At 36.9% G+C, this 124,132-nt stretch overlaps 5 protein-coding genes across 6 annotated transcripts; 4 read left to right on the top strand and 1 right to left on the bottom strand.

The window, feature by feature from the left end:
• Positions 1 to 277: 277 nt before the first annotated feature.
• eif4g3a (eukaryotic translation initiation factor 4 gamma, 3a) lies at positions 278 to 43,016 on the top strand. Its single transcript, XM_083893077.1, has 35 exons — positions 278 to 834; positions 9,341 to 9,413; positions 12,019 to 12,186; positions 12,455 to 12,508; positions 14,609 to 14,701; positions 15,669 to 15,701; positions 19,923 to 20,102; positions 20,981 to 21,092; positions 21,239 to 21,399; positions 21,713 to 21,838; positions 23,354 to 23,687; positions 24,264 to 25,043; positions 25,864 to 25,952; positions 27,287 to 27,575; positions 27,689 to 27,813; positions 29,921 to 30,040; positions 30,536 to 30,691; positions 31,085 to 31,282; positions 32,949 to 33,095; positions 33,216 to 33,452; positions 34,091 to 34,195; positions 34,596 to 34,734; positions 35,067 to 35,188; positions 36,570 to 36,660; positions 37,553 to 37,670; positions 37,763 to 37,986; positions 38,223 to 38,335; positions 38,588 to 38,760; positions 39,591 to 39,716; positions 40,018 to 40,099; positions 40,409 to 40,507; positions 40,702 to 40,848; positions 40,981 to 41,062; positions 41,190 to 41,336; positions 42,061 to 43,016. Exons 1-35 carry the CDS (start codon positions 680 to 682, stop codon positions 42,240 to 42,242), a joined length of 5,580 nt encoding a protein of 1,859 aa, XP_083749203.1. The 5' UTR covers positions 278 to 679; the 3' UTR covers positions 42,243 to 43,016.
• Positions 43,017 to 44,697: 1,681 nt separating this feature from the next.
• Positions 44,698 to 52,781, top strand: hp1bp3 (heterochromatin protein 1, binding protein 3). Of its 2 annotated transcripts, XM_083893080.1 has the most exons (13): positions 44,698 to 44,788; positions 45,253 to 45,330; positions 46,127 to 46,313; positions 46,958 to 47,020; positions 47,126 to 47,282; positions 47,384 to 47,527; positions 47,649 to 47,708; positions 48,142 to 48,281; positions 48,845 to 48,935; positions 49,930 to 50,086; positions 50,895 to 51,006; positions 51,103 to 51,276; positions 51,389 to 52,781. In XM_083893080.1, exons 2-13 carry the CDS (start codon positions 45,267 to 45,269, stop codon positions 51,939 to 51,941), a joined length of 1,902 nt encoding a protein of 633 aa, XP_083749206.1. In that variant the 5' UTR covers positions 44,698 to 44,788; positions 45,253 to 45,266; the 3' UTR covers positions 51,942 to 52,781. The 2 variants fall into 2 exon arrangements, with proteins under 2 accessions (XP_083749206.1, XP_083749207.1); XM_083893081.1 differs by lacking the exon at positions 46,958 to 47,020.
• Positions 52,782 to 55,610: 2,829 nt separating this feature from the next.
• Positions 55,611 to 60,665, top strand: sh2d5 (SH2 domain containing 5; the record flags this gene model as incomplete). The annotated part of the gene is made up of 10 exons (XM_083892643.1): positions 55,611 to 55,670; positions 55,744 to 55,824; positions 55,937 to 56,011; positions 56,138 to 56,284; positions 56,989 to 57,189; positions 57,877 to 58,060; positions 58,742 to 58,847; positions 58,946 to 59,105; positions 59,702 to 59,875; positions 60,651 to 60,665. The coding sequence occupies exons 1-10, from the start codon at positions 55,620 to 55,622 to the stop codon at positions 60,663 to 60,665; spliced, it is 1,194 nt and encodes a 397-aa protein (XP_083748769.1). The 5' UTR covers positions 55,611 to 55,619.
• A 1,827-nt stretch (positions 60,666 to 62,492) lies between these two features.
• Positions 62,493 to 68,351, top strand: kif17 (kinesin family member 17; the record flags this gene model as incomplete). Its single annotated transcript, XM_083892644.1, has 14 exons — positions 62,493 to 62,723; positions 63,359 to 63,505; positions 63,657 to 63,758; positions 63,995 to 64,184; positions 65,225 to 65,677; positions 65,763 to 65,857; positions 65,961 to 66,159; positions 66,299 to 66,369; positions 66,445 to 66,575; positions 66,683 to 66,911; positions 67,067 to 67,325; positions 67,425 to 67,486; positions 67,565 to 67,685; positions 68,158 to 68,351. 14 exons carry the CDS (start codon positions 62,493 to 62,495, stop codon positions 68,349 to 68,351), a joined length of 2,484 nt encoding a protein of 827 aa, XP_083748770.1.
• Positions 68,352 to 71,708: 3,357 nt separating this feature from the next.
• On the bottom strand, positions 71,709 to 73,381 carry LOC310929798 (specifically androgen-regulated gene protein; the record flags this gene model as incomplete). The annotated part of the gene is made up of 3 exons (XM_083892645.1): positions 71,709 to 72,745; positions 72,860 to 73,055; positions 73,280 to 73,381. 3 exons carry the CDS (start codon positions 73,379 to 73,381, stop codon positions 71,709 to 71,711), a joined length of 1,335 nt encoding a protein of 444 aa, XP_083748771.1.
• Positions 73,382 to 124,132: the final 50,751 nt, after the last annotated feature.

Here is a 124,132-nt window from a genome sequence, read left to right on the forward strand (position 1 = left end):
GTATCAATTCATCCTGAGAATGTGTTCCGGATTATTAAAAGCATATTAATATTAATTATGTTAAGTTGTTGTGTAAAAAAGCGACGAAATATAATTTAAACTAAATATTTTTTATAGCACAAGTTAAAAATGTTGATTAAAGTATTTTATAGAGGTGAAACATGCATTGGACATTTTATTTGAGACTTGAATTTGATTGAACGTTCGCCGATCACCCGAGCAATTCCGTAACTTGCCGAGAATTGCCGAATCATCTGTCCTGCCCGGACTACTGGAAGCGGCCGCAACGCCATGTTGGCGAAGTCTCTCATCTCTGTAAGGAAAAAAATGATGGAAAACATACTTGTCGAGAAGAAAAGGTAGATCGCCGAGGAAGGCTGAAGACCGTGGCGGTTATTTATTTTGAACCAAACGAACCGAACCGGATCCACGGAGGTTCCGGACGGACGAGGGAGGCTAAACCTCCCACCGTCCCCATGAATAGCACCGCTGATCCGAGCAGCGACTTTCCATGAAAAAAAGACGTTTGTGTTGCTATTCGAGCTTCGTTATCCCACTTCGTTAAAGGGATTTGGGGCCTGCTTCAATATATCGCTTCGCTTGCTATATGTATGCAAGCTAGGCACTGTTTGTACCAGTATTTATTAAGGTATTGTTTTTATTTGTTGATTTTTTTGCAATGAGTTTGCCACCGAAAGTGGTCCCCAAACAAGCCGCTGTCGCAGTTAGCGGACCTGGAAGTGGCCCCTCTCCGTCGAGCCAACTGCGGGCTACCCTACCTCTACCGCCGGGAGCCCCAACAGCTCAACAGCCCGGCGCTGTGCCGCCACCTCAGTATCCTTTGACATGGGTAACATGGCAAACACGTGTGATATAGAACTATTCGCTGCATGTGAGTAGCATACAATTTGATTAGTATTTATCGACGTATTATAGTGTTTGGACGGATGCGGGGATGATGGTTTCGTTTGGAGGCAGCTGGGAGGGGAGGGGACAATCAGCTAGCTAAGTTTGCTAACATTAGCTTATGAAGCCGGCTGTCACAGTTAGCTGAAATGTCACTGGTTTTTGTTGGTTGACGCTGCTTTTTCCCGTAATAGCTCTTTGAATAAACACGAGTGTCATTTAATCATAGTGGTACTGTTTGTCAATTACCTAAAAGCTAATTTCCCATCACCGGTAAGCAATTAGGCTTTCCACACCGGTAGCCGGCTTTGTTCAGTTGTCGCTTTTGCTAGGAAGGAATATTAGCCGCTTCACTTTAGCAACTCGGTGAATTCAAAGTGGCCTCTGGGGCTAACAAGTGCACAAGACAGCGAGTTCAGCGTCACTGAGCAACAGTGTTCCACCCATGTCAGGACAGTCCGTGCGATTACCTATATGGTAATAATGAGGGAAAAGCTAACTTGTACAAGGCCTAGCTTGCACACCCGTCACCATTTCGCTTAACATCAGATGTTGGAGGGATGTTTTTGTGTACCTGTAGGCCTATCTGTCACTGGGCCAGTGAGCTCTCCCTGGCCCATATAGTATGTATAGATCAGCAATAAGAAAATAGCTGGTTAGTGTCATCGAAGCGTTTACAGCAGGGCATATAGTTTAGGTATATAGCAAACAGAGAAGAACCATCAGCTGACAAACTTGTTAGTTATTGTTTTCAGTTTATCACTGTCCCAATATCAGCATTTACCTTTGAGTTCATAAACCACTGTTTACTCTACCCTACTTTTGGTGGGATGATGTCACTGGTTAATTCACCTTGCTCCTGTTTTATTTACAGCAGGGTGGCACTAGTGTGTGAGAGAGAGGATTAGCTTGATGTCCCCTGTCTGTCAGTGGCACAGGGATGTGTCTGACAGCCTCTGTCGTGGCTTAGCTTTGGGGTGTGATGTCTCAACCTGATTTCCTGCCACCCATGTTCACAGCTACCCTGTGTTCCTGACATCTACAGCAGCAGTAAGTAGCTGCTGATGGCAGATGGAAGCATGAATCCTCCCTGTTGTTTACCGTGTGTTGTGATTAGGGTTGTCTGTGAGTTGGATGAATAAATCAAATGATATGGGGGATAATGGTGTCATTATTTGTCCTCCCTTGACTGAGGCTTGTTGAATTTGCTTAACCTACTTTCAGAGTTCCCTTGCCTATCAGTTGAGTGTATGATTGCACCCTCTCTATTTACTGGAGGAATGTCTTTTTATAGACACATTGATGCAAAATAAGTAGAACAATAGTAAACAAAAGTAAAGTCGCAGACATCACACCTCTACGGTGTAATTATGTAATTTGGCTTTTTGATTTGTTTAACTGTTCTAGTGAATAATTATTCATTGATGAAGGTGAACATTTCAAACTATTCACACACAGGAACAAATTATTTACAGTCATCGGGTAGCAGCTTTGCCATGACGGTTGTACGTATTTAAAAAATTACCATTAATTCACTCCAGCACAGTGACCCTATATCAAATGTTACTATCATTACATTAATCATATTGGCTTTTTTTTTTTTTTTTTTTTTTCACATTTTATTGAGGAGGTGCTGTTTGAGTTGTGCAGTGATGTTGGTGTTTTTACATAGCTGAGACTTTTTAGTGGATTACATCAAACATGGTTTGTCCTTCATTTTAAAGTGCCATTTATTCTCACATTACATAGTCATCTGATCAGTAGTTGGGGAGTTGAGATAAGACAAGAATAAACTGTATTAACACCTATTAAGTCAACCTATATGGAAAACTGGTCTTCTTTGGTCTGGGATTGTCCTCACATCACCCGTATGGTCCTTTGATTTAGGGTTGGTGACCTCACACAACATTGCATTTTAATGCCCGCATAGAAAATTCACTGTCTGATTTCAGTCTCCCTGGAATTCAGGGGTCAAGAATGTGAGAGCATGTGACTCTACATCTGGCTTAGGCCTCAGGTGTATGGGAATTCCCATTTTGAGGATGTTGGTGTGTTTGTGTTTATCTAGTCGTAAGATTCACAGGGGGCTCGGAGATAGGCATGCATGTGTGCAGTGCATGAAGGGGTGCAGTTTGTTTCTGTTCCTGGTTGCCAGAGAAACACCCAGCGCATGCGTCTGTTGCTGCACTTGACAGACAATGGCAGTGCTGCTTAACATTCAGAGCGAGAGGCCAAGGTGGCGCTTCCCACCATCTGCCAACAAAGGCCCAGGACACCCAGCTTGCTTTAGCCCTCCCTTTTTTTTTCTCATTCCATCCCCCAAGGCTCCCCTCATCCAACTGCTGTCCCAGCTGACAAAACTGAGGGTTTGTCCCATTTCTCCCTGCTCCAAACCTACGGCAGCACTTTTCATCTAACTAAAATAGGAGACTTTTTCTGGCCCACAACTTTTGCACATTTTTTCCTCTTTGACCTCGTTATTTGTGTTTTGTTACGACAAAAGAATGACAGAATTTTCCTGTTAAAAGCAGAGCATGTCAATTTAACCTACATGCCAGGAATGCAGTCTCGGCGAGAGCTTGTTAAAAGGTGTTTTAGTGACATCATGTATGTACTCAGCTGGTAAGTAACAAAACTCTGAAAGACAGGTGTATGCAACCTGCATGAAGACATGTTCTCTTGATAAAAAGCATAGTGGGATGTGAGCTCCAAACTGCTGAGCTGTTTGGAGCCAGTATGCAGGACTGTTCTTTCCAGAGTGGGAGTGGCCTGATTAAAAAGACATCCTTTACACTGTCACGCTCTGCCAGTGTTTTTATATGAAGTGATATTCAAACATGACTTCATCATTTGTTTTTGTTCTTCAAATACCTGCATTTAAATTGCTGGGCAGTAAGTCAGTTAAAACAATTATCTCCTCACTTTAGGGGTCACCGCAGTGGATCATCTGCCTCCACCTTGATCAATCCCATCTGTCGCTTCACTGTCTCACTGTCCTCATACGTGTCCTGCAACACCCTCACATACTTCTCTGCCACTCCCGACTTTCTCTTACAATTCCACAGTTCCTCTCTTGGCACCCGATCATAAGCTTTCCTCTAGATCCACAGACACAGTGGACCTCCTTCTGGCCTCCTCTATACTTCTCCATAAGCAAACAGTGCATCTGAGGTACTCTTTCTTGGCGTGAACCCATACTGTCGCTCACTGATCTTCACTACCTTCCATAACTAGGTTTCAACAACTCTTTCCCACATCTTCATGGTGTGGCCGATCGACTTTGTACCTCTGTAGTTACCACAGTTCAGCACATCACCCTTGTTCTTGAAAATTCGCACCACTACACTTATCCATTCCTCAGACATTTTCTCGCTCTCCAAGATTGTATTAAATGATCTGGTTAAATAGTCCACACCTCCACAGATGGGTCATCTGGACCAACTGCCTTCCCACTCTTTATCCTGTTCATAGCTGCTCTCACGTCCTCCTTAGTGATTCTCTGCTCTTCCTGAGGCAGTATCTACCCTCCATCTGTCCTCTCTCTCATTTTCCTCGTTCATCAGCTCCTCAAAATGCTCTCTGTTCACTAGTTAGAACTTTTCCATCTCTGTCTGTCAATCACTGTGACCTGCTACACACCTTTTCCAGCTCTGTCTCTGTCTCGCCAATTGATACAAGACCCTCTCTTCTTCCTTAGTGTCCAGCCTCTCATACACCTTCCTATAAGCCTTTGCCACCACTCCACTCTCTTTGCTGCACACGTAGACTCTCATGACAGCTGCCTACTTTCTTCTATCTCACTGGCTATCCCACTTTTTCTTTGCCATCTTCTTCTTTGGATACTTTCGACCAAGAGTCCTTATCTTTTTTTCTCTCTGTCCAGAGTATAAACTAAACACCTTCTTGGCTGTATCCCTTACCATCCTTTGCTGCACTTACCCAGTCAGCTGGTAACTCCTCGCTACCTCTAAGAGCCTGCTGCAACTCCTTCCTGAACTCTACACACCATCCTTCTTTTTTCAACTTCCACCTTTTAACCCTTGGCTCTGCCCTCACTTGCTTCCTCTTCTTGGTTTCCAAAGATATCCTACAGACTACCATCCGATACTGCCTAGCCACGCTCGCCCCTGGCATCACATCGTAGTCTACTATCTCCATCAGATTACATTTTGTGTAATAAATAGTAAGTAAGTAAATACTCTGTTGGAATTTTTTTGTGTTAGCTTGGTCACATTTCTTTTTTCATGCTTGTAGCGCTGCTGGCCAAGTTCAGTACAGCTGCTTTAATCATAACCCAGTGACCTAGTGACAGTTTATGCAGGCTGGCTGTTTTTGCTTTCGCCGCAGCACAGTAAATTCTTCATTTTTTTGGCCAGCGTGTGTTTGCTAATAATATAATTGCCTCTTGTGTCTGATAAACACAGTTTAACAACCAAAGTCGTCATACACCTCATCAAACCAACTCGGAAGACGAGGTACTCATTCTCAACACAATGTGCAGCATTATGGCTACTAATGGAGCACATGAGTTGACATTATGTTGGAAGTCTGTTAGAGTTTTGACCTTTAGTACATCTTCACCAGCAGACTCTACACTTCTATGTAGATCATAAACCAACGATTTTCCAAAATGTCAATGGTTTCATGGTGGTATACAGCTGTGTTTTTTTTTTAAATGCATGAGTATGAATGAGTGCTCCAGGGAGGGAGAAGAGTTGAGTGTCTGTGTGTGTCTGCTTGTATTGAGCGAGCAAGAGAAGGGGAGTGGCGCAATTGTGTGTAAGTGCATACATTATTGGTACTCTAATGTGTGTTTTCTGCTAAGTTGGTGGAGTAAATTGCTTATTGCTGCAGTTACTACCACAGTAACTTTTTCAGCTAAGCCCTTAGCATTGAAAAGGGTCCCCAGTTGAACAGTGTTGTGCTGCTCTATGTTCCGTTCCATGCCACTGTTGACGACGACAACTTCTTCACATGCATTTAGGGAGAGTTCTTATGTGTACACCGGTAGCGCAGGGGTCAGATGGGGCAAGAAGAATTTATCTTATCTTTTTAGCAATTCTGTTTACTCCTGTTGCTGTTGCCTCCATCTGACAGGACAGAGAAGCATACAGGCTTCTTCAACCAGTTTTGCAAAGGTTTTGGTTTGCAAGAGCTAAATCCTCTATGATAGGAGCAGAAGAGTCAGTAATTGAGTGAGTGACTGAGCGAGTTAAAGGCCATCGGGAAGAAGTTTTTGTTTCTGCACCATCTGGGCTGTCTCCACTCACTTCCTGTGCTTAAACTCTGTTTGCTCTGAGGTTTCCCGTAAAACTGCCCCTCTCCAATGAAACATGAAGGAACTTGCCATGTCATGGTGAACGTTTTTGTACTGCAGCAATATCCATAACTATCTGATTTGATAGAGATACAGTTTTTAGTAGAGGCAGACTGATTAATCAGTTGGGCCAATGACTTAATTCATTGGCAGATTATTATTAATTATTCAGCCAATTGTTACAAGTAATGCATACTTTTAGTTTGATTACCTGTTTCATGTATTCATTATTTAATTTAAATATTGCATAGACAGACCATTAGTCAATAGTTGAGTACTGAAGTTAAGCTAATGTTTTTTGTATTTCTCATCCTTAAACAGTTATATTTTATAAGCTGGAGGAAAAAAAGAAAATTGCCTAAATGTACAGGACAATAGAAATAATCAATAATCATCCATTGTCTGATCTCTTAGGATCGGCTTCAGATAAAACCCATATCAGTCAACCGCGAGCTCACATGTGTGAATCATTAATTTATTATGCATTAGCAGATTACAATTACTTGAGCTGTGCCATCCTCCTGATCTTTACCTGCTTCTTTTATAGCCCATCTTCATCTTTCTCTCACACACTCTGTATTTATTGTAGTGGCTTTACAGTAAGCTAAAGATAAAGCAGGATCAGCTTTTGTCTCCTAAAACATTCCAGGCATAATTTAGTCTGGTTGGATGTTGCAGACACATTTTTAAGCCACACTGACACACACTCTCTGAGGCACTAGCCCTCTTGTAAGTCTTTCAGTTGACATTGTGCCTCCCCTCTTTCCTCAAGGAGAAAACAATTGGAGTTCAAACGAATGACTAATGTCTGATTAGTGCGGTCAGCCACTTTTGATTTTGCAGAGGCTAAACGGGTGACCAGTTCTCGTGGTGTGTTCATTTAAATGTCGTATGTATGTTGTGTTCTGAGGTTAAATAAATCTGCATACTGGCATTTTGAGTTGTTTTTATGATCCGGCTGAAGTTGCAAGGTCCATTCAGAATCTTTCTATCTTACCTGGGCTTACCTGGACCATGTTGCATTTCCCCTTGTCTGTCCTTGCCACTGTTGCCGACAGCCCCTGTCCTTTAAATGGATTTGTCACTGTTGCTCCAGTAGGGAAAATCCTGGTTTCACCTGTCAGTGGCTTATTCCACATGCTCTGTTTACAGTCCTCGACAGAGTTGTCCCTGCCAAATCGTGGTCATGCAGACCAGACAGATCATGTTCATAGCACCCTCTCCTGTCTTGTTTTCCGTTTGTCACCCACTAGGCAAGCTATATTCTCACCATACTCACTTCTGACACAGTGGCAGGATTGGCACCTGGTGTGGTCTTCTGCTTTCAGCCCATCTGCTTAAAAGTTCAGTGGAGTTCAAAGGTGATATTTGTGCATTCAGAGAGTCTTCTGGACACCGCTGTGACTGCTTATTTAAGTTAATGTCTATCATTTTGATCCAGTCTGACAATTTTCTTCTGATCTCTGGCATCAACAAGGCATTTTGGCATAGAAAACTGCTGCTTGCTGAATATTTGTTCATTTTTCAGATCTTTGTAAACCCTAGATCAGCTGTTTCTGAAATAGTCAGACTAGTTCGTCTGGCACCAACTACCATACCATGTTCAAAGTCACTTAATTCACCTTTGTTCCCCATTCTGATGCTGTGTTTGAACTTAAGCAGCTCATCTTGACAATGACTTCACATGTGGATGCATTGCATTGCTGCCATGTGATTGGCGGAGATGATATTTGCATTAACAAGCAGTTGAACAGGCCTACGTAATAAAGGGACCGGTGACTATTTTTATTGTCATATTCCCTTCAATGGTTGTCTACTTTGTGCTATGTGTCTTGGAAATATTATATTGTGACTTTTTAGACAATGGCGGTGAATATGTGGAACATCGGAAAAGCAGCTTTTCTCACAGTATTGTCCTCTCCAAATGAAAGTAAAACATTAAAATACTGTGTTGTTGACCACAGTGCATTGTTTTTGGTCTTCACCTCACATAAACCTCCATGTAAGACTCTAATTACTCTTAATTTTTTGTATGTGTAGCACACTTTGTGTGGGGCTAGGCGTGTTTTTCCAAATTCCTTGGTGTTGAAACAGATAATGCTTCCTGCTGTGCATCTGTTGTTTGAATTGCAGTCTTTTCTTCTTCTTTTTTTTTTTTTTGTTTTTTTTTTCAGAAAAATGTCCTTTTTTTCTCTCTTCTTCTCCCCCCTCTCTCCTTCTTGTGTTGTCGGTTTCAAGTTGAGATGCTGGCAGGGGGCCAAGCGAGATGACGGTCCCTGCTGGCAAGAGCAGGGTAAAAGATGAGGACTTGGGGAGGGAAAGGGAGGCCTGATTTGGAAGAAAGGAAGAAAGCCAGACATTCAGTTTCCCTTAAACCATGTGTCTGGCTGTGTGTGAGTCTGTCTGTCACAGACAACTGCTCGAGCAGGTTACTAACCACAGGGCTTCCCTCTTCTATGTCGCATTCATTATTTGGTTTCCTCTAACATCTGATTTATGTCTGCCAAGTGAATTTTATTATTATGTCTGAAAGGCTTTCAACAAGTTATCTCCTGTTGTAAGCCGAGTGCTACAGGTTTTGTGTCATGGCAGAACATCTTTCTGTGCTCTATTATTATATCCTTTAGCATAACAAAAAAATGTTAATTATTATTAAAACGTTTCTTTGTTGTATCCGTTTAAGGTGTAAGCAGTTGTATAATCTCAGCTCTGTGTGTCCCTTTCCTGATAGTCCAGAAATCCATTTCAGGTTTTCCCTTTAACTCTTGCAAAACAGTGAAGGTACATAGTGTACTCTCAAAGATGGGGCATTTTGGGAGGGGTGGTTGGGGGATCTTTGAAATCCAACTAGCTGTGCTATCAGCCTTTGAGAGAAGCCTTTTGGATCTGATTCTGCTCATGTATTATAAAGAAATCAAGCATTTGCCAAACTGGAAACTTTCAGATTTGCTTGGCCAAGTTTTGCCCACATGGTCCAGTCAGCAATACTAAGATTAAACAATGTGCTTTTTTGTGAATGTGCAAATTGTGACTCTGAACCCTATCCTCATTCTTAAGTAAACTCATTTTAGGTTTCTAGTCTGTCTTTGTGTGTTTTCCTTAATGCACCTTTTCCAGAATCACACGGGTTCAGCCATCACTGGACGACCGAATCTTCTCAACACAGACTGGAGTCACTGCAGTCTACAGCGTGAGTCACTGCACTCGGCCCCATTCACAAACACACTCCACAATACTGCTCATATACACCTGCATAGATACTGCACTGGGCACCAATGACTCATATCTATACTGTATGGGTAAATGGGGTAAATGGACTAAATGTAAGCATTCAATAATGCTGTAATCAAAATAAGTAGAGAGAGAGACACTTGGCCAACTGCTTTTCTTTTTTATTTATAAACATATTTACATTATAGCTTTTATTATTTAAAATTTTGCATCACCTTAGTGACTACTGACAATAATCCATGTACATTTGAATTAATAAAACAAAATAAAAAACTGAGATGTAACACTTATTATGTTGTTTTAGCATGTGCTATAACACGCTGTGAATTTACCATGCAGGATAAATGGTGCCTTTAAAACTTCACACCCTTCCCTTTATTCTTTTAATATTTTATATTTTCAACATTATGTCATGAGTTTTCATATTTGAACAACAGATCAACTCTTAAGTTTTAAAAGTGTGAACAAATAACTGGTTGAGTAGCTTTTACAGTCATTGAAATGTGCGATCTGAGGCTTTTTGTGGAAACTGGTCACTGCTTCATTCTGCCATTCACTCCTTTAGGAACTAATTAACATTTCCCTAATCAGGCTTCTTTTTTTTTTTTTACACAATATTATTTCTATTATTCGTGGGTTCTATTAACCTGCTTTATGCATCAACATGAGACTTTAGGGCATGAAGACAAAGCAAATATGTCGGAGAAAAAAAAAAATTAAAATGCACATCTCTATCTTGTCCTTGGCTGAACTGTGGGATATTTACGGTTTCATTTTCACTAATGATTGCTCTGCTGCACTCCTGGGCGCCTCCTCTGATAAGCCATATACCGTATTAAAATGGAGGGCAGTATTTGTTTAAGGGTTTGGTAGACTATGTAAGACACTGATTTAAATGCTAATCCCACCATTAAAGCACATCAGTCTATGTTCATTGTTGCACGTTCGATAAATGAAATTATTGATTGCACTTCAGCGCATTCTGTGTGAGAAAAGCCAATAGAATGTGAACACATTGGTAGTGTCAACACTGATAATTTAATAAATGCATAAGGGGTATTTTTTGTATTTTGTCAGTGACAATATTTCTGTGAGAGGTTATATTAGGTCACAGTGTTCAATGCGAACATTGTACAATAGGGTCAGTGTATACTTGAAGAAAGGCCATTATTCTGTGGACTCTTATGATTTTCTTGTTTTGAGAGTTCATTTAAGGTGTTGATGCTCTAGTCATGATGACTGTGGAGGAAATAAATCATGTCCATGGCATGAAACGGTCTTTTTGTGAAGTGGATGCTTGTTTTACACATTAGATTTTTTCCCTCCCTTGCCTTCATGTGCAGCCTCTATACAGCTGCTTGCCTCCCCTCCCCCATCCCATCACCCTGTATGTCCTCAGAATCACTTGCCTGTAGCAGAGTAGGCTCCTCCCCTGGCAACAGCAGCTAGATTAGTTGCTTTATCCCAGGTCATCTGAGGAAAGTGGGCCACACAGAGACGATGGAGAACTGCAGATGGGCTAGTTTACTATAGAGACTGTATAGAATATTGCCTGAAACTCTTTGTTTTCAGATCTTCTTAGTGAGCCTGTAAAATGCTTATGGCCATTTTCTGAAGGCCATGGAGGGGCTTTGTAGAGGTTATCGAGGTTGTCCCAGTGCATCCTGCTTTCTTCCTGCAGTATCCTTACTCCTTGTTCCTTGGTGTGCCAGGTCTGCAGCAGCACCTGCAGTGGTATCAGCCCACAGCTGCAGTAGTCATAGCCTATTCTGCTACACTTTCACAAGATAAGACTATGCCCACACCAACCCACACCTGTCATTAACACTATATGCTGTGGATGTTTTTAAACCTCTAAAGATTTTTGGAGCTTTTGGAAACTGTGTTGGCACTTGATTGAAATCTAGGATTGCCTTTTAGTCTGGACTGGAAATTATATTATACTGTATTATATCAGCTGTTAATGCAAATAGTCTCCGACTTTCTTTTTCTCTTACTGTTGGCCCAAGCATGTATAAATTAGTGGGCTTTTTGTTAGTGCTGTTCATAGTTTTTCTTTCTCTGTGCAACTAGGCAACCTCCTACAGAGTCCACAAATTACACCAGCAGATATAAATTGTGCACTGAAGAAGCACCGGTTAAATTGTAGTGTGTAGTTGGTGTGGATGTTCTTTCAGAGCTGAGTGACATCTCATCTCATCTCACTCGGCTGCTGCCTCCACTGAATCCTTAATTTGCCTCTATCAACAACGCTTACTAACATGACCTGTTTGTACCAGGTGCATAACGGAAATGAGTGGGAATGTAATGAAATTGATTTGACCCATTTTTTTTTTCTATATGAGGCTCAGACATCATTGCACAATATAATTTGGCACAGCAGGCTGCAGACAAAGCCAGTCTATATCCAACTGCAGCACTTGCAGGTTCCAATCCTGATGCTCAGTTTACATTCCTCAGCAGGAGGAAGGACTAATGACCTGTGGAATTCTACCACTGCTGTTCCTCTGTCAGTCTGACATCCTATCGAATGTTGTACTCTCCGTTGTATTTTTGTGATACAGGTACCCAGGCATGCTGGCCCACCTTACACTGCTCATGACATCACAAAGGGACACCCTAATTTGGCGGGCACCCCGCCCGGTCATGCCCACTCCCCGGCGCTCTCTCAGGTATCCGTAGCCACAGCTTCCCCATATCGCTACCCAAAGGGCTGGGAGACAGGCGGAGGGGTGAGTGTGTCACTGTTCACTGTCATTCCATCTGCATATTCATGTTTGATCTCTCAGTTTGTATCTGTGCTTTCTCTGTACTCTCTGTTCTTGCATGTCTTAAAGTTTTTGAAGGCTTTATTTTATTTAACCTGCTTTTTACATTTTATTTTTCTCTTTGTCATTTAAATCATCCATAAATGCATAGTAAAATGTGATATTAAATGATATAAAAATGCGTCCCTTTGCACTGCTGAATGAACATACATCTGCTGTATTCTGTGTGCAGTACATGTACCTGTTAAACCGTAATGAGGGCTTGGAGTTGGCAAGCCTAGTCCACGTAAGCAAAACTGAGAAATATTATATGACATACATGTAAAAATCTTTGTTCACTTTTGCTAGAATATATGTAATATTATTTCAAACTGTGACAGAATCCTGGGGACACCTACTGTAGCAGAAACGACACCAGTCTGTCTTTGTGAGGACAGATGTCACTCACTATCAATGTCATTAATTAAGTGTTCAAATCTAAAAAACTGTCCAGAATGCAATTGCAGAAGTTTATAGGTGTGTAATTGAGGTTAAAATGAAGGCAGAGCTCAAAGATGGTCAATGTGTACTGAACACTTGTGTAATTATATCACAGTTTAAATATGCTGATGGGCATCTTGGCCGGTACGATACAATCACAAGATGGTGTCCAGTTCTGTTTACAAGTACAAATCTTTCATCAGTGAATGTTCTCTGGTTTGCTGGCAGCTTTGTGCAGCTGCACAGGGTTGTGTCACTGTGGGCTTTCCAATGGTATGAAGGGAAAACAACATGGTGTCAGTGTCACTATGTACCAGTGTAGCAAGGAAGTTGTTATGGTCTTTTAGTGGATCACAAATTGTTTATAAAAAGGTTAGGTTACGCAAATAATTAATTTACTCATTCATTCATCCATTGTCTACCACTTTATCCTCCATATGAGGGCTGTGGGGCCATTGATGTTCCAAAAGTGTCCTTCTACAAGGGCTGAGGTTCTACCTGGAACCATTTGCTTCTGAAAAACCCTTTCCCGAAGAAAGGGTTTTTCAAGGGTTCTTGGTAACATTAATAGTTCCAGTAAGAACCATTTTGATCCAGAGAACCCTTTAAAACCCCTTTCCTGAATAAAAGGTTTTAAAAGGGTTGTTGGTGGAACACTCCAAAAGGGTTCCAGGTGGAACCTTTATAAAAAGGTTCTACCTGGAGCCAAAAAGGGTTCTCTTATGAGGACAACCCAAAGAACCTTATATGGTTCTACTTAGCACTTTTGTTTCTAAGAGTGTACTGTTCACTCTCACACTCACACCTACAGTCAATATAGAGGTCACAATTAACCTCTGAATGTTATTGCACTATGGGAGTACCCGGAGAAAGCCTACGTACACACGTAGAGAACATGCAAACTATAAACAGGAAGGCCCTCAGACAGACGGGGTTGCAAACTGGGTCTTTATACTGTAAGACATCAGTGCTCGCCACTACTCCGCCGTGTGGCCGATGAAGCAAATTATATTAAATTACACTCAAGTTTCCAGAGTACAGGGCAGGAACAAGGAAGTCATTTGTCAAACTTAAAATTAAATAAAGAAAACCAAAACATGTCTCATTGGATTAAAGAAAAAAACCTGGATAAAATCTTATCAAATTTAAGGATAGAAGCTTTGATTGGTTGGGATCAAACAAGATAAATTTACTGTATTTAGACAAGGGAAATAATTAGGATTTGCCATTGTAGATGTTGGAGTTACTCCCTGTATTTCTGCCTGTAACCATAATGGTATCCATACAAATGCAGAAGGACATTAACAATAATAACTAACAAAAATCCAGTGGTCATAAGGGAACATAAATAAATCCTTGTTGGCAATTATGGCACGATTCACTGGCGAGTCACCTTCCTTTGATTATGGCAGTTTTATTTGGGAAAACCCCCAAACAAAATGTACCCAGAAACTCCCATTAATCGTGAAGAGAGAGGGACACTGCTGCTCTCATTTACAAGCACATTGACTCCATGACTCAGCTTTGCTGGATATATGTGACTATGCTTACAAGGAATTTAGCTGTTCCTCTTTACTGTTATAGCCTTATGGGCCCACTGCCTCACTCTGAAGCAACTCTAGTCTCTCATCAGCCCTCTATAAATAGTCTTTGTCAGCCAGCGCAAACTCAAATTATCACCATCATACTAGAGGAGAGAGAATATCTGTATTAACAAAGCTCTGCTCACCAGATAAAGAAAACAGAGATGGGGGATTTGTTGTCCTCCAGGCTACCGAATATATTTTTTATGGTGCAAAAACCCCAGTAGAATACATATCCTGTTAGCAAAATGCAAAAGTGATTTTGTGTTATGTATAGAAATTGAATGTACAGCATAACACTCTGTCTGTCTTCCTTTTCACAGTCTCCTTACAACCCTGGTCAAAATGCTGGCTCCGCCCCTCTAGTGTATTCTACGCAGACACAGCAAATAAATGCACAGCCACAGAGTCGCCCGGTGAGTGTCCTCCTGGTCTTTTTCATTTTCAGTGTTCCTCCTTGCAAAGCTGCTCATGGCAGTGAAGCTATTTAACATACCTATAATGTTAATTTAATGATCATTGTCTCGGTAAGGGTACCGAAACCTGGTAATGAATGGGCCCCTGGGGTGAATTTGGAAATTGTGTAGTATCTATAAGTTGTGATGTTAGCAGTGCTGGTAACGTTATTGGACATATAACTGTGTCTGAAGTTTTAATTAATCTGAGTCATAGCCCACCTTCAAGTACGGACAAATGTTGACATTCATCCCCCATATTTTCAAATATTTTGGTTAAACTGAAGCAGCTATGGTGAATCATTCCACCCCTGCCTATTCTGGTCCAAGCCAAATACAAAGGTTCTGTAAATAAATGTTTTATTTTAGCATTATACTTTTAAGATACTGCTTTGAAATAGCACTGTTTTAATACTCCAAAATGTTCAGAAGGAGAAAAAATGTGTTTCATTTAGCTTTTTTCCCCTCAAAGTAACTAAAAGAACCATTAGGAAACAATTATTGTTAAAGTTTGCTCAGTGTAGTCTAGTCATAATAATTGTAAATAAGTAATGTATCATTGTTTGTAAAGAATCTCCTAAATCGACAAGACACGACAAGACTTAGCGTCACTAAATACTGTTATTTTATCATCTTTGCCTGGACTTGGTCCAGACTCTGCTGCTGTGGGTGAAATTAGATATTTTAAATGTAATCCATCTAGTACCTAAAGCAAATTATGAGCAAATACCAACTTCCACATTGGTCTGCGTGCTACGTCATGTGCCACATGTGTCATGTGTCTTTAAAGCTGTGTTGCTCTGTGGTTTTTCTAGCATTTGCCTCCATCACTCATCTGATCTCTGTGTCTCTCTTATGCTCTCCCCCGCTTTGCCATCACTTTGCTTCACTCTCTTTGCTGGACCTCTCCTCACCCCCCCCCTACCAGTTTGCTACGGGCCCTCGACCAACCCATCATCAGGTAACTTACCCCTCTGTTCACCCTTCATGCTCTCCCCCTTGCATCATCATCACCAAAGCAGTGTGCTAGTACCTGCCCACAAAGGGCCGATGCTTTAAGTCTCATGTATATAGTATAAGAGGTTTTGCACAATTGAGATATTATACAGGCGGGTGCAAAGAGCTGTCTCCCCGAAGAAGGGTTTTTGGTCTTTTTGGGTCCTTTTTTATTAAGATGAGGCTGATTCACCAGATTCATCCTTACGACTCCATGTTTTACGTGTAAAAGGTCTTTTCAGATTGAATGATAGAAAGTAATCTGCAATCTCCACAATAACACATCTAAGTGTGCATATCACACAACCATTCAAGTACACAAGGTATGCACATGTTGGTATAAATAGGAAGCTGACTTCCAAAGCTTACTTTGGAAGTAACAGGGTTTTACTGTAAATCATTCACTAAGTGCTTTTAAAAAGAATGATACAACCTGAGGCAGACTTTTTTTGTCTTCTGTTGTCTTTTGTCTGCAGCTCAGTGTTTTATTTGTGCTGCTGCCTGTCGTGACCAGGTCTTCCTTCCAAGAAAGGCTCTAAATCTCATTGGGACCTATTACAGGTTAAATAAAGGTTGAATAAGATTTAAAAAGTCTGTCCTTATGACTACACTTTTGCTAATGCTGAGCAGGACATTGCATCCAAAATTAGATGATATGATGTATTTTGCTGAAAATGGAAAAGGGGACGTTGCTATTTTTGTGCATGCTTAGCTAAAGCTGTCTAAATGTTGCAGTGACTGACAACACCGTCATGATACAATGGTTTCATTTGTCCTAGTAAATGCGCCATGGCACTGTAATTAGTTCAGGCTGAGATTCACTGTCTAAATTAACCATAAGCTACATTTCTGAGATGATTTTTGGAATTGCAGATTATCTCTATTTCCACCTTTATCATGCAACTCTTAATTTTAAATGAGTATAAGAAACCGTTATGAGGGACAGCATCCAGTGGTTGTCAAGTACACTGTAGTCAAGAAAAGAGCAGGGAACAACAGTGTTCATGACCCTTGTGTGTGAATCATGTTTGACAACTGACACTCGGTGAGCCAAGGTCATTAGACTATGACAAGCATGTTAATGTGCTCATATCTGGTAGTGCAGTATTTATGATGTCTGGGTTCTGCCTTAATAATATATAATTATATAATATACAAGATATTGATATATTAGACATGTGAAGGTGCTGACATGATGTGACTTCCTGTTGTCTGTGTGTGTTTATTGATGTATGCCGCAAAGATTAATACATGTGTCCACCTCTGTGATGCATGTGTTGCTCACAGCCCACCCAGGTCCTTGAGATAATGCCCTGTGTGAGCTGCTGTCGAATGTACTCACCTTCTGGATCCCTCTATGTGGGCAAAATGTTTAACACCACTATTAATAGAATGGTGTCAAACTGTATAGGTTGTGTTTACTGGCATTACGGTGTACACACACACACACACACACACACACACACGCTCACACAAATGCATGCCCTGACTGTCACAAAACAGCACTGGGATCTTTTGTGCCACCACGGAAGTGGAGTTGGAAACCAGATGTAGATGAACAGTGGCTTTTTTATACCAATTGAGAAAATGGCCATTGTTTCGCTGAAACACACTCAATACACAGTGGAAGGGTGCTGAGAGAGATCAGAAAATAAATTAATTTGGCCAAAATGCAAGTCGACCTTCAAACAACCATCTTCATTATTTAATTTTATTCCCCTACTTATCAGCGTAACTGACTTAAATTGTCAGACACAGCTTCTGTGTGTGTTTGAGTGTGAACCAAAAGGTCAAAGCCTGTTAAAAGTATGATTACCACTGAAACAATTAAATGTAAATTAATTGCAGTTTTTGCTGTACAGTGAAAACCTCTTCCCACAAATTATATTTACTTTGTCATAAATATTACACCCAACTACCAGGGGTAGTGAGGTGACGCATAAAACAGAAAGACATCTATACTGAAGACATCATGTCTGTTGCGAAGTCAGCGTTGCAGGTGATGGTCAAAGACCCACTGGGACTGAGAAACTGCAGTTGAGCAAAACAAGGCGTTAAATTGGCAAGCGCTAAAGGCTGAGGCTGCAGAGTTTTTTTAGAAAAGTCACGGAACTTGAAGTCAAATTCTTATTTGTGTGTGAGAGAGGCTTGTGTGAGTATGTCAAGTTAATGTGTGCACATGATGCTAAACTGACACATGGTGCCAAGTCCAATGCTGCTAATATTTTTAAATGACTTTCCACATCAGCGATAAAACAACCCCAATGCTAAGCGTTCCTACCGATCAGTGACCATGTCGGGTAGATTGAAACTTTAGGTTAGATGGTTCCATTCTTTCATGTGTTTGGGTGAATGCTTGTTTTTTTTTTGTATTGGGGCTTCAGTCTCAATAGTGCAGTTTCCCATTGGCTTTTCTCTCTTTCCCGCTTTCAATACTCAAGGGAGGATTCAGGCCCATTCAGGTAACTTTAACCTCTGTGTTTAAAGTCTATCAGATCTGCATGGCATGATGGGGGAATCGTCCCTCCTGACTACTAACCCTGTACATTCCCCTCATTTTCACTACAGCGTGTGCTCACTCGAGAGCTCACTCCTTTATCATCATGACATGTATACTGTATGCCCTGTTATTTATCCTGTGAAGGATTATTACCGGGTGTTTTTTTGCAGTATTTTCTCCATTTCATTGTTCATTTTTAACAAGCTTGCATAGATTGAACAGCATGTGAGATAAAAAAAAAATAGATACAGTTTCTTTTTGTATGTCCATGTGAACAACTGTCTGCAACCATGTTAGAACTATTTGATGTCTAATGTTCAGCAGACTTAAAACCTCTGTCACTGAACCCTTTTTGTTTGACTCTGTTGACTCATGACTGTGTTACGGTAATCAACTGTTTCCTGGTCGTTTCTCAGACTTCCACAGGGCTATTTAGAGTAAAGCTGTTGAACATGATTTATTTTCTTAAAAGTGATTTCCCTCCTAGGTATTTTTAGACGGTCTTAAAGTATTGTTTATACTGCCGTCCTTTGCCGGAGCTTACTGATTATGTAAAGGCATCCCCAGTCTGAGCCCGTTTTTTTTTTTTATTATTGTTATTATTTGCTGTCCACACGCAAAGCTCATCAAACTTTAAGCTGACCGAGATCTTGCTCTGCAGCAGTCACTACAGCAGCTGTAGTTTCTACATTGTCAGTGCTCTGATCCACAAAAAAAGGCCGTATTGCTGCTTGATGAACACATGTGTTACATGTTTAGTACAGCTGCAAGGTTGGCTGAGCAACTTGAGCACAAAAAGAGTTATTGGCAGCGTGTAGTGTAAACACACACCTTAAGTGTCTAATGCTTCTATTCAAAAGACATAAAAGACAAATCACCCACAGGCAAAAAACATCAAAGCAACAGTGTCAATGCCTGTGTAAGTGGCAAATATAATGTGGATTTGTTGTCAGTAAGTGGCACCAGGTGTCGGAAGTTAGGTCTGTTAATGAACATAAAAATCTTAACAATTAACTACAACCAGGCAAAAATGATTGGTGGTTTTTCACTTTTATTGCTAGTTGTCATGGTGGTTTTCAGTCATTCAGTCAGATAAACCTTCACACACCTTCCTTTTATAGGCTGTAATAATCTTGTAGGGAGATTAAGGTTTCGATTTGTCATATTTTTATTACATCGAACATTTACAGAACACAATACGGATTATTTAGTTGTGGTTTTAAGGCTTTTGTTTAGTTGAATAGGTGATTGCAGGGGAAATATTTAGGACAAAAGTGCAGATAAAATTGCTTGTGCTCCCAGCTTTGATGATGACATTCATTTCAATCATACTAATACTGGTTAAATGTTGGAATTAATTGAGATTGAAAAAGGTAATTTAGGTGCGTTTTGTCTGAAAATCACTCAGCAAATTATTGACCACAGTGGCTGAAAAGTGATGATCTGCAGCACTGATGAGAGCTCACAGGATTTTGTGGTGCTGAGCCTCTTTCTTTGGCTACTGATTAAGAATCCGAGGCCCTTCACTGTGAGAAATGAGACATCTGAAAAACTTTTTTTGTATCTTAGATAAAACATGGCAGCTTGCAGAATGAGACTGCTGCCTCTGGGGTGGTATTAAATGCTTTGTGTTGTTTCTCTGTTTGTTTGGTTTTTTTTTGTTTTTTTTGTCATATGCTTTTTCAGTTTTTCCAGAGGACTCAGATGCAGACTACAAGGCCCACCATGCAGACAAACGCGGCTTCCATACGGCCTGGCTCGCAGACTCCCACAACGGCCGTCTACCCCACAAATCCACCAATCATGATGACCATGCCACCCATGCCTTTCCCCTCACCGCAGGCGGCACAGTACTACATCCCGCAGGTAAAACAAACACTCTACGCTGCATCTTAGAATTACAATTGAACTCTAATTTGTGGGTGTCGAACATTGTTATTATCAAGGGCAATTTCAGTTTTATACCATCCTTTGAGTGCTGTACTAAATTATGGATCACATTTATCACACTAGCCTCTCCATTATGCCTGACACTTATTTTGTTTAGCAACACATCTGATGTCAAAGGGTAGGGACGATGAGGCTAATCATTTCTTTTCAATTAAAAGAGAGCAGAACCTACACCACCACATATAATCCTTTGGACGTACAGTTTACAGAATTCCAGAAGAGGAACGTTGTTGTGCGTCTTTAGAGCGTGTTGTTGTTGTTGTTGTTGTTGTGTTGTTTTTTCAGCTACATGCTGTGTTAGAAACATCAGCTGGTTCCCCACTAAACAGCTCGACAAACACGTCCAGTTCTCTTAGTTAAACCTCTGTAACCTGAAACCTCTTGATGAATGCCTGAAGGAGTTTTGCACACTCACCAGTGTGTTCAGATGTGACAGCAGGCTTTTTGTTCTTGTAGAAAAGGAAAATGTGGTGTTTGCACACATTGTACACAATGCTCTAAAGAGGCAACATGGCACTCCTCCACAGATTCTACATTCTATACACAAGAAAAGCATATTATCTGTTAAACAAAAATTCATTAATTGGAAAAGGCAATAATTACTGAAAAATAATGAGAGAAAATGTATGCATGAAAAAAAAATTCTGAATCATCACTGTATATCAGTGTCTGTGTTAGAATGTGGTCTTCTGAAAGATCATAGCAGAAACTTTAATGGGTAAAATACTGTTATCTTTCTGACTTTGATGATGTGTTTTGTTAATGCATCTCCCCCCCGTCCTTCTTCCTTGCAGTATCGCCACAGTACACCCTATGTGGGAGCTCCTCAGCAGTATTCTGTTCAGCCCCCAGGATCTGGAACCTTCTATCCTGGTCCAGGTCCAGGGGAATACCCTTCTCCATATCGTGAGTAATTAATCCATCACAAACATCATAATTAAATTATCGTGAATTTTAACAGCAGAATTGTATATAATACAGAACGCCTGTCAGTGTTCTTTTCAACTAAAATGTCTTGTGTTTTGTTTTTCTTTCCTTGGAAATTCATTCAGATCCCCTCAGGTACCCCCCACCTGTATCACCCTCTGTTCCTGCTCCCGTTCCCACAGCTGGTCCACCTTATTACCCTGGACAAACTGTGTACCCCCCCTCACCCCCCATCATAGTGCCTACACCACAGCAACCTCCACCAGCCAAGCGCGAGAAGAAAACAGTGAGTATCTTAGTAGTTAGTAGTGGCAGTGGTTGCAATTGGACAGTGCTGCATTCATGAAGTTGAGTTAAGTTCAATTCCATTTATGTTCAGTTTAGTTTGTGATCAATGCACAGCATCAGGTGGTTGCCAGAGTCTGTATAGCAGTGAACCGGTAGTGGAGCTGCCATACTGTGGTCCCATCAATACACCTCTTTCACATTTTGTCCTGTCACTCTCAGTTTGTAATGCAGCAAATATGTGACTGAGGTACCATCTTTCAAAGACCTGGATGCTTTAGTGAGGTCTCTTTTTTGTGTCATTGTCCTCCCAGATCCGTATCCGGGACCCCAATCAGGGTGGCAGGGATATCACAGAGGAGATCATGGCAGGGGGTTCAGGAAGCAGGAATTCAACTCCTCCTGTCGGTCCCCCCTCTTCTACCCCCACCCCACCACAGGTATGGAATCCTTCACACTCACAGGCTGTTTTCAGTCCTATGCTCTGGTTAATGTCTGGATACTTCTGTTCACATATGACAATAGCAGTGGGGATAGTGTGGGTTTGCCGCTGCCACAGCAGTAAGAGAATCTCTGGGGGATTCAGGTGAAGAGGTGGTGCTTGGCTTGAGAATACAGGAGGAAGAACACTGAGTCATTCACTCAAAGTGGATTCCCCAGAGTCGGTGCTCACCCTGACATATTATCCACATATTAGACTAGATCACTTGGCAGGAGCATCTCTGGAAAATGTCCAGAGCGACCTTTGCACACATTCAGTTTATATGTGGAAGCGGCTTCGCTCTCACTTGTCTTTTACCCACAGTAGTTACAGTTGAGGGAGTGCTACATTAGGCGCAGGTGCTCCTTGTCCAGCGCTCTGGCTGATGTGCGGAAGAACATCTTATGTTGCTTGGTAGCAGTGGAAGTCTCTGCTTTAATATTTTTTGCACTCCACCACAGGACACAGCATGTTTGCTACTAGTAATTTAGTTCGCCATCTCACTCTCTTAAGAGAAGTTCATGATGGCTTTGAGTTTTAAATATTACAACCCTGTTATTGAACGTGCAAGCATCTAATAAGCAAATTCAGTCAATAGTTTTTTTTAGGTTTTCCATGGCCATAAAATTTAATATTTTAATAGTCTTTGTTACTCTTTCCCATAAGTTATTAAGAACACAAAAATGTCCTTATTCAAATAATAACAAAAAAGAGCCAGTTGCACCATCGGAACCCACCGCATAAATTATGTTCAGACCTGCAGGAGCAACAAAACAATGTAATATGTAAATATGCTATCTTACCAACCACTTCCTTCCTGTCACTGTTTCTATTCACTCACTGTTTTTTTTGTTTTTTTTTTACTGTAGATTGAATGCATTCACTGTATGCATGCTGTTTTTGTCCTACAGAAAATCCACTCAGGTTCCTATACCTACAAGTTGTATTCCTAAAGCCTACAGTATGAAACACGGACGCCAATAATGACACAGTGTCAATGTTTGCTTGGATTTAACTAACCAATAAAGAGCTTAATAGAAGAGGAATTATCTGTGTTCTGTGTCATCGTGGTGAAGCTTTACCGCTGTATTAACTTAGGAAATGTAATTAGCCAATTGTTACACTTTGCTTTATTAAGTGGGATGTTGTGACTTCTTTCTTCCATGTGTTTTCTGTGGATGTTAACATTGTCTTTCCTCTTTCTCTGTCTTTTTGTGCCCCCTTTGATTTGTTTCTTTATGTATCAAACCCCCTTATTCTGCATTGTTCTAAGGCATTCCCCTACTCTTGTCACTCTTCCGTCATTGGTATTCACTCCGTCTTGTTCCCCTCCCTATTTTGTCCTAACCACACCCCATTTGACTCAACTTTATTTCTGCTTAATCCTGCATTTGGGCTTGCTTGTTTCATTGATTTATTTGTATGTGCGCTGCTTCATCTCTTTGCTCGTCTTTCTGGTGTTCTGTGTTGCTAGTTTTTATGGCCACACCCTCATTATCCTCACATTTTCTACCTCAAATCGCAGCAGCAGCAACTGAGCAGCAGCCAGACCCCAGAGCAGCAGCAGCCATCGCAGCCCCAGCCCCAGCTCCAGCCTCAGCCTCAGTCTCAGCCTCAGCCCCAGCCTCAGCCTCAGCCTCAGCCCCAGCCCCAGCCTCAGCCTCAGCCCCCGCCTCAGTCTCCTCAACCACAGCAGTCCCTTCTTGGAGGCTACACAGTGGAACCACCGCAGCCCCAACACCCCCAACCTCCTCAACCGCCACAGCAGCCGGTGACAACAGGGGCTTCAGACAGCAAACCAGGGCCAGGTCTGCCCTTACACTTGTTATGTTTTTAAAACGTTCCACAGCACATAACCCACATAGTTTAAACATAGTTTCTATGTTAATATACTTAATAATTAAAACAGCCTTTGCTTGAGTAATGTACAGGTTTAGAACCCCTCTATGGTGCTCTTACCCGAGTAACCCAACACCTGTATCACTTACTTTTCCTCTAACACGATGCATACTGAATGCTTTTACTTTCAAACAGATTTTATGCATTACATGCGTTACATATATGTACATATATTTATACTATGCTACAGAGAAACCCAAAGTCAATTTTAGAGAGAAATACATTTTTACATGTTATCTGGGTTTTTTGTGATTAACATTAATTTTGGAACACGCAGTGGAAACAAGCACTATGACAGAAACACAAAAAAACAAAGTATTGGAACAAGCCAAGAAAGAAACGATAAATAAAATATAAATACACTTGGGTGAAATTATGTTGCAGATTAATTTACTAATGTCTAAGAGAGTAAATACGTTTGTCTTCAAAGGCCATTAAACACGTTATATGATTGACTTACATGTCTGTCTCTGCTCTTCCTCCAGATGATGCACCAAAGCTGGAGCCTGTTATCCAGAAGTCTTCCTCACCTGGCCTTGTGCAGCCTGAAGCACCTGTGGAGAGAGTGGAGGCAAACACACCTGCAACTGAGCCCATTTCTGCGAGTGAACAGGAGCTTCCCTTTCCTGCCTCACTACCCACCCATGTTAACCTCCCACTTACAGTGGCCAACACAAGTGAACGTTCCTCAGCCAGGGAGTCCACTGCTTCAGCCTCTTCTTACTTGTCTACGGTTGGGGAGCAGAAGCCCTCTTTGGCAACACCTCAGACTCTCAACACAGACAACCTTCTTTGTGACGCCCCAAGAACTTTGGCTGCTTCGCCTGTGTCAGCCGCCAAAGCTTTAAATGGCCTTGCAGAGCCTAGGACTGAGCTACACACCGCAGCTCATGAGTCTTCTGTTATGTCCTCTGCTGCTCTCCAGCCACAGGCCTCTGCCCCTGCTTACAGAGAGGTCACTTTCTCTGAAACTTTGCCTTCTGATGTGAGGCCAGAGGTTCCCATTGCTGCTGCGCTCGCCTCTATGGCACCTGTGGCTGTGGTGCCAGTCACCCTGAGCTCAAGCCCTGCCCCGGCTTTGCCAATTATGCTCCCCCCTGGCCTTCCGCCTCTAGTGCAGGCCACAACAGAGGCCGACGAGCCTAGCAAACCCTTAGACACTAAAGAGCTTGTTCCCAGAGTGGGTACTGAGGCAAATAGTGGCATTACTGACAGCAAAACAGAGTCCCAGAAACAGACTCTCATCAGGAATAGTCCCACTACAGGTACAGCATCTGTTACATTTCAGCAGCTGTAAGACAGACAGAATCAGTTTCAGTAACAAATAGGTTACATGTATCTTTAGAATGGGCTGTTGGTAGCCTCACATGAGATTGATTGATTCATGGACCTGTTATTTGCCAGAGATGAATCTAGGCTTTGGAACCAAAGTGAAAATGAATAATAATACTAACAGTTAAGAAAAAATGTAAGTGCTGTCTGAAAATGTTTTGTGACTGAATGAGCTCAGGGTCACAATTGTTGGCTAAGAAGCTCAGAGAATGCAGCAAAGAAATAACTGACTGACATGCCGTACTGCAAGTTGTCAGCCTTAATTAATGATCTTTACATAGTGTGACAGCGTTATCACACGCCGTTCATCAGTTTGGGTTTCAGTTCTTGGCCTAATGATTTCATCATCATCATCCTTTGCTTTCAGTGATAACAAGAATCATTTTAAGACAAAGTCTATCAGCGAATAATTGGAATTGATCAAATATTGTAAGTCAAGCATTTGAGCTACAGTATGTCAATTCTGTGACACAGACTGGTGATTTACTTACATTTATCTTTTGATCCCTCTTTTTCTGCTTTGTCAACTACTAAGTGCAAATAATGTTAATTTATGTGGTCAGAAATGAATGAGATTTAATACATTAGTCAATTTCGAAAGTGATTTGCCAGAGGTGTTTACACAGTCGTAGGGTTCAAGTATACAGATTTGTCTGTCTTGCCTTCACTGCTTTTTAAAATTCACTGTGGTTCTGGCTGTTTACTGACCATCAGTGGCTAATTGCATGTTTCTGCGTCTGTGTTGTCCTACAGTAAATCAAATGGCTTCTGCAATACCAAAGACCTGGAGGAAACCAAATGAAGAGATTGGGCCAGCAGACGGACCTCATAAGGAGGACAAGGTAAAAAGCAAAAAATCAAAATAGAGCCTCCTTCTCTTCACAATAGATCGTTTCATCTACAATTGTGTGCGTTTACAGTTTTTTTTCTTTTCCAAATGGTTGATATCTCTTCTTACTACATGCCGTTTTTAAAATGACTAACAAATATCAAAGGAAGTGGGACAAAGGTCGAGAGAAGAGGAAAAGCACAATGTGGGCAATAGCCCAAGTGAAAATGTTTCCACATGTGTGTTTGGAGAAGCAGACATAAATGACTTAGGGTGTTGTTACCGTCCAAGAACGACGGCAAAGGAGTTATCCATCATCCTCATTGCTTACACGGCCCACTTGATATAAAATCAGCTCTGTCCTGTGCTTGTTTCCTTTCATTTATTGTTTTGTTCCGGGCTTGTAACGCTGGGATAATTTTAATGCACCTACTACCTGTTTCACAGATGGTTAGAGGGTGTTTTTTAGAACGCACTCAGCAACCACCCATGAAAAGAGTGTCATGGGAGCACCCACCATAAGTGAGTTAGTGAGTTTGACAGTTAAGAAAATGGATCAGCGACAGTTGATATTCTGTAATTTGAGTTATTTTAAGCGTTAAGAGAGAGTATTTGTAGCTTCTTTTTTTTTACCAGATATGATATGAATGAGTTATGGATTTTTGGTCCAAAACAGACAGACAAACATTTATAGAGAAAATAATTAGTAGCTTTCAATCAATTGTGAAATGAAGCATTACATAAACATTTAAATACTATATGCAGAAACACACAGACAGTCAGACATGCCACAGTGTAGTAGCTAAGACCTTTTGAATTTGGATTTATATTTCTTTTATTACATTAAATTCTGATACACTGAAACTGAACAATTGGCTTAACTCCTTACAAGAATTGTTTTGTCAGCCAAGAATAAATTAGGGCCTTTCACTTGAACAAGTCCATTGTTCTCCTTTTGTTTCCCTCTTCTGTTCATTGTACGGCATCTGATCCTTTACAACATCCTCAGCTCATCCTGGCCCATTCTGACCTTCATCATCTTCCACTCATCCATGCCTACACAGACATTTGGATTCACCCATCCCTCAGTTTCCTGTGTTTTACACTCTCCTTATGTGTCCATGTATTTCACACACACTGCAGATGACTCACTTATCACCTCATAAACAATAATTATAGATGGTGTGGTGTGATTTATAATAAATAGTGTTGCTGGTAGTTTTTCAATGGGATTGACTATTCATTTTCAGGCAGCTCTTTTGCACCTTAGAATCCTATTGCAATGCATGATTAATGCTTGCTGACATATAGAGGGAACCTGAAAACTGAATATTGGCTCCTTTACAGGATGAGCCGATGACAGTGGATCCTCCTGCAGGAGACCAGGCCCTGCACTCTGCTCCACTGAGAAACAGCCCAGTGCCCCTGCCACCAGTCTTCGCTTCCACCCCTGCTTCAGCTTCTGCCAGCAGCCTGGAGGTTGACAGAAAGTCTGCAACCCCAGAGGAGAATGGGGAAACTGAGATGGAGCCCATGAGGAACGGAGCTGGCCACACCTCAGAGACGGAAAGCAGTGACAGTGGTGCCGCCACGGGAGACAAGGAAAACTCCACAGGGGCTCCACAAGATGTAGACGGTGAGCTAGACCTTATTAAGTTTTATATGTAGAATCACAATGTTTGTATGTTTTGATGTCTGTTTATTTTCTCTTTGTCTTTCCTTTCTCTTAAACCCTGCCTGGTGGTCCAGACCTGTCTGACCCCAGTGGAAAGCGTCAGTACAACCGGGACTTCCTGTTGGGTTTCCAGTTCATGCCTGCCTGCGTACAGAAGCCTGAGGGACTCCCGCCAATCAGTGATGTGGTGCTGGACAAGGTAAGTTAAGCCATGTTTCCGTCAAGAAACCGTAGCTGAGATCTGTAGCTCCATCGGCTACACCCACGACAGTCAGCTGATTCTCACACAAAGCTTGACATCTCCTTGAGACAAACAGCCACAAGATGAGCAGGAAAAAAGAGTTGCTGGATGTGGTCGTTGTGTCGCGTTCGTGTTCACCGCAGCAGTAGTGCAATGTCATGCTACATATCTTGCTGAACCGGTCATTGGGCACAGCCCACACCCGGTCTACCATGTTAGGGTACTGTTCTCAATCCAAACGCAAGCCTGACCAGGGCATTACCATTCCAAACTGTAGCGTATTGTACCAAACAGAACTATACCATGATGGAAACACAGCATTACAGACAGATCTTTTCATAGATCGTTTGACAAAAAGGATTGACAGTGATTAAACCTCCATCGGTGTAGATAAATCAATTTATCTGTACAGTTTGTTTCCTCACCAGATTACAATCTGCCCCTAGAGAGCTCTCTCTATTTGTGGCTCTGAGGCCGGGACCACGCTGCATCTGTATACGTCGAGAAACGTCTTGCTTTTCATTCAGGCACACAACCGAATAGATTGAATCAGTTAATTCACACACTGTACAATCTTCAATGTGGCCCCAGTCTAAGAATGTTCAGCTCAGCTGCAATCGTGTACAGGAACAGGTTAAATTCTGAAACTGTAGACTCTATTCTTCTTATTCACAGTGCAGCCAAACACAAGGCATAATACAACAATACAGTTTGTAAGTGGGGGATTTTTTTTGTTCATGGATCATTTCTTTTATGATAATGTTCTGGTCATCGATTATGATTTTCACGCACAATTAAAAATGTATTTGTGCTCTTCCTACACCTGTGGCTGTGATCTGGATAGAACATTATCAGCACAGAGGACAGCACAGTGAGACCTCCTAATTGCTAAATTTGTGGGTCGCAAGTCGGGTAATTCGTGCGCATCACTATCAACTGTATTTGCTTTTGCCTACACCTGCTTTAGTAAAAGAAAATAGGGATGTTCTGAACTTCTTTTGTCCTAATCCCCTCATTATTATGAAGATCGTTGCTTTTATTGGGGTTGTAACAGTTGGTACATAAGCCATCAAGCAAAAATGTGAAACTTTATGTGAGTCCATTAGTGTCACTGTAAATTTGGACTGTTAGTTGGACAAAGTGAGCTATTTTTATAAAAGAAAATTAGACTGTGGGAAATTATAATGGGATGGCCATTCATTTTTTAAGATTATAAACAGAGCAATTGACTGTTAAATAATAAGCGGGATAAATAAATCATTAATACAATGGCTGGTTGCTTCCCTAATGTTGAATATAAAACAGCGCCATAAAAAAACATAGTTTTTTGTTAAAGGTTTATAGCAACGCTGTGTTTTAAGACTTGAGTTGCTTAGTTTGATTGTGTGCGCTGAATCAAAGATGCACCACAGAGAGTTAGGTTCATTCCCCTGATCCCCACATATGTATGGGTGGAGCATATGGTCCACTGAAATGCTGTTTTGATTAAAATCACATTGCTATTATGTCACACTTGGCAGTGTTAAGAGTCCGATCCCCCCCTCCCCCAATCTCTCCAAGAAAGAACAACCAGACGGGCAAACATTTGATTGGTACGATCCCATACTCTTGTATTCACTGTGGGAGACAGAGTGAAATCTCGCTGGAAATGGAATTGAGAGGAAGTTAAGGACAGCTGAAAGACAAAGAGCTGGATTTGTTCATCTCTCCTCCCCCACAACTATCTCACCCTCTCCTGCGTTCCTTCCCTCCTTCCCTTCCTCCCTGCCTTCCACATCTGGTTCTGACTTCTGTTGCTGAATGGCCCACAGAACCCAGCAAGCTTAGTTTATTACCAATACAATAAAAATGCATAAACCCACAAGCTGGTAATGTGGTGGTATAGCTGTCATTTACAAAGGGTCACCTTTTAGCACACACATTTCTTTCTCTCTCCCTCTCTTTCTCTTTCTCTCTGTTCTGCCCTATTGCTAGTATTGTTGGGAATCACTGCTCCCCCTGCTGTTCACCACTGTGTCTGTTGATGTCTGTGGTTGATAGATTGTCTGTTTTTTGTGTCGTACAGATGAACCAAAACAAGTTGCCATCTCGAGTAGTGGATACAAGGGTGATTTCCAGAGGACCAGATTTCACACCTGCCTTTGCAGATTTTGGCAGACAGATGACTGGAGGACGAGGCGCTGCAGTAAGTCGCACATGAACACATGCACGCAAGTGCAAGATCATTCATGAAAGAGAACACACACAATCCCCTACTTTATACCTTCTGTTTCCCTTGAGCACTTAAAATAGAAAACAAGCAGCTTTTTAGTAGGTGTTAGTTTGAAGTGGTTCAAACACACCTTTTGTGTTTAGGCTCATAAAATTGTACACATTGGAGTTTTATGATCTATTGAGGAACACGGTTTTGGCGGATGGTTCACTCACAGAAAAGCTTGACATCATTTTTCTTTTGTCAGGGTATAAACCTTGTTATTGTCACCATTGGAAAAACAATAACTACAATCAATATGTTTTCAAAAGTGAGGCAAATGTTACTTTTCCTTATACCTACTGGACTGTACGAGAGTGACTCACTTTCACTCATCGTTATTCTGGCTGTTTTAATGAGAAAAGGCTAAGCTGTTCATGGTGGTCAAGACTATTGACACTTCTTTTTTCCTTCTCTCTGCTCAATTAGCTTATGAACATTGGAGCTCGACGGCCTCCACCGAGAAAGATCATCATGAACTTGTCAGTGCACGATGACGTTCAGCTGAGCAAGTCAGAGAATGCCTGGAAACCAGGCATGAAGAGGGAGGGCCCCATAGATGATCCTGAGGTGCTTCGGACAAAGGTAGGCCTTGAGATACACTGTCACAGACATGTATGACAAATGCACAACAGAGCTGGTGAATATTAAAATGATGCACATGATAAAGTTGGTCCATAAAATCAATTGTCAAGACAGATGAGGCGATATTATTATTAACATTGTGCTAATCCAGTGAGATGGCTGCAAACCTGTATTGCTGCTGTATATACACATAAACGCTCCATTAGTTAGATCTGATGGTATTGCTTAACAGAACCCATTTTCATATGGAGGGTGCAGCCTACAAATAATGTAACATCATTTCTGTTTATGAAGACCAAACCGAGGCAGAGAAGTAACATCCAACAACAATAATTACATAAGTTATGCTCCTCAGCTTTAAAGTTTATTTGTTATGATTGCGTTTCCCTTCAGGATCTCTTCAAGAAGGTCCGCAGCATCCTGAACAAGCTGACGCCTCAGAAGTTCAACCAGCTGATGAAGCAGGTGACAGACCTGACCATCGACACAGAAGAGAGGCTCAAAGGTGTCATCGACCTGGTTTTTGAGAAGGCCATCGATGAACCCAGCTTCTCTGTGGCCTATGGAAACATGTGTCGCTGTCTCGCCACGGTAAGCTGCTCCCTGAGTTCACTTAATATGCGAAGAGGCTGTGGGATAAGAGAGCCTCCTTCTTGTAAGGTCAATTGTTTGAAGAATTATTCTCAGTAAGAGAAGTGTGTGGTTATTGCTCCTGTTTAAGCTGTGGAACATTCACATGATGCTTATGAGATAATGGTATTTTAGCACAATTAGTAAGTGGTCATGCAATAAAAGAGCTTAAATCAATGTTTGTTCAGCATATTTTAGTATATTATATTCATATCGGATATAAGACACCAAACTGCATGAATATCACTCACTTGTGTCTAGGGATGATTAACGAAAACCAGGTACCAAACAGGCCTTGGGGCTACATTTTGAAATACTGGCGTGTCATTAAGCACTGCCTTTAGCGGTGCTGCTAACACTGTTCTGTTGGTGCAGGGGGCGGGGCTAGTGTTTGTCTGTCTCACACACACACACACAAGCACAGAGGCAGAAGGAGCTTCACACTGAGACACAGATCTGCTTCGACTGATTCACAGTTGAGAAAGTTAAACATTCAAAGTGTGGTTGTTTGACCAGAACTGATGCCGATAATAGTCTCTGCCTCAAGTGCCTGCCTCAAGATTTTTGCTGGTGTTAGCTTTCCTGCTTAGCTTAAAGGCCGTGGTTAGAAAGCACGGGGGAGATGTTTCCTCCAGGACAGAGAAGATGTAGCTGCTTTGGGCTGACTCTTACTTTTACAAGCAGCTGATTAACACACTCTGCTTGATCAGGAGGCGTCTGGGCATTTATTTCTTCCAAGAGGCATAGAACGTCTCACATTAGAGGCGTCCTTGTCTCAGCTTATGCTAACCCTGCCCAGTCTCCGGCTTCTCATCCTTCACAACACACACAACTGACACTCCACACACACGCACACACACACACACACACACACACACACACACACACACACACACACAGCTAAATCAACAATCTTATCAAACATTTATCTGCATTTAGCGGAATGCACAGTGTTTCGACAGTTTTCAAAATTGTCCATTTGCCCTGATGCACTTCGACAGTGAGGTGATTTTATTCAAAAACACAAAAAGTATCTTGAAATGACTTGAAATTTTATATGATAAAAGTCAGCATTGCTCTGAACAAGGATCCATTGAAAATATTAGCAAACCTCTTAAGCGATACATTTAATAAATTTTTGAAATTGAGGAAATTATCCATTAGCCCACAAGAAGGTTAGCTCGGCCCCGGACGTTTGTTCCCCGGCGCAGTTGCTCTCTCCCGGTCAGCGTAACAGCGTAACGTGCCGGGTTAGTGACATATAAATAAAATTAAATGGGCTTTTAATAATTTGGTACCTAAGAAATCTCAAATGGCACAGATGGTGCCTAACTGAATTTCCTTTTTTGGGAAAAGATGGCCCACCCACTTTTGCACTGGCCCACCCAAAATATTATTTCTGCCTACACCACTGGTACAGACTCCACTAAAGTCTATAATTCATCGCTAAATACTCTTGATAACTTCTGCAGGTATCACTTTACAGGGACTAAACATGCTCCATGAATGGAAAATACCATCAAAAAGTAAAACAAACAAAACAAAAAAAGTGATTTCATTGTACAATATCAGATGTGTTTTAAAGCTTGAGCTAAACTCTACTGTATCCACTTTGTCTGCTGTTTAGCTCAGAGTGCCCACCACAGACAAACCCAACAACACGGTGAACTTTCGCAAGCTGCTGCTAAACCGCTGTCAGAAGGAGTTTGAGAAGGACAAGGTGGATGATGTGGTGTTTGAGAGGAAGCAGAAGGAACTGGACTCTGCTGCATCGGTATTTGAGACACCCGATTTCCTGCTTTTCCAAAACATTTTATTAAGGAAGAGTTTGAAACAGTACGTGTTATGTGGGTTTTGTAAATAATATTCATCGAAAGTTTCCTTGTTCCGTTAGACGACAGAGCGTGACCGTCTTCAGGAAGAACTGGAGGAAGCCAAGGACAAGGCCAGGCGGCGTTCCATTGGCAACATCAAGTTCATCGGCGAGCTCTTCAAGCTGAAGATGTTAACAGAAGCCATCATGCACGACTGTGTGGTCAAGCTGCTGAAGAACCACGATCAGGAGTCTTTAGAGTGTCTGTGCAGGCTGCTTACCACCATTGGCAAGGACCTCGATTTTGAAAAGGCCAAGGTGAGAAACTCAGAATCACACTCAAGGTTTCATGCTGAAAGAATTAGTTCAACATTCAGTTTAAAGTTTTGAAAAATTGTCAACATGGGTTGTAGTACCTTGTATTTAATCTTTTCAAAATAAATCACTGAGTCATTTTGAGGTGAAACATACATGCATGATATCATGATAAATGGTTATATGCTGGTTTACATGGTAAAATAAAAGCTGATTTTAATTCACAGCAATGCAGTTTTGGGTAGAATTCAATCCACTGGTTAGTAGCTTATGGGGAAATAACCCACTGTGTAACCACACATAGCCAGTCCTCAGATGCTCAGAGAGACATAACTGACCCGAGGGCCTTTCTGCTCTCCTTTCCTGCTGTACTCTGATGTGTGGTTTCACCCTCACCATCTACCTCTGAGCCGGGCAACTGCAATAAATCAATAGTCTGTATAACATATTTTTTCTGTATATGAAACTAGACACTAGAGAATGGGAATAAAGTTTCATCCTGTGGTAATTTACTAAATATGGAAGGATTAATGTTGGTGATTGCATCAGTTCTTTTGGGGCAAATACAATTTTTGTGCTGCTGACAAAGTATACAACCTTCATGACTCTAACAGACCATTTCTCTCTTTTTGTCTTGCTAGCCTCGAATGGATCAGTATTTCAATCAGATGGAAAAAATTATCAAAGAGAGGAAGACATCATCTCGGATACGGTTTATGTTACAGGATGTTATAGACCTAAGATTGGTGAGTGTTTATTCTGCATATTTTTTCCAAATCTGCAAATTCTTTAAACGTAACTGTTGTTCTCAATGTATTTTCCTGAATACATGTCTTCATGCCTTGTGTCTCTAATCCCCTGAAACATAATATTGGTTATTTTGGTCCTGTTGGGGACACTACAGCTGTTTTTAATGAATTGGATCATCTTTTCAGCAGCACTGATGGGGAAAATGCTTTTTTTAAAAATACACTAAACAGAGCTACATACAATATCTCGAGATGCTTGATGAGTGAATTTATGATCCCCTCTAACTACTCGTTACTCATAATAAAGTGGTGTTTAATAAATGCAAGCTTCAGTGAGTCAACATCACAGTTTGATTCAGGGTTTGAGGGCATTCTGGTTATTGTTTTTTTCTTTCAGCACAACTGGGTATCCAGAAGAGCTGACCAGGGCCCGAAAACCATCGAGCAGATCCACAAGGAAGCCAAGATTGAAGAGCAAGAAGAGCAGAGAAAAGTGCACCAGCAGATGCTTTCCAAGGACAGCAAGAGGCGGCCAGGTCAGACCTGCAGTCTAAATCCTCTTTAAGGCTTAGAGTTACATTGGCACAGCTATAGTGATTCAGGAAGCCTGCTACCATGCGGGCAGACTTCCTGTCCCTATAGCCTGCAGAGATGCTATTGTGCTCAACAGCAGACAGGAAGCCCCCTACTACCCCCCCATCTGTTAGCTGACCTATAATATTTCATCTTGTTTAGCAGCATGCCATAGACAGTCGGAAATATCACTCTGTCGGCCACTTTCAGTCAATTTTCTTTTTTTTTTTTTATTTGATTGACTTCATTGTAAATCAGCATTTCCCTGTTTCTGTGTGGACATGCATCTTCATAGATCCAAGAGAGCAAAGAGAGCAAAGAGATCAGCGCGTCCAGAGAGAGGAGACCTGGAACACTGTGCCAATGACAAAGAACAGCAGGACCATCGACCCTAACAAGATCCCAAAGATCTCCAAGGTGAGACAAGCAGTTAAAACCACTCGTTTTTTGGTTGTTTTTTTCACTTTTGCATTAGCGATACTTTTTCAGTAGCAGCATTTTTGTGCAGCCATGGTATGACGCCCACGTTGAGCGCTACTATAGTAATGGAAAATGGCCCAAACTGTGTAGAGTCGAGCCGTGCCGTGCTTCCAACTGTATAGTGGAAAAGTGCCATTACTCTAATTCCAGCATACCTCCTGCAGGGAGCAGTATTCAAGCACTGCTTGAGACGGCACTCTGCTGGCTGCCGTTGTTGTCACACACAGTTCATTTACTCACATCACAGCATCCGACATCATAATGGCAAGAATAAGCAGAGAGATGTGTGTGTTGCAAATCATGTCTGATCTAAAAGCTGGGTTAAGACCCATAACCAGGACAATGCACGTGTGTGTTGCCACATCCTCTGAAGCCAAATTGAATACAGTTAGTCAGATGGATGGACGGATGTTTCAGCATGGGCACAATTTGCTGCCTCCTCACACCCACAATTTCCCTCTTAAACTAGAAAGCGCTCGCTCTGAGAGCACATACCTCTGCCAACTCCACAATCTGGACCATTATCCAAATCAGCACAACATTTTATTTGTTCATAGATAAGATTTTAAAGATTTCTGCACTACTTTTTGAGAAATTCATCTCACTATATTTTGAAGCAATTTATTTATTCACCTTAATTAGATTCACTGTCAAAGTTAATAGATTCTACCTTGGAATATACCCTCCTTTCTGCTGAGTTGTTTTTTACGATTCCTGCAGAGATACACTACACTAAAATATAATGTCCTAAGAGCCATTCAGTTCGGTGATGTGCAAGAGTTCATTTAATGAAAACAACAGATGTTGAATATACAGTAGGCTTGTTGTGATTCAGGCAATGACCACAAAGAAACTTGAGTCACAGGTTGTGCATTTTCACTGTCTGATGGACTGGAATGAATCTGCTGGTCGATCATTGTCAGTGTTGTAATTAAGATAAACTGTTGAGGTTGTTGTTCATGTTGCGACAAGTTTGTCTTACGTTCATTAAATGTTTTTTCAGGGTTTGTCACCAGGTTCCCCTCACCACTGCTGTCCTTTTCTTTGGGCAGAAAGTTTCTGTAAAAAGAAAATAAATGTTTACGCAGAACTAAGACAAATCCAGGGATTCATCATAACTGAACTACATACACAATATCTGATTTACATTGCTGTGGTTCTTTAGTACAAATGTAGTGCAGAGGAAAGCTGCTTTTTTTGGAGCTCCACCTGCTGGTTGGTTTCAGTCATGTTTCAGTGTGTTCAGAGCAGAGAGAGAGAGAGAGAGAACTCATTACCTGAGCCACTCACTTTTTCTTGATTTATCCTCTTTCTGCAGCCTCAAATGGACGAGAAGATCCAGTTGGGCCCACGGGCTCAAGTCACATGGGTAAAGGGCAGCAGTGGAGGAGCCAAGGCCAGCGACTCAGGTAAAAATGGCACCAATACATCAGGCTGCAGATGGTACACAGAACTAAGTAGAAACTGCACCATCACACAGCCAAGTATCTTTTGTCTCAAGCACTCATTTATCGAACAAATTCGCAGAGACTAATTTAGTCCTCAGCTTGTGTGCATCTACACAATTGATTAGAGTTATTCCACTTTTTACATCTTTAAAATAACTTGTTGAGAACAGTTTCAATGACTCTAGATGATAAACGACAAAATAACTAAATAAATCTCTCCATAAAACTGGGGGCATGGATCATTTGATAAGTTTGAAAAGTAGGTCAACAGATATGTGTTTTTCCGTGGCCAATGCAGATTTTTAAAAATCAGGGTAGCCGATGTCGTTCCTCCTTCTGATAAAATCACTGTAAATAACAAATACTAACAGATAATACAAAAAATTGTTTAACTTTGGTAACGTTGTTAAGTTATTGAACAACACTAATGGTCTGTCTCTCTAATCTACATTTTATGGCTGCACTACAGTTATAATAGAATAATGTATGAACTGAATACTTAGTACATGAAACAGGCCACAAAAAAAGTACAAACTTGTTTAGTTCTGAGAACAAAAATGCATCATTTTTATTAACTGGCTGATGAATAAATAATAAATGGCCAGTGATTAGAAATATCTGGCTGATTATGTGGTTTGCCTCTATTGAAAAGTTATTATTTGAACGTTTGAACTCTATTTCACAACAGATGTTCACGTATTCTAAGCTTTTTTTTTTTTTTTTTAATTATGTATTGAATAATGCTCTGTAGTGAGTTAAAAGATGTGGCATGTAACATTAAAAGTAATGACAACAATCCAAATAACTAATTTGTTACTCCTGTGTTTTACAACTTTTTTTCATCTCATAACAGAACTGTCACGCACAGCCGGCCTCAATCGTTTTTCTGCGCTGCAGTCCTCGCCTTCATCTCAAGCCTCCACCACACCAACACAGAACCAAGATTTTGACGCCAGGAGGAGTCTTGGAAGGTAAAGGACGAAAAGAGATATTTCTCCTGACTCAGAGTTTATTTACTCTAGCGTCTTCACTGACTGTTTGCTTTTCCCCCCTCTTCTTTCAGCCGTAGCAGTACAGGCAGAGAGCGCAATGACAAGCCGCTGATCTCTGTCCCGCCGTTGTCACGGCCTGACCCCTTCTCCAGGGGAAGCAGTACGAAAGAGCTGCTAGAGAATCAAACTCCAGAGGAGCCGCAAAGAGACCGGGAGCGAGAGGGAGCTGAGCCCCGGAGACCGAGTGTCACAGAGGAAAAAACTGAGCCAGAGCGCAACAGAGTCAAAGAGCCTGGTGAGACAACACTGGACATACTGTACATCAACGCAATATGTAAACATTTCCACTCACAGGTCAAAGATTTAGTATGGCTGTGCCTCTACTGTAAATGAGCAAAGCCATTATAGTATCCGTTGTTGCACAGTTATAGAGAATAGATAATCTTTAAATAAAATAATAATAAATGTCTGAATGTTTCTCTTACCACAGACAGATACTGTTATGACTTTTGTTTTTTTTTGCTTCGTCAGTGAAACCTGAGCCTGTGGTCCAGAACCTTGACAAACCAGCCCTGTCTGAAGAGGAGATTGAGAGGAAGTCCAAGTCCATCATCGACGAGTTCCTGCACATTAACGATTACAAGGTGCTCAGAATCAGTACATGAGTTTAAAAACTGAGTTTTTAAGTGATTTGTCAGATTAAAACATGAATGTCATAGTTTTAGATGTATTTTATATACAGTCTGTTTCATCTGATGTTAACTATTGTCATTACACTGTCACAATGAAAATATTTTGAGGCATTGTGAGTTTCAGTGCTTTATTATGTAGTGCACATTCTTATGTCACGTTCACTGTTGGCTCAGTCTTGATCATATTCCTTTGTTTTCTTGCAGGAGGCTGTCCAGTGTGTGGACGAACTTGATTTGGGTTCTCAGCTGCACATCTTCGTACGTGTCGGGGTGGAGTCGACTCTGGAGCGCAGTCAGATCACACGTGACCACATGGGCCAGCTCTTCTTCCAGGTGGTACAGAAGGGAATCCTGCCCAAACCCCAGTTCTACAAAGGGTCAGTTTGTAGCCTGCTTTGTGCTTCGTGAATGGTTTGAATGATACGTTGTATTGGAAAAATAAAGAGACAGAATCAATATGTGGGAGTTAGTGGAGATTCTGTCACGGCCCACCACACATGGAGTAGTAGCTTGATTCCAAATTTCATTATCGCGGTATGTTAGTCTGACTGACAATGTACTAATCTAATTAACCAAAGTCAGACTAACATGTTTACATGTGTTTTAACAGTCTGGTTGGAGTCGAACTAACTCAATAATTCATTCACACTCTTACTGGCTGAACACTACTCTCTATTCTGTCATTGTTTTGCATATGAAATTATGTAGTTCTTTTGTGCCATATATCTATTTTTCAGTTCTTCATGAAAACTGTGTCCTGGTGAATATAGTGACAGTAGAGTTTTAATATCATAAAGCCTAAAAGTTGTCTTTTGATTTAATTTACAGTGGTGAACTGCAGAAACCCTGCATGATGAAGAAGAAAAGATAGATTGAAATCCTATAGCCATTTATTTTCATTTACATTCATAAGTGCATAAGTTTTTTTTGTTTTGTTTTGTTTTAAATGTCTCAAACATGTTACCCTTTCAAATGGTTGTTTTCTCTTTTGGTTTAATTGCTTCTGAACATAAATTGACCACAAAGTATAATTTTTACCATGTCAGTTTTCACTTGATATACTTTATCTAAACGTATTCATCAAGCATCTCTTGAGCTTCAAATGACCGGGTGAACTACCAAGGATTTTACAGATTAGTTTTTGTCACACAAACGTTTTATATAAACTATTTTGTCTTGAACACGTTGCCTATCTGTGTTTTCTCAGATTTGCAGAAACGCTGGAGCTAGCGGACGACATGGCCATCGACATTCCCCACATCTGGCTGTACCTGGCCGAGCTGCTCGGCCCTGTGCTGAAGGAAGGGGGCTTCTCTATGAGAGAGCTCTTTAGGTGCTGAGACGTCCACACATGAGTCATTCATTCACACTTAAGGAGACAATAATGTATGGAAAAGTAAAATCTAGGAAAAGAGGCACTGCACAGTATGAGCTTTAGTCCCCTCAAGGAAATAAAACTGCACATTTAAAATGTCACCCCTTAATTAAGCACCTCATTATTCACCTGTCCTATAAAAGAGAACAACAATAAGCTTCAGATGATATAATTTGGTTTTAACATTCAGTGTTTTGTATTTGTTCATGAAGGTAAAAAAAACAACTAATTTTAATTTCTGTCATGTGTTTGTTCACAGTGAATTAAGCAAACCTTTGCTTCCTGTGGGAAGAGCTGGGATCTTAATTTCTGAAATACTGCACATACTATGCAAACACATGGTAAGCAAGCATTTTTGAATTTTGTTCTGTACTCACAGATAAATAATCTATTATATGTTGCCATTATGAAGCACGCCCATTTCGATTATAAACCGTAGCTCACCTGTCTAGATTAGTGGTTGGTAGAGATTATAATGTATATTGATATTATATAAAGTTATGCTGCAATGGACGTTACCTGGTCAATGACTTAAATCATTATTAAATAACACAGACATTTTATTTTTCTCACTGTGTTTGTTTCGACAAAGTAAGAACATGTTATAGAGAAAGTGTGTGATTGGTGATTGTTTGGTCTCGTCTCCACAGAGCCACAAGGCTGTGGCCACTTTGTGGAGGGAGTCTGGTCTCAGTTGGGCTGACGTTCTACCTGAGGAAGACGATATCCAGGCCTTCATCTCACAAAAGGTTGGTGGTAAAAAAAAAAGGTCTTCATTCAAATTAAGTCAAGATAACTCATCATGGGAAAACCCACAGCCATCATAAATCAGTTGTATGAAAGTTATTAAACTCCTGAAACAAAGACAGGTTTTTCCTGTTTTTTCCTGCTGGCTCTTCCTTGTTTTGTAACCGTCTTTGTCCCTTCCTCTTGACTCAAACAGAAACTCCAGTTTCTTCAGTCAGACAGCTCCAGCTCTGAGGCAGTTATGTCTAAAAAGACTTTGTCTCCAGAGGAGCTGAGACAGCAGCTGGAGAGACTCCTCCTGGAGGACATGGCCAGTGATGAGCAGATCTTCGACTGGGTGGAGGTATGTAGAAGAAGAAGTCACGCGTTTATGCATCCATTCGTCATCAAATTGAGTCGTCAGTCTAATGGCTGAAATCCCAGAAGGCAGTTTATAGGTTTTGATAAATGATCTGTGTTGTGCTGCATTTCTCAGGAAAACCTAGATGACTCTCAGATGAGCTCGTCTCCCTTCCTGAGGGCTTTGATGACAGCTGTGTGTAAGGCAGCAGTGAAGGGTAAACACATCACCACTCTTCAATCCTACTGACATCACACCACTTATTTCAACATTTACACTTGGTCAAACTGTAGGCCAGGAGACGTAGCATGCATTTTACTCTTGCCTCCGTCTTTACTACACAGACGATAACACCAACTGTCGAGTGGACACGGCCATCATTCAGATGAGATTGCCTGTATTACTCAAGTACCTTAACTCAGACACTGAGCGACAGCTGCAAGCACTTTATGCACTTCAAGCGCTGATCGTCGCCCTGGATCAGCCTCCAAGTAAGTTCTGCATCAGCATTTACCGCTCATGAAAATGTTTTTCTTTTTCTTCATCTCTTAAGATTAAATTACAATCCAAGTCATATCTGAACCAGTGCTTTAAGGAACACCATCACCTGGAGCTTTCATCCTTTTCATGACTTTCATCAGCAGATTAATTTAATGTTGTTATCATTCAAATGTAGATGTTTAAATTCCTCCCTCTAAAGTACTTTGTGGACATTTTATACAATTTGGAACACAAGTTGAAATCTCCATGAATGAACAGTAAACTATTATAGCTCTAACATTTACTTGATTTGGCTGATTGACTGATGCTAATCTTGTCAGCATCCATCATTTTCTTTACTTTCTTGGGGCAATAATTCTTGGGGAATTATTGTCAAAAAGCTGGAGAATTACTGTCCCTGCAGTTTGTCATCATACTAGCATTAAAGTGTCAGTTGTGATGGTGAAGTGTGTAATTCTATGTAATCATAATATTGTATCATATACATATACAGTTTATATATATAGTAGACTCCACAGAACCCTGAACAATGCTGTAAGTGCTGTTGATATTTACAGGAAACTGCTCTGTTCCTTTAAATACATTACTAAAATGTTGTAATACAAAACCACAACCCTTTTTTACAGTACAAAAGTATTTGAAGATATTGGTTTCTAAAACAAACCCTTATTTATTTGTTTGGGTTTAACACCTGTGTCTTCTCTGTGTCTGCAGACCTTCTCCGGATGTTCTTCGACTGTCTGTATGATGAGGACGTCATTTCTGAGGACGCTTTCTACAAGTGGGAGACGAGCAAAGACCCCGCCGAGCAGCAGGGTAAGGGCGTGGCCCTCAAGTCTGTTACAGCCTTCTTCACTTGGCTGCGAGAGGCAGAGGAGGAGTCGGAAGATAATTGACGAGGGAGACACCCAGGGACATGACGTAGTAGAACTACATCCTTAAAGCAGAACAAACGTTCAAAATGGTTGCGTGGGCAGGACGACATGTTTACGGCTGGAATTTTTTTTCTGCGGTACGGTTCTGAAACATGCCGCCATTTTGAGTTTGGATTTCAATGGCGGAAGCACTAAATACCTGTATTATACATAGAAAATATTTTTGTTTTAAAGTTTAACTTACTTTCCTTTTGTTACTTTATAAGAAGAGACTTAAAAGATACATTGGTTCTGGACTCTTTAATTTATTATTTTTTTAAGGACTGCAAATACAAAAGTTATTTAACATTTGCAGATGCTCACAACAACAGAACAGAAATAACAATATAATTAATTATAATAACAAAATAATAATTGTGAAAACATGAGTAGCCTCCCTGGACTCCACACTGTTTGGTTTAAAACAGGGTTAAACAAAATCATTTTTGGGATGAAGGGGAAGCAGTCATTGAGAAGCAGAGTGGATGCAGATGAACTGTCAACGTTGTTCATGTATGACGTTTGAGATCATGGGTTGCATCCTAAAACCCAATAAGCCGTGACTTGTTTTGCATTGGTATGTACATACACCTCATGAGAGGTAGAGGTATGCATTCAAGAACCAATGCAAGTCAGACCACAGAACTGTCGAAACAATCGCAGATGAACAAACCACATGCATTCAACTGAAATAAGCAAAAATGCAACTTTAAAAAGCCAATGGCCAGGTTCGCTGAACAAGACATGCTTGTTGTACTTCAGACCTACAGAGCAGAATCAGTGCTTGTAAATACATTAAAGACAAAAAAGGTGTTTAAAAATGCTGATGTTTATGATTTGTTCTTTTGATGGTTGCTTTTTGGATGCGTTTGTAGACAACAACAGCTTGGAGAGTGTTTGTTTGAGTCTTCCTACAGATGTCGGCTCATATTGTGCCAAAACCATTACTGTGACGACGTTTGGTCTGTTCCAACATAGAAAGGTGTGTGTGTCCCAGTGTGCATGGTGTGTTTCAGTGGATGGTGACATTTGAACATCTTCAGAGGAGCTGTTTGGTCTGACCACGAGGAGCAGCCGAGGAAGCGGATTACATCTGGTCCAGGATTCACAACATGGGATCCACTCTATCCTTTCATCGGAGCACTGACAAATAATCTGTGTCTTTTATGGTGATTAGGCACACAGTTTATAGAATCCCACTAGTTTGTCCTATCACCAATAAGGCAGGTGCCCAATGGCCCTCAAAGTGCATGCATTTTGCTCAATAGTTTGTGTTTTTATATCATTTTCCCCACTGTAACAATACATCCCCCATGTTGGGTTCTTCATACTTGATCATGTGATTTTACCTTGTTTTAAAATCTGTTTAACTGTTTTTTTTGTGTGTGGAGTTGGTTTAGCAAATGAAATCAATAGGTCAGAAATATAATTGAGAGTATAACATGCCCAAGAATGTTAATGTTAATTAGCTATTAACTTGTTAAAGATGTCTGTCAAAGAACGAACTCATTGAGATTAACCTCAGAGAAAAAAATGACAAAGGGTCTTTAATCACAAATGATTGTCAATCAATTAATCAGCTAATTATTCTGCTCCTGATTAACGATTGTTTTTTTTGTGTAGCGCTGTGGAAAAACTTCACCTTTGATAATTTAATGGGGGTAAATGTGGAGGAGAATGCCGCAGCTAATTTAGCTAGCATCTCTTCCATTCGTTGTTTATGTTCGTGGCAGTATGTTTTAACATTTAATTCATGATGATATTCGTACAATTGGTATGTCTGATATCATTCTCCTGTGTCACTTTTTTCCATTTGTTTTTAGGTTCGTAATTCCAGATAACTTTATATTTTCAAACTAAAGCCTAACCATAATTCCATCCCAAATGTTTTTTTTAAATTAGTTCCAGTTCAAGATACCATGATAATTATGGATAGGAATAATCACTGTATATCTGAACATTGAATCGCGTAATCGTGTAATACACAGCTCGACCTTCCACTGCTTGTCACAGGCCCTTGTCTCTATTTTTAAACAAAGGTTTCTATTGAAAAACTACAACTCCCATAGGTTAGCTGTACTCGCCGTACCGTGATATGTTTTGTCATGTCGTTTACCGTTAGAAAACATCCGAGTAAATGTGGAAATGTTTAAATTTGTGGAAAAGGAAAACTCCTCAGTATCGTCTTGAGCTTTTTTATTTATATTTTTTGGGGGAAAGACGGTGAACGTAATTAGCACCTCGTCCGCTAGCTGCTAACGCTACGTGACATCACAGCGATGATGCTAGCGGAGTCACGGTTGTGTAGTTCGGTGAAACGTCGTGGTTTGAATAATGAGGAGACAACAAAAAGGTTCGGAGCGAGCGGCCATGACGGAGGGGGAATCAGTCGACGTGCCGTATGTGTGTGAGTGACGCTGCGACGTGACCAACGGTCGTAATGGGGCGGGGCTCGTAAACAGAAATCTAAATAAAGGATCGTGCAGAAATTTACCCCCAAGTATTTCACTTTTTTCGACTATTAAAAGGTAAGTTACATCGACTCTGCGACTTATTATTACCTAAACGTGCACTTGCATTTATCTGTTGCTGGAAAACACCACAGCTCCGTGGCTTTTTACTCCACGCAACTGAAATGAATTTTATCTTCCTGTGCGACGCCATCACTGTGTGTTAAATCCGACGGACAAAATGGCGAAATTGTCGAACATTTCTCGCGCCTCATCTTTTGGCTACAGTGCAAATTATGGCTGTTTGCTGGCAAACGCTGACAGTGGAGCCGGACTGGAGTTAACGTCTTATAGGTGGTCCGCGTTTCTCAAACATAAGCGCAGCTTTTCCTTCATTTTCAGCATAATGGGCCTCAATGAATGAAAATTGTGGTCTCGCCGTTCTAAAGCACACACAAGCATTACTACACAGTGCGGGCCTCGGCAGTGTTTTCCCTGATGTGTTCATCTAATCTTAGTTACATGTTGTTTTCTCCGTTCAGACTAATCCAGTGTGATGCCGATACGCCGAGCAGCAGCGACTCCTACCCAGGAGAAGGCCCCCTCGGCTGCAGAGAAAGGTGAGGCCGGGGGTCGTCCATTACCTGAGCCCCAAACCCCTGAACGCATCACCGATCTCTCACCTGATCCGGACCTCCTGCAGACAAGTACTGTTTTTATTTAGTCTGGAGAGGGAGGTGTAGTCGGCGCAACTCATTTAATAACAGAAACAAGTTTCAATAAGACGGATATGTGGTGTCACAATCACATACAGCAGTGGTATGGAGTTTCCCCAAGTTATTCAATCAGATGCTTTTTTTTTGTAAATCACCTCATGCAAAAGTCAATAACATTATAATGTCTGATTAGAAGTTCAGTGCAGTTTATTTAAAATATTGTCCATCAATGTCAGTGTGTAGTCAACTGACTAATATACAGTAATGCTGTTGAAAAAAATACAAAGTCAGTTTTCACTTTGAACTGGAGGCATTATAGTTAATATTGTAACAAAAACAACTCTTTTATAGTGTCCTGTCTACAACTAAATTGGCCCAAATGGAAAAATAAAGCACTTCACATGCACATTTAAAATGAGCTATACATCTTAGTAAGAAAGGGTCTAATTTAAGTATTTGTACTTAGTAACCGAAGAGTCTTTCCACATTTAAAATTGTGTCTCACTGACTATCGTCCAGATGGGACAGTACCTGGGAACACCATTTAAGTCTTGTGGGTGCTAGAATAAAACACTGTAAGGACTTGCACAATGGTGCAAAGTGGGATATTTTAGATATATTTAGTATTTGCATTTGTAAAATGCTTGGAATATGTTTTGTTTGGTTTTCTACATTCATGTTATTGATTGTGTCCTCCCAGAGCCTGAGGCCTCCCCGGAAGACTCACCGACTGCTAAGGAGGAACAGGCGGAATCTTCAGCTGCAGTGGCAGATGTGGAGGAGAGCAAGGCTACGGGTGAGACCGAGCCGGAGCCTGCCGAGAATGGAGAGAAGGCTGATGAAGAAGCTGAGGCGGACAATGGAGACAAGGGGACCGAGAAGAAAGAGTGAGTTTCACCAGAGAACTAGTGTGCACCTCGGAACACTGCGATATTTCACTTTGATAGCACTTTTATCTGTTTATATTATCCTTACCTCCGCTGGATAACAGCAGACTGCTCCGCTCATGGTTGCAGTGTTGCTTTTCCAAAAGATGTGACCTGTCACAGCCAACTAGAATCCCCTCTTTACATAGTTGTCAGGCCCATGCACCAGTTTCTTTGTCTGCATCTTTGGAGGAGTTCAGGGGGAGAGGACGTTGATATGCAGTCTCATGTACATTTCAGAATAACGCCCGGATAGTATATGGTTTCCCCACTTGTTTGAAAATAAACCTGAGAATAATGTTTTCTGACTTGTAGAAAGTCTCCTTTTTATTTATTTTGACGCTGGATTCTGTCAACAATTTATATTCGACCAGTTGTCCAAAATAAACAGAATATGGCAACCCAGGTAAAGCGGGAACGCTTTATCTTGCTTGTAGTTTTGGTAATTTCTCCTCCCTTTCTTTTCCCAGACCTCAACAAAGCAAAGATTCTCCTTTTTGTGCACCGTTCCCTAGCATAGAAATTCAATCAGGATCAAATTATTCTTGTGGTCAGATGTTCTGAAACTTAATTTTGTCTCTCCTGTCGGTATCAAATGGACAAAGTGACAAATGCAAGGACTGCGCGGCTGGACAGTGTGCAACACACTGCTATGTTCTCCTACTAAGGTGAGGATGTGATAAAGATAAGGGTGAAAACAATCACAGTGAAATATCGCTTCCAAACAGTCGAGCTCCTTCACTGAACTTGATTCTTGCTCCTTTTGGCAACAGGTTAAAGGATGGCTACAAGTACGGGAAATCCAAAACCAAGAAAGTGAAGCGGACCATTCCTGTGTGGGCTAGTGTCACTGGCAGCAAAAAGCTTCCTGTAGCCAACTTTGCAGGCACTCAGTTCAAAGTGGATAACGTCCTCGTTGAAGCTATTGCGGTGTGTACAAACTTTGTGAATCCATGTCTCGTCACAGTCAGTCGTGTGTCTTTTTATTATTGTTCTGTTTTCACCCAATTCCTGGTCCGTTTTCTTTTCAGTCTTGTCAAGACAAATCCGGGCTTTCGTACCAGTCGGTCATGAAATATATTTCGAAAAAATACCCGGACATGGAGCTCGACAGGAAGAAGTTTCTCATAAAGAAAGCGATGAAGAAACATTTGGAGAAGGGCACCATCAAACAGGTTAAGGATTTTGATTTTGATGTTTCTTATGTTTCGGAGTAGGAGTTATAGAGTGATCTGATATCTGGAGACATTTTGTCACTGCCATGTCTTAATCATGGTGTTGTCTCTTTCTCCACAGCTAAAGGGTAAAGGCCTTTCAGGAACCTTTGCCATTGGAAAGCAGCCCCCTTCATCTAAGGTATGTCACAGCAGAAGAAGAAAGTGAAGTTACAAGTACATTTTATTTAAGTTTTTCAATCAGAAATAAATCTGGGCACATGAGGCCACTTTAAAAAGTTGTCCTCTATACTAAAAGCTTTGGGTGAATAGTCATCAAGCATTCAAAGAAGTGAGTGGTTGACGTCTTTGGTGAGAAGGTGATACACTAAAAAAATAAACACTCTTGGTTATGTGGAAAATGTCCAGCTCAATTGATGCAGCAGAAGTTGTGATCACTACTACTTTGACTAAGGCAATTGTGTGGAAAAGTACTAAGAAACATCCAGAACATCATCATATTAAGACAGACTTCCATGAATTCATTGCATGTGTGAAGCAGCTCTTTTTTTGCCTTGTGAGACTGATGTGTTTGCTTGTAAACGTCATCCCTGCAAATGCATGATGTTTTTTAGAAATCTGTTCAGAAGGCGAACAATCTGGGAGACGCTCTTCCTCTCATCATCACTCAGCTCTGTGAGCCCAAAGAGGCCTCGTACGGTCTGATCAAGAAATATCTGGAGCAGCATTTCCCCAGCTTCAACATCGAGAAGAGGTACAGTTGTATTCACATTACTGTTTGTGTAAGTTGTGTTTGTGAAGCTTTAACCTACTAAAGTCTAAAGGTCCAGTGCGTTAAGAAGCCTTCACTTGCCAGAAAGGTTATCGTCTTTCTTCCTTTGCGTGCTTCAAAAAGTGATATGCACACTCTCACTGGTTTGTCCATTTGGGGTGCAAGACGAGTGCTTCAGTAAAGCAATGGCCTTGTCTAAAATACATAATAAAATTCTAAAACCATTTTATATTAAAGCATTTATACACTTACATCAGCACATTTATGGATGTTATGCTAAATGTTTGCCAATAAATCATCCAAAATGTTACACACTGGACCTTAATGAAAGAAAATGAATTTATCCCTTAAGTATTCGAAGTGAAAATTTGACCACCATGCTCCAAAAAAAAAAATGTTCACTGCAAAAATATGGTAAAGGTGAAGTTGTTGAAACAGCAACAGTAGCTCCGTATCTTAAACTATAGGTGTTGTTGTTGTTGTTTGTTTTTCTGTATTAGCTGTTCCTGAAAATGTTAGTGAATTCTTGTCTGGTTCCTCCTCAGGCCAAAGGTCCTGAAGACTGCTTTAGTGAAGGCAGTAGAAAAGGGACAGCTGGAGCAAATCACTGGGACAGGAGCCAAAGGGACCTTCCAGGTAAAACTGTTAATTTTTCCTCCAAATTGTGTGAGATATGCAGTGAAGAAAAATGACAATTGGCTCTTAAACTCTGTCTGATTAGCCTCTGTGTTGGACAAAGATATGTTTTTCAAGTGTCACACTCAAAAATAATCCATTACCTGTCAAGAAAAGGGTTATAAGATAAGTTTTTATCATCATCAGTAATGTCTAAGGTGAGTTTTTAACATAACAAGCAGCCACACAGAACCACTTCATGACCTGCTTTTTGTCCAGCATTGCCAACTTGAGCATCATTGTTCCACTATACTGTCACCGTAATATAATTTGTGTTAACGTAATGCATTCCATGTAAATCATGAAATTGATGTGGCAGTAAACACTAAGGCTGTCACTTTTTATTCATTCAATCATTTCAAACGTGGGGTGTAGATAAAGTTCACTTTCAGACTTTCGTTACCTGCTTGAAATGCAAACGTTGCCATCTCCAAGTGCCTATTTAAGTAGTACCCTTTATAGACCAGCAGAGGGCATGTAAGGTTTCTTACCATATGGCAGCAGCCTCAGCATTTTGAAAGATGAAAGTCTACACGAGGGAGACTCTGCTAATCAATCAGTTAATCAGTTGGAACTTCTGTCTGTGGTCACTGATTTCCTGTTCATGGAGTGTTTATTCACTCCTACTCTGAGTGCTGTATGATATGAATACTTAAACGGTAGCAGCATTGTTAACCCCAGCATTACCTAACCCTAACCCAGGTATTTAAATTGTTAAATGAATGAAAACTCTGATATTTGGTGTATTAAGGAAGCGCTTACGGTGGTGCATCGGATTACTGGCCATTATAAATTAGTTGTAACTTGATTTTTAGAAAAAGTGATAGCCCTTAAAATTATTCACGCTTGCAGGAAACAGAATTTTCATTTTGTGTCACTCATTGAATTTCCCAAATTATTTCAGGTTTAGTTTCAAGTTCATTTTTATTCATTTTGTTTTATCTGACTGTCACAGTTGAAGCGTACATGGAGCCAGGCCTCATCGAAGAGCACCATGGACGATGCCCTCACAGCTGCCATCACAGCCATGAACGAACCCAAAACCTGCAGTACCACCACTCTGCGCAAACACATCGTAGATGCCTACAAGGACATGAAAGAATGCTACTTGGGTGAGTCTCATGCTCTCTCTCTCTCTCTCTCTCTCTCTCTCTCTCTCTCTCTCTCTCTCTCTCTCTCTCTCTGATGCATGATTTAATCTCCATTTAAATCCATTTCCATTCCATTTAATCTCAGTTAAAACTATTGTGTCTCGGTTAAAACAACAGTTCAACAGCATTTCCTCTGTAAATGAAACATCAGATATCATGTTCTTACCACAGAAAGAGAAGTAGGAAGTAGGAAAGCCCTCTAAATGCACACACATTTACTAACAAGCCGGATAGCGGGTCACATTTGGGCATTGATGAAGAAGAATAAACTGCAGAGAAGTGGATGATGTTACAAGAGTATTCGAGAAGCTTCCATGTATGTTTTCTATTTACCACCAGTGATTGAGTCTGCTGTAACACAGTATAAGCACTGCAGGGGATAAAAGTTAGGGTTGGGTCATGATTATTGAATAATCAATTAGTCGTTTTATTTTTAAAAGTCAATTAACCTGCTTTTCCTAGAAACCACTGTATTGTATTCAGCATCAGGGTCTGTCTGCAAGGCAGAGAAAACACAAAATTTAAGTAAAAACTGGAAATAAAACCTCAAACACAATTTTATTAGAGTATTTGAGGTAAGAAAATAGTCCTTCAGAATTTAGTGGTTTATTAGATACATTTGAATAGTGTTTTTGCATGGAATGACCACCCCTAATGAAAGTATCCTCATGTTGTTTAATTGTTTAATCATCTCTGCAAATAAGGCTCTTGGGGCCTAAATGATTGAGTTGACTCAATGACTAATTTGAATGTGATCTGTTCTCTTCAGTGGCCAACCTGAGGAGGACCTTGAAAAAGTGTAAAATACTCGGATGGATGGAGCAGATCACTGGTCATGGCTTCACGGGAACCTACCGGCTCTGTTTCCCCTTCTACCCGAGGTATGCTAGCAGCAGATGCAGAAAAGTATTCTCCTAAATAACCATTTCAACTTCACCATAACTTTTATACTATGTTTACTCTCTCTTTATCGTCAGTCCTGCTGTTCTGTATCCAGACAAGTTCAAAGACCTTCAGAATATAAACGCTCATCCTCCAACAAAGAGGAGGCGGACGTTTGAGACTTCTGATGAAGAGGAGGAGGAGTCGTCAGAAGAAGAGGAGGAGGAGGAGGAGTCAGAAGAGGAAGATGAGCCTCCCCCACCTAAGAGGTTGGTGTAAAATTTATTGTGAAATCTAGCAGTGTATATAGTGTTTGTAAGGATAGGGCATTTGTCTGTATCAGCTGGTTTTCTAACTATTGTCTGTTTGCTTTGCTCTTAGGAAGTCTCAAAAGAGGCCTCCACCCCGGGCTCGCCGTCCACCACCGGCCAAAAAATCCCGGAGCTCGAGTCAATCGAAAGCTAGAGGCGTTGGACGTCCCCCTTCAAAGAAGACCCTGGCTAAGAAAGCGGCAGCGTCCCCAGCCAAGAAGTTGGGAAATAAACCAGCAGCCACAAAGAAGGAATCCACACCGCCAACTAAAGCCACACCTGTCAAAAGAGGAGCACCTGCAAGAAGGCCCAAAACACCAGCCGTTAAAAAGCTTAACAAGCGGGCAGCCAAGCGACCTGTGCCCACAGAGTCATCAGATGAAGAAGAAGAAGAAGAAGAAGAAGAGGTTGTAAAGGCTGTAGTCGCCAAGGAGACAACAAGGTCCAAGCGATCCAAGCCTGAAGAGTCAACCCCCAAGGAAACTGCAGCTAAAAAGCCGACGACCAAAAGTGGATCCAGGCATCCTGAGCCCGAAGAGTCGTCCTCAGAGAAGCCTGTAGTAAAAAGAGGAGCGAAGAGAGGCAGGCAGTCCACACGGAAGTCAAAGAGAGGGAAGAACTGAGCCCAGGAGCACCTTCCACAAGTTGAGCTGCTGTTTATGCAGCTCTATCCCGGGGCGCTCTCTCTTTCTGTCTCTTTATATCTTTTGTTTTCTCCATTTGTTTAATGGGGCAGTAGTTTTTTATTTCTATTGTAGAATAAGATTGTTATGTCATCTTAACATTAAGTTAACTGTTCACGGAGAGTTTCTGAATTTCCTATTAATCCCCCTATGTAGAAGCTCAGTTAGTGTTGCTTTCAAAAATGACTTGCGAGCAGCTGCCAGCTGTGGTAACCATAGCAACATCCGACATACTGTAACTAGAGCCATGTAGTGACTTCTGTTTTTTTTTTTTATATCTCATTCCCATCCACTCTGTAGATGTTGGCAGCACACATTCCTAATATCACATCAAGTGACATGTGAGTGTTTTAGAGGGTTGAAAAAGGTCAATTTTAAGTAAATCATACGAGTTGAAACAAACAGTTGCTTATATTGATATTTTATAAAAACACATTTTAAGGCTGTTTCCTGTGTTGTGGATGCATTCTTTGGCCTTGCAACACTGCACCAGAATCTGATTTGTATTCTTATTTTACCTTCTGAAATTGTGTTTTTATTTGTTTGTTAAAAGCAACAACAACAACAAATATCCCAAGAAAAGTTCAAACCTGCTGGTGCCAGGATGGAGTTAATTTTCAGAGCAAGTCATATTGGGTAAAAGTCTCGTGTGTGCGTGTGTGTGTTGAAACAAGCTTATACAGAAATTGATTTTATTGCTTCACAGCTGTAATTCACTACCGAACTGTAAGAAATGTCTGTTGTGAATAAGAAAAAGGAGGATAATGGCTCAGACAGTACATACCCTGCATGCATGTATTCCTTGTGTTGTTAAGCTTTTTTCCAAGTCATTAATAAAATGGCTATATTTGTAAACGTTTTGGTAACTATATTGTTGAATTTAGCGAGGAAGCAGTGTACTTCAATTTACATTTAAAATGAAGGAATTGGATTAGATTTGAAGGGTTAGAGATGGACATGTGATGAGTACAAAAAGTGCTAGAATAGTACATGAACACTAAAAATAAAAAAAGATTAGAATTGGCAATACCCTAAACAACAGGAATGTACAAGTATTCGGGAATGTAAATTCAAAATGTTCATGGTGTATATATACAAAGTACACATTTTAACAGAACCACGAAAGTGCAGTTGCATGGAATTATTGCGTGGGTGAGTAAATTGTAATAGGGCAAATAACATAGATAATATATTTTTGGCTGTCTGTGACCAGTGGGGATGAATGACCTGCGGAAGAGATCCATTCTAGACTGTAGTCGTAGCAGTCTGCTGCTGAAAGAGCTGCTGAAATCTCCCACTGTTTCTTTTACCAGGTGAGAGGTGTTGACTTTGAATTTGTCTGAGAATCATAGATAAAAGTCAACAATAACAAACACTTTAAACTTTAATTTTACTCTGTGTGTATTTAAACAGCCAGTATTTGTAGATGTATGATTATTTTAATCATTTGGTGCTAAATTACTTGATACTTGAGTAAAAGTACAAGTATCTTACCAGACCATGGCTTTGATAGGAGTTTAAATCAGTTTTTAAAACATTACTTGAGTAAAAGTCTTAAATTTACTGTACTTGAGTATCAAAAGTAATTTTCTGATATAAAATGTACTTACATTTTAGAAGTTAGAGTATTCAAATAAGTGAGGAGTTAGGATTGAGCCATGGTGGCTCAGTGGTAGGGCAAGTTGTCTTTCAACGGGAAAGGCTGTGGGTTCAATTCCTGGCTCTGCTAGAATGTCCTTGAGCAAGACACATAACCCCATGTTGCAGCGTGTGAATGGTAAGACAAAGGTTGCTCATCAAGACTAGAAAAGCTCTGTTTACAGACCATGACCAACTCTTCTTCTTTATTAGGAAGCAACGAGTAACAAAAATAGAGGAAATGTAGTGGAGTTAAGTAAAGTTGCTAGAAATATATCTTTAAGTAAAGATATGTGAATATTGTACTTAAGTACAGTGACTAAGTATTTTTACTTAATTACATTACAGCGCTAGTGCTCGCAGGCTAGAAAAGGCCTTGAGGTAAGGCAAGGCCAAGGGCCTTGATTTATAAAGGCGGCCATTTTGTGCTGTCAGTTTTTCTACGGCAGCTCAAACGCAGAAACAAACCAGAACATGTTTATAGCGAAAGTTTACTTTGCTAATGAAGGAGAACAAACATAATTCATGGTATGTGAAGACCACTGTAGTTCCCTGACACACTGAAGATGGAGGACAGAGCAAAGACGTCCTCTGCCTGTTACAGTCTGAAGACGTGTCCTTAACGTTTGAGACGGTCATTTTTTAAATATATATTTGGCCTTTTTGTTCTATGTAAAATAAATAAATATGTTGCTTTCTTGCTTCTGTTATAAACAGTATTGTTATTTTTTTCCCACAGCTGGGTGTGTGAACTGAGAAGGAATGTCAGCAGCAGCAGGGGGAGGGTGAAGTGTTTCAGCCTCCAATCAGTGCAACATGAGAAGTAATAAGGTGAAGTGTTGACACACTTTCTTCTTCCTCCTCCTCCTCCTCTTTCCTCCTCTTCCTCCCCCGGAGCTCCGCCTCTGGCTTGAAGCCGCACACCTGGACTACACAGCGGCGACAGGTCGAAGGTAAAGGAGGGTGAAGTTGAAGGAAGAGCTCGGTGTCAACAACGGTGTGAAGAAGAAGAAGAAGAAGAAGAAGAAGCGGAGGAGGTGACGGAGCTGTAAGGTGGAGGCGCCCCGGGTGTGAAAGGTGAGTTTTTTGTGCTTTAACAGCTTCTTCACTACACTTCACCTACACAGACAGAAAGACAGACGGGACAGACTGTCCCTCGTCAGTTTCAGTCACTCGCCTAAACTCTCTGGGTTTTGTTGTGAAAAGCGTGTCAGGACAGATGAAAGCCCATAAAACACGCAGCAACACCCACGGCGTGTGTTAGCACACACTGTGTCGTGATTTCAGAGCTGGAAACATGAGTTTTAAAGGGCAAACGACCTTCAAATGTGCACACGTTTCCTTTAGTTTCCCTGTACAATCCAACGTTTTCAGACAGCACACACACACACACACACACACACACACACACACACACACACACACAGCGCTGCAACTTCATTTGACCTTATCTTTATTAAGTACATTTGTCTTTTCCTGTCATGTCAACAGTGTGACACTTTGAACTGTAATTGTGTTTTTAAAAGTTAGAAATGTATAATTTCAAATGAGCTTTGAAAAAGTCAAAATGTAAAAGACGTATTTCAGTTAATTGGAACTAACTGCTGAATAAAAAGGGAGTGCATTTCTTGTTTTTGGCTTAGTTCACATATGCTTTTATTTAAACATCTCCATTTTTTTTAATACTTCTGCAATTATTGTTTTTTTAAATGTAGAATGTTCTGGCGCACTATTTTTCCTTATGTCCTTATGTTGTGTCTTTGGTTAAGTGTTGTGTGTGAGGAGCTTTGTAATTGTGAGGTTTTTTCCCTCTAACAATACCAATAAAGCTCTAATTGATAAAATAATCAAGGTATATAATTGAGGTTATTTATGTTCATTCCATTTTTTAAACTTGTTTTATTAAGTGCTTGATTGTTTTGCTTGTCTCCTCAGTTGTGACGTTCTCACGCTGTGGTTGAACACACACACACAGGTAGAATGGGTGAGGCACCAGTGAGAGAAGATGTTGCAGTGACACGATCAGCAGAGGTAACTGTAGAAATGTGTTTTTTGTGAGTTCCTTCCTGTGTGTTTGTGTTAAACGTTCATCTTTGCTCTTCAGTACGTGGGCTCATTTCTTGTGGACGACCGTTGTCTGGATGAGCAGATAGAACAGCTGCACGCTCAGCTGAGGCTCCTCGCGGTAAGTCCCCACATTTTTGTGAGGATTCTTGTTGGTGTGATCTCGACAAGCAACGGCTAATATACCTGCTCTGTGGAATATGCTGATTCGTGTATTGGTCGTGTTCAATCAGATGAGCAAGAGACGACGACCCGTGTCCCTAAAATTCTCCATCAAAGGTGTGAAGATGTACAATGAGGATGAAACGGTGAGGATGGTCGAGCTGTCTCTAGTGACATTATTCATGCTTGTTTTAACTTGAAAGCTTTAAAGCTTAATAAAGTAATCACCTGACTCTGCTCCTTGTGGGTTTTGTCGTCCTCCGTGTCTTCAGACCCTCCTGATGGCTCATGCCCTACGCAGAGTCTCTCTGTCCACCGCCCGGCCCGATGATTCCCAGTTTGCCTTTGTCTCCCACAACCCAGGCAGCTCTGATGCACAACTGTACTGCCACGTTTTCCAAGCCAGGCATGCCAGAGCGGTGAGGATCATCTTATCACAACAAAAGATGAGAGTGAGACAGTAACGGCATCCGTAACGAAGCAACCAAAGGCGGGTCAGCATATGACACCCTTTGTGGATGATTAAACTATCTACAGCCACTTTTTCTATCACTAAATTTACCATATAAGTTTCTAAATCCCGTTATTAGGCACTCCTGTTAACAAAATATTTAATCTGAGAATAACATGGCATATAGACATAGCCAAGAATGCATACGAACGGGCAAGAAAGGTGATTTAATTCAATTAAAACTAGTGATCTACTGGGATTTTCACCCACAATCATTTCAAGGGTTTACGGAGAATGATCCAAAAATGTGAAAATATCCATTGAGCGACAGTTCTCTGGCAGAGAAGAGAATAGCCTGACTGGTTTCAGATAATGGAAAAGCAATAGCTCAAATAAGCACTTGTTACAACCACAGTAAGCAGAAGACCATCTCTGAATGCATAACATGTCAAACCCTGGGTGACAGCAGCAGAAGACCACACCTCATTCCACTTCTGTCCCTTTATTAGGTACATTTGTGGTGAAAAAGTGAGGGGTAATGATGACAATGACTTTGCATTGTGTTGTTATTTTCTAGGATTTCTGCTTCTTGAATTTACAATAAACTTCACAGTCAAACAATCAACGTGTAATTAGCAATAGTGTAAATAATATAAATCGTCTCTCCTTCAGGCCCAGTTCCTGAACCTGCTGCTGTGTCGCTGTTTCCAGTTGTCCTATTTGGAGAAGCACCCAGAGGAGGCAGAGGGTGAATCTGTCGGTTCACTGCCGCGTCGCAACCCTTCATTGCTGAACCACGGTTTCCCCCTCAGTGTCAGTGCACTGGTGTCCTTCAGGAGAGCTCCTTTTCAAGGGCTGTTGCCAGGTCATAAGGTTTGGACATTCACATCTTTCACAATAATAAAAAAAGCTTAATTTATATATGACTTTCTTTTCAAAATAGCAAAAAAAAGAGGGAAAAACAAGCCAATTAAAAGCAATAACTTGAGTACAATCACTGAAAATCTACCGTCAGCAGGCCCTGCAGACCTGAATTTATCTGGTAGCTCTTTCACAGTCTGGAAGCCTTGATTTTTATACTTCACCTTTAGAAAAATCAGTAACCAGTAAACCAGTCCTACAGTGAAGCAGGAAGTTCAGTTAAGTAACCTTGGGCATGACTGGGCAGGGCTTCAATCGTAAAAAAAGTAACAGGTCTCAGCACCAGGGTGTTTGTGGTTGTCCACCGTTTATTTTTTACTTGTTCTTGGTCTTGTTTGACACTGGTCAGTGGCATATTTGTTTCTGATGGAAACAGGCCAGCAAATCTGAAGGATCCATCACTGACTGCTCTTGCTGTACTTTAGTATTAAACAACACTGCTCTAGTCTTACTTTATCGGTGAAGGTTCTCAGTCATCCAGGTCATAATCTTTTTCAGTAGTTCTTGCTTATTTTTGATTTAATGTTATTTAGACCATGTTTTACCTTCATGTTTGCACCGTGGAGGCTTGTGGTCCTAACATGTATATATGGTATTAGACACTTAACCTTGAATTGTTCCTGTTTCCTTCATCTTTAGAAACACAACAGATCTTTCAACAACTCACACAGCAGGCAGGACGACGTGTTCCCCACTTCCTCCCCATCTCTGGTACGAAAGAAAGTCATCCGCACCAAAGCTCTGACCTCTGGGGCTTACCGCTCCTTCACCTTCACGCCAGTCAAACAGCGCATTGTTCAGGAGCGGCTGAACGCATCTCAAGGTGGGCCAGGTGTTCACAGAGTGCTCTCAAGAGTCAGAGACTTGATTAGGTAAAGCAAACCTCTCAGTGTCCGGTGTTGGGCAGTCACTCACCGTCTGTTGTGGTGTCAGAAGGTAGTTTTTATTATTTAAATGTATTTATAGATTGATAATAGTCTGGTGTCACATGGGTTATAATGACTTTGTTAAGTTAATTGTGGACTTTGTCACTTATATAAATGGATTATTATTATTTATGAATTTTTTTTTATCACCACTTCCTTTATTTAAAGCAGCAGTGTGTAATTTCCACAATTCTTCATTGAGAGAAACAGCATAAGCCGCAGCCTTAAAACAGGCTCTGTCCATCAAAACTATCAGACCAGACTGAGGCAGTGTTTTTGTGTACAAGCTGGCAACACAGGGTTGGGGCGGGGCAAGAAGCATTTATCTCGTCAAACTACTGAACAACTGGGTTTTTTGAGCAGCAGAATTCACATGTGAAGTTGTGCTTATGAGCAGCATCACGTCCTCAGTGCAGCTCAGAAATGTCAAGTTACACACTGCAGTTTTAAACTTAAGCCAAATTTCCTTCACCATGTTGATGTTACTTGGTACTTATTTCCCCCTACAAATATAGCTTTTGAATTCAATTTAAACCACTAGAATTTAACCCAAATCTGTCTTAACAATAATTTAACAGAAAAGGCAGAAAGCAAGACACCGACGAGGAGATCTCGCGCTCCGAGCCTGGCCGAAACAGAAGAAGCACTGGCTCAAGCGGTGTGGTGTTGGGCTGGTATCGCAACGTTAGTGTCCCTCTCGAGTGTTTAACACATCTCACTGAAAACGGATGCTTTCTCTCCCACTAACTGATTGTTTTCATTTTGAAACTCTGTTATTTCAGTGACAACAGCTACGCCCTGCTGGCAGATGATGTTCTGGGTTCTTACCTCCTGTGCCCTCATCCTAAAAAACCCAAATGTGGCTCTCTCATCATTCGCTTCCCCTCTGGCCTGATGACCCACCTCATCCAAAACACTCGTGCAGGGAAATTCATGCTGGAGGTAATTTTATTTTTTTATTAAATATGAGCAAACACCTATTTTACCAAGCTGATATCTACTTAGATTTGTAGTGGAAATGAAATCATGACATGTAGACTAAATGTATTTATTTCACTCGTTGAAGGCCCTTAAAAAGTGTTGATCCCTATTTCATGAGGTATTAATTTTGTCCATAGAGTTTGACTTTAAAAAGTATGCATGAATGCATTTATATTCCTCCCTGCGTTTTTTGAAAACAACGATGCGCGGGCGTGCTAGCCCTGCAAGATCGGCTTGCCGCTACACCCGTACACGGGACGTTACGCATCTTGGGACAGTGAACGTGAAATAATATCCGAAATTGCACGAAATAAACTCCAAAATCGTTTATTACAAACTAAAACTGTTTTGTATTGAAAAAGTCTTAAACATTTATTGAAATCAACTTCAGGATTCCTTTGTATACCCTGTGTCTCTTTGAATCCCAACATAAATTTGACCTTGTTTAGGAAAATGTTCATGAATACATCTTAACTGCCAGACCAAACCTTCAAGTCAGTTATATTGGAATGCAAATGTGTACAGTAAACCGCTTCTTTGTGTCGTCTTTGTGGTAGAAATGCAAGAGTGAGTTCAATTCCATGGCAGAACTGATCGAGTACTACACAGAGATCCAGGACGAGCTGTCGTGCCTCCTGAGCTGTGCCCGAGTGAACCACTGTTACGAGTGGGAGGAGAACGCCACTAAACGACAGTCTGTGAAGCTGTTCAAGAGCCCCAGCAAAGCCAGAGTAAAAAAGACTTCCAGAAAGAGATGGTTTCACTAGGACCGTGATGTGGATTGCCAACCTGTGAGGAGAAGTTGCACATTTCTTTTTCTTTTGCACTTATATTATGTCGTTTCTGACTTTAAAACACATTTGGTTTTGTGGGGATGCTTTGGATTTTAATGTGGCTTCTCACAGTCTGTGTCATCACTAAGAGCAGAGAGTGACTGAGGCTGAGTCATGTATAGTGGACTTGTCTTGGTCTTGTTCTCTGCACAGGTCCACTCTTTGTTTCGTTAGTGTGGTCTTGGTTTCAACACTGTTTAAAATGATGGTTTAAGCCTTTTGAAGTGTGGTTGGATGAGGTTGCGACTCATACTGTAGTCTCACTCAGGGAAAACATGGCTGTTAACAGTGATGCAAGGAAAGATGGATTTTAGCCACTTAACAGCCACACATGATTAAGTCTCCAATATTGTTGAAATGTGCTCACTCATCTAAGAAAACTAGCCGTTTTAAATGATGACACTCAGGAGTCAGGAGTTGCTGATCCACTTCTGCCTCCATCACAAAGTTCAAGTGTGTTCTTTTTTTTTTTACTTGTGTGACATCCTTCATTTAGACTTACCTCTGTTACACAGAATTAACAAACAGGGGCAGCAGCTGATCAGCATCTCATATCTCTATAAGCTAAAAACAATTCTCTATATCATACACCCGAGCAGACATAGACTTTATTAGGTGAGTCTATTGTTGTATGGTTAAAATTTTGTTTTTTTCCTTGTGTCCCCACTGGTAGCCATGTTTTCCTTGAGAATGAGACCCCTGACAACCACCCTGACAACCACCCTTCAGAAAACCTGAGTTATCCCTTTAATGTATATAGAGTAATCATGTCATCTCATGGGAGGTTACTAACTTGTCAACGATGTAATATTTTGTGCCTGCTGCTTTTTATGTCTTTCACTATATATATATTTTTAAAAAGTATTTTTATATGTGCCTCAAACGGGCGTCGGAGATTGTTCTTGTTTTTATGACGTGGGATTGATAACTTCAGATTTTAGTGGAACTGATAACTCAGATTATTGCACTTGATGCCTATTTTTTTTTCATGCATTGATAAGTATTATGCAAATATATTTGATCAAACTTTGTTGTTTTTGTCCCGTGTTTAGACGTTGGACCTGCAGAACGTGTATAATATACATAATTTTTTTAACCTCAGAGATTATAACTGCACTTATATCATGGCCACCAAGAGGAGAAAAAAGGAAGGTCAGAATGGTTAAATTGATCCTAATTTGTGGTGATTTTAACTGCTGCTCAATTTACCTTAAACACTGTAAACACGTTTTTACTTTTCTCTGGGTTCCCACGTGTCCAAAAACATGCAGAGGTTAACTGGACACTGTGCCTCTATATGTTGACCTGTCCTGGGTGTGACCTGCCGTTTGTCAGCTGGGATTGGCACCAGCAGCCTCATGTGGAGGATGAAGTGGTAAACGATGGATGGATGGGTTAACATTTTTATGCATTTGCAGCTGGACATATTCATATGGGGAAACCACCTTAATACCAACCAACAGTTTTATCTCACTGGGTAACTTTGTTTGAGATTAAACTCATGTTTTCAAATTTCAATCCACACTGTGTTTAAAATTATTTCAACTATTTGACCGTACCTTGCAAAACCTGACCTGCCGCTTAATCAGTTGATCGGAGCCAGAAACGAAAATAAAACGCACACACACACCCCTAAACCCACAGGATTGCTTAATGTGATAATTAGCTCAGAGATTTCTACACACCCAACTCGATTAACTACCAATCTAATCCAGCGTAAACAGTTTCAAGTTAAAATGTTGACTTTATATTGACAATTTTGTTCGTTTCAACTTAATCAGATGATAATTTTTCAGCGTGTAATTTGTGCTGCTGGTGAACTCGATATAGACGAGTGTTCTGTTTATTATCTATGGTAATTCATTGATTATTCTCCGTATCTATTGTAATCTGAGAAAAAAACCCATTTGTATTTAATTTTATTCATCTAAAAATAGAAAATAAGGACAGATTTGCTGGGGAAAAACTCAGACATCCAGTGTGCTTTTTCAAAATATTTTAAGAAAAACAAGATGTTTAATGCTGTTAAATGCTTTGTTGATGATATACGGACAAGCAAACATCAGTCCATGTATGTATGTATGTATATATATATATATACTTATGTATGTATACATATATATATGTATACATATATATGTATTTTTAAATGTATGCAAATACATACATACACACAATAGCAAATACTGTTAGCATGCTAATTTTGACCTCACCAAAATGGCTGCTGCTTTCAGCCAGTTTCATCCCTCCCTGGTTGTTTGCGGTTGCCAGGCAACTTCAAACCACTGTTGGAAGAGGAGCTGAATGGCAGTGGATCTAACGAGGACAATACCTCAAGCTTTGTGTATGGAAATATTTTCACTTCCTGTCAGCTGTATTTGTTTTCCCTGTATGTCAGCAGCTGTTTACTCCCAAACCTTAGAGAGCAGAGCTTTCTCGCCTCTATGTCTTTATAAAGCAGAAGAGGACACTTCCCTTTGCTTTAACCTGCTGTCTGCTGTGTGAACGGTGCGACATGGGGTCGGAGTCGGTGAAGGTGGTGGTCAGATGCCGGCCGCTGAACGACAGGGAGAAGGCTCTGGGCTCCAGGACCGTGTTGTCCATGGATCTGCAGCGCTGCCAGTGCTTCATAGAGAAACCCAGTGCGGTGGACGAGCCTCCAAAACAGTTCACCTTTGATGGGACGTACTTCACAGATCAAAGCACCGAGGAGATGTACAATGAGATTGCTTATGCTTTGGTTGAGGTAAGCTCACTTTATTCCCCTTTTGAGTGAACACAAAGCAACAAAAAAAAAAACCTACAGATGTGGCCAAAACAGTTTGCTGGTCACTGGACACCAACATCAGTGGCCTATATCTTATTGCCACAGGCTTCATTATTTGCTTAACAGTCTGCTGTCAGTCACTTATAAAGGTCAGCATGATGTTGTTCCTTACAAACAGGCCTTGTACAAAAGATCACTCAGGTCTTTTAGCCTCATAGAACAGGTGCTTTACAGTTAACACAAATATTTTACTCAAAAGGTGTAAGAATTTTCATTTGGCAGCAAGTGTGAAATGTATGAAGTGCAAGAACAAGACTTTTTATATTTATATCAGGCGCTGGGTCAGCTCTACGTGGGCTGCCATTGTTGGACAATCCTGTTTTTATAATAATAAATCCAATAATTGACAAAGAAAATATCTTTTGAGTTTTGATGATAACTGAAGGCTACAAAGGTTCTCCAACACACTTCCAGCTGCTACATGCAACTTTACATACTGTCACTTTAAAGTCTTTTGTCGTACTTTTGTTTTGTTAAACTGCAAATTATTGTGCAGCCACGTTTCCCTTGGGAAATTTGTTGATTGAATTTTTTTTATGACAATTGTTTCACAGGGTGTCACTGAAGGATACAATGGCACCATTTTTGCCTATGGACAAACTGGAAGCGGTAAGTCTTTCACAATGCAGGGCGTGACGGAGCCTGCATCCCAAAGAGGAGTCATCCCACGTGCATTTGAACACATCTTTGAGAGCATCCAGGTAATCACAGGCCTTGTTGTTAATGGTGCCACAGATGAATGTAGAATCCAGTCTAATGATTTTAGCTCTTCACCAGGGTTGTGTGTGTGTGTGTGCTTTGCATCGTCTTGGAGAGGTTGTAATTCAACCCGTGTTTGTGTTTACATGCTAGTGTGCCGAAAATACAAAATTTCTGGTGAGGGCCTCCTACCTGGAGATTTACAATGAAGAAATCCGAGACCTTCTGGGAAATGACACCAAACAGAGATTGGAGGTATTTAAGCCTTATGACGTTCTGTTAACAATAAAACACAAATCAGGCTTCACGGTGAAAACATTAGAATCCAAGAGGAATCTATTGTTCTTTGGTTATGAACCCAGTTGCTCAGTGCTTATCTTGTTTTGTGCGTAACACCATAGTTGCCATGGCGGCTTAAAAAGAGCAACGAGAGTTGTTGAAGGTGAAGATGAAGACATATTTTAATTGTGTGCGTTTTGACTGTTGTGTAGCTGAAAGAGCACCCAGAGCACGGCGTGTACGTGCGTGACCTCTCCATGCACACTGTGCACAATGTGGGCGAGTGTGAGAGAATTATCGAGCAAGGATGGAGGAACAGGGCGGTGGGCTACACGCTGATGAACAAAGACTCCTCCCGCTCCCACTCAATCTTCACCATCCACCTGGAGATCTGCAACATAGGTCAGCGTACACACACACACACACACACACACACACACACACACACACACACACATTCTTGTACTTGCTGCATACCGAGGACTGGGTTGCTGACAAAGTGAGGACCAGCATTTCCACTTTATAAATCAACACAATTACAAATATCTACTTCATGAATGACATCTATAGAACTACTGGTTGCAGTACCATAAAATGTCTGCAGGTGGAGCCCCAGAGCAAAAAGGGCTGGAAAACTTTTTCGATATTTTTTTATTTTTGGTCCAAAATTTGACAAAAAAATGTTGGTCCAAAATTTGTCAAAAAAATGTTGGTCCAAAATTTGAAAAAAAAAAATTGGTCCAAAATTTGAAAAAATCTTTGACAAAAATGTTTTGGTCCAAAATTTGACAAAAAAAAAATTGGTCCAAAATTTGAAAAAAAAAAAATTGGTCCAAAATTTGAAAAAAAAAAAATTGGTCCAAAATTTGACAAAAACGTCATTCTATGCTATGTCGTCCAAAATTTGAAAAAGTCTTTGACAAAACATTTATGGTCCAAAATTTGACAAAAAAATGTTGGTCCGAAATTAGGAAAAAAAAAATTGGTCCAAAATTAGAAAAAAAAAATTGGTCCAAAATTTGACAAAAACGTCATTCTATACTATGTCGTCCAAAATCGGATTTTTTAAAATGAAAACAAAGGGTGAGGGTTTTTAACCAACAAAGTGAGGTCAGTTTTACAAAGTGAGGACCGGCCAAAATGTCCTCACTCCGTAAAATTGACCTCACTTTGTTGGTTAAAAACCCTCACTGGTCCTCAGTATGCCGCAAGTACAAGAACACACACACACACACACACACACACACACACACACACACACACACAGTGTTATTTAATACCTGCATCACACTGTATTAGGCATCTATCTGTTCTGTTTTAGGTGTGATGAAGGTGTTTTTCTCCCCGCACAAACCTGTGCTTGTGCTTGTGGTGCTGATGCAACACCAACAACTCAAGCTGTGGTTTCTTTACATTCTCTTCACCTCCCTCCTCCTCCCCAGATGCAGAAGGTCAGGACCATCTGCGAGCAGGTAAACTCAACCTGGTTGACCTGGCAGGAAGTGAGCGTCAGTCTAAAACCGGTGCCACCGGCGAGCGGCTGCGCGAAGCCACAAAGATCAACCTGTCCCTCTCGGCCTTGGGGAACGTCATCTCTGCCCTGGTGGACGGTCGCTCCAAATACATCCCCTACAGAGACTCCAAGCTGACGCGGCTGCTGCAGGACTCTCTGGGAGGAAACACGCGCACTTTGATGATCGCCTGCCTCTCTCCCGCGGACAACAACTATGAAGAAACGCTGAGCACGCTGCGTTACGCCAACCGGGCCAAGAGCATCCAGAACAGACCTCGCATCAACGAGGACCCTAAGGATGCTCTGCTCAGAGAATATCAAGAAGAGATCAAGAACCTGCGAGCCCTGATCTCAGGCCAGCTGGGCTCTGCTAACCTTTCAAGTAATTTCTATTTAGTTATTTTGGGGGAAATATTATTGCTGCTCACACACAAAAAACAAATGTTTTTTGACCCTATATCGTGTAGCTCTGCTGGCTGGTCAGTTGTCTGAAACATCTGCGGATCTTCCTTCAAGGCCACAGTCGAGTACCACAGAAGCAGAGAAAGAAAAGATTAAAGAGGCAAATAAAGGCTGTTCCCACGCCAGTATATCACTTCACGTCTTCACATGCATTGTTTAAGGATCGGGTGATTTATGGGCTTGGTATTCTGCTCCTCTGACAGGAGTACGAGGAGAGGCTGGCCAAGTTGCAGGCCGAATACAATGCAGAGCAGGAGTCCAAGGCGAAGCTGCAGGAGGACATCGCTGCACTGCGTTCCTCCTATGAATCCAAGGTGTCGAATCTGGAGAAGGCCCAGGCCAGCAGGGGGAGCACTGTCTTAAAGAGTGACAACAGAAAATTATCTGCACATGAAGAACCATGTAAGGTTTCTGGGTTTCTATTAATATAATTACCAATATTTTTATTTTTTATATAAATATATATATTTTTTTTATGTTAATATTAGTGGCTCATTGTGTATCAGGGTTAGTAACTGTGGTCACACCTTTGTTTTCCCAGCATCAGTGAGCCCGAGCAGTAAACCTGACCTGTTAAACCTCAGTGCAGCTGAGGAAACTTCTCTAACCAAGGTCATTTTCACCACCATCCTCCAAAAGATTAAGAGCGGATTATTAGACACTTGATTTCTTAATTTCTCCCTGTAGGTGTTAATGATCCAGCCTGTTGTACCCTCAGCTGAAGTTGGTGTCGACAAAGATCAGAGTGGAGACGAACTTGAAAATACAAATGAAGTCGCCACAGCAGAGCCTCTGGACCAGAAACATGTCCTGGAAAGGTCTCTGTTTGTCCTTCTTGTGAAACGATTTGTCTTTTCTTTTCCACTGGATAAGAACGGACAGCTCTGTAATCGGCTGTCCGCTGTCATCATCCTCGTCTTCACAGGCTGCAGCAGCTGGAGCAGGAGGTGGTCGGAGGAGAGCAGGCCAGGAACAAGGAGCTGTGGCAGAAACATCGGCAGAGGAGGAACCTCGCCGACCAGAGGAAAGTCCAGCTCCTCCGTGCGCTGTCCGAGAACAGCGAGGAGAGTGAAAACGTTCTCTTTAACGTCTACAATTCCATCCAGGAGGAAGTACATGCCAAAAGCCAAGTCCTGGTCAAGGTGCAGGGCAAGGTGGGTCACAATGTCACTGTAACAGCAATAGAAAATTAAAAGGATAATATGTCAATTGAATTATTTTGCAAACTCAGCTGAACACTTCCAATCTTCAGAGGTTTGCATGCACTGATAAACTGTTAAATCAAAGCCACCTTTTCCTTCTGTGACAGCTAAAAGCAGCCAAGCTGGAGATCCGTGATCTGCAAGCAGAATTCGAGGTGGAGAGGAACGACTACCTGGCCACCATCCGGCGACTTGAGAAGGAGGGCCAGCTCCTGAACAGCCTGCTGGAGCGCATGGTGCCTCTGGTGCGCCGAGACTGCAACTACAGCAACCTGGACCGCCTGAAGAAAGAAGCAGTGTGGGATGAGGACAATGCTGCGTGGAGGCTGCCGGATGTGATGGTGCAGAAAACAACTCTGCCTTCAGGTAAAGCAAGTAGAAGCTTATCCAGGCTTTTTTTTTTTTTGAGTCAGAGTTAATGTGTTAATCCTATAGATGTGATCTTGTTTTGTTTCTTTCTTATAGCAGTGCATCCAAAATCTTCAGCAGGCAGAGGCTCAGCTGCTGAATGTGGAGAAGCTTTCATGGTGTGTGTTTTATGTTTTGTGCATCGTGTTTTACGCCACGACACAACATTTTTTTTAACCTCTTTGTACTTTTAGCAGGTGGAAGAGGACAGGTATAAGGAAATGCTCGACCGCAGTGACAGTGAGAACATCGCCAGCAGCTACTTCAAGTCAAAGAGAACCAGTCAACTGCGAGGTGGGGACACAGCCAAGGGACATGGTAAGACTTTATTATACTACTATATAATCATTGCGGGAAATCTTTTCACTTTTGGTGTTTGTGTCTCTCTGGTCTTTATATTTTATTGGTGTATCAGTCCTGAACTACAATGATTAGCAGTTTTATGCCTCTGCTGACCAACATTCAGCCTACACAATGTTTTTCCAGATTTTAAACAAAATGTATGTATATTCGGCCAAAAATTTGTGCCAAATTGGAGTGGATTTCACACAGTTTTCTTGATCCTTTGACCAGTTCGTCCTTGATTCCAAGTGAACGTTTGCATCAAATTTGTGTTCCCTCAAGAAGTTCTTGAGATTTCCTATTCACGTGAATAATTGGATGTACACATGGACAACTCAAGAACGTAATGCCTCTGTCTACAATCGGACAAAAATATCACATATGACATCTATCACTTTCCCATTTCTTATGCTGATGTTGCCCATCTGATGGAGCTCTTTACCTGCAGCCGCCCACTCTCCTTCTCTGGTCAATGGAGCGGCCCACCATTCAATGAGCAGCCCGACCGTGAACACACCGGCTCTCAGCTCTGACTCCATCATGCCTCGACCGTTCCGCCTGGAGTCGCTGGGCGTCCCGGTGTCCGGTGGTAAGGTGAAGCGCAAAAAAAGCAAAGCACACATCCACAATGAAGGGATTTGAAAATACTGGAACCTCAGTGCTTTTCTGCACCAACACATCTCAAAGGTGTGTGAAATTTAAGGAAATATGTTATATGTACACTACTGTTTGGGGTCACTAAGAAATGTCCTTATTTTTGAAGGAAAAGCACTTTTTTTTTTCAATGAATATAACATTCAATTAATCAGAAATGCACTCTATACATTGTTAATGTGGTAAACGACTATTCTAGCTGCAAATGTCTGGTTTTTAATGGAATGTGTACATAGGTGTATAGAGGCCCATTTCCAGCAACCATCTCTCCAGTGTTCTAATGGTACATTGTGTTTGCTAATCGCGAAAGAAGACTATTGGATGATTTCAAAACCTTTGAAAACCATTGTGCAATGATGAAAACAGTTTTGCTGGATCTTTGACAAAAGCAAAGTTTGAAGGGCAAAATTATTATTTTGAATAAAAAACATTATTTCTAATCTTGTCAATGTCTTGACTATATTTTCTATTCATTTTGCAACTCATTTGATGAATACAAGTGTCACTTCTAATGGAAAACACAAAAAAATGTATAGGTGACCCCAAACTTTTGAACGAGTATCGTAATAATGATTATTCGTCTACCTTATATGATAAAATTATGGTTTATGTATTCATTTGTGTCCTCGTCACTTTATTAGGTACACCTGACAACTGCTAACTAATGCATATAGTGTATCTACTCAATCGATCACATGGCATCAACTCAGTGCTTTTTATTGTAATATTTATTTGACCACTACATGCCACTAAATCCTCCACACTAACCCTTTAAAAAGTTTTTTTATACAATGTGAGTGAACACATTTGGTGTGAATTATCAGGTGTTACCTGTTTGATAAGAGCAATGTAATGTATATAGTTTGTATGGACATTGATTAATGATTTTGTCGCCGTCTGAATGTAAATTTGAGCAAAATGCTACTGAGTCCATTGTAAGGAAACTTTGACTTTGCTCAAATCTTTGATTTGTTTACTGCTGTCACAAATAAATGTAATGTTTTTTGTTACCAACTGAAAAATGCTCCACGTCAGTCATTTTGCTGCTAATTCTAGAAACTAAATGAACATACATGTATATACTCCATAGCTAATTTAGTGATTTAAAAAGAAAATTCACACTTTTTTTTTTTTAAACAAACAGTAATAAGATCCTTGTGAATGTTGGAGCAGTTTGTGTTTCGTGAGTGACTGTCGTTACAAAAATGGGTCGGGAGACTGTTGTCAAGGCGGCAGCGTTGACAGACACATACAGTATCTCAAGTTACACACAGATCAACCTCTGGCTTCAGTACATGACCTTATTTTTCCTAATAAAGATGAGAGAAACCTTAATTTACGCTTGAGTCGAATATATCTACATTTTTCCTGTTACAAAAACTACAGTCTTTTCCTTTTGTGAACACTGCAGTTCCGTGTGAAGCCGTTCACAAATGATCTGAATGCTTTCTGCGGCTCATTTTTCTCTCTGAATATCAAGTGTCTCACTTTGACCGTGGCCTGATTTCTTCGCCCATTGTTTTCGTATTATATACGAGTGGAAGAGACCCGTGTCAGTTTCACAATTGGACACCTTTTTATTTGCCCCGTGTGGAGACACACTAGACCACAGATACAGACCCGTCCGGCGAAGGCCGTGCTCAGCCTTACCGAGAAGGTGACACGACAGAAAACTGCAACTGTAACTGTAACCGCACACTTTCAGCTGAAGCGTCGGACTGTTCCATTACAAATCCGGGCCATTTTAGAATAAACTCATTACACGGAATAAGAAGTCTTATTACATGAGAGGGAAACAAAAGAAGGAGAGTACTGGTCTGGTGAGTTCACACGAGGGTGGAGCTCAGGATAATCATATAATGGAAGAACAGCTGAGCAGTAGCAGGAGCCCCGTGTAAGATGAGTAGAATAACTGATGGTTACTCTGTAAATGGAGTTCTGGATGAAGCAGAGAAGCAGGTTCACAAAGATGGAGGTTTGACCTTAAGTAACACACTTCTATTAAGATGTAAATATGTCTTGTATTGCATGCACATCAGAGAGGAACATGGTAAAGAGTTGGTAAAAAATAATCATTTATTTTGCACCGAATGAACATTTGCAACATTAAAACTATTGAAGGCAGTTGCATGTACAAGCATTTTCAAACAATCAAAAACCATCCATACAGTTTAAAGTCGTCGGCATCTTAAAAATCTTGTAACTTGCTGGTGACGACAAAAACACACCCTCCCTCTTCTGAGAGTAAAATCGCCCTCAAACACATTTTTTTTACAATAATGATGAGCTGCATTTGCTTCTTTGAGGCTTTGCTCCAAGAAATGATCTCGTTGATCCACATTTAGGCACATTTGTTTTGATTTTTGGTGGTTATTTGTACACAAAGAATATTGTATATGGAAAACTGTATTGTAAAGACTCATCAACAAATGCTGGATCTGAATTGAGGATATGATATTAGGGGTTTAATGTGTAAAAGTACACAGAAATGTTGAAATGTATTACACGGCCCATACATTTGGTTAATAAGTGCTTTTGGTTTTCATAGCCTTACAATAAGCATTTCATATGTTTTATGCATGGGTCTTGCTCTATGTAGGGATGCCATCTTTCTACCAAAAATGCCAAAGAATGCCACCCCTCACAATCTTACACACTGGATTTTTAATGTATAAACTGCTAACTCTTTCATATGCACTCTTGGTGATTTTTCTTTACTGCTCCTGTGACGCAGCCTCGCCTCTGCCGCCCTCTTGGACACTCCACTTCCTGCCAGTCATCACCTGGATTCCAGCGTTGACCACCTTTGGGTCGTTTGTGAGCCCCTGTACTGGACCACTTCTCTTGCTCTCGATACTTTGAATTGCTCCTTCAAGGATTTGAAGGGCAGTTGCAGCTTGTTTTGCGATGCTGCTCAGGCTCTTGTGTAGTTACTGACCTTCCTCCCTAAGGACTCGACTGTAGTGATTGGGGCAGCATAGATGAGGAGTTCTAGAATGTCATGTTGGTAGATCCAGACTTTGAACTTTCCAGGTAGGCTGGACTTGTCCATAGATTTCAGCCATCGTACAAAAAAAGGTGCTGTGCAGGGAAGATTTTCAAATTCTCTTTAGCAAAGTAAATAAGCGCTTTAACCTAGGTTTCAATTATTCCCTTCAGCATTCTTCCTCTTCATCCTTTACTTTGTCAACGTGCCAAGTGCCAGGTTTCAGCTTAATGCTTAAACTCTTCTTCAGCTGGTTCTCTCTCTCTCTCTCTCTCTCTCTCTCTCTCTCTCTCTCTCTCTCTCTCTCTCTCTCTCTCTCTCTCTCTCTCTCTCTCTCTCTCTCAGCACTGCACTTGTCTTTATTGTTTGAGCAGTCCAAGCTTCCTGAGAGCTTCTCTTCTATCAGCTCCCATCCCAGGCACCACCATCACAGTATACTCGACTGAGTTTGAGGGCTTGGTGGGTGCAGGCTCAGATCCTCTGGGGCTGTTTACTGTGTTTACGGAGTGTTCCAGGGCAGCTGCCCTGGATCCACCTGACTGAGGAGCATGTGATATAGATGCAGACTGTTGGTCACGTCGTGAGGAGTGATGGAAACTTGCACTGTTCTGAAGCGGCCTGTTTTTGGGCTCTCGGGGAACTTGGGAATAACAAAACGACGGGCTTCTGGGCGGAGCGCTACTCCCGAGACCTTTTGTAGATCTTTCACATATTGGGTCCAAAGAAGATTTTGAGCGAGAGCCTGGTGCTGCTGCCTCATTTTCTGACTGCTGGTCTTTCAGGAGGCCAAGCTTCTGCAAAGCTTCCTGCCTCACCAGCTGTGGATCTTTTGCATGTTTGATATTGTATGAAGAGTCTGTCATTGTCAAAGCTTCTTTCTGTGTTTTCATAGATATGTTGGCGGGAATCACTTTGGGTTTCGGAGCCACAGATGGAGGACTTCTCTTAGACATGTTTCTGCCACTTGAGCCTTCCATTGTTCCAGGAAGATTCCTGTCCAGTTCTATAGTATGATCAACTGTGGGACACAGAGGCGTCTTTTTTGTGGAGGCACTTCTCTGCAGATAAACTAGTGCCTCGTAGGACAGAGGTCCTCTTGGTAGAGGACCCTCAGCTGTCCGGACAGGGTAGTCTTTGGGTTTTGTGGGAGGAGGTGTCACAACCTCAAAATGTACATTTTGAGGTGTGTGGTTGTGTTTGTGATTAGACTTGTTAGAAGGAGTGAGTTGAGGTTTGGAGGAGACGTTGGCGTCTAAATAAATCCCCTGTTTAGCGCCTGGTGCAGAAGAGTGAGCACTGCTGGCCTCTACCAGAGGTTTAGGAACACGGTAGACCTGCATAACTGCAGTGTCATCATTTTCCTTGATGGGTTCTTTAGACGCATGGTTCTGTAAATCTGAAAGACAGACAAGCGTGTGTATGTCACTGGAAATACATGGCATTGCTCATCACAGTGTTTCATTGCCTGGTTTATTGTTAACTCTGTGTTTAGAGCCAGAGATTTACTCACCGCTCAGTTTGCTTTTGCTCATGGAGGCAGAAAGGTCAGCCAAGTCTGTAACAAGGTTACCAGGGTTGGACACTTGGTCTAACTCGTCATTGGACAATCCACTGTCTTCTTCAGCATCCAAAGACTCGATAGTTTCCTCCAAAAACATGAGACAGGCCTTTTCTTCAGCAGACAGGTGGTTCAGACTATCATCACTCTGTAATATATGGAGGAAATCAGATCGCTTCTCTCAGACTCTGAATCAAAGAATTGCTTTTATCCAAGAACGATTAAGGCCTAAAACTGTCCAACAGATACAAAGCTGTAAAAATGATATTCATGTTATTACATTGGTTAATACTGATGTTTTATCATGCTGTTGTCTAACATAGCAGAAGTGAGTATGTCCTCAAATTTGAGAAGGTAAAGTCAGTCACTTACAAAGCCAGAATTGGCACTGACAACACTGTCACAGCTGCCAGCGCTGTCCATGCCACTCGTCTCCCGTCCAATCCCACCTGGCCAGGTATCACTTTTAGGCATCTTAGTGCCTTACCGATTACAGGTTAGCGGCACAGATTGTTGTGTTTCACTCTGTGAAAAAAGGGAAGAAAGAGATGGTTATTGTTGAAATGAATCCTGGACATGTTTTATGGTAGATTCACTTGAGACTTGAGATCTACTTTATAGGTTTTATACAGAAATCTGCTCCTCAGTCAGACCACGGACCAAGGAGACAGTGCTGGCCACTACTCCGACGACTGTGATTCGACAACAGTAGACAATTCTATTAGAAGTAATGCTGGCCATGTTAACGGTGTTAGCGTTAACGCATGACTCATTTTCCATGACGACTGACCGGAAAAGGACGCACTTGACGTCATGTTTACGTGCCGCGGGACCAGAGTCAAGGCACCATTTACCAGTTAGCTCCATTAGCTCCGTTAGCTCCGTTAGCTCCTTTAGCACTGTTAGCGCACCTACAGTCGTGCTGGAGCGGTCTGTTTATTAAACCAAAAGAGCAGCGCTACAAATAACCAGCGTAGCTGTGAACTGTGTATGTGTGCCTCTGTTTAGTAACTTTAGCTTTACTTTCAAGACTCATTTTAAAGGCACCATATGTAACAATGTGGCCAAAAAACGGTTACTACACTCAAATTCAAAATACAGAGGTCTTTTAGGTTTCGCTTTCTCCGCCATTGTAGCTCAGACGTAACTGGCAACCCGTGGTTGCTCAGCAGCTGAGACTCTACTGACTGCAATGATTGGTAGATGGCGGTAGGTGGCGCCACATGCCAAAACATGATTTCAAAACATAAACATGATTTGCAGTCTGCAAAAGATTTTTTTTAATGCGAATATTTTGGCTGTACTGTTGTTGTTGGTGAGTTCAGTTTGTTATATGAACATTATTCCTGAGTCTCTGTGACATATTAGGAGGATTTTATGGCCAGTTGCTTTAGATGTATTACATAATGCACCTTTAACTATCGGGAGTCACTGAAACATGACGTCACGGGCGTTTTTTCCTGGTCAGTCGTCATGGAAACGAGTCATGCGTTAACATGCTCAGCACTACTTAAGAGTATACCCCTATTACATTCCCCTGTTAAACGTTTCTAATTAGCCTTCAAGGGTGTCAATTTTATGAAAAAGAGAGTAGATTGCTTTTTTTGTTAACAGTTGTTTTTTAAGCTGTGAAGGAATTTAGACTTTGAGCTTCCTGGAGTTCAGGAATCTGTTTCAAACAAACATACAAGGACATGCAAACCCTGGTCCTGGAGACCCACTGCCCTGCATGTGTTAGATCGTTCCTCGCTCCAACACACCTGATTCAAATCAATGCATCTTTATCAGGCTTCTGCAGTGTTTGCTGATGAGCTGACCGTTTGAATCAGGAGTGAAGGAGCAGGGAAACATCTAAAACACGCTGGACCAGGTATGAGAAACACTGCTTTAGAACACCTGTGGAATATTTTAGATCCTTACAGCGTTTTATTAACGCTGCAAATCCATTACTTTGCTCGCACTTCGACCTCAAATCAAAGTCAAACTATAGTAACCTTTAATGGACGTGTTGTTGTTTCAACAGCTTTAATGTTTCAAGATTTTTGAGTGACTCTCAGTTCAGTTCAGCATTGGTTTTAAACCTGCTGCTAAACCTAATTCTGCCAGTTGGAGTTTGAGTTTGAGTTTATTTAAAGCAGGGACAATACATATTAATGAACATATACATGTAAATATGCAAGATTATAGCCAAACGGCTAATTTCCATCTTTAGTCCCTTTGGCAGGTTGATCAGGTCAACAACACAGGATAGTAAAATCAATTAAAACAATAGTAACAACAAATAGAACAGTTAGCCTTCATGGCTAGTATGTGTAAGGGAAATAATTACAGAGAGAGAAAAAACAAAATTAGACAAAGAATAAAAAAAACAAAGACAAAAACAATGAAGAGTTTAGTGGATCATGAAACACGTGTGCACCACACAATATAAATGTTTAGGCAGGGTTGTGGCAACAGTGCTGTTCTTCCAATAGCCAGACTTTGAGATGTTTGGTAAAAGAGGTCAGAGTCGGGAGTTCACGTATTGTGTGTGGTATTGAATTCCAGGTGTGAGAAGCACGAACAGAAAAACGTGGTTTGACTAAAGGCGCTCTTTCTAAAAGGAACTACACATTCACCTCTAGAGCCAGCTCTTGTTGATCTGTTCAAGTTTTTTTTTTTACAAATTCTTGTACATTTGAGTCAGTGAGTGCAAGGACAGAGGTTCAGCTGCAGAGCATATCATTTATATGTCCCTGTAAATGTCAGTGAACTGTCAAAATTATTTATAAAAGGCTAGTTATTTTAAAGCAGGGGTTCTCAAAGTTTTGATACCTGAGGGCCAATTTAGGAACCCAACGTTGGACTGAGGGTCGCCAAAGGAAAAAAAAACAGAAATAAATCCCATTTGTAATAATTTTAATGACCAGATTGCAGTTGTACAGTTTACACTTATTGGTCTGTATCCAGTAATGTCCAATAAACATTTCACAAGCTTAGTAGTTCCTGGATTAAAACTATCAACTGTAATTCATTGCGGGCCGCCAGAAATGTTTCTGCGGGCTGCCATTGGCCCCTGGGCCGCACTTTGAGAACCAATGTTTTAAAGTAAGGGGGAGCTGTATTGAAAGTAGCCTAATAGATTAATACTGACTAGAGACTACAGTATGCGAAGAAAACGGTTTGAAAAAAATGTGTATTGGCTAAAACCTGCTACAGTTACTGTATGAGATCAGATGCAAAGGTCATGTATGATTCATTTTGCTGACTCAAACCTGCCTGAATCATCCTGTGTTACTCTGTGGGCTCTCTATCATAGCTATCAGAGCTCTGTTTCTCACACATATCTCACCAGTCCTCTTGCTGCATCATGTGACTTGGGTTACAGAGCACATGTCACTCCTAATCTTCATCAGCTGGATCGGTTTCAGAAGGAGTGAAGGGCGACAGTAATGATCTCCTGAAAGCTATTTGATATCCAGTTTTGACTGTGTTGTCTTACATGGACGTTTTTAATTGGGTTGAAGGTCCGTTGCCATAAAACAAACATCAGTCGTTGGTGGTTAGTTTCCTGTTAGTAACCATACATTTTTTCACTGACATTGTAGAAATAGAGCTTTTACGTTTAGAATAAAGGAACCTTTGTCTTATGTTAGTAAAAAAAAAAAATCCTTTTGGATTAGGTTTCAACACCTGAGAGGGAAGGACTGCAGCGAGACCAGGGAGGCACAAAAGCAGTCCTGTTCATGCTTCATCACCTGTAGTCCACATGCAGTCATAAAACCTCGGTCACCTGTCCACTCTGTAAATGTCTCCTGTGATATAAAATTTCAGGAAATGAGTCTGAACTGTGGGAACTTGGTGATGACGTTTATTGTGATATATTGCAGCCTATGCACAGCTAATTACAGTCAGTTTTCCCCCCCTAAATATTTACACTGCACTCGCTGTATCAGGGACAGCTGTTCACCTACACCTTTGTCATCAGCCAATCACATGGCAGCAACTCGGTTCGTTTACGTGCGCAAACATAATAAAGTGGAGAAGATGGATCATGTGAACTTTTTCAAGCAAAAGCAACTTTTTAAACAGCTGCTACCTATGCGACTGTCAAAAAAGTGATGTATTTGCCAAAGACGAAAATCCTCGAGGCATTAACCTCTTGACCCAGTTTTGGTTTGATTCTGGTTATAATATAGCGACTGCACTGAGATGTATTATCCTCTTACGCAATGTCTGAAATAGATTACACAGCTACTGTGGGTGATTAATTCATTCCAGCCCTCTGTTTTCCTACTGTACTAATACAGTCATATTAAACATGTTGAAAGCTTTCTTTTAAATAAGTTCAAATGAGTCATAATTCAAATCAATGTTACTCAATAAATCATGATTTCAGTGAGCAATAAAAAAACATAAAGTAAACTGTCTGACAGATAGTAGTTTTCATATTGCACTATACTTTTGTTTTAAAATATATTCACTCTTGTAAATAAACACTGACCACAGCAAATGCCTATTATTGTGTAAACTTTACCTCATAATAAAACCTGATGCAGCTGTTTTTTTCTCAATAAACTACAAGTAAATGTTGTTTTTTTTGGGTCGATCACATACCTTGAGAACCTCCTCGCATTACTCGTCCATTCTCTGCTTCCTGTGCAAGTGAGAAGCAGGTGAGAGAGTGAGCGTCTATAATCTGAGAGACCTGCACGAAGGACTTTGTGCTCTAAGCTGTCAGCCAATCAGAGAGCAGCATTGTCCTTCAGCCGCGTGTAATCTGTGGATCAGTGATCAGAGACTGCGTGTCTATGCAAACACTGCGGTCGACCTCCTTACAGAGGACTTTACGGTAACTAAAATAAAAATGCATGGACATCAGCATCAGGTTTTCAAAATAAAAAGTGAGACCACTCCATCAAGTTTGAAAGCACGAAATAGGAAAATAATGATATGAGTTTCAGAGACCTTCTAGCTGGATTTTGAGCTTTATCGACTATTAGCAGACTGGAAATCAGATATTTTTACTGTACAGTTTTTGAGAAATTTCAAAATAAAAGTCCCACTGACGAAATAAGTTCTGGACAAGACTGATTGTGTTCAGGACATCTATGATTACTAGCATACTAGAAATCTGATTTTTTATTTTTTTTAACTGTACAGTTTTTGAGAAATTTCAAATTAAATGTTCAACATTGACATTTTTTCTTAAAAAAAATTTTTGGAGTTGAAATAAAAACAGATTTTTCCATAAGTTCTGGATTGATTGTGTTCAGGACATCTATGACTACTAGCATACTGGAAATCAGACAAAGCAAAGATTTCTTTGGTGACAATGATCATTTAATCATCCAACTCTAAAACACAAGCAGGAACTTTAATGGAATTAAATCTGTGATTTGAACATATTCATCAGATGAGCACTGACCTTAATGGTCCAATCCATTTTGACAGTGATTCTTGAGTTTAGTTTGTAGATATGAATCTGCTCAATAACTCATTTAATTAAACTAAATATTTTAATTAAATAAAAATAATAATGTAATATGTGTGAGTGTGTGTTACTTGTATATTAGTACAGAGAGTTTTTTGGATGTTATTTACACTTAGTTCTGTATATTTATTGAAGTATTATTAAGCTACTTAACTGTGAATTAATGTACAACCACACTCTTGCTTACTATCAATAAGTAGTAATTCAAAGGTTATTAAAGGAAAAGTCTTAACAAATAGACTTGTTGTCATGTAATATGATCATAGACCACCTGTCTAGGGTTAACCCCACCTTTCGCCATGTGTCAGCTGGGATTGGCACCAGCAGCCCTGCGGAGGATAAAGCTGGAGACGATGAGTGCCATCACAGATGGCTGAGAACAAGCCCACTTTAAAACAAGGCAGGGATGGAAGGAGGTAGTAACAGAGTAGTATGTAGTAGTATGACATTGAGGTCGATAACATAGAATAGTATGACGTTTTGGTCACATTTAAGGCTAAAAAAACATTTTCAATAAAAATTATCAGATTTTGGACGACATAGTATGACCTTTTTGTATAGTATGACCTTTTTGTCAAATTTTGGACCAAATTTTTTTATTCAAAAAAATGGTCAGATTTTGGACAACATAGTTTAGTATGACATTGAGGTCGATGACAGTATAGTATGACGTTTTGGTCACATTTTAGGCTAAAAAAGAACATTTCAAAAAAATTATCAGATTGTGAACGACATAGTATAGTATGACCTTTTTGTCAAATTTTGGACCAAATTTCTTTTTTCAAAAAAATTGGTCAGATTTTGGACGAAATAGTGTAGTATGACATTGAGGTCGATGACATAGTATAGCATGACGTTTTGGGCTAAAAAAGAAAATTTCAAAAAAATTATCAGATTTTGGACGACATAGTATAGTATGACCTTTTTGTCAAATTTTGGACCAATTGTTTTTTTCATATAAATGGTCAAATTTTGGACAAAATAGTGTAGTATGACATTGAGGTTTATGACATAGTATAGTATGACGTTTTGGTCACATTTTGGGCTAAAAAATAACATTTCAAAAAAATTATCAGATTTTGGACGACATAGTATATAGTATGACCTTTTTGTCAAATTTTGGACCCAATTTTTTTTTTCAAATAAATGGTCAGATTTTGGACAAAATAGTGTAGTATGACATTGAGGTCGATGACATAGTATAGTATGACGTTGTGGTCACATTTAAGGCTAAAAAAGAACATTTCAAAAAAATTTTCAGATTTTGGACAACATAGTATAGTATGACCTTTTTGTCAAATTTTGGACCAAAATTTTTTTTTCAAATAAATGGTCAGATTTTGGACGAAATAGTGTAGTATGACATTAAGGTCGATGACATAGTATAGTATGACGTTTGGTCACATTTTGGGCTAAAAAATAATATTTCAAATTTTTTTATCAGATTGTGAACGACATAGTATAGTATGACCTTTTTGTCAAATTTTGGACCAAATTTCTTTTTTCAAAAAAATGGTCAGATTTTGGACGAAATAGTGTAGTATGACATTGAGGTCGATGACATAGTATAGTATGACGTTTTGTCACATTTTGGGCTAAAAAATAACATTTCAAAAAATTATCAGATTTTGGACGACATAGTATAGTATGACCTTTTTGTAAAATTTTGGACCAACATTTTTTTTCAAATAAATGGTCAGATTTTGGACGAAATAGTGTAGTATGACATTGAGGTCGATGACATAGTATAGTATGACGTTTTGTCACGTTTTGGGCTAAAGAAGAAAATTTCAAATTTTTTTACAGATTTTGGACGGCATAGTATAGTATGACCTTTCTGTCAATTTTTGGACCAAATGTTTTTTTCAAATAAATGGTCATATTTTGGACAAAATAGTGTAGTATGACATTGAGGTCGATGACATAGTATAGTATGACGTTTTGGTCACATTTTGGGATAAAAAATAACATTTCAAAAAAATTATCAGATTTTGGACGACATAGTATAGTATGACCTTTTTGTCAAATTTTGGACCAAAATTGTTTTTCAAATAAATGGTCAGATTTTGGACGAAATAGTGTAGTATGACATTGAGGTCGATGACATAGTATAGTATGACGTTTTGCCACGTTTTGGGCTAAAGAAGAAAATTTCAAAAAAATTAACAGATTTTGGACGGCATAGTATAGTATGACCTTTTTGTCAAATTTTGGACCAAAATTTTTTTTTCAAATAAATGGTCAGATTTTGGACAAAATAGTGTAGTATGACATTGAGGTCGATGACATAGTATAGTATGACGTTTTGGTCACATTTTGGGCTAAAAAATAACATTTAAAAAAAATTATCAGATTTTGGACGACATAGTATAGTATGACCTTTTTGTCAAATTTTGGACCAAAATTTTTTTTCAAATAAATGGTCAGATTTTGGACGAAATAGTGTAGTATGACATTGAGGTCGATGACATAGTATAGTATGGCGTTTTGGTCACATTTTAGGCTAAAAAATAACATTTCAAAAGAATTATCAGATTTTGGACGACAGTATAGTATGACCTTTTTGTCAAATTTTGGACCAAAATGTTTTTTTCAAATAAATGGTCAGATTTTGGACAAAATAGTGTAGTATGACATTGAGGTCGATGACATAGTATAGTATGACGTTTTGGTCACATTTTAGGCTAAAAATTAACATTTCAAAAAAATAATCAGATTTTGGACGACATAGTATAGTATGACCTTTTTGTCAAATTTTGGACCAAATTTTTTTTTCAAATTAATGGTCAGATTTTGGACGAAATAGTGTAGTATGACATTGAGGTCGATGACATAGTATAGTATGGCGTTTTGGTCACATCTTAGGCAAAAAAAGAACATTTAAAAAAAATTATCAGATTGTGAACGACATAGTATAGTATGACCTTTTTGTCAAATTTTGGACCAATTGTTTTTTTTCAAAAAAATTGTCAGATTTTGGACGAAATAGTGTAGTATGACATTGAGGTCGATGACATAGTATAGTATGACGTTTTGGTCACATTTTAGGCTAAAAAATAACATTTCAAAAAAATTATCAGATTGTGAACGACATAGTATAGTATGACCTTTTTGTAAAATTTTGGACCAAATTTTTTTTTCAAATAAATGGTCAGATTTTGGACCACATAGTGTAGTATGACATTGAGGTCGATGACATAGTATAGTATGACGTTTTGTCACGTTTTGGGCTAAAAAAGAAAAATTCAAAAAAATTATCAGATTGTGAACGACATAGTATAGTATGACCTTTTTGTCAAATTTTTGACCAAATTTCTTTTTTCAAAAAAATGGTCAGATTTTGGAAGAAATAGTGTAATATGACATTGAGGTCGATGACATAGTATAGTATGACGTTTTGGTCACATTTTAGGCTAAAAAATAACATTTCAAAAAAATTATCAGATTGTGAACGACATAGTATAGTATGACCTTTTTGTCAAATTTTTGACCAAATTTCTTTTTTCAAAAAAATGGTTAGATTTTGGACGAAATAGTGTAGTATGACATTGAGGTCGATGACATAGTATAGTATGACGTTTTGTCACGTTTTGGGCTAAAAAAGAAAAATTCAAAAAAATTATCAGATTGTGAACGACATAGTATAGTATGACCTTTTTGTCAAATTTTGGACCAAATTTTTTTTTCAAATAAATGGTCAGATTTTGGACCACATAGTGTAGTATGACATTGAGGTCGATGACATAGTATAGTATGACGTTGTGGTCACGTTTTGGGCTAAAAAAGAAAAATTCAAAAAAATTATCAGATTTTGAACGACATAGTATAGTACAGGGGTCACCAACGTGGTGCCCGCGGGCACCTGGTAGCCCGCAGGCAGCCAATACGGTGCCCGCGGGCTCACTTCACTTCACCTCACTTGCATGTATCCGTATGATCGCTCAGTAAAATATCTTTGATATTGTTTATAAAAATTGGTAATTGTTAGGAGTAAGCACTGGAATGAATGTGTATGCAGTTTAATGCATAATATTAATAATTTAAATGGTAAACAAAAAAAAAATGTTAATGTGGTAGCCCTCCATATTATTTTTTACCCTTAAGGTAGCTCTCATCTCAAAAAAGTTGGTGACCCCTGGTATAGTATGACCTTTTTGTCAATTTTTGGACCCAATTTTTTTTTCAAATAAATGGTCAGATTTTGGACGAAATAGTGTAGTATGACATTGAGGTCGATGACATAGTATAGTATGGCGTTTTGGTCACATTTTAGGCTAAAAAATAAAATTTCAAAAAAATTAACAGATTTTGGACGACATAGTATAGTATGACCTTTTTGTCAATTTTTGGACCCAATTTTTTTTTCAAATAAATGGTCAGATTTTGGACGAAATAGTGCAGTATGACATTGAGGTCGATGACATAGTATAGTATGGCGTTTTGGTCACATTTTAGGCTAAAAAATAACATTTCAAAAAAATTATCAGATTTTGGACGACATAGTATAGTATGACCTTTCTGTCAATTTTTGGACCCAATTTTTTTTCAAATAAATGGTCAGATTTTGGACAAAATAGTGTAGTATGACATTGAGGTCGATGACATAGTATAGTATGGCGTTTTGGTCACATTTTAGGCTAAAAAATAACATTTCAAAAAAATTATCAGATTTTGGACGACATAGTATAGTATGACCTTTTTGTCAAATTTTGGAGCAAAATCTTTTTTTTCAAATAAATGGTCAGATTTTGGACAAAATAGTGAAGTATGACATTGAGGTCGATGACATAGTATAGTATGACGTTTTGTCACGTTTTGGGCTAAAGAAAAACATTTCAAAAAAATTAACAGATTTTGGACGACATAGTATAGTATGACCTTTTTGTCAAATTTTGGAGCAAAATCTTTTTTTTCAAATAAATGGTCAGATTTTGGACAAAATAGTGAAGTATGACATTGAGGTCGATGACATAGTATAGTATGACGTTTTGTCACGTTTTGGGCTAAAGAAAAACATTTCAAAAAAATTATCAGATTTTGGACGACATAGTATAGTATGACCTTTTTGTCAAATTTTGGACCAAAATTTTTTTTCAAATAAATGGTCAGATTTTGGACGAAATAGTGTAGTATGACATTGAGGTCGATGACATAGTATAGTATGGCGTTTTGGTCACATTTTAGGCTAAAAAATAACATTTCAAAAGAATTATCAGATTTTGGACGACAGTATAGTATGACCTTTTTGTCAAATTTTGGACCAAAATGTTTTTTTCAAATAAATGGTCAGATTTTGGACAAAATAGTGTAGTATGACATTGAGGTCGATGACATAGTATAGTATGACGTTTTGGTCACATTTTAGGCTAAAAATTAACATTTCAAAAAAATAATCAGATTTTGGACGACATAGTATAGTATGACCTTTTTGTCAAATTTTGGACCAAATTTTTTTTTCAAATTAATGGTCAGATTTTGGACGAAATAGTGTAGTATGACATTGAGGTCGATGACATAGTATAGTATGGCGTTTTGGTCACATCTTAGGCAAAAAAAGAACATTTAAAAAAAATTATCAGATTGTGAACGACATAGTATAGTATGACCTTTTTGTCAAATTTTGGACCAATTGTTTTTTTTCAAAAAAATTGTCAGATTTTGGACGAAATAGTGTAGTATGACATTGAGGTCGATGACATAGTATAGTATGACGTTTTGGTCACATTTTAGGCTAAAAAATAACATTTCAAAAAAATTATCAGATTGTGAACGACATAGTATAGTATGACCTTTTTGTAAAATTTTGGACCAAATTTTTTTTTCAAATAAATGGTCAGATTTTGGACCACATAGTGTAGTATGACATTGAGGTCGATGACATAGTATAGTATGACGTTGTGGTCACATTTAAGGCTAAAAAAGAACATTTCAAAAAAATTATCAGATTGTGAACGACATAGTATAGTATGACCTTTTTGTCAAATTTTGGACCAAATTTCTTTTTTCAAAAAAATGGTCAGATTTTGGAAGAAATAGTGTAATATGACATTGAGGTCGATGACATAGTATAGTATGACGTTTTGGTCACATTTTAGGCTAAAAAATAACATTTCAAAAAAATTATCAGATTGTGAACGACATAGTATAGTATGACCTTTTTGTCAAATTTTTGACCAAATTTCTTTTTTCAAAAAAATGGTTAGATTTTGGACGAAATAGTGTAGTATGACATTGAGGTCGATGACATAGTATAGTATGACGTTTTGTCACGTTTTGGGCTAAAAAAGAAAAATTCAAAAAAATTATCAGATTGTGAACGACATAGTATAGTATGACCTTTTTGTCAAATTTTGGACCAAATTTTTTTTTCAAATAAATGGTCAGATTTTGGACCACATAGTGTAGTATGACATTGAGGTCGATGACATAGTATAGTATGACGTTGTGGTCACGTTTTGGGCTAAAAAAGAAAAATTCAAAAAAATTATCAGATTGTGAACGACATAGTATAGTATGACCTTTTTGTCAATTTTTGGACCCAATTTTTTTTTCAAATAAATGGTCAGATTTTGGACGAAATAGTGTAGTATGACATTGAGGTCGATGACATAGTATAGTATGGCGTTTTGGTCACATTTTAGGCTAAAAAATAAAATTTCAAAAAAATTAACAGATTTTGGACGACATAGTATAGTATGACCTTTTTGTCAATTTTTGGACCCAATTTTTTTTTCAAATAAATGGTCAGATTTTGGACGAAATAGTGCAGTATGACATTGAGGTCGATGACATAGTATAGTATGGCGTTTTGGTCACATTTTAGGCTAAAAAATAACATTTCAAAAAAATTATCAGATTTTGGACGACATAGTATAGTATGACCTTTCTGTCAATTTTTGGACCCAATTTTTTTTCAAATAAATGGTCAGATTTTGGACAAAATAGTGTAGTATGACATTGAGGTCGATGACATAGTATAGTATGGCGTTTTGGTCACATTTTAGGCTAAAAAATAACATTTCAAAAAAATTATCAGATTTTGGACGACATAGTATAGTATGACCTTTTTGTCAAATTTTGGAGCAAAATCTTTTTTTTCAAATAAATGGTCAGATTTTGGACAAAATAGTGAAGTATGACATTGAGGTCGATGACATAGTATAGTATGACGTTTTGTCACGTTTTGGGCTAAAGAAAAACATTTCAAAAAAATTAACAGATTTTGGACGACATAGTATAGTATGACCTTTTTGTAAATTTTTGGACCCAATTTTTTTTTCAAATAAATGGTCAGATTTTGGACGAAATAGTGCAGTATGACATTGAGGTCGATGACATAGTATAGTATGGCGTTTTGGTCACATTTTAGGCTAAAAAATAACATTTCAAAAAAATTATCAGATTTTGGACGACATAGTATAGTATGACCTTTTTGTCAAATTTTGGACCAAAATCTTTTTTTTCAAATAAATAGTCAGATTTTGGACAAAATAGTGAAGTATGACATTGAGGTCGATGACATAGTATAGTATGACGTTTTGTCACGTTTTGGGCTAAAGAAAAACATTTCAAAAAAATTAACAGATTGTGAACGACATAGTATAGTATGACCTTTTTGTCAAATTTTTGACCAAATTTCTTTTTTCAAAAAAATGGTCAGATTTTGGAAGAAATAGTGTAATATGACATTGAGGTCGATGACATAGTATAGTATGACGTTTTGGTCACATTTTAGGCTAAAAAATAACATTTCAAAAAAATTATCAGATTGTGAACGACATAGTATAGTATGACCTTTTTGTCAAATTTTTGACCAAATTTCTTTTTTCAAAAAAATGGTTAGATTTTGGACGAAATAGTGTAGTATGACATTGAGGTCGATGACATAGTATAGTATGACGTTTTGTCACGTTTTGGGCTAAAAAAGAAAAATTCAAAAAAATTATCAGATTGTGAACGACATAGTATAGTATGACCTTTTTGTCAAATTTTGGACCAAATTTTTTTTTCAAATAAATGGTCAGATTTTGGACGAAATAGTGTAGTATGACATTGAGGTCGATGACATAGTATAGTATGGCGTTTTGGTCACATTTTAGGCTAAAAAATAAAATTTCAAAAAAATTAACAGATTTTGGACGACATAGTATAGTATGACCTTTTTGTCAATTTTTGGACCCAATTTTTTTTTCAAATAAATGGTCAGATTTTGGACGAAATAGTGCAGTATGACATTGAGGTCGATGACATAGTATAGTATGGCGTTTTGGTCACATTTTAGGCTAAAAAATAACATTTCAAAAAAATTATCAGATTTTGGACGACATAGTATAGTATGACCTTTCTGTCAATTTTTGGACCCAATTTTTTTTCAAATAAATGGTCAGATTTTGGACAAAATAGTGTAGTATGACATTGAGGTCGATGACATAGTATAGTATGGCGTTTTGGTCACATTTTAGGCTAAAAAATAACATTTCAAAAAAATTATCAGATTTTGGACGACATAGTATAGTATGATCTTTTTGTCAAATTTTGGAGCAAAATCTTTTTTTTCAAATAAATGGTCAGATTTTGGACAAAATAGTGAAGTATGACATTGAGGTCGATGACATAGTATAGTATGACGTTTTGTCACATTTTAGGCTAAAAATTAACATTTCAAAAAAATAATCAGATTTTGGACGACATAGTATAGTATGACCTTTTTGTCAAATTTTGGACCAAATTTTTTTTTCAAATTAATGGTCAGATTTTGGACGAAATAGTGTAGTATGACATTGAGGTCGATGACATAGTATAGTATGGCGTTTTGGTCACATCTTAGGCAAAAAAAGAACATTTAAAAAAAATTATCAGATTGTGAACGACATAGTATAGTATGACCTTTTTGTCAAATTTTGGACCAATTGTTTTTTTTCAAAAAAATTGTCAGATTTTGGACGAAATAGTGTAGTATGACATTGAGGTCGATGACATAGTATAGTATGACGTTTTGGTCACATTTTAGGCTAAAAAATAACATTTCAAAAAAATTATCAGATTTTGGACGACATAGTATAGTATGACCTTTTTGTAAAATTTTGGACCAAATTTTTTTTTCAAATAAATGGTCAGATTTTGGACCACATAGTGTAGTATGACATTGAGGTCGATGACATAGTATAGTATGACGTTGTGGTCACATTTAAGGCTAAAAAAGAACATTTCAAAAAAATTATCAGATTGTGAACGACATAGTATAGTATGACCTTTTTGTCAAATTTTTGACCAAATTTCTTTTTTCAAAAAAATGGTCAGATTTTGGAAGAAATAGTGTAATATGACATTGAGGTCGATGACATAGTATAGTATGACGTTTTGGTCACATTTTAGGCTAAAAAATAACATTTCAAAAAAATTATCAGATTGTGAACGACATAGTATAGTATGACCTTTTTGTCAAATTTTTGACCAAATTTCTTTTTTCAAAAAAATGGTTAGATTTTGGACGAAATAGTGTAGTATGACATTGAGGTCGATGACATAGTATAGTATGACGTTTTGTCACGTTTTGGGCTAAAAAAGAAAAATTCAAAAAAATTATCAGATTGTGAACGACATAGTATAGTATGACCTTTTTGTCAAATTTTGGACCAAATTTTTTTTTCAAATAAATGGTCAGATTTTGGACCACATAGTGTAGTATGACATTGAGGTCGATGACATAGTATAGTATGACGTTGTGGTCACGTTTTGGGCTAAAAAAGAAAAATTCAAAAAAATTATCAGATTGTGAACGACATAGTATAGTATGACCTTTTTGTCAATTTTTGGACCCAATTTTTTTTTCAAATAAATGGTCAGATTTTGGACGAAATAGTGTAGTATGACATTGAGGTCGATGACATAGTATAGTATGGCGTTTTGGTCACATTTTAGGCTAAAAAATAAAATTTCAAAAAAATTAACAGATTTTGGACGACATAGTATAGTATGACCTTTTTGTCAAATTTTTGGACCCAATTTTTTTTTCAAATAAATGGTCAGATTTTGGACGAAATAGTGCAGTATGACATTGAGGTCGATGACATAGTATAGTATGGCGTTTTGGTCACATTTTAGGCTAAAAAATAACATTTCAAAAAAATTATCAGATTTTGGACGACATAGTATAGTATGACCTTTCTGTCAATTTTTGGACCCAATTTTTTTTCAAATAAATGGTCAGATTTTGGACAAAATAGTGTAGTATGACATTGAGGTCGATGACATAGTATAGTATGGCGTTTTGGTCACATTTTAGGCTAAAAAATAACATTTCAAAAAAATTATCAGATTTTGGACGACATAGTATAGTATGACCTTTTTGTCAAATTTTGGAGCAAAATCTTTTTTTTCAAATAAATGGTCAGATTTTGGACAAAATAGTGAAGTATGACATTGAGGTCGATGACATAGTATAGTATGACGTTTTGTCACGTTTTGGGCTAAAGAAAAACATTTCAAAAAAATTAACAGATTTTGGACGACATAGTATAGTATGACCTTTTTGTAAATTTTTGGACCCAATTTTTTTTTCAAATAAATGGTCAGATTTTGGACGAAATAGTGCAGTATGACATTGAGGTCGATGACATAGTATAGTATGGCGTTTTGGTCACATTTTAGGCTAAAAAATAACATTTCAAAAAAATTATCAGATTTTGGACGACATAGTATAGTATGACCTTTTTGTCAAATTTTGGACCAAAATCTTTTTTTTCAAATAAATAGTCAGATTTTGGACAAAATAGTGAAGTATGACATTGAGGTCGATGACATAGTATAGTATGACGTTTTGTCACGTTTTGGGCTAAAGAAAAACATTTCAAAAAAATTAACAGATTTTGGACGACATAGTATAGTATGACCTTTTTGTCAATTTTTGGACCCAATTTTTTTTTCAAATAAATGGTCAGATTTTGGACGAAATAGTGCAGTATGACATTGAGGTCGATGACATAGTATAGTATGGCGTTTTGGTCACATTTTAGGCTAAAAAATAACATTTCAAAAAAATTATCAGATTTTGGACGACATAGTATAGTATGACCTTTTTGTCAAATTTTGGAGCAAAATCTTTTTTTTCAAATAAATGGTCAGATTTTGGACAAAATAGTGAAGTATGACATTGAGGTCGATGACATAGTATAGTATGACGTTTTGTCACGTTTTGGGCTAAAGAAAAACATTTCAAAAAAATTAACAGATTTTGGACGACATAGTATAGTATGACCTTTTTGTAAATTTTTGGACCCAATTTTTTTTTCAAATAAATGGTCAGATTTTGGACGAAATAGTGCAGTATGACATTGAGGTCGATGACATAGTATAGTATGGCGTTTTGGTCACATTTTAGGCTAAAAAATAACATTTCAAAAAAATTATCAGATTTTGGACGACATAGTATAGTATGACCTTTTTGTCAAATTTTGGACCAAAATCTTTTTTTTCAAATAAATAGTCAGATTTTGGACAAAATAGTGAAGTATGACATTGAGGTCGATGACATAGTATAGTATGACGTTTTGTCACGTTTTGGGCTAAAGAAAAACATTTCAAAAAAATTAACAGATTTTGGACGACATAGTATATAGTATGACCTTTTTGTCAATTTTTGGACCCAATTTTTTTTTCAAATAAATGGTCAGATTTTGGACGAAATAGTGCAGTATGACATTGAGGTCGATGACATAGTATAGTATGGCGTTTTGGTCACATTTTAGGCTAAAAAATAACATTTCAAAAAAATTATCAGATTTTGGACGACATAGTATAGTATGACCTTTTTGTCAAATTTTGGACCAAATTTTTTTTTCAAATAAATGGTCAGATTTTGGACGAAATAGTGTAGTATGACATTGAGGTCGATGACATAATATAGTATGGCGTTTTGGTCACATTTTAGGCTAAAAAATAACATTTCAAAAAAATTATCAGATTTTGGACGACATAGTATAGTATGACCTTTTTGTCAAATTTTGGACCAAATTTTTTTTTTAAATTAATGGTCAGATTTTGGACGAAATAGTGTAGTATGACATTGAGGTCGATGACATAGTATAGTATGGCGTTTTGGTCACATCTTAGGCTAAAAAAGAACATTTCAAAAAAATTATCAGATTGTGAACGACATAGTATAGTATGACCTTTTTGTCAAATTTTGGACCAATTGTATTTTTTCAAAAAAATTGTCAGATTTTGGACAAAATAGTGTAGTATGACATTGAGGTCGATGACATAGTATAGTATGGCGTTTTGGTCACATTTTAGGCTAAAAAATAACATTTCAAAAAAATTAACAGATTTTGGACGACATAGTATAGTATGACCTTTTTGTCAATTTTTGGACCCAATTTCTTTTTTCAAATAAATGGTCAGATTTTGGACGAAATAGTGCAGTATGACATTGAGGTCGATGACATAGTATAGTATGGCGTTTTGGTCACATTTTAGGCTAAAAAATAACATTTCAAAAAAATTATCAGATTTTGGACGACATAGTATAGTATGACCTTTCTGTCAATTTTTGGACCCAATTTTTTTTCAAATAAATGGTCAGATTTTGGACAAAATAGTGTAGTATGACATTGAGGTCGATGACATAGTATAGTATGGCGTTTTGGTCACATTTTAGGCTAAAAAATAACATTTCAAAAAAATTATCAGATTTTGGACGACATAGTATAGTATGACCTTTTTGTCAAATTTTGGAGCAAAATCTTTTTTTTCAAATAAATGGTCAGATTTTGGACAAAATAGTGAAGTATGACATTGAGGTCGATGACATAGTATAGTATGACGTTTTGTCACGTTTTGGGCTAAAGAAAAACATTTCAAAAAAATTAACAGATTTTGGACGACATAGTATAGTATGACCTTTTTGTAAATTTTTGGACCCAATTTTTTTTTCAAATAAATGTTCAGATTTTGGACGAAATAGTGCAGTATGACATTGAGGTCGATGACATAGTATAGTATGGCGTTTTGGTCACATTTTAGGCTAAAAAATAACATTTCAAAAAAATTATCAGATTTTGGACGACATAGTATAGTATGACCTTTTTGTCAAATTTTGGAGCAAAATCTTTTTTTTCAAATAAATGGTCAGATTTTGGACAAAATAGTGAAGTATGACATTGAGGTCGATGACATAGTATAGTATGACGTTTTGTCACGTTTTGGGCTAAAGAAAAACATTTCAAAAAAATTAACAGATTTTGGACGACATAGTATAGTATGACCTTTTTGTCAATTTTTGGACCCAATTTTTTTTTCAAATAAATGGTCAGATTTTGGACGAAATAGTGCAGTATGACATTGAGGTCGATGACATAGTATAGTATGGCGTTTTGGTCACATTTTAGGCTAAAAAATAACATTTCAAAAAAATTATCAGATTTTGGACGACATAGTATAGTATGACCTTTCTGTCAAATTTTGGACCAAAATTTTTTTTCAAATAAATGGTCAGATTTTGGACAAAATAGTGTAGTATGACATTGAGGTCGATGACATAGTATAGTATGACGTTTTGGTCACATTTTGTGCTAAGAAATAACATTTCAAAAAAATTATCAGATTTTGGACGACATAGTATAGTATGACCTTTTTGTCAAATTTTGGACCAAATTTTTTTTTCAAATAAATGGTCAGATTTTGGACGAAATAGTGTAGTATGACATTGAGGTCGATGACATAATATAGTATGGCGTTTTGGTCACATTTTAGGCTAAAAAATAACATTTCAAAAAAATTATCAGATTTTGGACGACATAGTATAGTATGACCTTTTTGTCAAATTTGGACCAAATTTTTTTTTTAAATTAATGGTCAGATTTTGGACGAAATAGTGTAGTATGACATTGAGGTCGATGACATAGTATAGTATGGCGTTTTGGTCACATCTTAGGCTAAAAAAGAACATTTAAAAAAAATTATCAGATTGTGAACGACATAGTATAGTATGACCTTTTTGTCAAATTTTGGACCAATTGTTTTTTTTCAAAAAAATTGTCAGATTTTGGACGAAATAGTGTAGTATGACATTGAGGTCGATGACATAGTATAGTATGACGTTTTGGTCACATTTTAGGCTAAAAAATAACATTTCAAAAAAATTATCAGATTGTGAACGACATAGTATAGTATGACCTTTTTGTAAAATTTTGGACCAAATTTTTTTTTCAAATAAATGGTCAGATTTTGGACCACATAGTGTAGTATGACATTGAGGTCGATGACATAGTATAGTATGACGTTGTGGTCACATTTAAGGCTAAAAAAGAACATTTCAAAAAAATTATCAGATTGTGAACGACATAGTATAGTATGACCTTTTTGTCAAATTTTTGACCAAATTTCTTTTTTCAAAAAAATGGTCAGATTTTGGAAGAAATAGTGTAATATGACATTGAGGTCGATGACATAGTATAGTATGACGTTTTGGTCACATTTTAGGCTAAAAATTAACATTTCAAAAAAATAATCAGATTTTGGACGACATAGTATAGTATGACCTTTTTGTCAAATTTTGGACCAAATTTTTTTTTCAAATTAATGGTCAGATTTTGGAAGAAATAGTGTAATATGACATTGAGGTCGATGACATAGTATAGTATGACGTTTTGGTCACATTTTAGGCTAAAAAATAACATTTCAAAAAAATTATCAGATTGTGAACGACATAGTATAGTATGACCTTTTTGTCAAATTTTTGACCAAATATCTTTTTTCAAAAAAATGGTCAGATTTTGGACGAAATAGTGTAGTATGACATTGAGGTCGATGACATAGTATAGTATGACGTTTTGTCACGTTTTGGGCTAAAAAATAAAAATTCAAAAAAATTATCAGATTGTGAACGACATAGTATAGTATGACGTTTTTGTCAAATTTTGGACCAAATTTTTTTTTCAAATAAATGGTCAGATTTTGGACCACATAGTGTAGTATGACATTGAGGTCGATGACATAGTATAGTATGACGTTGTGGTCACGTTTTGGGCTAAAGAAAAACATTTCAAAAAAATTAACAGATTTTGGACGACATAGTATAGTATGACCTTTTTGTCAAATTTTGGACCAAAATCTTTTTTTTCAAATAAATGGTCAGATTTTGGACAAAATAGTGAAGTATGACATTGAGGTCGATGACATAGTATAGTATGACGTTTTGTCACGTTTTGGGCTAAAGAAAAACATTTCAAAAAAATTAACAGATTTTGGACGACATAGTATAGTATGACCTTTTTGTCAATTTTTGGACCCAATTTTTTTTTCAAATAAATGGTCAGATTTTGGACGAAATAGTGTAGTATGACATTGAGGTCGATGACATAGTATAGTATGACGTTTTGTCACGTTTTGGGCTAAAAAAGAAAAATTCAAAAAAATTATCAGATTGTGAACGACATAGTATAGTATGACCTTTTTGTCAAATTTTGGACCAAATTTTTTTTTCAAATAAATGGTCAGATTTTGGACCACATAGTGTAGTATGACATTGAGGTCGATGACATAGTATAGTATGACGTTGTGGTCACATTTAAGGCTAAAAAAGAACATTTCAAAAAAATTAACAGATTTTGGACGACATAGTATAGTATGACCTTTTTGTAAAATTTTGGACCAACATTTTTTTTTCAAATAAATGGTCAGATTTTGGACAAAATAGTGTAGTATGACATTGAGGTCGATGACATAGTATAGTATGACGTTTTGTCACGTTTTGGGCTAAAAAAGAAAAATTCAAAAAAATTATCAGATTGTGAACGACATAGTATAGTATGACCTTTTTGTCAAATTTTGGACCAAATTTTTTTTTCAAATAAATGGTCAGATTTTGGACGAAATAGTGTAGTATGACATTGAGGTCGATGACATAGTATAGTATGGCGTTTTGGTCACATTTTAGGCTAAAAAATAACATTTCAAAAAAATTATCAGATTTTGGACGACATAGTATAGTATGACCTTTTTTTGTAAAATTTTGGACCAACATTTTTTTTTCAAATAAATGGTCAGATTTTGGACAAAATAGTGTAGTATGACATTGAGGTCGATGACATAGTATAGTATGACGTTTTGTCACGTTTTGGGCTAAAAAAGAAAAATTCAAAAAAATTATCAGATTGTGAACGACATAGTATAGTATGACCTTTTTGTCAAATTTTGGACCAAATTTTTTTTTCAAATAAATGGTCAGATTTTGGACCACATAGTGTAGTATGACATTGAGGTCGATGACATAGTATAGTATGACGTTGTGGTCACATTTAAGGCTAAAAAAGAACATTTCAAAAAAATTAACAGATTTTGGACGACATAGTATAGTATGACCTTTTTGTCAATTTTTGGACCCAATTTTTTTTTCAAATAAATGGTCAGATTTTGGACGAAATAGTGCAGTATGACATTGAGGTCGATGACATAGTATAGTATGACGTTTTGGTCACATTTTGTGCTAAGAAATAACATTTCAAAAAAATTATCAGATTTTGGACGACATAGTATAGTATGACCTTTTTGTCAAATTTTGGACCAAATTTTTTTTTCAAATAAATGGTCAGATTTTGGACGAAATAGTGTAGTATGACATTGAGGTCGATGACATAATATAGTATGGCGTTTTGGTCACATTTTAGGCTAAAAAAGAACATTTCAAAAAAATTATCAGATTGTGGACGACATAGTATAGTATGACCTTTTTGTCAAATTTTGGACCAAAATTTTTTTTTCAAATAAATGGTCAGATTTTGGACGAAATAGTGTAGTATGACATTGAGGTCGATGACATAGTATAGTATGACGTTTTGTCACGTTTTGGGCTAAAAAAGAAAAATTCAAAAAAATTATCAGATTGTGAACGACATAGTATAGTATGACCTTTTTGTCAAATTTTGGACCAAATTTTTTTTTCAAATAAATGGTCAGATTTTGGACCACATAGTGTAGTATGACATTGAGGTCGATGACATAGTATAGTATGACGTTGTGGTCACATTTAAGGCTAATAAAGAACATTTCAAAAAAATTATCAGATTTTGGACGACATAGTATAGTATGACCTTTTTGTCAAATTTTGGACCAACATTTTTTTTTCAAATAAATGGTCAGATTTTGGACAAAATAGTGTAGTATGACATTGAGGTCGATGACATAGTATAGTATGACGTTTTGGTCACATTTTGTGCTAAGAAATAACATTTCAAAAAAATTATCAGATTTTGGACGACATATTGTAGAATGACCTTTTTGTCAAATTTTGGACCAAATTGTTTTTTTCAAATAAATGGTCAGATTTTGGACAAAATAGTGTAGTATGACATTGAGGTCGATGACATAATATAGTATGGCGTTTTGGTCACATTTTAGGCTAAAAAATAACATTTCAAAAAAATTATCAGATTTTGGACGACATAGTATAGTATGACCTTTTTGTCAAATTTTGGACCAAAATTTTTTTTTCAAATAAATGGTCAGATTTTGGACGAAATAGTGTAGTATGACATTGAGGTCGATGACATAGTATAGTATGACGTTTTGTCACGTTTTGGGCTAAAAAAGAAAAATTCAAAAAAATTATCAGATTGTGAACGACATAGTATAGTATGACCTTTTTGTCAAATTTTGGACCAAATTTTTTTTTCAAATAAATGGTCACATTTTGGACCACATAGTGTAGTATGACATTGAGGTCGATGACATAGTATAGTATGACGTTGTGGTCACATTTAAGGCTAAAAAAGAAATGTTAAAAAAAAGTTATCAGATTTTGGACGACATAGTATAGTATGACCTTTTTGTCAAATTTTGGACCAAATTTTCTTTTTTCAAAAAGAGGTCAGATTTTGGACAACATAGTGTAGTATGACATTGAGGTCGATGACAGAGTATAGTATGACGTTTTGGTCACATTTTGGGCTAAAAAATAACATTTCAAAAAAATTATCAGATTTTGGACGACATAGTATAGTATGACCTTTTTGTCAAATTTTGGACGAAATTTTTTTTTCAAAAAAAGGTCAGATTTTGGACGAAATAGTGTAGTATGACATTGAGGTCGATGACATAGTATAGTATGACGTTTTGGTGACATTTTGGCTAAAAAAGAAATGTTAAAAAAAAGTTATCAGATTTTGGACGACATAGTATAGTATGACCTTTTTGTCAAATTTTGGACCAAATTTTCTTTTTTCAAAAAGAGGTCAGATTTTGGACGACATAGTGTAGTATGACATTGAGGTCGATGACATAGTATAGTATGACGTTTTGGTCACATTTTGGGCTAAAAAATAACATTTCAAAAAAATTATCAGATTTTGGACGACATAGTATAGTATGACCTTTTTGTCAAATTTTGGACCAAAATCTTTTTTTTCAAATAAATGGTCAGATTTTGGACAAAATAGTGAAGTATGACATTGAGGTCGATGACATAGTATAGTATGACGTTTTGTCACGTTTTGGGCTAAAGAAAAACATTTCAAAAAAATTAACAGATTTTGGACGACATAGTATAGTATGACCTTTTTGTCAATTTTTGGACGCAATTTTTGTTTTTCAAATAAATGGTCAGATTTTGGACGAAATAGTGCAGTATGACATTGAGGTCAATGACATAGTATAGTATGGCGTTTTGGTGACATTTTAGACTAAAAAAGAACATTTCAGAAAAATTATCAGATTTTGGACGACATAGTATAGTATGACCTTTCTGTCAAATTTTGGACCAAAATTTTTTTTCAAATAAATGGTCAGATTTTGGACAAAATAGTGTAGTATGACATTGAGGTCGATGACATAGTATAGTATGACGTTTTGGTCACATTTTGTGCTAAGAAATAACATTTCAAAAAAATTATCAGATTTTGGACGACATAGTATAGTATGACCTTTTTGTCAAATTTTGGACCAAATTTTTTTTTCAAATAAATGGTCAGATTTTGGACGAAATAGTGTAGTATGACATTGAGGTCGATGACATGATATAGTATGGCGTTTTGGTCACATTTTAGGCTAAAAAATAACATTTCAAAAAAATTATCAGATTTTGGACAACATAGTATAGTATGACCTTTTTGTCAAATTTTGGACCAAAACTTTTTTTTTCAAATAAATGGTCAGATTTTGGACAAAATAGTGTAGTATGACATTGAGGTCGATGACATAGTATAGTATGACGTTTTGGTCACATTTTGGGCTAAAAAATAACATTTCAAAAAAATTATCAGATTTTGGACGACATAGTATAGTATGACCTTTTTGTCAAATTTTGGACCCAAATTTTTTTTCAAATAAATGGTCAGATTTTGGACGAAATAGTGTAGTATGACATTGAGGTCGATGACATAGTATAGTATGGCGTTTTGGTCACATTTTAGGCTAAAAAATAACATTTCAAAAAAATTATCAGATTTTGGACGACATAGTATAGTATGACCTTTTTGTCAAATTTTGGACCAAAATCTTTTTTTTCAAATAAATGGTCAGATTTTGGACAAAATAGTGAAGTATGACATTGAGGTCGATGACATAGTATAGTATGACGTTTTGTCACGTTTTGGGCTAAAAAAGAAAAATTCAAAAAAATTATCAGATTGTGAACGACATAGTATAGTATGACCTTTTTGTCAAATTTTGGACCAAATTTTTTTTTCAAATAAATGGTCACATTTTGGACCACATAGTGTAGTATGACATTGAGGTCGATGACATAGTATAGTATGACGTTGTGGTCACATTTAAGGCTAAAAAAGAAATGTTAAAAAAAAGTTATCAGATTTTGGACGACATAGTATAGTATGACCTTTTTGTCAAATTTTGGACCAAATTTTCTTTTTTCAAAAAGAGGTCAGATTTTGGACAACATAGTGTAGTATGACATTGAGGTCGATGACAGAGTATAGTATGACGTTTTGGTCACATTTTGGGCTAAAAAATAACATTTCAAAAAAATTATCAGATTTTGGACGACATAGTATAGTATGACCTTTTTGTCAAATTTTGGACGAAATTTTTTTTTCAAAAAAAGGTCAGATTTTGGACGAAATAGTGTAGTATGACATTGAGGTCGATGACATAGTATAGTATGACGTTTTGGTGACATTTTGGCTAAAAAAGAAATGTTAAAAAAAAGTTATCAGATTTTGGACGACATAGTATAGTATGACCTTTTTGTCAAATTTTGGACCAAATTTTCTTTTTTCAAAAAGAGGTCAGATTTTGGACGACATAGTGTAGTATGACATTGAGGTCGATGACATAGTATAGTATGACGTTTTGGTCACATTTTGGGCTAAAAAATAACATTTCAAAAAAATTATCAGATTTTGGACGACATAGTATAGTATGACCTTTTTGTCAAATTTTGGACCAAAATCTTTTTTTTCAAATAAATGGTCAGATTTTGGACAAAATAGTGAAGTATGACATTGAGGTCGATGACATAGTATAGTATGACGTTTTGTCACGTTTTGGGCTAAAGAAAAACATTTCAAAAAAATTAACAGATTTTGGACGACATAGTATAGTATGACCTTTTTGTCAATTTTTGGACGCAATTTTTGTTTTTCAAATAAATGGTCAGATTTTGGACGAAATAGTGCAGTATGACATTGAGGTCAATGACATAGTATAGTATGGCGTTTTGGTGACATTTTAGACTAAAAAAGAACATTTCAGAAAAATTATCAGATTTTGGACGACATAGTATAGTATGACCTTTCTGTCAAATTTTGGACCAAAATTTTTTTTCAAATAAATGGTCAGATTTTGGACAAAATAGTGTAGTATGACATTGAGGTCGATGACATAGTATAGTATGACGTTTTGGTCACATTTTGTGCTAAGAAATAACATTTCAAAAAAATTATCAGATTTTGGACGACATAGTATAGTATGACCTTTTTGTCAAATTTTGGACCAAATTTTTTTTTCAAATAAATGGTCAGATTTTGGACGAAATAGTGTAGTATGACATTGAGGTCGATGACATGATATAGTATGGCGTTTTGGTCACATTTTAGGCTAAAAAATAACATTTCAAAAAAATTATCAGATTTTGGACAACATAGTATAGTATGACCTTTTTGTCAAATTTTGGACCAAAACTTTTTTTTTCAAATAAATGGTCAGATTTTGGACAAAATAGTGTAGTATGACATTGAGGTCGATGACATAGTATAGTATGACGTTTTGGTCACATTTTGGGCTAAAAAATAACATTTCAAAAAAATTATCAGATTTTGGACGACATAGTATAGTATGACCTTTTTGTCAAATTTTGGACCCAAATTTTTTTTCAAATAAATGGTCAGATTTTGGACGAAATAGTGTAGTATGACATTGAGGTCGATGACATAGTATAGTATGGCGTTTTGGTCACATTTTAGGCTAAAAAATAACATTTCAAAAAAATTATCAGATTTTGGACGACATAGTATAGTATGACCTTTTTGTCAAATTTTGGACCAAAATCTTTTTTTTCAAATAAATGGTCAGATTTTGGACAAAATAGTGAAGTATGACATTGAGGTCGATGACATAGTATAGTATGACGTTTTGTCACGTTTTGGGCTAAAGAAAAACATTTCAAAAAAATTAACAGATTTTGGACGACAGTATAATATGACCTTTTTGTCAATTTTTGGACCCAATTTTTTTTTCAAATAAATGGTCAGATTTTGGACGAAATAGTGTAGTATGACATTGAGGTCGATGACATTGTATAGTATGGCGTTTTGGTGACATTTTAGGCTAAAAAATAACATTTCAAAAAAATTATCAGATTTTGGACGACATAGTATAGTATGACCTTTTTGTCAAATTTTGGACCAAATTTTTTTTTCAAATAAATGGTCAGATTTTGGACGAAATAGTGTAGTATGACATTGAGGTCGATGACATAATATAGTATGGCGTTTTGGTCACATTTTAGGCTAAAAAATAACATTTCAAAAAAATTATCAGATTTTGGACGACATAGTATAGTATGACCTTTTTGTCAAATTTTGGACCAAAATTTTTTTTTCAAATAAATGGTCAGATTTTGGACAAAATAGTGTAGTATGACATTGAGGTCGATGACATAGTATAGTATGACGTTTTGTCACGTTTTGGGCTAAAGAAAAACATTTCAAAAAAATTAACAGATTTTGGACGACATAGTATAGTATGACCTTTTTGTCAATTTTTGGACCCAATTTTTTTTTCAAATAAATGGTCAGATTTTGGACGAAATAGTGCAGTATGACATTGAGGTCGATGACATAGTATAGTATGGCGTTTTGGTCACATTTTAGGCTAAAAAATAACATTTCAAAAAATTATCAGATTTTGGACGACATAGTATAGTATGACCTTTTTGCCAAATTTTGGACCAAAATTTTTTTTCAAATAAATGGTCAGATTTTGGACAAAATAGTGTAGTATGACATTGAGGTCGATGACATAGTATAGTATGACGTTTTGGTCACATTTTGTGCTAAGAAATAACATTTCAAAAAAATTATCAGATTTTGGACGACATAGTATAGTATGACCTTTTTGTCAAACTTTGGACCAAATTTTTTTTTCAAATAAATGTTCAGATTTGGACGAAATAGTGTAGAATGACATTGAGGTCGATGACATAGTATAGTATGGCGTTTTGGTCACATTTAAGGCTAAAAAATAACATTTCAAAAAAATTATCAGATTTTGGACGACATAGTATAGTATGACCTTTTTGTCAAATTTTGGACCAAAATTTTTTTTTCAAATAAATGGCAGGATTTTGGACAAAATAGTGTAGTATGACATTGAGGTCGATGACATAGTATAGTATGACGTTTTGTCACGTTTTGGGCTAAAGAAGAAAATTTCAAAAAAATGAACAGATTTTGGATGACATAGTATAGTATGACCTTCTTGTCAATTTTTGGACCAAATGTTTTTTTCAAATAAATGGTCAGATTTTGGACGAAATAGTGTATTATGACATTGAGGTCGATGACATAGTATAGTATGGCGTTTTGGTCACATTGAAGGCTAAAAAATAACATTTCAAAAAAATTATCAGATTGTGAACGACATAGTATAGTATGACCTTTTTGTCAAATTTTGGACCAATTGTTTTTTTTCAAAAAAAAGGTCAGATTTTGGACGAAATAGTATAGTATGACATTGAGGTCGATGACATAGTATAGTATGACGTTTTGTCACGTTTTGGGCTAAAAAAGAAAATTTAAAAAAAATGATCAGATTTTGGACGACATAGTATAGTATGACCTTTTTGTAGATTTTTGGACCAAATGTTTTTTTCAAATAAATGGTCAGATTTTGGACAAAATAGTGTAGTATGACATTGAGGTCGATGAGATAGTATAGTATGACGTTTTGGTCACATTTTGGGCTAAAAAATAACATTTCAAAAAAATTATCAGATTTTGGACGACATAGTATAGTATGACCTTTTTGTCAAATTTTGGACCAAATTTTTTTTCAAAAAAAGGTCAGATTTTGGACGAAATAATGTAGTATGACATTGAGGTCGATGACATAGTATAGAATGACGTTTTGGTGACATTTTGGCTAAAAAAGAAATGTTAAAAAAAAGTTATCAGATTTTGGACGACATAGTATAGTATGACCTTTTTGTCAAATTTTGGACCAAATTTCTTTTTTCAAAAAGAGGTCAGATTTTGGACGACACAGTGTAGTATGACATTGAGGTCGATGACATAGTATAGTATGGCGTTTTGGTCACATTTAAGGCTAAAAAATAACATTTCAAAAAAATTATCAGATTGTGAACGACATAGTATAGTATGACCTTTTTGTCAAATTTTGGACCAATTGTTTTTTTTCAAAAAAAAGGTCAGATTTTGGACGAAATAGTGTAGTATGACATTGAGGTCGATGACATAGTATAGTATGACGTTTTGTCACGTTTTGGGCTAAAAAAGAAAATTTAAAAAAAATGATCAGATTTTGGACGACATAGTATAGTATGACCTTTTTGTCAAATTTTGGACCAACATTTTTTTTTCAAATTAATGGTCAGATTTTGGACCACATAGTGTAGTATGATATTGAGGTCGATGACACAGTATAGTATGACGTTGTGGTCACATTTTAGGCTAAAAAAGAACATTTCAAAAAAAGTTATCAGATTTTGGACGACATAGTATAGTATGACCTTTTTGTCAAATTTTGGACCAACATTTTTTTTCAAATAAATGGTCAGATTTTGGACAAAATAGTGTAGTATGACATTGAGGTCGATGACATAGTATAGTATGACGTTTTGGTCACGTTTTGGGCTAAAGAAAAACATTTCAAAAAAATTAACAGATTTTGGACGACATAGTATAGTATGACCTTTTTGTCAAATTTTGGACCAAATTTTTTTTTCAAATAAATGTTCGGATTTGGACGAAATAATGTAGTATGACATTGAGGTCGATGACATAGTATAGTATGGCGTTTTGGTCACATTTTAGGCTAAAAAATAACACTTCAAAAAAATTATCAGATTTTGGACGACATAGTATAGTATGACCTTTTTGTCAAATTTTGGACCAAAATTTTTTTTTCAAATAAATGGTCAGATTTTGGACAAAATAGTGTAGTATGACATTGAGGTCGATGACATAGTATAGTATGACGTTTTGGTCACATTTAAGGCTAAAAAATAACATTTCAAAAAAATTATCAGATTGTGAACGACATAGTATAGTATGACCTTTTTGTCAAATCTTGGACCAATTGTTTTTTTTCAAAAAAAAGGTCAGATTTTGGACGAAATAGTGTAGTATGACATTGAGGTCGATGACATAGTATAGTATGACGTTTTGTCACGTTTTGGGTTAAAAAAGAAAATTTAAAAAAAATGATCAGATTTTGGACGACATAGTATAGTATGACCATTTTGTCAAATTTTGGACCAAATTTTTTTTTCAAATAAATGGTCAGATTTTGGACCACATAGTGTAGTATGATATTGAGGTCGATGACATAGTATAGTATGACGTTCTGGTCACATTTAAGGCTAAAAAAGAACATTTCAAAAAAATTATCAGATTTTGGACGACATAGTATAGTATGACCTTTTTGTCAAATTTTGGACCAAATTTTTTTTTCAAAAAAAGGTCAGATTTTGGACGAAATAATGTAGTATGACATTGAGGTCGATGACATAGTATAGAATGACGTTTTGGTGACATTTTGGCTAAAAAAGAAATGTTAAAAAAAAGTTATCAGATTTTGGACGACATAGTATAGTATGACCTTTTTGTCAAATTTTGGACCAAATTTCTTTTTTCAAAAAGAGGTCAGATTTTGGACGACATAGTGTAGTATGACATTGAGGTCGATGACATAGTATAGTATGGCGTTTTGGTCACATTTAAGGCTAAAAAATAACATTTCAAAAAAATTATCAGATTGTGAACGACATAGTATAGTATGACCTTTTTGTCAAATTTTGGACCAATTGTTTTTTTTCAAAAAAAAGGTCAGATTTTGGACGAAATAGTGTAGTATGACATTGAGGTCGATGACATAGTATAGTATGACGTTTTGTCACGTTTTGGGCTAAAAAAGAAAATTTAAAAAAAATGATCAGATTTTGGACGACATAGTATAGTATGACCTTTTTGTCAAATTTTGGACCAACATTTTTTTTTCAAATTAATGGTCAGATTTTGGACCACATAGTGTAGTATGATATTGAGGTCGATGACACAGTATAGTATGACGTTGTGGTCACATTTTAGGCTAAAAAAGAACATTTCAAAAAAAGTTATCAGATTTTGGACGACATAGTATAGTATGACCTTTTTGTCAAATTTTGGACCAACATTTTTTTTCAAATAAATGGTCAGATTTTGGACAAAATAGTGTAGTATGACATTGAGGTCGATGACATAGTATAGTATGACGTTTTGGTCACGTTTTGGGCTAAAGAAAAACATTTCAAAAAAATTAACAGATTTTGGACGACATAGTATAGTATGACCTTTTTGTCAAATTTTGGACCAAATTTTTTTTTCAAATAAATGTTCGGATTTGGACGAAATAATGTAGTATGACATTGAGGTCGATGACATAGTATAGTATGGCGTTTTGGTCACATTTTAGGCTAAAAAATAACACTTCAAAAAAATTATCAGATTTTGGACGACATAGTATAGTATGACCTTTTTGTCAAATTTTGGACCAAAATTTTTTTTTCAAATAAATGGTCAGATTTTGGACGAAATAGTGTAGTATGACATTGAGGTCGATGACATAGTATAGTATGACGTTTTGTCACGTTTTGGGTTAAAAAAGAAAATTTAAAAAAAATGATCAGATTTTGGACGACATAGTATAGTATGACCATTTTGTCAAATTTTGGACCAAATTTTTTTTTCAAATAAATGGTCAGATTTTGGACCACATAGTGTAGTATGATATTGAGGTCGATGACATAGTATAGTATGACGTTCTGGTCACATTTAAGGCTAAAAAAGAACATTTCAAAAAAATTATCAGATTTTGGACGACATAGTATAGTATGACCTTTTTGTCAAATTTTGGACCAAAATTTTTTTTTCAAATAAATGGTCAGATTTTGGACAAAATAGTGTAGTATGACATTGAGGTCGATGACATAGTATAGTATGACGTTTTGGTCACATTTTGGGATAAAAAATAACATTTTAAAAAAATTATCAGATTGTGAACGACATAGTATAGTATGACCTTTTTGTCAAATTTTGGACCAAAATGTTTTTTTCAAATAAATGGTCAGATTTTGAATGAAATAGTGTATTATGACATTGAGGTCGATGACATAGTATAGTATGGCGTTTTGGTCACATTTAAGGCTAAAAAATAACATTTCAAAAAAATTATCAGATTGTGAACGACATAGTATAGTATGACCTTTTTGTCAAATTTTGGACCAATTGTTTTTTTTCAAAAAAAAGGTCAGATTTTGGACAAAATAGTGTAGTATGACATTGAGGTCGATGATATAGTATAGTATGACGTTTTGTCACGTTTTGGGCTGAAAAAAGAAAATTTAAAAAAAATGATCAGATTTTGGACGACATAGTATAGTATGACCTTTTTGTCAAATTTTGGACCAAATTTTTTTTTTCAAATAAATGGTCAGATTTTGGACAAAATAGTGTAGTATGACATTGAGGTCGATGACATAGTATAGTATGACGTTTTGGTCACATTTTGGGATAAAAAATAACATTTTAAAAAAATTATCAGATTGTGAACGACATAGTATAGTATGACCTTTTTGTCAAATTTTGGACCAATTGTTTTTTTTCAAAAAAATGGTCAGATTTTGGACGAAATAGTGTAGTATGACATTGAGGTCGATGACATAGTATAGTATGACGTTTTGTCACGTTTTGGGCTAAAAAAGAAAATTTTTAAAAAAATTATCAGATTTTGGACGACATAGTATAGTATGACCTTTTTGTCAAATTTTGGACCAAATTTTTTTTTCAAATAAATGGTCAGATTTTGGACCACATAGTGTAGTATGATATTGAGGTCGATGACATAGTATAGTATGACGTTGTGGTCACATTTAAGGCTAAAAAAGAACATTTCAAAAAAATTATCAGATTTTGGACGACATAGTATAGTATGACCTTTTTGTCAAATTTTGGACCAAAATTTTTTTTTCAAATAAATGGTCAGATTTTGGACAAAATAGTGTAGTATGACATTGAGGTCGATGACATAGTATAGTATGACCTTTTTGTCAAATTTTGGACCAAAATTTTTCTTTCAAATAAATGTTCGGATTTGGACGAAATAGTGTAGTATGACATTGAGGTCGATGACATAGTATAGTATGGCGTTTTGGTCACATTTTATGCTAAAAAATAACATTTCAAAAAAATTATCAGATTTTGGACGACATAGTATAGTATGACCTTTTTGTCAAATTTTGGACCCAAATTTTTTTTTCAAATAAATGGTCAGATTTTGGACAAAATAGTGTAGTATGACATTGAGGTCGATGACATAGTATAGTATGACGTTTTGTCACGTTTTGGGCTAAAGAAGAAAATTTCAAAAAAATGAACAGATTTTGGACGACATAGTATAGTATGACCTTTTTGTCAATTTTTGGACCAAATGTTTTTTTCAAATAAATGGTCAGATTTTGGACCACATAGTGTAGTATGATATTGAGGTCGATGACATAGTATAGTATGACGTTGTGGTCACATTTAAGGCTAAAAAAGAACATTTCAAAAAAATTATCAGATTTTGGACGACATAGTATAGTATGACCTTTTTGTCAAATTTTGGACCAAAATTTTTTTTTCAAATAAATGGTCAGATTTTGGACAAAATAGTGTAGTATGACATTGAGGTCGATGACATAGTATAGTATGACCTTTTTGTCAAATTTTGGACCAAAATTTTTCTTTCAAATAAATGTTCGGATTTGGACGAAATAGTGTAGTATGACATTGAGGTCGATGACATAGTATAGTATGGCGTTTTGGTCACATTTTAGGCTAAAAAATAACATTTCAAAAAAATTATCAGATTTTGGACGACATAGTATAGTATGACCTTTTTGTCAAATTTTGGACCAAAATTTTTTTTTCAAATAAATGGTCAGATTTTGGACAAAATAGTGTAGTATGACATTGAGGTCGATGACATAGTATAGTATGACGTTCTGTCACGTTTTGGGCTAAAGAAGAAAATTTCAAAAAAATGAACAGATTTTGGACGACATAGTATAGTATGACCTTTTTGTCAATTTTTGGACCAAATGTTTTTTTCAAATAAATGGTCAGATTTTGGACGAAATAGTGTATTATGACATTGAGGTCGATGACATAGTATAGTATGGCGTTTTGGTCACATTTAAGGCTTAAAAATAACATTTCAAAAAAATTATCAGATTGTGAACGACATAGTATAGTATGACCTTTTTGTCAAATTTTGGACCAATTGTTTTTTTTCAAAAAAAAGGTCAGATTTTGGACGAAATAGTGTAGTATGACATTGAGGTCGATGACATAGTATAGTATGACGTTTTGTCACGTTTTGGGCTAAAAGAGAAAATTAAAAAAAAATGATCAGATTTTGGACGACATAGTATAGTATGACCTTTTTGTCAAATTTTGGACCAAATTTTTTGTTCAAATAAATGGTCAGATTTTGGACCACATAGTGTAGTATGATATTGAGGTCGATGACATAGTATAGTATGACGTTGTGGTCACATTTAAGGCTAAAAAAGAACATTTCAAAAAAATTATCAGATTTTGGACGACATAGTATAGTATGACCTTTTTGTCAAATTTTGGACCAAATTTTTTTTTCAAATAAATGGTCAGATTTTGGATGAAATAGTGTAGTATGACATTGAGGTCGATGACATAGTATAGTATGACGTTTTGGTCACATTTTGGGATAAAAAATAACATTTCAAAAAAATTATCAGATTTTGGACGACATAGTATAGTATGACCTTTTTGTCAAATTTTGGACCAATTGTTTTTTTTCAAAAAAATGGTCTGATTTTGGATGAAATAGTGTAGTATGACATTGAGGTCGATGACATAGTATAGTATGACGTTTTGTCACGTTTTGGGCTAAAAAATAACATTTCAAAAAAATTATCAGATTTTGGACGACATAGTATGGTATGACCTTTTTGTCAATTTTTTGGACCAAATGTTTTTTTCAAATAAATGGTCAGATTTTGGACAAAATAGTGTAGTATGACACTGAGGTCGATGACATAGTATAGTATGACGTTTTGGTCACATTTTAGGCTAAAAAATAACATTTCAAAAAAATTATCAGATTGTGAACGACATAGTATAGTATGACCTTTTTGTCAAATTTTGGACCAATTGTTTTTTTCAAAAAAAGGTCAGATTTTGGACGAAATAGTGTAGTATGACATTGAGGTCGATGACATAGTATAGTATGACGTTTTGGTGACATTTTAGGCTAATAAAGAAATGTTAAAAAAAATGATCAGATTTTGGACGACATAGTATAGTATGACCTTTTTGTCAATTTTTTGGACCAAATGTTTTTTTCAAATAAATGGTCAGATTTTGGACGAAATAGTGTAGTATGACACTGAGGTCGATGACATAGTATAGTATGACGTTTTGGTCACATTTTGGGCTAAAAAATAACATTTCATAAAAATTATCAGATTTTGGACCACATAGTATAGTATGACCTTTTTGTCAATTTTTTGGACCAAAATCTTTTTTTTCAAATAAATGGTCAGATTTTGGACGAAATAGTGTAGTATGACATTGAGGTCGATGACATAGTATAGTATGACGTTGTGGTCACATTTTAGGCTAAAAAAGAACATTTCAAAAAAATTATCAGATTTTGGACGACATAGTATAGTATGACCTTTTTGTCAAATTTTGGACCAAAATTTTTTTTTCAAATAAATGGTCAGATTTTGGACGAAATAGTGTTGTATGACATTGAGGTCGATGACATAGTATAGTATGACGTTTTGGTCACATTTAAAGCTAAAAAATAACATTTCAAAAAAATTATCAGATTGTGAACGACATAGTATAGTATGACCTTTTTATCAAATTTTGGACCAATTGTTTTTTTTCAAAAAAATGGTCTGATTTTGGATGAAATAGTGTAGTATGACATTGAGGTCGATGACATAGTATAGTATGACGTTTTGTCACGTTTTGGGCTAAAAAATAACATTTCAAAAAAATTATCAGATTTTGGACGACATAGTATGGTATGACCTTTTTGTCAATTTTTTGGACCAAATGTTTTTTTCAAATAAATGGTCAGATTTTGGACGAAATAGTGTAGTATGACACTGAGGTCGATGACATAGTATAGTATGACGTTTTGGTCACATTTTGGGCTAAAAAATAACATTTCATAAAAATTATCAGATTTTGGACGACATAGTATAGTATGACCTTTTTGTCAAATTTTGGACCAAATTTTTTTTTCAAATAAATGGTCAGATTTTGGACAAAATAGTGTAGTATGACATTGAGGTCGATGACATAGTATAGTATGACGTTGTGGTCACATTTTAGGCTAAAAAAGAACATTTCAAAAAAATTATCAGATTTTGGACGACATAGTATAGTATGACCTTTTTGTCAAATTTTGGACCAAATTTTTTTTTCAAATAAATGGTCAGATTTTGGACAAAATAGTGTAGTATGACATTGAGGTCGATGACATAGTATAGTATGACGTTGTGGTCACATTTTAGGCTAAAAAAGAACATTTCAAAAAAATTATCAGATTTTGGACGACATAGTATAGTATGACCTTTTTGTCAAATTTTGGACCCAAATTTTTTTTTCAAATAAATGGTCAGATTTTGGACGAAATAGTGTTGTATGACATTGAGGTCGATGACATAGTATAGTATGACGTTTTGGTCACATTTTAGGCTAAAAAATAACATTTCAAAAAAATTATCAGATTGTGAACGACATAGTATAGTATGACCTTTTTATCAAATTTTGGACCAATTGTTTTTTTTCAAAAAAATGGTCTGATTTTGGATGAAATAGTGTAGTATGACATTGAGGTCGATGACATAGTATAGTATGACGTTTTGTCACGTTTTGGGCTAAAAAATAACATTTCAAAAAAATTATCAGATTTTGGACGACATAGTATGGTATGACCTTTTTGTCAATTTTTTGGACCAAATGTTTTTTTCAAATAAATGGTCAGATTTTGGACGAAATAGTGTAGTATGACACTGAGGTCGATGACATAGTATAGTATGACGTTTTGGTCACATTTTAGGCTAAAAAATAACATTTCAAAAAAATTATCAGATTGTGAACGACATAGTATAGTATGACCTTTTTGTCAAATTTTGGACCAATTGTTTTTTTTCAAAAAAAGGTCAGATTTTGGACGAAATAGTGTAGTATGACATTGAGGTCGATGACATAGTATAGTATGACGTTTTGGTGACATTTTAGGCTAATAAAGAAATGTTAAAAAAAATGATCAGATTTTGGACGACATAGTATAGTATAACCTTTTTGTCAATTTTTTGGACCAAATGTTTTTTTCAAATAAATGGTCAGATTTTGGACGAAATAGTGTAGTATGACACTGAGGTCGATGACATAGTATAGTATGACGTTTTGGTCACATTTTGGGCTAAAAAATAACATTTCATAAAAATTATCAGATTTTGGACCACATAGTATAGTATGACCTTTTTGTCAATTTTTTGGACCAAAATCTTTTTTTTCAAATAAATGGTCAGATTTTGGAGGAAATAGTGTAGTATGACATTGAGGTCGATGACATAGTATAGTATGACGTTGTGGTCACATTTTAGGCTAAAAAAGAACATTTCAAAAAATTATCAGATTTTGGACGACATAGTATAGTATGACCTTTTTGTCAAATTTTGGACCAAATTTTTTTTTCAAATAAATGGACAGATTTTGGACAAAATAGTGTAGTATGACATTGAGGTCGATGACATAGTATAGTATGACGTTGTGGTCACATTTTAGGCTAAAAAAGAACATTTCAAAAAAATTATCAGATTTTGGACGACATAGTATAGTATGACCTTTTTGTCAAATTTTGGACCAAAATTTTTTTTTCAAATAAATGGTCAGATTTTGGACGAAATAGTGTTGTATGACATTGAGGTCGATGACATAGTATAGTATGACGTTTTGGTCACATTTAAAGCTAAAAAATAACATTTCAAAAAAATTATCAGATTGTGAACGACATAGTATAGTATGACCTTTTTGTCAATTTTTTGGACCAAATGTTTTTTTCAAATAAATGGTCAGATTTTGGACGAAATAGTGTAGTATGACACTGAGGTCGATGACATAGTATAGTATGACGTTTTGGTCACATTTTGGGCTAAAAAATAACATTTCAAAAAAATTATCAGATTTTGGACGACATAGTATAGTATGACCTTTTTGTCAAATTTTGGACCAAATTTTTTTTTCAAATAAATGGTCAGATTTTGGACCACATAGTGTAGTATGATATTGAGGTCGATGACATAGTATAGTATGACGTTGTGGTCACATTTAAGGCTTAAAAAGAACATTTCAAAAAAATTATCAGATTTTGGACGACATAGTATAGTATGACCTTTTTGTCAAATTTTGGACCAAAATTTTTTTTTCAAATAAATGGTCAGATTTTGGACAAAATAGTGTAGTATGACATTGAGGTCGATGACATAGTATAGTATGACGTTTTGGTCACATTTTGGGATAAAAAATAACATTTCAAAAAAATTATCAGATTTTGGACGACATAGTATAGTATGACCTTTTTGTCAAATTTTGGACCAAATTTTTTTTTCAAATAAATGGTCAGATTTTGGACAAAATAGTGTAGTATGACATTGAGGTCGATGACATAGTATAGTATGACGTTGTGGTCACATTTTAGGCTAAAAAAGAACATTTCAAAAAAATTATCAGATTTTGGACGACATAGTATAGTATGACCTTTTTGTCAAATTTTGGACCAAATTTTTTTTTCAAATAAATGGTCAGATTTTGGACAAAATAGTGTAGTATGACATTGAGGTCGATGACATAGTATAGTATGACGTTTTGGTGACATTTTAGGCTAATAAAGAAATGTTAAAAAAAATGATCAGATTTTGGACGACATAGTATAGTATGACCTTTTTGTCAATTTTTTGGACCAAATGTTTTTTTCAAATAAATGGTCAGATTTTGGACGAAATAGTGTAGTATGACACTGAGGTCGATGACATAGTATAGTATGACGTTTTGGTCACATTTTGGGCTAAAAAATAACATTTCATAAAAATTATCAGATTTTGGACCACATAGTATAGTATGACCTTTTTGTCAATTTTTTGGACCAAAATCTTTTTTTTCAAATAAATGGTCAGATTTTGGACGAAATAGTGTAGTATGACATTGAGGTCGATGACATAGTATAGTATGACGTTGTGGTCACATTTTAGGCTAAAAAAGAACATTTCAAAAAAATTATCAGATTTTGGACGACATAGTATAGTATGACCTTTTTGTCAAATTTTGGACCAAAATTTTTTTTTCAAATAAATGGTCAGATTTTGGACGAAATAGTGTTGTATGACATTGAGGTCGATGACATAGTATAGTATGACGTTTTGGTCACATTTAAAGCTAAAAAATAACATTTCAAAAAAATTATCAGATTGTGAACGACATAGTATAGTATGACCTTTTTATCAAATTTTGGACCAATTGTTTTTTTTCAAAAAAATGGTCTGATTTTGGATGAAATAGTGTAGTATGACATTGAGGTCGATGACATAGTATAGTATGACGTTTTGTCACGTTTTGGGCTAAAAAATAACATTTCAAAAAAATTATCAGATTTTGGACGACATAGTATGGTATGACCTTTTTGTCAATTTTTTGGACCAAATGTTTTTTTCAAATAAATGGTCAGATTTTGGACGAAATAGTGTAGTATGACACTGAGGTCGATGACATAGTATAGTATGACGTTTTGGTCACATTTTGGGCTAAAAAATAACATTTCATAAAAATTATCAGATTTTGGACGACATAGTATAGTATGACCTTTTTGTCAAATTTTGGACCAAATTTTTTTTTCAAATAAATGGTCAGATTTTGGACAAAATAGTGTAGTATGACATTGAGGTCGATGACATAGTATAGTATGACGTTGTGGTCACATTTTAGGCTAAAAAAGAACATTTCAAAAAAATTATCAGATTTTGGACGACATAGTATAGTATGACCTTTTTGTCAAATTTTGGACCAAATTTTTTTTTCAAATAAATGGTCAGATTTTGGACAAAATAGTGTAGTATGACATTGAGGTCGATGACATAGTATAGTATGACGTTGTGGTCACATTTTAGGCTAAAAAAGAACATTTCAAAAAAATTATCAGATTTTGGACGACATAGTATAGTATGACCTTTTTGTCAAATTTTGGACCCAAATTTTTTTTTCAAATAAATGGTCAGATTTTGGACGAAATAGTGTTGTATGACATTGAGGTCGATGACATAGTATAGTATGACGTTTTGGTCACATTTTAGGCTAAAAAATAACATTTCAAAAAAATTATCAGATTGTGAACGACATAGTATAGTATGACCTTTTTATCAAATTTTGGACCAATTGTTTTTTTTCAAAAAAATGGTCTGATTTTGGATGAAATAGTGTAGTATGACATTGAGGTCGATGACATAGTATAGTATGACGTTTTGTCACGTTTTGGGCTAAAAAATAACATTTCAAAAAAATTATCAGATTTTGGACGACATAGTATGGTATGACCTTTTTGTCAATTTTTTGGACCAAATGTTTTTTTCAAATAAATGGTCAGATTTTGGACGAAATAGTGTAGTATGACACTGAGGTCGATGACATAGTATAGTATGACGTTTTGGTCACATTTTAGGCTAAAAAATAACATTTCAAAAAAATTATCAGATTGTGAACGACATAGTATAGTATGACCTTTTTGTCAAATTTTGGACCAATTGTTTTTTTTCAAAAAAAGGTCAGATTTTGGACGAAATAGTGTAGTATGACATTGAGGTCGATGACATAGTATAGTATGACGTTGTGGTCACATTTTAGGCTAATAAAGAAATGTTAAAAAAAATGATCAGATTTTGGACGACATAGTATAGTATAACCTTTTTGTCAATTTTTTGGACCAAATGTTTTTTTCAAATAAATGGTCAGATTTTGGACGAAATAGTGTAGTATGACACTGAGGTCGATGACATAGTATAGTATGACGTTTTGGTCACATTTTGGGCTAAAAAATAACATTTCATAAAAATTATCAGATTTTGGACCACATAGTATAGTATGACCTTTTTGTCAATTTTTTGGACCAAAATCTTTTTTTTCAAATAAATGGTCAGATTTTGGAGGAAATAGTGTAGTATGACATTGAGGTCGATGACATAGTATAGTATGACGTTGTGGTCACATTTTAGGCTAAAAAAGAACATTTCAAAAAAATTATCAGATTTTGGACGACATAGTATAGTATGACCTTTTTGTCAAATTTTGGACCAAATTTTTTTTTCAAATAAATGGACAGATTTTGGACAAAATAGTGTAGTATGACATTGAGGTCGATGACATAGTATAGTATGACGTTGTGGTCACATTTTAGGCTAAAAAAGAACATTTCAAAAAAATTATCAGATTTTGGACGACATAGTATAGTATGACCTTTTTGTCAAATTTTGGACCAAAATTTTTTTTTCAAATAAATGGTCAGATTTAGGACGAAATAGTGTTGTATGACATTGAGGTCGATGACATAGTATAGTATGACGTTTTGGTCACATTTAAAGCTAAAAAATAACATTTCAAAAAAATTATCAGATTGTGAACGACATAGTATAGTATGACCTTTTTGTCAATTTTTTGGACCAAATGTTTTTTTCAAATAAATGGTCAGATTTTGGACGAAATAGTGTAGTATGACACTGAGGTCGATGACATAGTATAGTATGACGTTTTGGTCACATTTTGGGCTAAAAAATAACATTTCAAAAAAATTATCAGATTTTGGACGACATAGTATAGTATGACCTTTTTGTCAAATTTTGGACCAAATTTTTTTTTCAAATAAATGGTCAGATTTTGGACCACATAGTGTAGTATGATATTGAGGTCGATGACATAGTATAGTATGACGTTGTGGTCACATTTAAGGCTTAAAAAGAACATTTCAAAAAAATTATCAGATTTTGGACGACATAGTATAGTATGACCTTTTTGTCAAATTTTGGACCAAAATTTTTTTTTCAAAAAAATGGTCAGATTTTGGACAAAATAGTGTAGTATGACATTGAGGTCGATGACATAGTATAGTATGACGTTTTGGTCACATTTTGGGATAAAAAATAACATTTCAAAAAAATTATCAGATTTTGGACGACATAGTATAGTATGACCTTTTTGTCAAATTTTGGACCAAATTTTTTTTTCAAATAAATGGTCAGATTTTGGACAAAATAGTGTAGTATGACATTGAGGTCGATGACATAGTATAGTATGACGTTGTGGTCACATTTTAGGCTAAAAAAGAACATTTCAAAAAAATTATCAGATTTTGGACGACATAGTATAGTATGACCTTTTTGTCAAATTTTGGACCAAATTTTTTTTTCAAATAAATGGTCAGATTTTGGACAAAATAGTGTAGTATGACATTGAGGTCGATGACATAGTATAGTATGACGTTGTGGTCACATTTTAGGCTAAAAAAGAACATTTCAAAAAAATTATCAGATTTTGGACGACATAGTATAGTATGACCTTTTTGTCAAATTTTGGACCCAAATTTTTTTTTCAAATAAATGGTCAGATTTTGGACGAAATAGTGTTGTATGACATTGAGGTCGATGACATAGTATAGTATGACGTTTTGGTCACATTTTAGGCTAAAAAATAACATTTCAAAAAAATTATCAGATTGTGAACGACATAGTATAGTATGACCTTTTTATCAAATTTTGGACCAATTGTTTTTTTTCAAAAAAATGGTCTGATTTTGGATGAAATAGTGTAGTATGACATTGAGGTCGATGACATAGTATAGTATGACGTTTTGTCACGTTTTGGGCTAAAAAATAACATTTCAAAAAAATTATCAGATTTTGGACGACATAGTATGGTATGACCTTTTTGTCAATTTTTTGGACCAAATGTTTTTTTCAAATAAATGGTCAGATTTTGGACGAAATAGTGTAGTATGACACTGAGGTCGATGACATAGTATAGTATGACGTTTTGGTCACATTTTGGGCTAAAAAATAACATTTCATAAAAATTATCAGATTTTGGACGACATAGTATAGTATGACCTTTTTGTCAAATTTTGGACCAAATTTTTTTTTCAAATAAATGGTCAGATTTTGGACCACATAGTGTAGTATGATATTGAGGTCGATGACATAGTATAGTATGACGTTGTGGTCACATTTAAGGCTTAAAAAGAACATTTCAAAAAAATTATCAGATTTTGGACGACATAGTATAGTATGACCTTTTTGTCAAATTTTGGACCAAAATTTTTTTTTCAAATAAATGGTCAGATTTTGGACAAAATAGTGTAGTATGACATTGAGGTCGATGACATAGTATAGTATGACGTTTTGGTCACATTTTGGGATAAAAAATAACATTTCAAAAAAATTATCAGATATTGGACGACATAGTATAGTATGACCTTTTTGTCCAATTTTGGACAAAATTTTTTTTTCAAATAAATGGTCAGATTTTGGACAAAATAGTGTAGTATGACATTGAGGTCGATGACATAGTATAGTATGACGTTGTGGTCACATTTTAGGCTAAAAAAGAACATTTCAAAAAAATTATCAGATTTTGGACGACATAGTATAGTATGACCTTTTTGTCAAATTTTGGACCAAATTTGTTTTTTTCAAATAAATGGTCAGATTTTGGACGAAATAGTGTAGTATGACATTGAGGTCGATGACATAGTATAGTATGACGTTTTGGTCACATTTTGGGCTAAAAAATAACATTTCAAAAAAATTATCAGATTGTGAACGACATAGTATAGTATGACCTTTTTGTCAAATTTTGGACCAATTGTTTTTTTTCAAAAAAATGGTCTGATTTTGGATGAAATAGTGTAGTATGACACTGAGGTCGATGACATAGTATAGTATGACGTTTTGGTCACATTTTGGGCTAAAAAATAACATTTCATAAAAATTATCAGATTTTGGACGACATAGTATAGTATGACCTTTTTGTCAATTTTTTGGACCAAATTTTTTTTTCAAATAAATGGTCAGATTTTGGACGAAATAGTGTAGTATGACATTGAGGTCGATGACATAGTATAGTATGACGTTTTGGTCACATTTTGGGATAAAAAAGAACATTTCAAAAAAATTATCAGATTTTGGACGACATAGTATAGTATGACCTTTTTGTCCAATTTTGGACAAAATTTTTTTTTCAAATAAATGGTCAGATTTTGGACGAAATAGTGTTGTATGGCATTGAGGTCGATGACATAGTATAGTATGACGTTTTGGTCACATTTTAGGCTAAAAAATAACATTTCAAAAAAATTATCAGATTGTGAACGACATAGTATAGTATGACCTTTTTATCAAATTTTGGACTAATTGTTTTTTTTCAAAAAAATGGTCTGATTTTGGATGAAATAGTGTAGTATGACATTGAGGTCGATGACATAGTATAGTATGACGTTTTGTCACGTTTTGGGCTAAAAAATAACATTTCAAAAAAATTATCAGATTTTGGACGACATAGTATGGTATGACTTTTTTGTCAATTTTTTGGACCAAATGTTTTTTTCAAATAAATGGTCAGATTTTGGACGAAATAGTGTAGTATGACACTGAGGTCGATGACATAGTATAGTATGACCTTTTTGTCAAATTTTGGACCAAAATTTTTTTTTCAAATAAATGGTCAGATTTTGGACAAAATAGTGTAGTATGACATTGAAGTCGATGACATAGTATAGTATGACGTTTTAGTCACATTTTGGGCTAAAAAATAACATTTCAAAAAAATTATCAGATTTTGGACGACATAGTATAGTATGACCTTTTTGTCAAATTTTGGACCCAAATTTTTTTTCAAATAAATGGTCAGATTTTGGACAAAATAGTGTAGTATGACATTGAGGTCGATGACATAGTATAGTATGACGTTGTGGTCACATTTTAGGCTAAAAAAGAACATTTCAAAAAAATTATCAGATTTTGGACGACATAGTATAGTATGACCTTTTTGTCAAATTTTGGACCAAAATTTTTTTTTCAAATAAATGGTCAGATTTTGGACGAAATAGTGTCATATGACATTGAGGTCGATGACATAGTATAGTATGACGTTTTGGTCACATTTTAGGCTAAAAAAGAACATTTCAAAAAAATTATCAGATTGTGAACGACATAGTATAGTATGACCTTTTTGTCAAATTTTGGACCAATTGTTTTTTTTTTTAAAAATGGTCTGATTTTGGATGAAATAGTGTAGTATGACATTGAGGTCGATGACATAGTATAGTATGACGTTTTGTCACGTTTTGGGCTAAAAAATAACATTTAAAAAAAATTATCAGATTTTGGACGACATAGTATAGTATGACCTTTTTGTCAATTTTTGGACCAAATGTTTTTATCAAATAAATGGTCAGATTTTGGACGAAATAGTGTAGTATGACACTGAGGTCGATGACATAGTATAGTATGACGTTTTGGTCACATTTTGGGCTAAAAAATAACATTTCATAAAAATTATCAGATTTTGGACGACATAGTATAGTATGACCTTTTTGTCAATTTTTTGGACCAAATGTTTTTTTCAAATAAATGGTCAGATTTTGGACGAAATAGTGTAGTATGACATTGAGGTCGATGACATAGTATAGTATGACGTTTTGGTCACATTTTGGGCTAAAAAATAACATTTCAAAAAAATTATCAGATTTTGGACGACATAGTATAGTATGACCTTTTTGTCCAATTTTGGACAAAAATTTTTTTTCAAATAAATGGTCTGATTTTGGATGAAATAGTGTAGTATGACATTGAGGTCGATGACATAGTATAGTATGACGTTTTGTCACGTTTTGGGCTAAAAAATAACATTTCAAAAAAATTATCAGATTTTGGACGACATAGTATGGTATGACCTTTTTGTCAATTTTTTGGACCAAATGTTTTTTTCAAATAAATGGTCAGATTTTGGACGAAATAGTGTAGTATGACACTGAGGTCGATGACATAGTATAGTATGACCTTTTTGTCAAATTTTGGACCAAAATTTTTTTTTCAAATAAATGGTCAGATTTTGGACAAAATAGTGTAGTATGACATTGAAGTCGATGACATAGTATAGTATGACGTTTTAGTCACATTTTGGGCTAAAAAATAACATTTCAAAAAAATTATCAGATTTTGGACGACATAGTATAGTATGACCTTTTTGTCAAATTTTGGACCCAAATTTTTTTTCAAATAAATGGTCAGATTTTGGACAAAATAGTGTAGTATGACATTGAGGTCGATGACATAGTATAGTATGACGTTGTGGTCACATTTTAGGCTAAAAAAGAACATTTCAAAAAAATTATCAGATTTTGGACGACATAGTATAGTATGACCTTTTTGTCAAATTTTGGACCAAAATTTTTTTTTCAAATAAATGGTCAGATTTTGGACGAAATAGTGTCGTATGACATTGAGGTCGATGACATAGTATAGTATGACGTTTTGGTCACATTTTAGGCTAAAAAAGAACATTTCAAAAAAATTATCAGATTGTGAACGACATAGTATAGTATGACCTTTTTGTCAAATTTTGGACCAATTGTTTTTTTTTTTAAAAATGGTCTGATTTTGGATGAAATAGTGTAGTATGACATTGAGGTCGATGACATAGTATAGTATGACGTTTTGTCACGTTTTGGGCTAAAAAATAACATTTAAAAAAAATTATCAGATTTTGGACGACATAGTATAGTATGACCTTTTTGTCAATTTTTGGACCAAATGTTTTTATCAAATAAATGGTCAGATTTTGGACGAAATAGTGTAGTATGACACTGAGGTCGATGACATAGTATAGTATGACGTTTTGGTCACATTTTGGGCTAAAAAATAACATTTCATAAAAATTATCAGATTTTGGACGACATAGTATAGTATGACCTTTTTGTCAATTTTTTGGACCAAATGTTTTTTTCAAATAAATGGTCAGATTTTGGACGAAATAGTGTAGTATGACATTGAGGTCGATGACATAGTATAGTATGACGTTTTGGTCACATTTTGGGCTAAAAAATAACATTTCAAAAAAATTATCAGATTTTGGACGACATAGTATAGTATGACCTTTTTGTCCAATTTTGGACAAAATTTTTTTTTCAAATAAATGGTCAGATTTTGGACAAAATAGTGTAGTATGACATTGAGGTCGATGACATAGTATAGTATGACGTTGTGGTCACATTTTAGGCTAAAAAAGAACATTTCAAAAAAATTATCAGATTTTGGACGACATAGTATATAGTATGACCTTTTTGTCAAATTTTGGATCAAAAATTTTTTTTCAGATAAATGGTCAGATTTTGGACGAAATAGTGTAGTATGACATTGAGGTCGATGACATAGTATAGTATGACGTTTTGGTCACATTTTAGGCTAAAAAAGAACATTTCAAAAAAATTATCAGATTGTGAACGACATAGTATAGTATGACCTTTTTGTCAAATTTTGGACCAATTGTTTTTTTTCAAAAAAATGGTCTGATTTTGGATGAAATTGTGTAGTATGACATTGAGGTCGATGACATAGTATAGTATGACGTTTTGTCACTTTTTGGGCTAAAAAAGAACATTTCAAAAAAATTATCAGATTTTGGACGACATAGTATAGTATGACCTTTTTGTCAATTTTTGGACCAAATGTTTTTATCAAATAAATGGTCAGATTTTGGACGAAATAGTGTAGTATGACACTGAGGTCGATGACATAGTATAGTATGACGTTTTGGTCACATTTTGGGCTAAAAAAGAACATTTCATAAAAATTATCAGATTTTGGACGACATAGTATAGTATGACCTTTTTGTCAATTTTTTGGACCAAATGTTTTTTTCAAATAAATGGTCAGATTTTGGACGAAATAGTGTAGTATGACATTGAGGTCGATGACATAGTATAGTATGACGTTTTTTCACGTTTTGGGCTAAAGAAGAAAATTTCCAAAAAATGAACAGATTTTGGACGACATAGTATAGTATGACCTTTTTGTCAATTTTTTGGACCAAATGTTTTTTTCAAATAAATGGTCAGATTTTGGACGAAATAGTGTAGTATGACATTGAGGTCGATGACATAGTATAGTATGACGTTTTGGTCACATTTTGGGCTAAAAAATAACATTTCAAAAAAATTATCAGATTTTGGACGACATAGTATAGTATGACCTTTTTGTCCAATTTTGGACAAAAATTTTTTTTCAAATAAATGGTCAGATTTTGGACAAAATAGTGTAGTATGACATTGAGGTCGATGACATAGTATAGTATGACGTTTTGGTCACATTTTGGGCTAAAAAATAACATTTCATAAAAATTATGTTTTTTTCAAATAAATGGTCAGATTTTGGACGAAATAGTGTAGTATGACATTGAGGTCGATGACATAGTATAGTATGACGTTTTGTCACGTTTTGGGCTAAAGAAGAAAATTTCAAAAAAATTATCAGATTTTGGACGACATAGTATAGTATGACCTTTTTGTCAATTTTTGGACCAAATGTTTTTTTCAAATAAATGGTCAGATTTTGGACGAAATAGTGTAGTATGACATTGAGGTCGATGACATAGTATAGTATGACGTTTTTTCACGTTTTGGGCTAAAGAAGAAAATTTCCAAAAAATGAACAGATTTTGGACGACATAGTATAGTATGACCTTTTTGTCAATTTTTTGACCAAATGTTTTTTTCAAATAAATGGTCAGATTTTGGACAAAATAGTGTAGTATGACATTGAGGTCGATGACATAGTATAGTATGACGTTTTGGTCACATTTTGGGCTAAAAAATAACATTTCAAAAAAATTATCAGATTTTGGACGACATAGTATAGTATGACCTTTTTGTCAAATTTTGGACCAAAATTTTTTTTTCAAATAAATGGTCAGATTTTGGACAAAATAGTGTAGTATGACATTGAGGTCGATGACATAGTATAGTATGACGTTTTGGTCACATTTTAGGCTAAAAAATAACATTTCAAAAAAATGATCAGATTGTGAACGACATAGTAAAGTATGACCTTTTTGTCAAATTTTGGACCAATTGTTTTTTTTCAAAAAAAGGTCAGATTTTGGACGAAATAGTGTAGTATGACATTGAGGTCGATGACATAGTATAGTATGACGTTTTGTCACGTTTTGGGCTAATGAAGAAAATTTCAAAAAAATGAACAGATTTTGGACGACATAGTATAGTATGACCTTTTTGTCAATTTTTGGACCAAATGTTTTTTTCAAATAAATGGTCAGATTTTGGACAAAATAGTGTAGTATGACATTGAGGTCGATGACACAGTATAGTATGACGTTTTGGTGACATTTTAGGCTAAAAAAATGTTTACAAAAAAATTATCAGATTTTGGACAACATAGTATAGTATGACCTTTTTGTCAATTTTTGGACCAAATGTTTTTTTCAAATAAATGGTCAGATTTTGGACGAAATAGTGTAGTATGACATTGAGGTCGATGACATAGTATAGTATGACGTTTTTTCACGTTTTGCGCTAAAGAAGAAAATTTCCAAAAAATGAACAGATTTTGGACGACATAGTATAGTATGACCTTTTTGTCAATTTTTTGACCAAATGTTTTTTTCAAATAAATGGTCAGATTTTGGACAAAATAGTGTAGTATGACATTGAGGTCGATGACATAGTATAGTATGACGTTTTGGTCACATTTTGGGCTAAAAAATAACATTTCAAAAAAATTATCAGATTTTGGACGACATAGTATAGTATGACCTTTTTGTCAAATTTTGGACCAAAATTTTTTTTTCAAATAAATGGTCAGATTTTGGACAAAATAGTGTAGTATGACATTGAGGTCGATGACATAGTATAGTATGACGTTTTGGTCACATTTTAGGCTAAAAAATAACATTTCAAAAAAATGATCAGATTGTGAACGACATAGTAAAGTATGACCTTTTTGTCAAATTTTGGACCAATTGTTTTTTTTCAAAAAAAGGTCAGATTTTGGACGAAATAGTGTAGTATGACATTGAGGTCGATGACATAGTATAGTATGACGTTTTGTCACGTTTTGGGCTAATGAAGAAAATTTCAAAAAAATGAACAGATTTTGGACGACATAGTATAGTATGACCTTTTTGTCAATTTTTGGACCAAATGTTTTTTTCAAATAAATGGTCAGATTTTGGACAAAATAGTGTAGTATGACATTGAGGTCGATGACACAGTATAGTATGACGTTTTGGTGACATTTTAGGCTAAAAAAATGTTTACAAAAAAATTATCAGATTTTGGACAACATAGTATAGTATGACCTTTTTGTCCAAATTTGGACAAAATTTTTTTTCAAATAAATGGTCAGATTTTGGACGAAATAGTGTAGTATGACATTGAGGTCGATGACATAGTATAGTATGACTTTTTGGTCACATTTTAGGCTAAAAAAGAAAATTTCAAAAGAATTATCAGATTTTGGACGACATAGTATAGGATGACCTTTTTGTCAAATTTTGGACCAAATTTAAAAAAAAAAAAAAAAAGTCAGATTTTGGACAAAATAGTGTAGTATGACATTGAGGTCGATGACATAGTATAGTATGACGTTTTGTCACGTTTTGCGCATACATTTTTTTTTTTTTTTTGATTTTGGACGAAATAGTATAGTATTTTCACATCATGCTAACCTATGAATTTCTTGTCAAATATTTGACGACATGCTAACCTATTATTAAGTTTTTGTCAAATTTTGGACGACATACTAATCTATTACTTTTTTGGTCAGATTTTGGACAACATACTATAGTATGACTTTTTCTCAAATTTTGGAGGACATACTATAGTATGACTTTTTTCTCAAATTTTGGACAACATACTATAGTATGACT

The sequence above is a fragment of the Microchirus variegatus genome (assembly GCF_963457635.1).
Source record: "Microchirus variegatus genome assembly, chromosome: 7".
Taxonomy (NCBI): Eukaryota; Metazoa; Chordata; class Actinopteri; order Pleuronectiformes; family Soleidae; genus Microchirus; species Microchirus variegatus.

Bases quoted from the DNA above. Each gene is read 5' to 3' on its own strand.
- eif4g3a (XM_083893077.1), top strand. From the start codon at position 680: ATGAGTTTGCCACCGAAAGTGGTCCCCAAACAAGCCGCTGTCGCAGTT. The intron at 20,103-20,980 runs GTAAAACAAACA...TCTTCCTTGCAG, and splicing joins CACAGTACTACATCCCGCAG to TATCGCCACAGTACACCCTA. The intron at 38,761-39,590 runs GTCAGTTTGTAG...GTGTTTTCTCAG, and splicing joins AAACCCCAGTTCTACAAAGG to ATTTGCAGAAACGCTGGAGC.
- hp1bp3 (XM_083893080.1), top strand. From the start codon at position 45,267: ATGCCGATACGCCGAGCAGCAGCGACTCCTACCCAGGAGAAGGCCCCC. The intron at 45,331-46,126 runs GTGAGGCCGGGG...GTGTCCTCCCAG, and splicing joins CCCCTCGGCTGCAGAGAAAG to AGCCTGAGGCCTCCCCGGAA. The intron at 51,277-51,388 runs GTTGGTGTAAAA...CTTTGCTCTTAG, and splicing joins GAGCCTCCCCCACCTAAGAG to GAAGTCTCAAAAGAGGCCTC.